General features: G+C 39.2%; 1 protein-coding gene and 2 long non-coding RNA genes across 5 annotated transcripts in view; all 3 read right to left on the reverse strand.

The window, feature by feature from the left end:
• Window positions 1-25,979: 25,979 nt before the first annotated feature.
• On the reverse strand, window positions 25,980-75,373 carry PPM1A (protein phosphatase, Mg2+/Mn2+ dependent 1A). 3 transcript variants are annotated; one of them, XM_049611519.1, is made up of 7 exons: window positions 75,046-75,373; window positions 73,461-73,550; window positions 39,919-40,772; window positions 37,592-37,709; window positions 33,370-33,478; window positions 31,933-31,990; window positions 25,980-30,978 (listed from the first exon to the last, which is right to left on the reverse strand). In XM_049611519.1, the coding sequence occupies exons 1-7, from the start codon at window positions 75,335-75,337 to the stop codon at window positions 30,949-30,951; spliced, it is 1,551 nt and encodes a 516-aa protein (XP_049467476.1). In that variant the 5' UTR covers window positions 75,338-75,373; the 3' UTR covers window positions 25,980-30,948. The 3 variants fall into 3 exon arrangements, with proteins under 3 accessions (XP_049467476.1, XP_049467478.1, XP_049467479.1); XM_049611521.1 differs by lacking the exon at window positions 73,461-73,550; XM_049611522.1 differs by lacking the exons at window positions 73,461-73,550; window positions 75,046-75,373 and adding an exon at window positions 71,549-71,638.
• Window positions 75,374-94,255: 18,882 nt separating this feature from the next.
• Window positions 94,256-104,705, reverse strand: LOC125908752 (uncharacterized). The gene is made up of 3 exons (XR_007453426.1): window positions 104,630-104,705; window positions 99,384-99,446; window positions 94,256-96,833 (listed from the first exon to the last, which is right to left on the reverse strand). It is a non-coding gene; the product is annotated as an uncharacterized LOC125908752 (long non-coding RNA).
• Window positions 104,706-115,059: 10,354 nt separating this feature from the next.
• LOC125908751 (uncharacterized) overlaps window positions 115,060-140,471 on the reverse strand; it is a 37,718-nt gene continuing 12,306 nt past the window's right edge. Inside the window, exons 2-3 of the long non-coding RNA XR_007453425.1 lie at window positions 134,115-134,208; window positions 115,060-115,420 (exon numbers count right to left, since the gene is read on the reverse strand). This is a non-coding gene — a long non-coding RNA (uncharacterized LOC125908751). The remainder of the gene's footprint in view (window positions 115,421-134,114; window positions 134,209-140,471) is intronic.

Below are 140,471 nucleotides of genomic sequence, written 5' to 3' on the forward strand. Positions count from 1 at the left end.
TTTAATTTTTTTTTTTTTTAACGTTTATTTATTTTTCAGACAGAGAGAGACACAGCATGAACGGGGGAGGGGCAGAGAGAGAGGGAGACACAGAATCGGAAGCAGGCTCCAGGCTCCGAGCCATCAGCCCAGAGCCCGACGCGGGGCTCGAACCCGCTGACCGCGAGATCGTGACCTGAGCCGAAGTCGGACGCTCAACCGACTGAGCCACCCAGGCGCCCCGAGAATCTAACTTTTTAACAAGACCTCATATTAAAGTTTGAGAAGAAATGATTTAGTTTTTTTAATACCACAAATATTTGCCCAAACGTCTAGATGCATTTAGTAAGCAGCCCAGATGATTCTTATAAGTAGAGTGGTTAGGTTTTGGAGGTCACTCCCACGAAAGTCTAAGGTTCGGGTGACTTTTATGCTCATGACATCAGCCGAATATTTGAATCAGTAGAACTGTCTTAAAGTTTGGCGCAAGTGGGTTTATCTCTTTGGGCATCCATGAATTACAAATGCAGTAAAGCTTATGAATTTTTTTTGGTTAAATCACAACACATTTATTGCTCCATTAGGAAAGCTCAAAACTGAGAAGGTGGGTTTTCTCCTTACATAACTGGCTTATTCACTTCCAGACTGAATGTAGGCATCAGAAAATCTTTTGCTTGGCCATTAAAACTGCCCCCTCCCCATCCAAATGGTCTGACTTTAGTTATAACGGTACCTTTCATTCAGAGGGACACAAAAAGTCCTTTATGCTGATGCTCAGTGCTGTTTAGGGTTATACTGGAAGACTGTGTCTCATTCTGGACTTTACAATAAAAGAAGGACATGAAGACCTTGGCAAAGGGTTCAGAAGAAATTCCTAAAGATTATTTTTAAAATTCAAAGTGAATCTTCAAGTTGCACAGCATTTCTAGAGAGTAGACATCCATCCATTCACTGATATAAACAACATGAAATGAACTGTCACTGCAGCTTGAGAGCTTTTCACTTTTAGAGAAATTAATATTGTAGGAATAAGTAGAGGAAGAGGTAGGAATGTCTCTGGCACACCAGTTCTCCCCCTTGGTCGCACATTGCAATCACCTGGGGAGGTTTTAAAACTCCCAGTGCCAATTAAGTGGATGGTAAGGAGGCTTCAGTAGTGTCTAAAGTTCTCTAGGTGTTTCTGATTTGCAGCTAAAAACGAGAAGAGAGCAGTGCTTCTCCAACAGTAGCACACATCAGCACCACCTGGGGATTTTGTTAAAATGCAGATTCTGATGGAGCAGGTCTGGGGTGGGACTTCTGCGGCTCTAACAAGTGCTCAGGTGATGTCAAAGCTCCGGTCTGTAGCCCAGGCTTGAGTGGCAAGGGGCTAGAGGCCTTTGATAGTAGACAAATCTCTCTCCCAGAAAGAGTTCAGGATCTTATTTTAGGACTATACCAAACTCCCTGTGGCTTTATTACATTTGTCAACAAGAAAAAGACATCCCTTCAGGCATCACCTAAACCAATGGAAAGAAAAAAGCAACATCAGGAACACTGCTTTGGATGAAAATATTTAACAATGATCAGTATCTCCTTGAATGGAGAAGTATTTACAGAATTTAAAGGACAGAGATATTCCTGGATTTTGGGGACAATATTGCCATCCCTAATATCATGCTACTCTTTCCTCAGAATGGTTTTATTTAGTAGCAGAGTCATCACAATGGTATCTGGTCAAGTTTAGGGGCAGCTGGGGGCGGATGCTGCCACATCTATGTTGGGAACATCTGGTCCATCTCAGAACTGAGAGGATCCTCTGAGTTCTTGGCATAGGAGAGCCGGCCACTTTGTCATGAGACTCCATTCAGCTGTCAACATGGTGGGGCAACTAACTAAACACAGTTTTAAAAACTTCAAATTTAAACGTGTCCACAGTGAAAGGAATGGCTAGCCTAGATGACATGGCTTTAAGTGTGCTATCTCATTTAGATTCTCAACAACCTTATGGGGTGATTACTATTATTATCCGTATTTTACAAATAACAGAGCTTAGAAACGATGAGAGACTTGTCCAAGACCACACAACTAGAAAGTAGCAGAACCAAGGTTGGACCCCACTTCCATTTGACTCCAAAATTGCCACACTAAGTTCATCCGTGTGACGATAAATCTAGCTTGCTGTTTAGAGTTTTCTATGGCTATTTCTGCTGCTATAAGCAGTGTGTTCATGTTTTCCCTAGGCTGTGGTCTAAATATTTTTTAAAAAGCAGCCTTTTAATTTTTTAATTAGCCGGGTTCCCCAAAGATAAGGCTCTTTAAAGGTCAGATGTTAACTTAATCCTCTTTGGGTTATCATTGAAAAAGATCAGCTGTATTGACCTTGACAAAACCGCCTCAGAGGCTTGGGGACAGACAGGCCCTTCAGTATCAGTGAACACAGACAACTGCTGTTATGGGAAGGGGCATCTTCTGTGCTTTTGATAGCAGGCAGATTTGTTTTTCTTGACAAGACCCTGAGTAAAAAGACTTAATATCCATCTTCAGTGTGAATTGAATCGTGTCCTGCTGACATTAGATCCTCAGCCCCAAGGAACACCAGGCTGGCCACTGAGGGGCTGCGCTAGGCAGACTCAATGACCGCGAGAAGAAACAGAGCGTGACAGGGGCTGAATTGCATTGCCAAAAAGGGCAGGCTTGTCACATGCTTATCAGGCTGCCTCCACTGCAAAGCCTGACCAATGATACAAGACAACAGTGGCCCACAGCTTGTGGAACACTTTCCTAAGGAGAGTCAGGACTTCTAAGATATCAGCCTAAAATGCAGAGTTTGCCTGAAAAGAGAAAAACTCTATCAGCTTTGAGTCAACATGGTAACAGCTCTTCTACGTGACAGCCGTAACAAAGCATTGCTATCCTGGGTGCGTGCTGGGATAAAGATGGGGGCACGCTGACCCACCCCAAGCCTGCACAAGGCTAGAGGGGGAACCGCTAGGACCAGCATTGGCAGTTGAGACAATTGGAGTCCTTCCCTGGGATTGTTTAAACTGTAAGTAAAAGAAGGAATCTTCACCCTTCCAGGGGCAGCGGCGGAGGGATCAAAATTTAGGAGTTGGCAGAGCCTTTCTGGAGGCGCTGGTCTAACCTAGAGGAGGCAACTGGTCTAACCTAGAAGGTAAGAAAGGCTACAGAGAAAGCAGGGAGGGCCCTCAGGCTCCTGGGCCCAGTTGTTCCTGAGGCTCAGCTCCTCCTGACCAGCCACAATGTAGTTGTTCAACAGTAGATACTACAAAGTAATAAATTCCCTTTTTGCCTAACCTAGTGAAATTTCTATCAGTTGTCGGCAAGAAAGCCCTGACTCCTACAGAGGAAGTATGAAATGTGATCTTAGAAAATCTGCACTTCATTTTCAGTGTCCTCTCCTCTGAAGTGGACAAGCAGTGCATTCCTGCAGGGGACACTGTTTTCTCCCATTTCATAACCAGCAGGCTGATGGCCCCTTCCCAGAGGATCTGGCCATCGGCTTTCTGCCATGTGGTTTTAAAAAAAAGCTGAGAATTTCAAAATGTCTCCTCTGGGGTTTCTCTAAGAATGGAAGAAGGAATGCACTTTGGTAAGCTGAGGAGTGCAGGTACTTTAGGAGAGCAGGTCTCCCAGCTGGTGTTCACATGACATCATAATGTCAGAAATGGAAAGGGATGTGCATTTATGGAACGTGCCTCGCAACATATAAGGCACATTTTATAAAATAATCATTACATCACAGATAAGAACTGCTAGTCCATTTTGTAATGTAGCCGAGAAATATTATGATTTTAACTACTTTCTAACCCCTTACCCATATCCTCTCTCTTATCATTCAAACATCCTTGGGGACTTTCTATATGGATAGGACTAAAATCCTAGCAGAAGAAAATTCTTGCTGTTTTAGTTCAAAGGTAGATTTTTAAAAAAAAATTTATAGCAGATACCAGATTTTCAAATGTAAGAGCCAAGCTCTTGAATAATTTTTGTCTTTTTAATTCTAAAATCTTGTTTCCAAATACTAAGGGCCAAAGATAAAAGGACCTAGAGTCTGGACTTTATTCTATAAACCAGGGGTCAGCAAGCTATGGCCTTCAGGGGTAAAGCTTTTGTAAATAAAGTTTTATGGAAATAGTCACACCCATTTCTTTATGAATTGTCTATAGCTACTTTTGCCCTAGAACAGCAGAGCTGGGTGGTTGCAACAGAGACTGTATGGAATGTAAAGGCTAAAATAGTTACTTACTATCTGGCCCTTTTCAGAAAGCTTGCTGACCTCTGCATAAATCATAGGAAGGAGGAAGTATATAATAAGAGGTGGTGTTTTCTTCCCCCAAAAGGGATAAGGGTTTGACCTGCAAGAGAGAGAAATTTAAGGATGGGTGACTAAAGCTTAGAGACTTCTGAGCTCTGAAGAACAGGCATAGAGCCCACCATCCTGAACTAAGTCTAAAAGAGAGAGTGAGAAATAAAAACCACAGATTGACTTGGAAGTAGAGAGTAGAGAAACTTTTGCCTACAGGTGACCCTGTGAAGGGTCTAGGGGCAGCCTCAATACAGAGTGTTCTGTAGGAGTTTCCAGAAGATTCCTATGTCCCCTAAAAAGGACTGGAGGTGACTTAAAGGGCTGAAAGCCTGGATGAAGTCTCTCAGTTATGACGTGGGACTGCCACCAACAAATGAGCTGGACCATACATGTTGCAGACCCCAGCAGGACAAAAGCAGCATTAGAGACTGAGCCAGTATCCAAAATGCTATCAAGGGCAGGGGATGTCACATGTCCTGGATGCCTCATTCCTAATGCCAGGATAAACTCTTGGAGCCCCTGATTCACCCTCAGAACTCCAATTACTCCTTGGACAGAAAGAGATAAAATATGGGATCCTTGTCTAAGTGGTTCCCAAAAAGTGCTGAGCAGGCTTCCTGGAAGATAGTGTGGTCTCACTGTTAGCAGTATCTTTTAGCTTATCCTTCAGAAGTTCCGCCCCAATGAAGTGTCATCAGCATTAGGACAATAATATTGGTGTCTGAAACAGCACTGTCCACAGAACTTTCTGCTGGGGTGGAAATGTTCTATATCTTCACTGTTCAATATGGCATCCACTAACTGCATGTGGCTATTGTGCTTGAAGTATGACTGTGCAACTGAAGGACTGATTTTTTTCACTTGCATTTAATCTTTATTAACTTATGTTATAATTTAAATAGCTACAGTACAGGTCTAAGAGATTAGATTATTTTCCAGGTAAAAATGAAAAGAAGTAACTGAAGAAATCCAGTTTGAGAGCTAGTGGACCTTGTGACATCTGTTTTCTAGTCTCTTCAGTTTTGTCTCCGGATTAAATTCCTAGAGTGTTCCTGGAATGTTCTCACACATATTACAGATTAGAGAACCCAAATGAAGAAGCAAAACACAGATCGTTTGACATGAGGATGCCTCAAGAACTTTTCTTTTGATCCCCGCAGGCCATCTGGAGCTGATGGACAAAGAGGTCTGAGATGAGGGGAAAAACACAGATCACAAAAGAAACCCAAGGTGAGGGGGCATCTGGGTGGCTCAGTTAAGCATCCAACTTCAGCTCAGGTCATGATCTCACGGTTCGTGGGTTCCAGCCCTGCGTCGGGCTCTGCGCTGCCAGCTCAGAGCCTGGAGCCTGCTTCGGATTTTGTGTCTCCCACTCTCTCTGCCCCTCCCCAACTTGTGTTCTATCTCTGTTTCTCAAAAATAAATAAACGTTAAAATTTTATTTATTTATTTATTTATTTACTTATTTATGAGAGAGAGAGAGAGAGAGAGAGAGAGAGAGAGAAAGTGCACGAGCGCCGAGCATGAGCAGGGGAGGGGCAGAGAGAGAGGGGGCCGGAGGATCCGAAGCAGGCTCCGTGCCGATAGGCTGACAGCAACTGCAAGCCGGATGTGGGGCTTGAACTCACAAACCGAGAGATCACGACCTGAGCCCAAGTCGGACGCTCAACCGACTGAGCCAGCCAGGCGCCCCTGCATTAAAAAATGTTGAAAGAAAGAAAGAAAGAAACCCAAGGTAAGAAGAGAAGGTGGAGGGGCACGGTTGGGGCGGGAGATGATGTAACTTCCTCAGCTGCCTGGTTTCTCATCCCCCAGTACTGTCAAAACCCCTCCTGAACCAGTCTCCACACCCAGCTGTATTTGGTCTGCTCTTATCCCTTCTTTCCTCCGTGTCCAAGCCTGTAATTATTGACACCAGGTGCACTGCTAACACTCATCTCCTGTGACTTTATCATTCACAGAACTGTGAGTGGTAATTTGCCAACTTCCATGGAAGTTTCTTTTTAAAGGCAGAAAACGCTGGGTATAATGTTACATCACTAAAGAACCCTTAGACAATAGAAAAGGAAATGGAATTTATCCAGGGAACAAAGGAGTCTGCAGCTCACTTCTCTTCAGCTCTAGACAACACTGTGGAATTGACTGCAGGGCTCTGGGAGAACAGAGACGGTGCTCAGGACAGGAAGCGGCTTGTGGCAGGAGAAGCTCCTGGGGTTGGTGCTTAGTAACTCCAAGTGGGGCATTTGCCCTAATGTCAAGCTGAGATTGAAGTGAGGAAGCAAAAGACTGGTTTATCCACTCAATAGGTTGCCAGGGAAGACCACAAACTAGTTAGGAGGTTTTGAAGGCAGGCTTCCTGGTTTCAGACCCGGGCTTAACCAGTTAGTAGTGGTGCACCCCTGTACAAGTCAGGCACCCTTTCTAAGCCTCAGTTGTTCATCTGAGTAATAGGACAATTATCATGCCTATGTCAGGGTGGTGTTTGAAGGATTTAAAGAAGATGCTGTGTGGAAAGCACTCAACCAACTACCTGACACAGAATACACACAGTGTCAACCGTGTGGCAGTGCTGGTTTGCTTTGCTTTGCCCAGCCATGTGCAAAGTGGTCATAAGACAGAGTAACCGTGTACTTTGGGGCATACACCTGCAAATCTGTCATGTTCGGTATCTTTGGAAGAAGAATGTTCCATCTGCAGCTGGTTTTGTGTATCTCTTGCTTCTGTTGGCCTCTGTGCAAGTCTCTTTCCTTAGAAAGGCAGACTGACAAAGACTCCTTCCTCCCTTCAGGCCTTTACTTGGCTCAGGAGACCTACGGCTCCAGACTGAGAGGTTCAGAAGTCCCCTCCAGTGAGCTAAGAGATAAGAAGAGAGTAATTAGTAAATAACTTTCACCTTGGATGACAGACGGATGAACAAATTACACATTGTGACTCAAATACAGGGGACTCTAAACTATGTGTTCAGCGTGTCTCCCAGCTTTGGGGTTTCTCAGGGGTGGGAAAATGAGGTCCAAATCCCAAGGGTCCGTGGTAGGTTCTTCAGTCTCTTCAAGACCAGTGCAGTTTCTAAGGAGCCAGTTCTGGAAGATTTAAAATCTTATCTTAGTAACCAGATTTCCTTGCCACTCCTCCCCATCAGCTCTTCTGTGGACTACATTGCTGCTGAGGAATTTGTGTGAACGCCAGTTCCCCAGTCATGCTCCTTTCTCCGAGAGAGACTGAGGAAGAATTTAGCAAAGCAAGGAGTTAGGAATAAGGTGGAGTGATGATACGGGACACCTGGGAAGGAGAGGCCATGAGGAAGGATCAGACACCTGCCCACAGATGAGAAGCATGATGATAATTCCCCACAACCCCCTTTCTGAACTTGTCTGTGAGACTTCATCTTAACCCCTGGCAACAGGTGAAAACACTGCCTACCCTCCATTTAGAGAACAAATAATCGTGGTTCACAAGTTAGAAATCAGGCCAAATTTAGTCATAGGGATACAACCAATATTCACAGCCCTTGAAAAACTGCCCTGGCCATGGGGGCAGGCACTTTGGATGGCCTCCAGCCCCCCTCCCCTTGCCCGTCAGGGCAGGAGACCACAGTGCTTGTTTCTGTGCTTCCCAAAGGCTGAGAGCCTGCCTGAAGATATCTCAAAGGTGAGTTTTTGAAAGTCATACTCATGGTGATCTTGACTTTTTGTGGTGAAAAGATTAATTGGCCAATTTGAATTTAAGACCCAAATGGACTTGACAGGCAGTGTCTGCAGTGCTGCATAAAATATTTTCTTGTTATTCATTCAGCTCAACTCACCCTAACCTTGAATATGGGGGAAGCATACATCTGAAACCAAGAGCTCACCCTGCTTGCAGAGTGGTGGGTGGGAGCCCCCATGGGAGCCTTCTTCCTGCCAATGGGGAACCACAAGCCTGACTCTGTAGGGGCAGTGGACACCCAGGGAAACAGTCACTTCCTGTTCAGGAGGAACCTCCAGTCTACTACTGTAGCTCATGGCCTTGAGGAAGTTGAAGGGGCCCCCAAAAACCTAGCAAAAATCTATCTGAATACACAAACTCCAAGACAGACTTCAGAGCTGTGCCCACAAAAGATGGTGCCAGCTCACCTGCTGACAAGCCAGGGGTAGGGTGTGGGGACTCAGGAACAGGGTGCACTCAAAATGACATATCAGAGAAAGGGTTAGTATCCAAAATCTATAAAGAGCTTATCAAAATCAACATCCAAAAAACAACCCAGTGAAGAAATGGGCAGAAGACAAGAACAGACATCCAGATGGCTAACAGACAGATGAAAAAAATGCTCAACATCACTCATCATCAGGGAAATACAAATCAAACCACAATGAGATACCACCTCATACCTGTCAGAATGGCTAAAATGAATAACTCAGGCAACAACAGATGTTGGCAAGGATGTGGAGGAGAAACACTTTTGCACTGTTGGGAATGCAAACTGGTTCAGTTGCTCTGGAAAATGGTATGGAGGTTCCTCAAAAAATTAAAAATAGAGCTATCCTATGACCCAGTGATTGCACTACTAGGTATTTATCCAAAGGATACAGAAGTGCAGTTTCAAAGGGGCACATTTCACCCCAATGTTTTTGGTAGCACTATCAACAATAGCCAAAGTATGGAAAGAGCCCAAATGTCCATCGACTCATGAATGGATAAAGAAGATGTGGCATATACATACACAATGGAATATTATTTGGCAATCAAAAAGAATGAAATCTCGCCATTTGCAACAGTGTGGAAGGAACTAGAGTGTATTATGCTCAGCGAGATAAATCAATCAGAGAAAAACAAATATATGACTTCACTCATATGTGAAATTTAAGATACAAAAGAGGTGAACATAAGGGAAGGAAAGCAAAAATAATATAAAAAGAAACAGGGAGATAAACCATAAGAGACTCTTAAATACAGAGAACAAACTGAGGATTGCTGGAGGGGTGTTGGGTGTGGGGGGGGATGAGCAAAATGGGCAAGAGGCATTAAGGATGGCACTTGTTGAGATAAGCACTGGGTGTTATATGTAAGTGATGAATCACTAAATTCTATTCCTGAAATCATCATTACACTATATGTTAACTAACTTGGATTTAAATTAAAAAAGAACACGGTACACTCAGAACTTAAGTCCCAGGTGAGCACCTCCCATTAGCCCCATCGAGGTGCCCCTTCCCCACCTCAGGGCAGCTCTGAAACAACAGGTAGGAGCTTTTCGGAATGACAGTGGCAGCCCGTGTGGTCTCTGCTCCCGTTCTGCTCTCTCCTGTTTGCAAAAGCAGCTGTACCACTACAGACTGGCTGTGCCTGCACCCCAGACTTTCTTGGTCTAGCAGAACTGGCACAAGCACATGCCTGGGAGGCTCCAGGATGGGGCTTTATCTGCTGTCTCCATAGCAACAACTATCACTTACTGAGTTGTTATTAGGGAGCGTCCCTGAGTTAAGCAATTGACCTACATGCTTGACTCAGGGGGCTGACATTCTGCATCAGCTGAATGCTGCCATTCTTCCACTCCCCTGTTCATTCACTGGCTTGTCTCATAAATGTGAACAACATCTGTCACTGTTTCTCAAAGACCGGAATCCAGTCTTTCCCACATCTTCATCTCCTACAGAGAATTAGCTCAGGGGCTTGCATGTACTGTTGGAAATGTGAAGGAAAATCCTCCATGTATGTACTGGATGTCATCGACTGAATGCCTGCCATGCTCACAATTGATCTTGCCTTATCCCACGTGACTTTCCTGCCCTACGTCAGAGGTTGGCACCTGAGCTTCAGGCTCCTGTCTCAGGCTGGATGTGGTCTGTGAGATGGCTGGTCCAGAGAGGGAGCAGCGTCGAATGAGACTCTTGAGAATGGATGTTGACTAGCCAGGCAATCAGATTCTCTCCCTTGGGGAATTTTGATTAAAGGCCTATGGAAGGAGTTCATCAGTTGGTGGCAGCAAAAGTAGAAGAAATAAGTTGAGTCACACATATGGTGGAATCCTGAAAGTGAACAGCAATGTCTGCCCACATATAAGAGGCTAGAGCCCTTATATCCTTGAATGATGTAACCCTGAGGCTCTATTTGTCTAACTAAAATTAAGTGCTATATTTAGGAACATGTTTCCTCTTCTACAGCCATCATCCAAATGTATAAATGCTGTAAAAGAATTTGGGAACACAAACCAAAATGAAAAACAGCCAAAGGGTTTCTCTTTGCTGAGCCCATTGTTTTCAAATTCAGGACAAGGCCAAGCACTGTCCATTGCCTGCACCTGCTTTCTTCCTCCCCTTCCTCAGCCGATTCCATGGTCTCACATGGCTAACTGGAATGGGGTCTCTGGCCACGCAGGCTGCTATACCTAGACAATGGGTCACTGCCGTGTTCTCCAGATGGTCTGTGGGTTGGGAAATCAGACTCTGCCTGACTGTTGTATTTCTGGTTGGCCAGGGAGGGGCATTCTCTGGACATGGTAGATCTAGCATGTGGTCTACTGTTCCCTGTAGTGCCAAATGGTAGGTGCTTTTTGTCAATTTCTAGGTAATTTAATTTTTTTTCAGTGTACATTGTCTTTTTCTATCCTCATTATAGTTTGTCTCCAGATAATGGGGAATTGAGTATTCTCAGTAAATCTGCGTATCTCCATACAGAGCCATATAAGATGCAAACATGTTTACATGATGGGTATTGCCAGCAAATGTGACATGATAACCAAAAATAACTACACTGTAGAAAGTAAGTATTGGGTTCAGCTAATAACATGACCAGCTAATAACATAACAGGATTTTTTTTTTGCCATGAAATAAAATATATTGATCAAAATACATGCACATTGCAAATAGGTATTGCCAATTGTCCACAAAAATAATGGCTGTATTAATCTACATTCAAGAGCATATACGTTCACATGTTCTCATGCATTGACCAACACAGGATCGTATCATTTTTTAGTTTTTGCCCATCTGAGAGGTGAAGAATCATACCTACAAAGCAACCACTAGTTCTCCTTTTTCTAATGGGTGGTGGTTTTTATCAGTCACAGTCTAGTCAGGAAAACAGAAAATTTATTCCAGCTTTCTGGTCCATCTCCTATAATTAGCATGAAGTAACTTAAAAAGGAAAAAAAAAAAATCAGCTGGCAAAGGAGAAATGTAGTTGAAGGGATCAGAGCCCCAGCATCACAAGGTGGAGTTGAGAAAAACAGATCTGGAACTGAGATGTTAGCTTCAAGACCAGCGTATTTCCATGGTCACTGGAAGTTAATATTTCTTCTGCAATGCTTTTGAATTGTCTTTTTTTTAATTGAAGTATAGTTGACACACAATGTTACATTAGTTTCAGGTGTAAAACATAGTGATTTGGCCAGTGTATATAACATAAGATGATTTTGTAATACTACAAAATCCCCTTTCCTAACTCATTGTGGATATGAGAACATCCAACCTGAATGCAGTTAGAGGAAATAAAATGTCATAGAGTTTCTCTTTGGATATTTTTATATAAATGTTTCTTAGAAGACAGTGGTTCCTGAAAGTTCTGATCACAGGTCAATGCATCCAAGTTAGAACTTAACAGTGTGAGGTTGTCAAGAAACAAGGGACTTAAGATTCCAGTCAAGAAGGAGTATTGGGGACCAGATTTATCCTTCCACATGAAGCAATTAAGGACATAGACAAAATATATGAAACAAAGATTTTTAGGACATTGGACAACCAGGAAGTAAGGCACAGGGATCCCTGAGAGAAGAGAAACATAAAATATGAACCTGTGAATGCCCCAGCTTATTGCCTGGGGAGAGGCTACATCACAGGGAGGAGGGGGGATTAGGTGGAGACTTGTGACCCCTCCGCATTGGGTAGACAGAGTTTGAAGTCTGGGGAAGCTCAGGCACTAGAGTTCTCAGGAGAGCGTCTCTGAGAAAGCTTAAGAGGGCTCTAGAGAGCAGCAGAGGCTCCTGCCAAGTCTCCAGCTGAGCTCCAGCCAGCACATGCATATGAGGAAACTACCTAAGACGAGGTACAGGATCACCCAGTACTGGATAACGTATAAATATTCCACATATTCAGTAGCAAACTTTATGTGACCTCAATTTAGAGAATTTTAAAAAGTATCACCCCCCCTTATGACTTAATTACCTCTTAAAGGTCCCACCGCCAAACACCATGACATTGGGGTTTAGGGTTTCAACATACTGATTTTTTTTAAGTTTATTTATTTTAAGAGAGAAAGAGAGAGATAGAGAAAGAGAGAGAGAGAAAGCAGGGGAGGAACACAGAGAGAAGGAGAGAAGGAATCCCAAGCAGACTCCATGCTGTCAGTGCAGAGCCTGACATGGGGCTGTATCCCATGAACCATGAGATCTTGAGCTGAAATCAAGAGTTGGAGGCTTAACTGACTGAAGCACCCAAGTGCCCCTTGACATATGGATTTTTATATATGAACATATTAGACATTTGAACATTTAGCTCGTTGCATAGCTTAATCCCTATTCTCTCTCTTAAAGTCATTGGTATATTTTTGAAAACTACCTTTGAGAATAAGGTATAAACAAATAGTCAAATCAGGACTCCTGTTTTGCAAAGAAAAATTCTAGCTTTGACTTTTGGAAAAGCCAATCAGACAAAGATTAGCAATGAAAGTATGTCTAAAACTTTCAGGATTGATGGAATAGTTGAAATCTACCTCCTTAAAAGGAGGTGAAGATTGATGTAATGTTCTCTCTGAGATAAATGCTTTTGCTAGCACATTATCAATGTCCAGTCTACTCTCCAGGGCACATTATCCAGACTCAAGGCCAAAAATAGAGTGGGGTGAGGGAGCCAGGAAAGCTTGGGGATGGATGAAGCTCAGAGATGGAGCAGGAGGCAGGCTGGGATGGCAGTCAGTCAAAGGCAAAGCTCAGGATTGGATCAGGAACCAATAGAGGGTTGAAGCTCAGGGCAGGGAATTCAAGGATGGAGTGAGAATATGCTAGGCACATGTATTAATTCTTAAAAAGTTAAAAGTTGGAAAGGAAAGGGAAAGCCTTTCTTTACAGTAGAATACAGAAAGTATGGAGTTACAAAATCAATTGATGCTAAAACTGGTAGGTGAGAGTTTGATGAGGAATAGACAACACAGTCTCAAAAAATCAAATTCCACATTAATTACAAGGTGAAAAACAGTGACTTCACAGTCAAGAAAACCAGCAGATATCACCTTACTTGAGTGATCAAAGATGACATAAACCACCAATAATGGGACAAATAGGTAACATGTGCCTCCTGGATGTGATGCACCAAGGAGGACATGGCATCAGTTCTGTGGTGGTCCTGCCACAACTGCATCATCTGAACTAGTAATAAGAAAGCACTGGAAAACCCAAACTGAGGGATAGTCTCAGAATAACTGGCTTCTTTTCCTCAAAAGTGGCACAGTCATTAAAGACAAAGGTGGGCCGAGGGACTGTTCCAGAATGAAGAAACTAGAGAGACACGACAGCTGATTGCAATGCATGATCCTGGGTTGACCTTGGAGTGGCAGAAAGGGCTATGAAAGGCATTTTGGTGTAATTGATGAAATTTGAATATGGACTGTAGATTAGGTGACTGTGTTTTATGAATGTTATCTTTCCTGGTTATGATAATTGGGCTGTGATTATGTAAGAAAACATCCTTGTTCTATGGAAATACACGTTGAAGTATTCAGAGGTGAAGAAGTACAGTGTTTCAACTCATTTTCAAATGGTTCAGAAAACAGTAACTGCTGATACAACCAATAGTGTACTTATCTAAATGTTTTAGATAATTTAGTGTTTGCCCACTCCTCCTATTGCCAGGAGTTGGTTAAATTCACCATCTAGTATGTAAGCTACTGAACGCAAGGACTAAAGAGTAGACATCACAGAGATGTCCTGGACTTGGAACAGTAATTGATGACACTTTGTATTGTCCCCTCTGGGAGGGGCTAATGCAGTTTTGAAAATTGCATTATGTGAGGCCAGGAGCATTTTGGGAAGCATTTGAATGAAAAAGACGTGGATGTAGATATTGGGAGACTTGCGAGATGATTTACAGAAGACAGTTGCCATAAATTGTTGCCCAGTATTCACCCCCTCTTCCTGTGCTCTGATCTCCTTTAGGACATCTCTTGTACAGCCTTATGTCTGGTCTCAGTGCATCACTAAATTTTGGCATCTGTCTTACAATGAAGCTAAGAGGATAGACCATTCCTCTGATTACCTTGGTTTTCACTCATTTCCAAGCCTGGTTTTCCAGCCTTCTTATAAGTCTGTGAGCTTCTAAGAGCCTTGCTATAAATTTCACTTTTTCCTTAAGTATTTCCTAGAGTCAAGATCTGTGGCCTGGAAAGGAAGAACCCTGACTGATCCATTCACTGTGTGGTGGGCACTGTGGTAGGTGTTTTGCATACACTGTCAACAATTCTCAGAGCCCTCCAGTCTCATGGAGAAGACAGGCATATAAAGGCTAATTGCTAGTAGCAAGAACCACAAATCCATTTGTCTCAGCTAATCGAGAGTTTTAAATAGGGATCCTAAGTACAGTTTTTACTGTGGGAATCGGAGTTGATCCTCACCAGCCAGATAAGAGGAAGGGGAAAAAGCGGTTTGCAAGCTCTGTGCCTCCAGCCTGTGCCCACGGCCAGGTGAGGCAGGAAGAGAAATCCATCCTCATAAAAAAAGTTGTTAATCTTTTAAACAAATGGTGCTGGGAAAACTGGATATCCATATATGAAGAATGAAGCTGGACCCTTACCTTACACCATATACAAAATTAACTAAAAAATGGATCAAAGACCTAAATTTAAGAACTATATAGCCCTTGGAATAAAACACAGCTGAAAATCTTCATGACTTTGGGTTAGGCAATGATTTCTTAGTTATGACACCAAAAGCACAGGCAATAAAAATAAATAAATCAGGCTTCACCAAAATTAAAAACTTTTGCACATCAAAAGACACTATCAACAGAGTAGAAAGACAACCCACAGAATGGGAGGAAATATTTGCAAATCATCTATCTGATAAGAAATTAATATCCAGAATATATAAAGAATCCCTACAAGTCAACACACCAACAAAACCAAGCAACCCAGTTAAAAATGGGCAAAAGTTAAACTAGATATTTTTCCAAAAAAGATACACAAATAGCCAATACACACATAAAAAGATGCTCAACATCATTAGTCATCAGGGAAATGCAAATCAAAACCAGTGAGAAACCACCATAGGATGGCTATTTTTCAAACAAATAAACAAAGAGAAAAGTATTGGTGAGGATATGGGGAACTGGAACCCGCATCATTGCTCCTGGGAATGTAAAATGGTGCAGCTGCTGTGGGTGACAATCTGGCAGCTCCTCAATAAGTTGAACACAGAGTTACAATATGACCCAGCAATTCCACTCCTAGGTATATACCCAAAAGAATTGAAAACATGGACTTCAAGCTGTATTACAAAGATGTAATCATCAAGACAGTATGGTACTGGCACAAGAACACTCAGATCAATGGAACAGAATAGAGAACCCAGAAGTAGACCCACAAACGTATGGCCAACTAATTTTTGACAAAGCAGGAAAGAATATCCAATGGAATAAAGACAGTCTTTTCAGCAAGTTGTGCTGAGGAAACTGGACATAACATGCAGAAAAATGAACCTGGACCACTTTCTTACACCATACACAAAAATTAAAAAATGGATGAAAGACCTAAATGTAAGACAGGAAGCCATCAATATCCTCGAGGAGAAAGCAGACAAAAGCTTTGATCTTGGTTGCAGCAACTTCTTACTCAACACGTCTCCAGAGGCAAGGGAAATAAAAGCAAAAATGAACTATGGGGACCTCATCAAAATAAAAAGCTTCTGCACAGCAAAGGAAACAATCAGCAAAACTAAAAGGCAACCGACAGAATGGGAGAAGATATTTGCAGACGACATATCGGATAAAGGGTTAGTATCCAAAATCTATAAAGAACTTATCAAACTCAACACCCAAAAAACAAATAATCCAGTGAAGAAATGGGCAAAAGACATTAATAGATACTTCTCCAAAGAAGACATCCAGGTGGCCAACCAACACATGAAAAAATGCTCAACATCACTCATCATCAGGGAAAGACAAATCAAAACCACAATCACACCTGTCAGAATGGCTAACATTAACAACTCAGGCAACAACAGATGTTGGTGAGAATGCGGAGAAAGAGGATCTCTTTTGCACTGCTGGTGGGAATGCAAACTGGTGCAGCCACTCTGGAAAACAGTATGGAGGTTCCTCAAAAAATTAAAAATAGAACTACCCTATGACCCAGCAATTGCACTACTAGGTATTTATCCAAGGGATACAGGTATGCCGTTTCCAAGGGGCACACCCCAACGTTTATAGCAGCACTATCAACAATAGCCAAGGTATGGAAAGAGCCCAAATGTACATCGATGAATGAATGGATAAAGATGTGGTGTGTGTGTATGTGTGTGTATGTGTGTGTGTGTGTGTGTGTGTAGACACACACACACACACACATACACACACATACATACAGTGGAGTATTACTTGGCAATCAAAACAAATGAAATCTTGCTGTTTGCAACTACATGGATGAAGCTAGAGGGTATTATGCTAGGTGAAGTTAGAGAAAGACAAATATCATATGACTTCACTCATACGAGGACTTTAAGACACAGAACAGATGAACACAAGGGAAGGGAAACAAATAATATAAAAACAGGGAGGAGGACAAAACAGAAGAGACTCATAAATATGGAGAACAAACTGAGGGTTACTGGAGGGGTTGTGGGAGGGGGAATGGGCTAAATGGGTAAGGGGCATTAAGGAATCTATCTACTCCTGAAATCACTGTTGCACTAGATGCTAACTTAGATGTAAATTTATTTTTTTTTGCATTTCTTTTTTTTTCAATATATGAAATTTATTGTCAAATTGGTTTCCATACAACACCCAGTGCTCATCCCAAAAGGTGCCCTCCTCAATACCCATCACCCACCCTCTCCTCCCTCCCACCCCCCATCAACCCTCAGTTTGTTCTCAGTTTTTAAGAGTCTCTTATGCTTTGGCTCTCTCCCACTCTAACCTCTTTTTTTTTTTTTCCTTCCCCTCCCCCATGGGTTTCTGTTAAGTTTCTCAGGATCCACATAAGAGTGAAAACATATGGTATCTGACTTTCTCTGTATGGCTTATTTCACTTAGCATCACACTCTCCTAGATGTAAATTTAAAAAATAAAAATAAAAAAAAAAGAATTGAAAACAGGGACTCAAATTTGTATACGTATGTTCATAGCAGCATTATGCACAGTAGCCAAAAGGTGGAAAAACCCCTGTCCATCAATGGGCAAATGGGTAAACAAACTGTGGCATATGCATTGTTGGGATAATAGCTGTAAAAAGGAATGAAATACTGATACATCTTAGAACATGGATGAAACTTGGAAGCATTATGCTAAGTGAAATAAGCCACATACAAATGGACAAATAGTGTATGATTTCACTTATATAAATATCTAGGATAGGTAAATTTCTCAAGCTAGAAAGTAGACTAGAGGTTACCAAGGGCTGAGGGGAGGGGAAAATGGGAAGTGACTGCTTAATGGATACAGTTTCTGTTTTGGGTGATGAAAATGCTCTGGAACTAGACAGCAGTAATGGTTAAACAACATTGTGAATGTACCTAATGCCACTGAATTGTACACTTAAAATGGTAACTTTGTTATGTATCTCTTACAATAACAAAATTATGTGAAGAGATAATAAAGCTGGTGAGATTTTCTCTGAGAAGTTAATTTGGGTGGCTAATGATCAAAGATGTTTGAAAAAAATGTTGGGTTTTTGTTTTTCCCAGCTTGAGGTTATTTTTTTTACAGGTTATCTAAATCATGGATGGAGGTATATCTAGTATATTTTGATTACTAATATTCTTCAGCTTGCACAATAATCCATATACACTAGAATTTCTCTTTGTCTTTTCCCCCAGTCACAAGAAAATGATTGGAAAGACTGTCACCAAATTTGGAGGCTTAAGTTAGTCTAACTTCAAATAATAGGCTCTGTGGCAAACATCACATCCACTTTGATGCTCCCAGAAACACTGAGGGGTAAGATTATCTGCAGAAGACCAGATTGAGGGCCAACTGTCTGCGGGCACACAGGAGCAGTTGCAGGTGAGGATAGCAGTGGAGGGGCCTCTGACAGGGCGGCTTTAGCATATCTGAGGGGTAGTGACAGCAGGGCTTTCTTTAGTTAATATTGGTTAATAATTCTGCCCAGCAATGGGCAGCATGGCTGGGACAGCGGGAGGATGAAGTAGCCAGTAAGTGGGCAGAGCCCACGCTGGTGGGTTTTGCTTTTTGTTTTTTTGTTTTTGCTCACCACTTATATTCAGAAAATTTCTACTCCAAAGAATTGCATTTACTAAGAAGAAAAACATATTATTGTTTTACCTCCTGTCCTGGCCACAACTGGCATAGGTTACTGGCTCAGAATGGAAGGAAGCGGAGCACAGTGTGAGGAGGGAAGCTTTCTGATAACACAGAGCTTCTGGCAGGGTTCACACCCAAACTGTCATATTCACGGTGAATGGACTTGGGTAGCGGCTTTAGAAGCACCTCAAAAATAGGCGCATGATTATTGTACACCCGAAGAGAGTCACCTCAGAAATAAGTTGCTGATAAATTGTTTTTTGAATTGTGAAGTGTTTTTTGAATTGTGAAGTATTTGGTCCATTGTTGAAACTTGAAAAAAATGATACACTGTCAAATGCCGAACTGCTCTTAGCTGACTCTACGTTCTGAATGTTAGTGTTATTTTGTTTTGGCTGGGAGGGCGGTGGTGGCAGAGGGCAGCGGCAGCAGCGAGCTAGAGCAAACAGGAAACCTCAAACAGCATTTCATGTGGTCCCCGCCTGTCTGCTCCCACGCACTTGCCTCAAAGTACGCAGTTCAAATTAGACCACCGCTCCTGGGTCGTGCTGGCCAAGTAATAGCTAGGCCAGCTAAGTCGGGGCTCAGCTAAGGTCATGAACGTCTCCTTCATGGAGTCACAGTTCTGCCACAGATACTAAGGCTCTCTACAGCCCCTATCTCTTCCAGAAGCTTCAGAACACTCCTCAGGTGGAAGAAATAACAGATAAACTTTGTTGACTGGGTAATCAGCCCAAATTACTTAATGACTGTTAGGTTTGGGGCAGCACTGTTCTGGGTGGTGTATGAGAATAACACACAGCTCCTCTATGTGTTGTGGAAATGCCACTGAACTTGACAGTAAAGCTGATTTAACATAAGCAATGCCATATTCCTAACATAGACTTAGTGAAAAGCTCTCTTCAGGAAGCAAAGGACATAAAAAGCAGGCTTTCTTAGTGTTGTGCCTTTAAACCTCTCTCACTCCCCTTTGGGGATCTGAGTGTGGGAAGTTCCTGCTAAACCAGGCATTCTCACTGGCCCCAGCTGCCTTACCTTTTCCTTTGCTCATCTGTTTTCTCTGCTGGGAAAACATCCTGTTTAGCCCTGTCTATGCAAATCCAACCTCACCCTTAATGCCAGGTAGTCTGATTCAACACCCAAAGATGCAGAAACACTGACCTCTCATAATTAGGACCACTTGCGATACGAGATAATCCCATGTGGTCCCTGCATCTGCCACCAGCACTTATCTCAAAGCGCACAGTTCGAATAAGACCACATCTCCTGGAGTGTGTGTAACACCAATCTCATTTTTTGCAGGCACACACACATGCACAGGCTTATTTATCCAAACGCATACTGTGCCCCCCTGGTAGCTATTAGGGTTATCCACAATTATTGTGGTTTGTTCCTTTCAGGTTTCCTGAAGTTAGATGTGACTTGTTTTGACCAGTGAAACAATCCAGGTGGAGTGAACAGTAAAGCAATTCCCATAAGACCCTAGGATCTGAAGGAGACAGGCATGTTTGGCGACAGCCAGGAGACCAGTGTGGCTGAAGCAAAAGCAAGGGAGGGGAGTCTGAGAGGTCTCAAGAACATCACATAGGGGGCTTTGTAGGCCACTGTTAAGGACTTTGGCTGTTAGTGAAATGGGAGCCACCTCAGGAATTTGAACAAAAGATCCCAGGAGGGGCAAGAGGGAATGTAGGCATCACTGGGATGGTGGTGGGGTAACCTTCCAGCTTAACCTTGATTGATGAAAGAGTTTTTAGTTTTCCAGGTCATTCTATCTTGCAGGCAGGTTCAGAATCACTGCTTCAGAGAAGACAGGGAAACGAATAGAAGGGAAACCTGCAATCCTTACCTTAAACTTCATTTTAATCACTTTCCTAATCGAACCTACAAGTGACATTGACAAATGATATTGGGTTATCCCCTCCTTCCCTTTATACAAGGCCTTTGGAGGTACATACTGGAGGGAGAACAAGACGACTAATCTACCGACCAGTGATGCATTATATTGACTGCTGTAAAACATAAGGAGGATTTATGGAGCCTAAATTGGTTGTTTTTAATTTCAGAAAAATAGAATTTTCTTAAGTTAAAAAAAAAAATGATACCTTGTTTTTCCACTTTAGAACCTCTTCTTGCCCTTTTCTCCTTTTCTTCCCCTCCTCCACATTCTTTTCCTCTTCCTCCTTTACCAAAGAGAAAACTGCCAACTTCATCAAATGACTTCAAATTATTAAAGTCTAAGAAAGTCACAGATTCTAAGATTAAAAAGTACAATTATTTTCACATAAACATTCAAATTTTTATATCTGAACAAATGAGTTTTGAACAAAAGTGTTTGACTTTCAGTCCAAGAAACTAAAATATCAAAACAGTTCCAAGAGACTTAGAGAACCAACTATGTGATCTTCAGAAACTGCTACTGCATTCTTCCTTATTTCAAATCATGGAGACTTGCCCTCCAGGAAGTTTCCTTCTTGGAGCCCTGCTCCTCCTGAGATGAAGCTTTTACTGACACTGTAGTTCTGTCAGATGCCAAATCCATCTGGTAGTGAAGCAGCAAACCTCTCTGAAGGTCAAGTTGAACCAGTAACACTAGTGACAGGCACCTGCAGTTGACCTTGAACAAGGATATTTATATATGCATATGTAACACACTTATAACCATATTGTCAGTAAACAGTCCAGCCTACCTATATTGTAGAAATCAGGACAGAGCACAACGATATCCAAGGATGCAGAATTCAACACCCTGAGACTTCCCTTAAAAAATGTTTACGCAAGTCCTAAAGTGAATGTAGTCTAGGAACTTATATATTAAAAACAAAGCCAAAGGACAAAAACAAGGCAAGCATTCTGATTTCAGACATAAAAGTAAATACTAAGGAAGGACACCCAAGCAAGCTTCCTTTCTGTGATCTTGGCACATTAGCAGTTTTGTTGCCCTTATTAAATGCTAAGACCTCTTTTTATTTTATTAAGGATCATTGCAGCAAAATCTGTCAAAATACGTCAAGAAAAGTGGACAGTTATAAAAGCTGAATTTATATAAGTAACATGAGGACTTTTTTTTTTCATCTATCAACTAATTTATCTGCTAGCATGAGGACTTTTATTTGCCTAATGCCAAGTTAAAAACTCACTTCCCATGTGATCCTACTGTATCAAATCACTAGAACATTTTACTTGTTTTGTTAGGAATGTTGTGGAGACTTTTATTTAATAAAAAAACTTTGTTTTGTTATAAGCAGTTAAAAGATCAATGGCTAAAATGACAGAATAACTCTGCTCTTATAATGATATATATAGTGAATCTTCATTTTCTTCATTAAATATGATCAAATACACATTGAAAATTGTTATATTGAAAATTTAAAAGACAATCTTTGGAATGGTTTCAGTATGCTAATGTGAGGTACATATATAAACCCATTTGACCTAGAACAGTCACAAACTCATCTAGCAAATCCTCTGATTTTTAAATATGGAACAATTTTAGTTGATAGCAAAACAAACACAAATAGCAAAATACAATACAAAAAAGATTTTTAGGAAGGACACAGCACGACTACAATCTAAGCCAGATTTGTCACCTAGTTAGAGCCTTCATCCACCTATAACAAAGAGACCACTTAAAAGAGTAATTTTCAGAGACTCGAGTGATGTCTCTGTCAGACTGAGTTGGATCCATAAATCTCTATGACCTTAATGTGTGAAAGTAACTCTGCTCACCTTACTTTTATGTTAATTCAAAATAAAACCGTAAAATCATTTTCCCATCTTATCTTTATGCTTTATTATAATCCAGCATTAATATTTAAACTCTAATTTCCTTTCCAGGTCAACTGCTGGAATAACATTTCTCATAGCAATGTCCAAGCAAGTTGATCTGATACCGGAGCATCTAGAGGGCTGGCTCTACGAGAAGCTGAAATGACAAAGAATAAGTTAGTGACTTAAAAACTGGAGATTTAATTTCAAGGTAGGAATCATAAACTTGGTATTGTCTGTTTTTACCAAACTTCATATATGCAAATTTTACATACGTATGGTTTTTCTTTAAACCTGTCATCCAGTTCTAAGGGTCAATTCCAAGGAGACACAACTAAATTGCAGTAATGAGAGAAGTACTGATTTGCAGTCTGATCATTCAAGAATAACTAACTTCAGGGGTGCCTGGATTACGCAGTCAGTTAAGCATCCCACTCTTGATCCTGGTTCAGGTCATGATCTCATGGTTCATAAGATCGAGTGCCGCGTTGGGCTCTACACTGACATTGTGGAACCTGCTTGGGATTTTCCCTCCCTCTACTGCCCCACTCATTCTCCCTCAAAATAAAAAAATAAACTTAAAAAGAAAAACCTTTAGAAACTACTAAATTGAACGAAAAAAACTGGCATTTTTATAGATCAAAGATGGCCAAATATCAGAAATTTCACTGACTCAAACTGACATCTGAAAAAATGTACCTTATGTACTCTTGCGTACCTGTAAGGAAAGCCACAGAGAAAATGCTTTGGTCTAGGAGACCCAAGCCTCTACCTAAACTATAGCAGAGGACACATACGCAGTATGTTGAGGTAAGCCACTATCTAGGTAACAGTACAACTATTAAACAATCTTATAAAAAGCTTTCTAGATACTCTGAATCACCTTGTACAAGGTATCAGAGAAATTAATATGAATTTCACTAGACAACATGTAGCAGCTGAGTCCAAATCGCTTACCCATGTCTGGCAAGTGGCTGGTTTTGAGACAAGTAAACAAAATGCTGTAGAGGGCATGCAAGCTAAGCTTGTCTGGGGCAGTTCGCCTAAGAATAGATTTTTCAACTTGAATCAAAATTTCTGTGATTTGATGGGAATTTCAATCTAAGCAATTAAGTGATAGCAAGGAAAGAGCACCCTAGTATTCGTTGCTCGGTAAATAATAGTTTAAAGGGAAAAAAAATAATTGAAATAAACAATTTTTACTTAAAAAAAAAACCCACAACAAACCCTACCTTCAATGTTTAAAAGAATTACAAAAAAACCAAAACCCCAGGACACAAAACTGCACTTTGACACGTGAACATGTACTCATTACATGTGAGCCAAATAAACTTATTTGCCTCAACCCTCATTTCCAAGACTTCCCACCTTTAATTAATTAACGTGTTTTCATTATACATTTCACAATGAAAATAGGTTTTGCAGTTCCTGGAACTTCACTTACATCACTAATTCGGTGTACTTTAAAATCCCTCTAATTATGCAAGCCTATAAAGTAAGTCACACTTTCAGACATGAACACAGGTAATACAAAATACCAGAATTAGCAGAAGCATCAAAGCACACAGACACGCACACACACTGCTGCTATGACGTGAGCACTACATCAGGGATACTCAATGGGTAAGGCCTTTTCCAGACCACTTCCAATTCCTAATCTCAACTCTTCAAGAGAGTAAGAAATATTTATCATCTGTAAGAAGACAAATGTAAATGTTCTTGCCAAAGAACTTCTTTGTTTCTGGAATGTTTTTATGAAAACCATCATTTCAAACTTGCTTTCAGTACTCTTCCTAAAATCAAGAAGGCACAAGACTATCAGTTCCATCTTCTTTAGCCAATTAACCAAATTCAGTTGAACAAAAATTCTCTTAATTTGTCCTAATAACTTCGAATTTTCCACATTTCTAGGCAGAACAAAAATGCTGCTTGCAATATCAAACAATCATAAATACACACACATTATGCAATTGCCTGTTTATTTAGTGGCACCAGTTTTGCAAACTAGAAATTATTTCTACTTTTCATCTCACATACAATCTGCAACCATTCACAGGCTGAATGCAATTTCTTCAACAGACTTGAAAACAAAAAGTACATTCTTAAAATTAGGACTGAATTCACATGTCTTCTTTGGACCAAGAAAATGGTACATAATACAAAATATACATTTATGGAATTTCTTTAAAAGTTTGGATCACATAAACAGCCAACAGTGGGTGAGTTAACTGTGGAGAATTTCATTATACACTGTTTAGGAAAAGTATTTCTGCAGTTGTATTAGTTTTACATTTATAGATTTTTAAAAAATGAATCTATGTATAATACAACATGCTTTTAACATGTACATGGACTCTCCACTTGTAACATTTATACAAATTAAGTGAAATAAACCATTTCAAGAGTGAAACCAACTACTATTGGGGCATATTACTACAAACAAGATACTTCCTGCGGATATGCTGATGTCTTGGTGAAGGGCTAACCAAGCAAGACAATGGTTTCTGTTTCAAAATTCCCACACATGGGAATTAAATAAGCTGTAACTGAACATCCAACTTGGGCAACAAATGAGACAAGCTAATCTTTTCATGGTCGTTACATTTTAGTAGAAATCCCATTAATCCTGTACATCGATGGCCATATGTTACATCCTATTTTAACATTCTGTATCAGTAAGTAAATACCTAATACCCTAGAATCTGAAGTGAATTAAACATTTAATGAACTCTAAAACTAGGAAGCTCAAAATTTTAAAACCTGAGTGCGATCAGACAGTTAAATGTCTTGTGAATATACTATATTTGCACTATGCAGGTCAGAAACATTCCAAACTTTCAATCTCCATCTTACCTCTTTTGAATTTCAAAAGTGGCAAACTTAGAGTGATGTTATCCTCCAAAACTGGTCCAAATAAGATTATTTTATTCACCTTTAAATTACTCTTTCCCCCAAAATACCACCTTTAAAAAGGGTATTTTAATATCAGATTTTAGCCTAGGCTCCCATCCACCTCCTCTCTCTCTCAAAAAGTTAAACACTTCCTTAAATTACTCAAATTATTTTGACACCTTTGAAATATTTTTTACGGGCTTTTTGCAGGAAAAAAAGGCTGATGAACCCCTTCAATATTGTAAACTTTGGGGAGTTAGGTACATTATATGAATTTTCCTGGGTAAGGAAGTTCCTAGGATTCATCATTTTCAAAGGGCCTGGGAACCTAAAAAGTTAAGAATTGTTCCTAAAATGGATTTGTAGCACTCACTATACCTAATTGAAATATTACTAATTTTGTCCTGTGTCTACAATCTCCTACACCAATCTTACTTCAGGTAGTACAATACAAACACAAATGTTACTCAATGTCTTCTACTGGACCAGGAGGACTATGGAAAAGAAAGGAAAAACATTAAATTTTTCTGAATATTTAATTCGATGAGAAAGCTAATAGAAACCAAGGTTTGGAGCAATTAAAAGACCGAAAGGATTGGGTTTTGTGGTGAATAAACATTTGCATTTATTTTTTCTGTTTTTAAGTTGAAGCAGCAGTATTTTTGTTTATCATTATCTCCCTTGATGGAAAATCAAATGATCTGAAGAAGCAAAGGTTGGTTCTTGCCGGTTTATGTAACAGTTCTTAATAGCCTGGCTAGAGGAAGATCTCTCTATGGCTTTTACAACAATTAAGAGTAATCCTCTCTGTCCTCCTCACTGGCATCTCCCAAATTTTCTTTTTTTCGGCCCAGTTTTATACAGTAGAAATTGGCCTTGGTGAAGTAATGCCCTAAACTCTTGCTCAAGAAAATGGAATCAGCCTGCTTACGTTTGAAAAAGAGACAGAGAGACAACCGCCACAAAGAGGGCAGTAGAGGAAATAAAGCAACATTTCGTGCTGGATAAGGGAGGGAAAAAAGTCACTTCTTTGTTACATCAATCCAAACAACATTTTCCCCCATCTAATAAAATGCAAGTTGGTCAACTATAATTTCAATACATCTGAGTGTTTCTAGTTGGCGCACTCCTACCTGCTGGTAATATAACCAGAAAAATACGAGAGCAGAGGCCACTAGGTTAATACATAAAGCAGGTAAAAGGGAAAGAATGAGTGAAGGTGAACAAATGGAGAAATGTTCATTTGACAATCAAGTGGAACCAAATGCCTCTCATCATTTCTGATGGCATTCTGATTATCAGTAATAACTAACACTTGAGACTTAACTATTCTGACCTACAAAACAATACAGTATTATACTCGCAACATTTAGAAAATGTATCCTTAAATATTTCAAGCATATTCTAAAGTAACATAGAATTTAAAAATACAATCCAAAACTCATGGCACATTATTGAAGAAAATAAAGTAAAATTATGCTTCTAAAGTTTTAAACTATAAAGAACTCCTCCTAATGCCTAAAAGAAAAACTAATGAGAGGACTAGATCACTCAGTTACAAAATGGTCATCTCACCGGCAGTATCTGCAAGCAAAAGTATGAAACTCTTTAAGGTTCCTTCAAAGAAAAACCTCAAAAGAGAAACATTTATGTACTGAAATATTTACATATTTTCTACTACCAAATCCTAATATAATACTGTACAAATAACAAAACATTATAGGCTTATACCTCTAATTCAAATTTTATGAATTAAAAGTATACATCATGAAATTCAAAATTAAAAAAGAAAACCTATAACCAATTTTGTCACTTCTTTCAGAAATCACAAATTGAATTCACATATGAACTTGTCCAGTAAAGATGGGCAGTGAAATTATTTTTAAAAATTAACACATATAATAATCATTTGGCTAAAACTAGATATTAATGGCAGTGTGTTTCAAAGAAACAGAATTTTTCTTAAATTTAGCTGTCTGTATATAGCAGGAAACTAATTTTATAGCAGGAGTAGTAAAAGGCCATTTGTTAAAGGTAGTCAAGCATACTGAATAGATTTGAGCCTCATCAGTCCTATATTATTACTATGCTGAGCAAAATTTTCTTTTGAATGAGATTTTAACTTTGGGGAGAGGAAAACAAATGGAAGTTTTCAAGTGAATAATGGAAGCATAAATGAGCTCTTTAGGACAGAGACCTGCCTTATTCAGGAAAATTATCTGGCAGACAGTAGGAGGGTGACAGCTATTTTTTTTTTTTTTTTTGGATGAGTGATTCAGTTATAATATTAACATATGTTAGATTATAAATTCTACTCAAATGTAAACTCCTTGAGGGCAAGGATCTAGTCATTTCTTTATAGTTCCAAGCTACTTCGCCTAGAACAGTGTTTTGCAGATAACACTCAATATGTTTTGTGAGAAAGCTGATTAGTGGAATTAATATGTGGTCAGATGGATGATCACTAAAAATGCTAGTATAACTCAGATTATTTGAATTACATAATTTATTCTTTAATCTAAATTTCTTAATGTAGTAATAAAAAATAAGTGGCTGGAGCAGTATACTAATTGCATAGTACTCTAGAAGCAAGCATTATAATTAAAAATGTTTGAAATAGTTCTAAAGCTAAATAAGAAAAATACCATTTGGATTTTGTAAAGTTAATGCTAATATTGAGAACTGCTTCTGTTATCTATAAAAGTATATTCCTTAACAAAGTGGAAATTAAGAGAGCTTACTGCTACGACAGTAAGAGACCAGTGAAATTTTTTAATGTTAGGGTTAAGAGTCTGCTACACAAAATGAATTTCCTATTACAAGCAGCAAAATGAGTTCATCCTAAGAAAACACTTAAATGAAAGTACATTTTGAATGGTATATTATCATCACAAAAGAACTTTCACCCTCCAAAGAAAATAACATACAACACATTGAAAAATTTTGAGGCATTGCCCTGAGATGCTAATTAGCACACAAAAGGGGGTTGGGAGGGCAAGAACTTAAGTGGTACAAAAATGAAGTGCACCATAGAGGTGCAAAAGTGCCTTTTAAACGTGTGGTCGGTTCCCACCACCACCATTACCCCCAGGAATCAAGAACACACACAGTCTGCTATAATAACGGATACTTCCTTTTTTATAATGAAAGGTTATATCTAGTATGGCAATGCTGACTCATGTGGAAAAGATTTAGTCTTCTCAGAGAACATTTAATAGTTTTCTCTCACTTCCAAGCTTCATTTCAGTACTAATAATTTTAACAGAGGAATAGCTTAACTTCCTCTTTTTTATTTAAAAACTCTCAAAAAAAAAAGCTCTAAATATGCTGTTATGGTTTGAAATACAGCTCTCCATCACATATTTTAACTTGTGATTTATGATTTTGCAGATCAAAATCCAATTCAAAGTTTTGCAATTTCTAGAACTAAAAAATTCAGTTTACTTAAAAAATTAAGAACCTGGCTTCTTATAATAGGAATTTAGTTTTCAGTACTAGTATGTCTGGTAATCACTCTATACTAGAAGCATTGTATTCATTAAATGCACACTGAGATGCTTGCAAAGCCATAACTTAGAACATTATCATACTTCGCACTCTACCACAGATTTAGACACTGAGCATTTATTTGTAAGTATGGAATTGGTTCTGTAATTCCAACTTATGAATTTCTAAATATAAATAGTACTTGTTTTTCTTCATTCATGCTGGATTGAGATATAAATTAAATACAATTAAATTACATTTAATCGCCTCACAAATAAGGGGGATAATGAAAAGGTTTTGCTGGTATGTAACTACTTAAATCTGAGACATTTCACATTACTTTTCCCACTACTCCCCTAACTTTACATTAGTTTTAAGGCTATATATACAAATATGTATATTTCCAAGTTAGGGAAAAAACAAATGTAACAAAGTTGATTATACTACCTTTTATACACAGAGTTTTGATTTTGTATTCAATGTTGTATTGTAATCTTACATTTTAATAATTTCTAGTGGGGAATCTGCCTACTGAATGATTAAATTACACGGCAATAAATACAATATTCAACCTAAAGAGACAAAAATACAGAAGGGCACAAAACAGTAGTCTTTTCAACGTGACAGATTTTAAAACTTACTTTCACATGCTTAATCAGAGGAATTTAAGCCTAAATTAAATTAGGTTATTTTTATATCTACAATTCCTTAAGCTTCGAATGTTATTTTTAAAGGCCAACAGCTAAATATTAGCAACATGCTCTATTTCAAATCACAAATACATCTTAACTACTTGGATTCTAAAGACATGAGTCCATTAAAAATCACAGGCAAACACACGCACGTGCACACACGCGCACACCCACCCACCCACCCACACACACGCACACCCCTACTATAGAGTGTTAGATTGTCAAGCTCTGACAATTATTTTAATTAAACAGTAGGCAAATTCAAGCTGATACACATAGAATGAAAAATAAGCAGCCAGAAAGAAACCCATTAAAAAACAGATCAAGAAACAACAGAGATTTAAATCTTTTAGTCTTTCTAATGGAAGGGAAACAGTTCCATCTGTGCCGTGAGTAACATTATTTCCCAATTAAAAGAGACAAACATCTTTCCCCACGAGAAACTTCTCACTTACAATGGCATGGTGTTTTAAAAGGGCGGGGTAAAGGAGGAATTACACATACATGATTAAATTTCTTGTTTGTTAAATCAAGCTTTATTGATAAAATGGAATTCAGAATACCTTACTAGGAACAGCAGCAGGCCCAGCCAATCATGATAGCAAAAATGTGGCAGTCTCCTACTATACGTAGGAAGCTGCTGCTTATCAATTAGTAATTCAATGTAAGGACTTGGAAAAGAGGTGCAAAGAATCAAGGCATTTCAGCCCCAAGATTGATATTCTTATGAATATACTGTATTACCTGCAATACTCCTGGCAACAAGGAGAGAACAACCTAGACGACAGTTAAATGAAGGGACCAGCTTTATCAACAGTGCCAACCCCACTGCCAAAACATGAAGACAGTTTTCAGTTAACTCCCTGGATGTCCGGCTTTGTAAGATTTGGGAATTCTTCTCCATAGTCATGTGCACATTTGAGTGCCTAGCTGACATGGCTGCTGCTCTCCCTGTCCCAACCCCAAGTCCAAACACAACATGACTTGAAAGGGCTATATATCTGTTGCATCACACAACAAGCCAAACATTTGTTTGTAACTCTGATAGTGATTTAAAGCAGTTCATAATTAAATATGAGCATTTTGTACAAGGACAATTACACTTTACAAAAAACAAAATCATACAACAAAAATTGCTGGAGTCTGATTTACAACATGAATTATGGTTTGAAATCACGTTTACATAAGTCTCAAATTTACAAAAAAAAACAAAACAATCAGTTCTGGGCTAGCTGTTGTACTGCTGAAGTTCTCTGGTGTGATCCACTCTCACCCATGACACATGTCCTTCTTTAAAGTTGAGGAGGGATGTTTAAAAGGTTCAAGGAAGTTGAGCTGTACTCTCCTTTGGAGGTGAAGGTAAACTCCATGGCTAGATGAGCAGTTTTACCACATATCATCAGTCGATGTAGAATCCTTTATAAAAGGAAACAAAGCAAAAGAAGGAACTACATTAAAGCTGAGAGGTGCCAAAGCACATTACTCTCGGGATAATGCAGCAAGATAAGGTTTTGTAAAGTTGACATTCAGTCTATAAATGCTTTCAAAGTATGTAAGTGTGTGTGTGTCTAATATGAAGTATCAGTATTCAAGTTGTTCAAAAAATCTGTTTTGGAGTAAAATATTTAAAATATGATTTTACCATGAGGTGGACCAAATGTATTTCTAAACCATATAATAAAAATTTCTTATTTTCTTCAATTAAAACCCAATTTATTTTTAGACCACTTTTATAAACTTTTATTACACAAGAAGAGATTAAGACCTCAAGTCATAAGAGATGTAATGAATACAGATGTGAGCAGTATATATTTTTGAGCTGTGCCCAAATGATTTTTAAGTTACCACTTTTCTGTAAACACCATACTGCAACAGAATCCTAACAGGAAACTGGAGAATAGGGCATTCTTTTCACGTAAGTAGAATTCTCTACTTTAGTATTTAAATGAAGTATATACTTCAGGGTTTTCAGACAAGGTATTTCCAAACATAAAAACTATTCAGTGGAGCTGGGCAATCTGAAGTTCTATTGTAGCTCCGTATAAAACTCAGAATAATTCAAGACTCTGAGCAACTTCAAAAAAAAACATTTAGTGGAGACAAACCTTCTGAAGTTGATTGCTTGCCGAGGCTTAAAAAACCAGCAATAATTCAAAGGGACTTTCTTCTTTTTTGAGAGAGGTGGCCACTCACCATGACTGTGTCCTCAATCACGAGAACTTTGGTGCACCCAGAGTTCAGAACAATCAATCAGGGGTGTGTGTAAGGGCAAATGGGTACAGTGAACAGCTCTGCAAAATACAGGTACGAGGGTGTGCACATTTAGAGTGGAGGGGAAGGAGAAGCAGAGGGAGCGAAAATGCTACTTACAGTGTCATCATTTTTGTAAGGATTCAGTCTATTGTAAACGGCTTCAATTACATTCCGCCTAAATTCAAAAAAATGCAGAAAGTTAATTCTTTAGAGCACAGAACTGCTTAATAACTCATAGGTGCTCATTAAAATGTCAGATAATCTTACACTTAGAAATTATTTTAATTCTATTTCTTACTGTCAATAAGTGATCCACTTTAAGATATTTGAACCCCAATGTTAAACTAGATGTGAATTTATTCTAAAATGTAACATTCCACCAACCCAATTAATAGAAGACTGAAAGTCATGGTTTAAAGAAAAAAATCAGTCAGTAGGGTTAACTTCACTTGAACTGGCTTATGTGGTTATGACTCAGCAGTGATGCTAGTCTTAAGATATAATAGTAACACATTCTGGTTAAGAGTTGAACGTTAGTTTTGAAATAGAAGTAACGTCAACATCTGTGGTAAAATAATTTGGATAAATTTTTACATCTGAATTTCTGCCTTTTGTAATGCCCCCTTTAAAAAGCTCTACAAAACAGAAATGTCAAATATGACATTTTCCCTGCAAAGTCTAGGAATTAATTTTTGAATAATATTTTGTTAAAAAATCTGTAGTGGTATTATAAGTTATAGCCTCCCTACTTCCAAAATTGATTTGAAGCAATTTTATAGACAGTCATTTCACAGAAGGTCCCACTGGAAGAAAAGAAATAAAAGCTTCAAACAGGAATTTTTACAATTTCTATTTAGACAAATGATCATAAGGAACCTGGCTTCATTTCTATAACACAGTAGAAAATCAAGGAAATTGTCAATATATCTTTGTAGGTCAATTATATGGATAGTTAAGGTACAAATGCTTGATTTATAAAATTTCCTACAAAGATGTAAGCTTAATATTTAACACAAATTAGTCCAGTTCTGTGAACTGAGGTGCACATAGAAGAAGGCAAGAAATGCTTCCTCCTATCTTCCCTCACAACAAAATCCACCCAACCAGGAATCAACAACCAAAAACACTGGGAAAATCAGAGATAGAGAAAATGGCCCAGATGGAGGAAGAGAAAAATGCTTATCCCTGGGGTGCTAAATTATCCAGGGATCAACAAAATCAAATTACAATAGCAGCAATAAAAATGAAAATTGTAGTGCTATGTAATTTAGCTTAAAAAATTCTTTCACTATATTATACTTATGCTACATGAGGAAGTCAATGTAACCCACATCTCCACTAAAGACGGCCTTCAGTGTAATAAGTTACAAACAATGACATCCTGACACCTGTTCTGAACAAGCACCATGTGCCATTAATAATGAAAAACACTGAACTGCGGTTAAACATCCTGAAGATCACTTCAGAAATTAGGTAAATACACATTTGATCAATGAACACCTAATATTTTTATGTACTGAGACAAATTTTAAGAGTGTGCAGAATGTAACTTACTTGCTTGCCAATTCACCCCCCGGTGGGAGGCTGGGGATGTTCTCACTTGCTAATGTGCGCATCACATGGACTAAGTCAGGGACGCCTTCCCCCTGCTTCTTTATGATTTCTGGGAATCAGAAGTACTTTTTTTGTAAGTGTTATTCAAATTTAATTAAAAAAAAAAAACGAAACAAAGATAACTTAGGTTTTTAAAGATGGCATTTACCACATCTGAGATTTTCTAAGCTGGTATTAGAAAAAAAATTAAGTTGACTTTTGAAAATTTATGACAAAGGGATGCACAAAATGACACACAAAAATGAGATACTTTCCAGATTAACTTGAAAGAATGAAAATGAACAAGATAAACGTGAAAAAATTTTCATGTTAAAATCAATGCATTACCTAATCAAGGATATAGGTATAAAAATGAAATGCCAACTAGTTTACTTTGGAGGAGGTCAACTCCTCTCTTTACACTAGAAACATGTTTCCTGAATTTTACACAGATTTAAAAAAATAATTTCAAAATTTGAAAGGAAAAAAACCCTTTATAGGGGAATTGATTATATACTAACCCAAATCATTTTTACATGTTTACATTTGCAAAACGATACTTAAGTAGCATGTGCAGATTAGGTTATATAACTGAATACCACTCACAGCTTAGTTTTTGTCTGAAGTAACTTTAGGCAATAAACAGATATATAATACCATTTCTTTAGTTGATTATTTGAACAAGGCATACAGAATGGAAAAAAGTCTAAATTTCATAACTTTTAATTTGATAAACCATACAACTGCATTTTAAATTGTTAATTTCAAAACATCCAGTTACTAAATGGGTATAGTGATATGATCTGCAGTGTTGCCATGTAGATGCATACTGTTCCTCATACCACAGAATACCAACAGTTACGTACAAAAGTCTTAACTCTCAGACTAAATCTTTACATGGGAGTTTCAGCGTATTTACTCTAAACGCAAGATCATACCAAACGTATCTGTAAATTAAAGGTTCAAGTTTTATTCAATTTTCTGTTTTTAAATGTTTATCCTAAGAGATTCTCTTTGTCATCATTAGGGCAATAAAATTATCATTCTAGTTCTCAATTTGTAAATACCCTTGAAAGTCACAATGCATATAAAGATCTTCTGTCTTCTGATCAGGTTTTAAAATACTATTTCCTCATTAAAGCCGCATATTAAAAGACATACATTGCTACCCGTATTTCTTTAAATGGCTCAAATTGTCCTTTTGGAATTAAGGCCAGATTTTACCGTGTATTATTTTTTTGCCTTTTTTTTTTTTTTTTTTTTAACCAGTCTTAAATCTGAACAAAAAGCAAGGATCTCAGATTTGGTTTGCCAAGTTCCTTTATTGTATAATCTTTAACATCTAGTATATTTATTCTACATAGTTCTAATGCTGGAAATCTGCCGTACAAAAATAAAGGGTTTTGATGTTTACCTAAGCTGCACAATTTCACAATCTAAAGCTGTAATACACTTAACATACAGTCTCTGCTAAGCCAACACAATTATTGGATAGATAACTAAATACAATAGCAATGAACACTGATGATAAATTCAATCAATGATAGTTTCAGGTCTAAAAAACATTACCTTAATTCATCTATATTTGATGTATCTTACATCTCCTCTGTTAAAATATATATTTGGGTATTTTAATTGTGAAGAAAATTACAGGAAGACAAATTCTTTAAAAAAAAATGAATGTAAGTCTTTAAAAACAGTTAATATCTCCTATTCCACATGGGACAGTAATACATTTAAACTGTCTTACCATTAATACTATACTAGCATTGCCTCTTCTGCTTTTAAAAAGGAAAACAAAATGAATCTTAAGAAATATTCCTTTAATTGCTGTTGGACTATACATTTTAATTAGAACTGTAAAAAGACTGAATGTTTACTAAAGAATATATATGTATAGAAGATGTTTCTCACACTCACATATAAACACATTCTACTCTTCCCCACTCCACACCAAGTTTGAGGGATTCTAGTATTTATCTCCAAATTAGCAACTTTAAAGCTTGGGCAGTCAGCAGCAAAGATTTAAAAAATATATGTGTAGAAGAAGAACAATCTTACATTGGCTTAAAAGGACCACAACCTTAAGTAATGTGGTTTAAATTATGAGCTGAATCTTTTCACAACCCTACAGAGTCAAGTATTTAGAAGGACACAGATAACAGGAGAGCTGAAAAGCCTTTTCTCTTTTCTACAGTGTGGACAGAGAAGCCAAAAGTATTCAAAGCAAATAAAATGAGGTTTGATAGGTCACAGCAATTTTGAAGGCATGTATTTAAAAAAATAAAGAAAAAAGAAGAGAATATTCAGTGCCTGTTCTGGAAGCTGAATGCAGTCTTTTTTTCTTAGAACAACTTTTGCAATTTAAATAGTTACATTCTGTGTTTTAAAATATAGTAGCAATTTTAATGTAATATATTTATTCTCTAGTTGTAGTCTTATCAAATCTATCTCAATAAGGAATATAAAATTTAACTTCTGACACAATAATCTTAAATTGAATGGTACAAGTATAACACTTCAACATATCAAAAATATTGAGTATTGATGTAAACTCTGTTCAGGTGGCAATCCTTGCTGGATAAAAAGCAATATAAAACTTAATATTGTAACATAAAATTATGTATCTAAAGCAATTATTTAGAATTGCACCAAAAACTTAAAGAGTGCATACTAAAGAGAAAAGTTGTATTTCAAAAATGTGACCCTATTTCATAGCAAATAAAACTGAAGTATTTATTCTTTATATCAATAAGAAAACATGTACACCCAAGTTAAAGTGCCAATAAATCAAATACCAATTTATCCCAATACAGATTCTTACGGTTTCATTTTTCCACTAACCAGCAGTTTGAATCAATGTGAAATAACTTGGTAGCATTCTAAATATTTTATTTTACTGTATTATATATATAAATAACATATCAAAATGACTCATTTAAAATATAAAAAATTCCAAGATCCTTGGATAGTAGTGAGAAAACAAAGTCATTGAATAAGTAGGTCCAATGAATGAAATAGTAAATAGTACATACATACACTAGATATATCGCTATCAAGTGGGGGGAGAGCAATAAAAACAAAACAGCAGCTCCAGATAGTACTGAAAATCAAAACCAATCATGATTCTAGTATCAGACTGATAATTGATATCAAACAGTAAAAAGGGAGAAAACAAAATTAAAGTGCATATTAATTTTAATAATGCAGGCACAGCAGGATATAATAGTGTGTAGGTCAATGCTTACATGCTCTTAGATCTTTAACGTGCAAATTCAAAACATTAGGAGCCCAAAATGTATTTTAACGCTTTTATAGGCATGTTAAGTTTTTCTTCTTAAAGAAACTGCATAATATACATGCTTACTGCATATATGCAGTGAAATGCAATTCTCTGGGGAGACTTAGCATTTATATCAAGTAGTAGCTGAGTAAAAGGTTATATATTTTCAAATGTTTAAAGCCATTACACTTGACAGTTACAGACATCTTTCTAATTGTCTCAAAATAATTTGCAGAATTATGACAAATCCACTGCTGGAACTCCCAATAAAATGCTGATTTTATTCTATTCAGCATTTGCATTTCTGCCAAGTAGAGACCTAGCATATCTTCTATTCAGGTCTATGTTATCTCGATGAGGCAGTTTATGTTTTATGTCTTCAAGTCTTTAAACTTGAAACAGTTTAAAATAAATTTTTAAAAGCTGTGGCACATGAAAGTTGCTAATAACCAGGCTGTGATCTTCAAGTTATTGAAAAAAAAAAGTCCTAAAAATCTTAAATTCATATACATAGCTTTACACAAAAAGATGGTATTCAAATTATCACCATCATAAACAATCTGTTCATCATTAAATAAATCACAAATCAGACTTTCCTGGCATAAAATTACTCATGCCAGTGAATTCATCAAGAATTTTAAAGCACACAGTTTTTAGCCTTTTTAAACAAAAGTATCCTGAACAGAACGTACAGCGCCACATTAGTTCTTATTTCTATTATAACTGTGATAGGACAATCAAAAACATCTGAACAGTGACTACAGAAATGCCCTTTCCCACCTTTGTACACTAAACACTAAATGTCAAAGGCATGTAAGGTCTAAAAGCTAAAATATTAAAGTTTGATTGTGTTGAGGTTTTTCTTTAAGAAAGCTACTTATTTTTTGTTAAATGATCCACCTTCTACTCTGCTTTCCAGGTACTTGTCCAATTCTGCCTCCTTCTTCACTGCTTCTGGTGATACTTTGGGTGCATTTGGGAAACAGATCAATATCACACTCATGTTGTCTCGACTTCCCTAGGAAGAAAAAAGTTTGAGAAATATTATGCTTTCTTCTTGCTCTTTAAAGCTTTGAGAATCTTTATAGCCACGACAATTTTAATTATACTTGTTCTAGTAAAAAATATACACCTAGGTTTTTAAGGAGAAAAAAATACACATATGTGGAGAGGCACCCCCCCGCCATACACATAATAGTACGTATGGTATACAGTATAACTAACACTCCAAAACACAGAAGAAACACTACAGGCTAACCTCCACTGCAACAATCATTTTTTTAAATGCTATAAAAAAAAATATTGCCGAACATTTACTACTGGTGGCCTACTTAACTTGCAGTGATACCTAACCCGAATACATGTACATACTCACTCAACAAAACAGAAAATTCTAGTGGTATTCCTTACAAGAGGATTTGATCTGTAGTTACATGTATGCTTGACAAATTTATATTTAAAATGAATCATAATAAATTATGGGGCTAATTAACTTGCTTCATAATAGAAACATGAAATTAAAAGTAAAAATACATGTATATAGTTTATAAAACAGTTTTTAACTTTCGTAAGTTAAAAACAACCGACTTTTTAGGAAGTACATTAACTTTTAAAGACACCTAGGTATTCAAAATGTTATAATTAAAATACTCGAATCAATGGTAGCCTCTCCCCATACTCCTCTTCCTATTGGGAACTGGAGTTAACTTTTACATGTTAAGTATTTGATGCCTCTGTATGGGAAAACTGACCTTATAACATTAGTTTAAGCAAACCATACAAAGAATTTAATATTAAAAAGAATCTTGGAGAAAAACAGTATAAAATGTGGCAAATGATAAGGTACTGAATAATTTTTAAAATGGAGTGGAATGCAGAAGAAATAAAGTGGAAGTTGAGTCATAATTTACTAGTTTCTGAATGCGATAATTCTCTCAAGAAAACAGCTTTGAATATAGCTAACAACTACTTAATTCTCAAGAGCTACAGAATAAGACCAACAAATGGATACTACTTTTATGCATACTAAAAGGGACAAAAAAACACAAGCATCACTGTTCATCATTGTTCGCCTCTCATCAAATTCAGAAATTAACAGTGTGCACTATTAAGTTGTTGCTCTACTGATTTTTTGTAACATGTGTTGGATGTTACATAAACTTGATTTGTATTGGATGTTACATAAACCTGATTACTAAGTATGATCAGATTTTAATTAAGATTTTAGGTAGAGCTGACTGTATGCTTATAAAACTACACAGAACATTAGACGACTTTCATTTTCTGCACGTTGAAAGAAAATCAAATAAGTAGCCTCAGAGAGTTTTATAAAATCAACATTTGCTGGGGGGGAAAAACAAAATCAAAGAATTAGTTAATGAACACTACTGACAAAAAATTTAATTCCTCAATAGCCCTGTGAGTTAGATACTATGGTCTCCGTTCAAAAGCTGAGAAAGGTTGAACACTTTGTCCAAGACTGTAGAGTACAAAAGTAACAGAGGTAAGCCTGATTCAAGGCCTGACTCTTAAGTATGCTTCCTCTTGCTTCAGCTTCCTCACCTGTAAAATAAAGGGGCTGACCTGGCTCATCTGTATATATTACCCCTTTGGATCCTCCCCAACAACCCCAGTGACAGTATAATAATCTCTCTTACCTTTTTTACAATGATAGAAACTGATTTTTTCCACACAGCTTAAATAGCTTACCTGAAGTCATAGTCTCAGACCAAGTTCTTCTGACTCCATGTCCAAGGCTATTCTTATTACATCACACCAATGATCACTAAATTCTTTGCTGGTGCTACAGATTCATTACACCATAGTCTCAAAGTACATCCATGAATATACTGAGATATCACATGATAAAAATAAAATATTAAAATTCTAAAATGCTTTTTTCAATTATAGACAAAGGCCTAACCCTCCCTTTCCTTTTAAAACATGCACTTCTGATGTGATCTTTTTGCCTTTGATAATCTTCCACAATACTGAAAGACTCAAGTAGTAATGGTTAGTAAAAGTCCATTCAGATCATAACTCTTGCATATTTGGTAATTTATTTCTAAAAAATGTTCCTAAATTTTCCTAATTGGTAAAGAGTATCCTGCAGTTTTTGTGCCAAAAACTTATTTCTGAGAACTATAGTTTCTAAAATGATTAAATACTAGAGTAATAATTAAGATGACATAAAATCATTTTTATCTTTTAAAAGAAAGTCTAGCTACCTTATACAAACAGGTGTCGACTACTTCATTGCAAACTTTCTCAAGGTCATCAGTGACTTCAAGTCTGGATCTTACAAAATCACAGAGCTCTTCATTTCCCATAACATCCCAAATACCATCACATGCAAGGATAATGAACTGATCATCTTCTTCAGATCTTTCAATATCATGGACTTCGGGCTCTGGTGAGACAAGCTGCTCTGTAGGACCTTTTCCATGAACACATTTGTAATCAAAGTCCCCAAGGGCCCTCGATACAGCCAGAGAGCCATTCACACGCTGAATCATTACAGAACCACCTGCATTCTGAATTCGTTCTTTTTCCAGCGGATTACTTGGTTTGTGATCTTGTGTGAAGAAGTGAACTTTCCTGTTCCTACAAAGTAAACCTCTCGAGTCTCCACAGTTAATGAAATAAGTATGTTGAGGAGAAATTAAGACACCCACAGCTGTTGACCCACTTCTATCTGCACCATGTTTCTTCTCTGACATAACTCTCATGTGTTCATCAATCTCCAGAAAACCTGTTCTGATTCCATTCTTTACATTTTCCACAGAAGGTGCTCCTGCAGACCCTTTAAAATCCTGGTTATTGGTGATGTGATCTAGCAAATGCTCACAGCAGTATTTGGCAACCTGAGAACCAGCATGCCCATCATACACAGCAAAGAATGACCATGTTTCAAGTCCACTTGGCAAACCGATCACAGCCGTATGTGCATCCTCCATTTCAACTCGCCAACCTTGCATGCTGCTTAGCCCATATCGCAACCCATTACCCTGCCCCTGGGCATTATGTTTTTCCATCTTTGGCTTGTCTAAAAATGCTCCCATTATGTCTTGATATTCTAGGTCTGCAAAGGAAGAGAAACAGGAAAGTTAATAACTATCTCACACACAAAATACATATCCAACAACCTTTTTAAGAGTGAAGGAGACAAAAAAACCTTTAAATAAGAAATCAAAATTTTTTAAAATGAGAGATGGGGCACCTGGGTGGCTCAGTTGGTTGAGCGTCCGACTTTGGCTCAGGTCATGATCTCGCGGTTCGTGGGTTCAAGCCCCGCGTCGGGCTCTGTGCTGATAGCTCAGAGCCTGCTTCAGATTCTCTGTCTCCCTCTCTCTGCCCCTTCCCCACTCATGCGCTGTCTCTCTCTATCTCTCAAAAATGAATAAAAGTTAAAAAAATTAAAAAAAAAAAAAATGAGAGAGACAGCATGAGCAGGGGAGGGGCAGAGAGAGAGAGGGAGAGAAAGAATCCCAAGCAGGCTTTGCACTGCCAGCACAGAGGACTGGGGCTCGAACCGCATTGGTGTTCGAACTCACAGACCTCAACATCATGACCTGAGCCAAAACCAAGAATGGGACACTTAACCAAATGAGCCACCCAGGCACCCAGGAAATCACAACTCTTAGATGCCTGGCTGATTGGCTCAGTCACTGGGTCGTGAGTTCAAGCCGTATGTTGGGCGTAGGGTTTACTTAAAAAAAGAGAGAGATTTAGAAATCACAACTCTTATAAGCAGACATTGTGTTGCTGATGTGGAACCTGGAGATTAACAGGAAAGAGTTGGGGGAAAGGCTGATCAGGCACAGCTTAGAACCAGGCAAATAGAACTAAAGCATCAGGATAAAGGTAGCTGACCTGACAGTGCCCCCATGAGGCACAACCATATGAGGTAGCAAGGAGATCTGGCAGTAGTCATCAGCTTATTAGAACCAGGCCAAGTGTTTACGAATGCAATAAACAGGTGAATCTCTTAGGAAATCTCAGACCTAAGTTGTATGTGTATATTAATCAAGAAAAAGCCAAATGAATTCACAACATACCAAAAGCCTACTAATTCAAACATCTTGGTTGAAGATTCAGGATTTTCCAGTTTAATTCTGAACTACCTATAGTTTTATTGCTACTACATGAACTCTCTGAAAAAGTAAAAAATGATCTACTCACAGTGGTCCAAATTTGCACACTCCTTCAAGCCTTTGCTCATGTTAGTTCCCCTAACTGGAATCTCCTTCCCCTCCTCCCTACTTATTGAGAAAAGTACATCCATCTTTTAAAGTTTAGTGCAAATTCTACCATTTCCATAGGTTTTTCAGTCTTTGACAAAGCCATTAAGTTATTAAATTACTATAAGTAGTACAGCCTCAACCGTCAAAGTGCAAAGGAATTATCATACATATAGCAAAGCTTGTTACACAGAACAAAATCAACCTACTATAATCCACTGATGTATTAATTTAATGGTAATAACATGTATCATTATTATTATACTCTATGACCCTTAGTTATAAATAGTAAAGGAGATTAGAGGGTCTAGAAACAGCCATGTGGACAAGCCTGAAGGCTTAGCTAATCTAATCCTTTCCCAAGAACCAGTAACTACAAACCCTGGTCTGGAATGGGCCCAGACAACACAGGGAGACAGTTGGTTAGAATTTAGGTCGACCTCTACTTGAGTAATAGCCTAGGAATGCAGAGACTTGGGGTGCAAGTCATCAAATAAGTCACAACTCAAATCAAACCAATCTGAACAAAGGATAGAATGAAATTTAATAGAGGTAAAGGGGGGAGGGGAAGTAGGGGGAAGGGAAAAGTACCTAGGTACATCAGGATGCAGTTATGAGACTAAAGGATTGATGATGCCAGTGATGCTAAGCTTTCAGAAGAAGATGGGAGAGAAAGGGAAAGAAAAACTCCTCAGGAAGGTAGTAGTTTCCAGTAACCTTTTTCCCCTTCTTTCCCTATCAGGGCCAAAGTAATACATAAGAGAGAAGTATGACTGATTGGTGTGATAAAACAATCTCCTGCCTACTCCTCTGTCCCTTATTACAATTCCGCTAATGAAGGTAAATAATGAAAACTAGCCATCATTTATTCCTTATGCTCATATTCATCAGATTACCAGATACCAACTTGATACATATCATGACAAGGGTGAGTGTTTTGACTGGACAAAGGATAACATAACGATGACACCTTAATAGCAGACAACGTTTAAGAATCACGCATTCATTCTCAACAACTCTCTAAAGTGAGTAATAATACCTTCCTTTATAGATGAATCTTAATGAGACTAAAGGACTTGGCCAAGGTCACTCAACTGATTAAGTTTAGAGGAATCAGGACTCTAATTCAAGCCTGACTCTGAAGTACCATTTTACTAAGGCAATGGTCTTGATAATAGATGTACAAAAGAATTACCTGTGGACCTTCTGAAAAATAACAATTAACAAATCAGAATTTCCAGGGTAGGGTTGGAACCTAGGCATCTGCGTATCCATAGAAAAGATTAGATGGGACGCCTACATAGGTATGTGATTAGATGATGATTGAGTCATCATAAAGTTAAGTTATCTGCTGAAAGTCAACAGCAATTTGCCTCATTTCTGTACCTCAATTCCTTTAGCTAAGCTAAAGGGGAGGAGGGAGATATAGTTAAGATGTTTGATATTTACTAATCTAGCATTTCTTCTCTATACAATGGACACATTTATACTTACCTCTGAATGTTGCTTTGAGGTTTAAATGAGGCACTCAGCAAACAAGTATTTAATTATTACTACATTCTGACATACACAGTCACATCTAGATTCTGATATTACCTAAAAGGGAACTTACTCTTTTATAGAAAAGTCCAGTAGTTATTTTCCAGATATATATGTATGAAATTACAAAGTAAATAATTTTTTGAAGACAAATAGGGTAAAAGTTCTAAAAACAAAACCCAAACTTTTGAAATATATATGTTAGAATATATATTCTAACATATATATGTTGAAATATATATATGTTTGAAATATACATGTTAGAAATGTAAAAATGTAACAAACTAAGTCAACCATCTGATAAAATTTTAGGTCCCGCTCAATCATAAATATAAAAATATGGGTCAAGGACACATTCAAAGTTTTGTGGTTGGACTTTCACATAGCAAAAACAGGCAATTTAGAAATCTTACCTCCTGGAATTTTGAGTAATTTGTAGAATCCTAGTGAAGCAGCTAACAATAGCTACATAAATACAGCAGATGGTTATGTAAATTAATACCAGAAATATATTTTCTTATAAATACTATGTTTACATAATCATCTTCCAGAAGTGGACTACTTACTAATTATGTAGTCAAATTATTAAAATGGCATAAATCTAGAAATAGTAAATTCCAAGGGGATTCAATATGCCAATGAAAGCTTAAGCTAGTTTCTGAGAGAAATTCTACTTCTCACCTCATCTTTTTTTTATGTTTATTTATTTGAGAGAGAGCACTAGTGAGTGTGGGGGAGGGGCAGAGAGACAAGGAGAGAATCCCAAGCAGGTTCAATGCTCAAAGCAGAGTCCAAGGAGGGGCTTGATCTCACTAACTGTGAGATCATGGCCTGAGCCAAAAATCAAGAGTCAGATGCTCACCTGACTGAGCCACCCAGGTGCCCCTCACCTCATCTTAAATCTACTCTGCACACATGCTGAACAGATCTCACCACAACACTAGCTTATCAGTTGATCTGAACTTTTCAAAACAAAGTACTATGACAATCACAGACTGTATTCATCTTTGATATAATCAGAAAATTCGGTGAATATTTTTTGTCTTTTTAAAAACGAACTCCTAAACTGAAAAATTCTAAGGCCGAGCCAGGAAATAATTCATTAAAGTCCATCCATTGGCTTTTATTAAGAAAAACTGATCTCATAATGACAGCATAAACTCTTAATAAACCTTGTCATTTGGTTTAATCTGCTCATAAATCCTCCCCTCCTCCCCATAAAAGCTCTATATATTCAACTGTTAAGATCCTCAAGCAACATATTAGTCCAGAAACAAGAGTTTTTCAAGTGACCGTTTGGGTAGTCTTTTAATAAAAAAACTGTGGTTTTTTTGTTTACCTATGGACACATAGTAAGTGGGCTCCATACACAGAGGTCAAAATACACATATGTAAACAATGTGAAGAAATTATATTTTAAAGATTAGGGGGGATCCAGAGGGATTATATACGAGAAAGATTAGAAGCTCCTTGGGGGAAGAGGGAAAAAATGGAACACTAACTGGTAGCAGTGTATAAAACATGGCAAAATTCAAGTCATTTGCAGTGAGATATGGGAAATAAACCCTCTACCACTACCAAATATTTAGCATATTCTACATTGCCCACTAATGCTTATATATAGATTTTGTCAAAGAAGATGACAAATGCTCAGCTGACCCTGGAAATGCACATTTACTAAATAACAGAATATTAAGCAATATATTCCACAGCTGGGGTTCAATAAAGAAACACAGATTCCTTGTGGACGTATATCTGCTGTAAAGGATAATTTAGGGTACACAAACTACTTTTAACTTCCTACACTATGAGACATGGTAATTCATAAATTATATTTTGTAATACGAGGCAGTCACCTCAAAATTATCTATGGTAATGATAAATAAGTGCATGAGGGGTGCCTGAGTGGCTCAGTGGGGTAAGTGGCCAACTCTTGATTTTGGCTCAGGTCAGGATCTCACGGTCATGAGATTGAGCCCTGGGTAGAGTTCCATGTTGTTGGGTTCCATGCTGGGCGTGGAGCCCGTAGAAGATTCTCTCTCCTTCTCCCTCTCTCTCTGCCCCTCTCCTGCTCTCTCTCTCTCCCCCTCTCCTGCTCTCTCTCTCTCTCAAAAGTAATAAATAAATAAATAAATGCATGAAAAAACTTTTTACCAATTTGAGGGAAAAAAGTTAATCTTTGGATAATTTTTCTCTCATTGGGAGTCTGAAATTTCTCATCTCATTTACTTTAAAAAATGATCACACATATTTATATTTACAAATTTGATTTTGATTAACTTGTATAACTCATCAGAGCCAAAAGGTAGAAATTATCTGTCCAAACCTATTTTACAAATGAGAAGGCACCAAGAAATAGAATGATTTGCTCAAGGTCACAAAGCTAGTTCTGCAGTAAAGGCTGAGAAACAGGACCTAGGTTTTGGACTTTTACTCCAATTCTACACATGCTATCCTGTGTACTTGCAAATGAAGTAATGGAAACCTAAAAACATAGACTTTTTATTTTTATTAATGTTTATTTTTTTTAGAGAGAGAGAAGGAGAGTTTGAGGAGGGAAGGAGCAGAAAGGGAGGCACAGAATCTGAAGCAGGCTCCAGGCTCCGAGCTGTCAACACAGAGCCCCACATGGGGCTCGAACTCATGAACCATGAGATCATGACCTGAGCAGAAGTCGGACACTTAACTAAGCCACACAGGCGCCAAAGAAACATAAGCTTTTTAAAGACAAAACACAAAGCACATAGGCAGGGGAGGCTGTCAGAGAATAAAGCTGAAACTTCCTTAAGTGCCATTTCTTCCTCTGCCTATTTTAACTTGTTTTCTAACCTTCTATCCTACCAAAGATAAATGACCAAAACAAACAAACAAACAAACAAACAAAAGGAAAGGTAAAGAGAAAAGGAAAAAAGGCAAGAAATCTAAACTTCGGGGTTTTTTTGTCTGGGACAGAGAGAAAACAACAGAGCACAATTAAATTTCTGGCAAAGCAAATCTCAAATACTCAGGCTAAATAAAATATGAGCAAAGAAAAGTTAGGGGATATATTTTTAAAGATTCACAAGTTACAGGGAGAATGGGAGTACCTCAATATTCATTAGCTCCAAACTGGAAACTACCCATCAACATACAAGGTATGAGAGGTCACTGAATGAATAAAAACTGCAGGCTGTCAATTAAAAAAACAAACAAAAAACCAAAAGGCACTCTGAAAGTAGGTTCATGGAAATGAAAAACTATTATTGAACTAAAAATTTCAATGAATAGCCAATCAGAGACTACAGAAAAAACAAACCTATACATGAGATCACCTCAAGAAATTCTTTTAGAACTCAGGTCTTTCCTCATCTTGTTAATTCCAAACATACAAACCCACCCATATCTATACCCATCCTATCCTCATACCTTTCTGTTACAAAAGAGGACTCTATGCTCTCACTTAACCTAAATCCCTCTACTAGAGCTTTAAAGCCCATGCTTCAAAGGAATCTTACACTACTTACATGTCTTCTCTGGAACCTTACACTATTATCCTCTTTATATTCAACCTCTCTCTTTCAATTGGAGTACAACTTTTTTTTTTTTTAACGTTTATTTATTTTTGAGAGAGAGACAGTGTGTGAGTCGGGGAGAGGCAGAGAGAGACACAGACACACAGCATCTGAAGCAGGCTCCAGGCTCTGAACTGTCAGCACAAAGTCTGACGCGGGGCTCGAACCCACAAACCGCGAGATCATGACCTGAACCAAAGTCAGACGCTTAACTGACTGAGCCACCCAGGTGCGCCCCTGGATTACAACTTTTAAAGATACTCAAATGCCACCCATTACTAATAAGTCTTTACGTGACTCCTGCCCCTCTAGCTACTCGTCTGCCTTTTTCTTCCCTTTGCAGTTCATCTTCTTAAAAACAAGTATTGATGCTCTCTACACTGTTGTCTGACCATTCCACCAAAATAAACTTCTCCAAGTTGCTTATTACAATGGACATTTTTAGTCCTCATTTGATTGATTTCTTACAAAAGCTTTCAACACTCCCTCTTCCAATTTCCCACTGGTTTTTCAAGAGGCTACACACTCCCAGCTTTCCTCCTGCCCCTAGCTTTTCCATCCTTGTTCCCTTTGCAGACCCATCTTCATCTTCCAAGCCATTAAATGTTGACATTCAAGGCTTAAACCTAAACCCTTTTCTCATTTTATGCTGGCTTCGAAACTATTATTAATGTATACAGGAGGAAAGGGAAACAGAACAGATACACAAGGACTCAAAGTATACACTCATACTTTATTAATGAAAAACCCAGCCACGCAAACATATACTTTCTATGGTTTAAAATTAAGTTCATCTCTATGACTTGTCATTATTTATCTCTTAAGTAATCTCCTTCTTAAAAATAATCTAGGAAAACAAAATCCTGTACATAAAGTAAAAAGAACTTGAGAAATTGCCCACTTATCCAATTTAATAATAAGGAGACACCCGTTTTATGTCTGTAAATTACATGGAAATACCTTTCATAAGATTAACTGAAAAGTTATGGATGTATCCAATATGTGACTTTGGACAAATCCTTTCACTTAATTTCTAACTCTCTTCATTGATAAATACACACTGATAAATTAAGTGAAAGATAAACCATTCTCAGAACAAGGTAATTCTACATTGAGAAATGTAGAAGTGAGAAGCCTAAAGTTTTAGGAATACTTAGGTAAATAGCATTAGTAAATTAATACTTCAATCTAAAACCATGCTGATGAATCCTATTTAAAAATTTTTATTCTCAATACCAAGATGAAGGTTATGAGACAAAGATTATTTTATAACAGAAAAATCAACTTGTAGAGAATGAAAAAAGAAAACACACAAAAACCAAAACCAAATTCAAACAAAAGACAAAAAAAGAAAAAAGAGAAAAACAGTCACCAACAGTTGTAGGACTACAAGCTGGTAGCCTGAATTTGACCTTCACATTTATGGTTAGCCCCTTCCCTGAACAACATGCATTCTTCAGAGTCCCTACTACTTTTTATTGACCACACGGCATCTGAGCTTGTATCATTTGATAAAGAGGACAATATCTACTATGATGGTAACAGCATATAATTCATGAGGATGAACTCTAATCTGTTATTTCATGAGTGGTCACCTCATCTCAATGTAGCAAAACAAAATGATATCTGTAATAGGCTGAATAATGGCTTCCAACGATACCAGGTCCAAATCCTACAAATATTACGTTATTTGGAAAATCTTTGCAGGTGTGTTAAGAAACTTGCAATGGGGTAATTATTTTGGATTATACTGGGGTCCCTAAATGCAATCACAAGGGTCCTTGTAAGAGAAAGACAGTGGAAGAATTGTCACAGAGAAGTGATGTGAAGATAGAGCAAAGAGAGATTTGAAGATGCTGGCACTGAAGATTACAGTGATATATGGCTACAATCCAAGGAATGCTGCATTCTTCCCTAAAGCCTCCAGAGTGAACACATTCCTGCCAACACCTTGACTCTGGCCCACTGCAAATGATTTTGGACTTGTGCCCTCTAGATCAGTAAGAGAACAAACGTGTATGAAAAATAAGAAACTAGCGGTAAGAGAACAAACATGTATGAAAAATAAGAAACTAGAGTATAAAAAGTATTAATAGAGCTAAGGAAAGAAATTTAAGAGGCAAAAATTATTGTAGTATTTTAAATGGCATGAAAAACAATAATGAGCAGAAAACCTATAGAAAACAACCTGCAAGGGGTAAAATTCAAAACAGGAGAAAAATCATCCTGTATGCAGATAAGAATAAAGAGATGAAAGTGGGTAGATTAAAGATACAAAGAATGTAGATCCAGCAATTGAATTAGTACATTATAAAAAAATCAAATACTGGAGAATAAATTAAACTTCAAAGAAAAGAGAAATTAATCCTAAACTGAGGGAAAATTTGATGATTTAAAATGTTCATCAGGGGCGCCTGGGTGGCGCAGTCGGTTAAGCGTCCGACTTCAGCCAGGTCACGATCTCGCGGTCCGTGAGTTCGAGCCCCGCGTCAGGCTCTGGGCTGATGGCTCAGAGCCTGGAGCCTGTTTCCGATTCTGTGTCTCCCTCTCTCTCTGCCCCTCCCCCGTTCATGCTCTGTCTCTCTCTGTCCCAAAAATAAAAAAAAAACGTTAAAAAAAAAAAAATTAAAAAAAAAAATAAAATAAAAAAATAAAATAAAATGTTCATCAAATACTAGATAATTTTAGTAGAAATGACCAACACCAAAGTATAATTTGATAATGAATTTCAAGAATATACAAATTCAGAAAAGTGAAACATACCAAAAAACAAAAGCAAATCAGGCTGGCCTCAAACTTGTCACATGATATGCAATAATGAAGTCATGCCTATACATGTTGAGAGTAAAAGGGAATATTCCCAGAATTCTATACCCAGCAAAGCTGGCATTTATATGTGAAGGTAATAGAAAAGGTATCAACTATGACAGCACTAAACCAGTATCATCCATGTACCATTCATGAACAACCTATTTAAAGCCAAAATGATGCCACCAAGAGATTAATCAAAACCAGAAACTCAGTAATGGAGATGTCATAATATAGAGGACTTTGGGGTGGGCAAAATATGCTAAGCAAATATAGGTGACCCTTGAAAAACATGGGTTTGATCTGCACAGGTCCACTTATACACAGATTTCCTTTTTTTAAAATACAGTACGGTACTATAAATGTATTTTCTCTTTCTTATGAGTTTTTTAACATTTTTATTTAGCTTATTTTATTATAAGAATATGGTATACAATGCATAACATGCAAAATATGCACTAATCAACTGTTTATGTTTTCAGTAAGGCTTCTAATCAACAGTAAGCTATCAGTAGTTTTGGGGGAGACAAAAGTTATATGTCTTTTTTGGCCACGTGGAGAGTTGGTACCCCTAACCTCCATGTTGTTCAAGGGTCAACTGCGTAACAAAAGTCAAGGGCTGAGATTTTAATTTCAGACAAAGAAAAGCATAAGACTAAGTCAATAAATACGATTGTCTTTTTTTAATTGATGAGAGTGTACTCTAAAATTATAACTTCCAAATTTTATGGGCTAAATATTTTTATGCCAGATAATACAGAACAATCCTTCAAATATACTATATATTGAAATCAAGACTATATGTTCTGTTCAAACATGCTTAAAACATTAGTTAAAAACCAAGCATTTACTTGATTGTATACTGGAAAACGAAAGGGGTAAAGTTTCCTAACATACTCCCACCCATCCTACCCCAGGACCCCTCTCCCCTCCAAAAAAGAAAAAGAAAAACAAATGACACAGACCATACTATCTGACTTTACTACAATAACAGTAGATGCTGGTAGCAGTAAAGAAAGAAGAACACTTCTGAGACCTGGATATTGCTTTAAATAAGGCATGCTTCTAATAAACCTTGCATTGAGTTTGTATATTTTTAGAATTATAGGATATTTAGAAACAATAATGAGATGTCTCATTAAAATTATCAATTTTAATGAGATGTGACCAAACATTACTCAGGAAAACTCACACTTCCTTAGTAAAAAAGTAAAAATCAGCATACTAAACATCAACTCAATAAGTAAAAAGAACAACCACACACACCTACACAAGACCTATGGAGAGAAATATATTAAGGAATATATTAAGAAAAATTAAGGTAAGGGGTGCCTGGGTGGCTCAGGCGGTAAGATTTCAGCTCAGGTCATGATCTCGCGGTTCGTGAGTTTGAGCCCTGCATCAGGCTCTGTGCTGATAGCTCAGAGCCTGGAGTATGCTTCAGATTCTGTGTCTCCCTCTCTCTGTTCCTCCCTCTCTCACACTCTGTCTCTGTCTCTCTCTTTCTCTCTCTCTCAAAAATAAATAAACATTAAAAAAAAAGAAAGAAAAAGTAAGGTAAATATGATGTTATAGGAGGAAAATACAAGTAAAAATAGGTTAAACCACTAGTCTAAGAAAAAATATTATACAAAATTAGAAATCAAACGACTGTACTTGCCTCTCGGATAGGTGTTTTGTTGTTTTTTTTTTTAATAAAAACACACTGTACAATTCTTTGCCAATAAATTTGAAAATATGGAGGAAACAGACAATGTTCTTAAAAATAAATTATCAAAATTTTTTCAAGCAGTTATGAAATAGAGACCAGTAACTCTGGAACAAAATGAGAAAGTTATCAAAGAACTAAAGAGCTCTAGGGTTCATGAAAAATAAAATTAAAAAAACATAAGAACCATTCCAGGGTAAAGAAGACCAAAGAGATATAAGTGTAATGTATAATAGTGCACTGGCTTATACATATTTGTGTGTGCAAAAAGAACATGCATGAGTATACACACAAAAGGAAAAAAATAAAATTTGTAAAACAAATGTGGCAAATGTTAATTAGTCATTCAGGTTAATATTAAAGTTCACTGTACTTTTTTTCTTAAAATTTTGTTAATTTAAATTGTTTTCAAAATAAAGTTATTAAAAACAAAAGTGTATCAGATTTCACAATCAATATCTTACAAGCCTTAAAAGAAATAGTAATAATACCCAATTTACCTAAATTACCTAAAGAACAGAGAAAAAAGCTTCCCATTTCTTTTTACAACCCTACCATAATCCTGATTAAAAACTGAAAAAGACAGCGCCCAAAAATACAACTACAGTCTGAACATATTAATACAGAAGCAAAAAACCCTAAGTAAAATATGAATATATATTACAAATCAACAAGTAGAGCTCATTTTAAGAATTTAACTATGAGCCAACATTTAACAACCTATTAAGATGTCATCTTCTTAAAAAAAGTTCAAAGAAAAGAAAACACATGATCATCTCTTCATATGATAAAAGAGATCTGATAAAATTAATTCCATAATATAACATATATTTGAAGCCAAAGAGGACACACAGTGATTAGGACAATTCCCAGGAAAAAAACGAATACAGGATACCTGCTCTTATCCTTTAGCAATGTCTAGAAACGGTGATCAATACAGTTAACATTTTTTTAAAGGCGTAAAATTATGAGACGAGATAAAATTGCTATTTGCAAATAATAATTACGTCATGACAAACTCAAAATCTAAAACATTATTAGGAAAAAAAGTTCAGTAAGGTTATCTGATTACAGAAAATCATATAAGAAAACTATTAATAACCACTTACAAAATAAAGAAAAAATGCCAACAAAAGTATATCTGAATATATATTCAAAGAAATATTCAGGACCTTTAAGAAGAGAGCCTCAGGGGCGCCTGGGTGGCTCAGTCAGTTAAGCGTCTGACTCTTGATTTTGGCTCATGGCATGATCTCACACATTTCTGAGATCCAGCCCTGCGTGGAGTCTGCTTGGGATTCACTCTCTCCCTCTCTGTCTGTCCTTCCCCCAATCACATGCATGCCCAAGTGCTTTCTCTCTATATAAATAAACTTAAACCCCCCTCCCCCCACAAAAAAAGAAAAGAGTCTCAGAATAAAAGACACTTCTGTTTCTGAGACAGGAAGATTCAATATTACAAAGACAGTTACCCTCACTTTATTAATCAATAAATTCAGTGTAACCACAAGTGGGTCCTTTTGTTCCCAGACCTTGATGAAATGATTCCAAAATTCTTTTGAAACAATAAATGTTTGAGAATATCCAAAACATTCTAAAAAACATTAGCACTTGCCATACGTAATATTAAACAATTTCAAATTATGGTAATTAAGAGGGAATACTATTGCAGGAATGAACTGATCAGTGGAATAGAATTGAGACTCCAGAAAGACAACTGTGCAAACAAAAATTCAAAAAATGGTGTTAAAACAGCTGGCCTATTCTAATCCTCCCCTCTCCCATGGCAAGTAACTGAACCCTATCACATAGCTTAAAATAAATATCAGGTAATTAAAGATTTAAGCTTGAAATACTAATAATAAAACAATACAAGTGCATCTAGGCAAATATTTCTATAATCTTATAGTAGGAAAGGACTTTCTGAGTATGACATTTTTTTGCCATTGTGGCAAAAAGACTCTAAAGGAATAAAAAGCAACTCCAGAGGAATAAAACTCCTACACTATAAAACCAGGCTTATAAAGTTGAAAGGCAAGTATCTTTGAAATAACTATTTGCAGGGGTGCCTGGGTGGCTCAGTCAGTGAGCACCCGACTTTGGCTCAGGTCATGATCTCACGGTTCATGGGTTCAAGCCCCGCATCAGGCTCTGTGCAGACAAGCTCAGAGCTTGGAGCCTGCTCTGGACTCTCTGTTTCCCTCTCTCTCTTTGCCCTCCTCTGCTTGTGCTTTGTCTCGCTCACTCTCAAAAATAAAATAAAATGAAAAATAAATTAAAAAAAAATTGTCCATACAAATGGACAATACATGGAGTAATAAGCAAGCTCGCTAGCCATTAAACATAAATTCCTTTCTTACACATTATTAAAGATTAAAAATGTATAATGTCCACTATTGGCAAAGGAATACAAAAAATATGCTTCTCCTAGATAAAGAGTAAACAGCCATCTTTCTAAAGGATATATACGACACACATTAATTTTAAATGTTGATCGCCCTATAAATGTTTTTGTATATTCACACTCTGAAGTGCCCTTCTACTCCAGAAGTATTTTTAAATAAATGAACTATAAAACAAAATTAAGAAGACCAAGCCACTTGCTAACGATAAATTCTTGAAATACAAAGCTCTTTGTGAAGCTGAAACTATGAGCCTCCTGGGTTCAACTCCCAGAGATGGACAAGAGTCTACATCCTGTAGAGATAGTAACAGAGATTAAAAATGCCCTGTGCAAGGCTGAAACAGAATTCTACCTCACTGAAACTAATGCCTGGGACGGAAGGGCTCTGCTGCCTATAAAAGGAGCTGGAAAAGGCTACTTACTAATCCTTACCTGGGGCTATACTTTGAATGAAGTTAGGTGCCCAGTGAGCAGAAGTATAGAAATCTTTTAGTCTGTCTTTTCTTGGGAGAGATAAGGCTGATTCTGATGCTATTGAGAATCAGGAACCACACCTCCAATATAAGACATGGTTTCAGACTGGACACCCTAGGGCCAAGATGTGGGCCTACAAAAACACTGGATAAGGGCGAAAACAAAAAACTTCTAACATGAGAATGCAAAACCGAATTCCAAAACACATGAGGGAAAAAAAAAACCAACTAACATGGACAAACAAAACAATAGACATGAAGAGGAAAAAATTTTAAACAGAAACCAAATCAGAATAGGTGGCTATTAGAGACAGAGATCCTGAATAGGAAAAAATACTCACTGAAAATTAAAACAACTTGAGGCCACGTAAACTCTAGCTGAATAAAGTCAAGAGGGTAATTAGTAAATTGAAAACTGATACTTAGGTAGTATCTGGAACATAACACAGAGATTAAAACGAACACCACAAAAGCAATATTCAAAAATTTAGGGGCGCCTGGCTGACTAAGTCAGTAAAGTATGTGACTCTTGATCTCAGGAATGTAAGTTCAAGTCTCATGTTAGGTGTAGAAATTACTTAAAAATAAATTTTTTAAAAAGACGGGGCGCCTGGGTGGCTCAGTCTGTTAAGCGTCTGACTTCGGCTCAGGTCATGATGTCACAGCTCGTGGGTTCGAGCCCCGCACCGGGCTCTGTGCTGACAGCTCAGAGCCTGGAGCCTGCTTCTGATTCTGTGTCTCCCTCTCTCTCTGCCCCAACCCACTCGCATTCTGTCTCTTTCTCTCTCAAAAATAAACATTAAAAATTTTTTAAAAAGAAAAATATAAAGGTTAAAGAATTTCCTAGAATTGAAAGATACTTATCTTTAGATCAACAATGCACATCAACCACGTATTTCAAGGAATACTTACAGCACAGCATACACATATCTAGGCATATGAGAATGTGTTTAGAATAGTAATATTTATATCACACTTAAAAACAGGACTCTGTCCTACATACATTTTACATAGATTAATGTAATCACTGCTACAACCCCCCCACAATACAGATAATATCTCATTATCTCTGTTTGCAACTTGCCAAAGGTCACACAGTGGTGACAGATACAGAAAAGGAATCTTTTTAAAACTATCAGAGAGAAGACCCTCCCCTGTTCATGCTCTGTCTCTCCCTGTCTCAAAAATAAATAAAACGTTAAAAAAAAAATAAAAAAAAAAAAAAACAACTATCAGAGAGAAAAATTATATACAAAAGCCTAACAGCTAGGTAGAAACCAGACTTCTCAGGGAGTAAAGTTTCATGATACAATGAAATAATACCTTAAGGGTACTAATAGGAAAGGGGGGTACCTATTAGCGAAAAAGTCTTTATTTGCTAAAAGAGAAAGAAATGTATAAAATATACTTTCAGACAAAAACTACAGATGTCTACAGGCCACACTCTGTTATTAACAATATTACTAAAGGATATACTTTAGCAAGAAAGGTAAATCCAGGAATGAGATATAAGGAACAGTTAAGCATAATAAAATATATTGGCTGATTACATTAGGTGTTAAATATAAAAAAGAAAATGACTTTTTTATGCTACAAAAAGAGGAAATAAAATTATAGACAGTTATACAGAAGATAAAGGAATGTTGTGTTTAATCAAATATGAGCTCACAGAAAAAAAACCTCACCAAATATACAAGGAAACAGGCTGCCATGAGTAGGAGTTAACATGACAAATATAAGATATAAAATAACTACGTAAGGAGTATTTAACAAGATTTTTCTCTCTCTCACACACACACAAACACACACACACACACACGAAAATGAGAAGAAATTATTTAAAAATTACCAGGCAAATTGGGAAAGAATTAAATGCCACTTTTGGAACTTAAGAATTAAAAATTTATTTACTTATTTTTAATGTTTATTTATATTTGAGAGAGAGAGACAGCACGCGCACAAGCGGGGTGGGGGCAGAGAGAGAGAGAGGGAGACACAGAATCAGAAGCAGGCTCCAGGCTCTGAGCTGTCAGCACACAGTCTGACACGGGGCTTTAACTCATGAGTGCCGTGAGATCATGACCAGAGCTGAAGTCAGATGCCCGACTGACTGAGCCACCCAGGTGCCCCAAGAATTAAAATTTTTTTAAAAGAATTAAAAATTTGTTGATGACAAAATTTCAAAGGATGACAACAGACTAAAAATGAACGCAATAAATGTAGTTGACTGATTTGAAGAAATAAATAAATAAAATTATGTTCACTTCAAAAAAACCTACAACCAAGGATGAAGGAAAGGGGAAGGAGAAATAGAAAATCAAATTCTCCATAAACAGAAAGTAGCATAAATAGTCCACATAAGTAGGTTCTTAGAAATTTAAGACTTGGACATTGTAGGACTCCTGAAAGCCCAGGAATTATGAACTAACCTCTCTCTGTTGATGTCAACTCCCTAGAACATGGTAGTAGTAGCAGAGTTCTTTATACTCTATAATCAATATTTATTCCACTATGAAATCAGAAAACACCAGTAAAATAATGGTACCTTACTCTACACATACATACAAGCTTAATCTCATTTAACAAACGCTCCTCTAGTATCTCATATTTATTTTTAATTGTGTATGTGAGAGAGAGAGAGCACAGGCAAGCAGGGGAGAGGGGCAGAGGGAGATAGAGAATCTTAAGCAGGCTCCACACTCAGCACGGAGCCTAACATGGGGCTCAATCCCACAACACTGGGATCATCACCTGAGCCAAAAATCAAGAGTCAGATGCTCAACCAAGCCATCCAGGTGACCCATTATCTATTTTCTAAACATACATAAATCATAGTCTCTAACTTTGTACATCTTTATTTATTTTTATTTAATTTTTATTTATTTTTGAGAGAGAGAGTGCAAGCAGAAGAGGGGCAGAGAGAGAGGGAGACCCAGAATGCGAAGCAGGCTACAGGCTCTGAGCTGTCAGCCCCCCACCCCCCATGTGGGGCTCAAACTCACAGACCACAGATCATGACCGGAGTTGAAGTCAGACTCTTAACCAACTGAGCCACCCAGGCAGCCCCATCTTGCTTCAGTTAGAAGTTTCTTATAGGGTCCATTAGTTTGCAGCTCATAGGGCTAAGACCTCCGGAATGTTGCTCCAATCTCCCTCAGGCCTAAAATATTTTCACAGGTTTCTTATTAAATATTCTTTTAGGGACGCCTGGGTGGCTCAGTCAGTTAAGCGTCCGGCTTCCACTAAGGTCATGATCTCATGGTTCGTGAGTTTGAGCCCCATGTGGGGCTCTGTGATGACAGCTCAGAGCCTGGAGCCTGCTTTAGATTCTGTCTCCCTCTTTAGATTTTGTCTGCCCCTCCCCTGCTCATGCTCTGTCTCTCTCTCTCTCCTTCAAAAATAAACATTAAAAAAATAAAATTTAACTATTCTTTTAATAAAGCTCAATCTGATAGTCAGTTAAATCAACAAATAACTGTACTCTTAAGTTTCTCCTACAATATAACCTATAAAAGAATTATGCAGATTTATAATAGAGTTCTTTTGAAAAGAAACACATCCTTGTTATTAAAAAAATTATTTACACATTTTATAAACTTAGGGTTCCAATACTAAAAACATTTAAATCATGTAACATATTTCATGTTAAATAATGAATCTCAATTGTTCTAAAGAAACTATCTTCATCACCTGCTCCTTTAAAAAGTTATATACAAATACAGTACGCAATATTTTTTTTGAGAGAGAGAGTGGGAACAAGCACGAGTTGGGGAAGGGCAGAGAGAGGAGAGGGAAAGAGAGAATCCTAAGCAGGCTCCACACCCAGCATGGAGCCTGATGCAGGGCTGGATCTCACCACTGTGAGATCATGACCTGAGTGGAAATCAAGAGTTGGATGCTTAACCGACTGAGCCACCCAAGCACCCTGGCAGTATTTCTGATAAGGAACTGAATATAGGGTTTTAAATATGTCATCCAAAATGTAAAATACACGCACAAACAGTTCCCATCAGTTTTGTACTCCCCTCCTCCCAAATTTTGACTTTGCTTATTACAGGAATTTACTCCTTTAACACTTGATGTAGGACTGTGGCTCTTTGGGGGCACTTTTAGCAAATGCTCTCAAAATCCTACTGACAATTCTAATCCAACCAGAAGGCCTCTGATCTATCAAATCAAATCTTCTTTGGCAGAAGCAACCTCTCAATTAGCATGATTCTGCCCCTCCAATTTGAAATTCTAGGGGGGACAGTGCCATTTAATTTTCTGTGGAATATCTCTGAACAATAATCCCAAGCTAATAAGAGTTTCCCATGCTGCACTGGTTCAAACCTGAAGATCTTCAAACAACCCCCCAAAAACAAAAAACATACAAACAAACAAACAAAAAAAACCATGACTATAGTTAAGCTTCAAAGTTCCTATACAAAGTTCTGGAAAGAAAATATATGAAGGGCATTAAATCTCATCAGAAAATGGAATTATCATTTGTGTCTCACTGACATTATGACTAAAATTCAACATTCAGAACTGAGAACTTAAAAAAATTCTTTTCTTCTACTACATTATAACATCTTTGCCTTTTCTTCCCTCTAGGTCTTATTCTCTCCTACACAGCCTCCAAGTTTTATTCTTGTATCTACAAATTCAGTCTCCTTGCAAACTTTATACCATTTCTGTTCCTGTTCTTACAACCTTGATAGCAATCTGTTCTATTTTCCTGTTCTTGCCTTTAATTGTTTCTCATTCTTGGGTTTAGGGGAGTAAGAAGGTAGAGTTCAGGCAAGTCAGCTGCAAGGGGAAACATTTCAGTGAACTCATCAAGACTGAGTTTACAAGGTAGAAGAGAAATGGCTACTACACACACTTCAGGGAAAGCTGAGGGGCTACTGAGCAACCCACAGTACTGGAGATGAGGACTAATGGTACATGTTCTTTGAAGTTTTAATACTAGTGAAGAGCCTGATTCTTGGTCTGAATTTGGATACAGTCTTCCAATTACTGAATAATTTTTCCTGGTCAGAGGACAAGGAAACCACCATTATTCAAGTTATAAAAGGAGGCTACATTATTCATCACTGGTTATCTCATAAGATATACAACATGCTTATAAACTGATCAAAAAGTTATCTAAGATTGCATTTATATGAAATATCAAAAAAAATCTATAGAGACAAGAAAGTAGATGAGTGGTTGACAAGGGCTGGAGGAGAGGAGAATGGGGAGTGACTGCTAATGAGTATAAAGTTTCTGTGGGGGAGATATAAATGTGCTAAAATTAAATTGTGGTTAATGGTTGCACAATTCTGCGAATACGCTAAAAACTACTGAGATACAAACTTTAAATGGGTCAATTTTATGCTATGTGAGTTATATCTCAATAAAGCCATTTAAAAAGATGGTCTTACACGGTTTTCTGTGTATTTTATTTTGCATAAAAAGATTATTATTTTTATTTTTTTCCAAGTTTATTTATTTATTTTTGAAAGCAGGGGAGAGAACGAGTGGGGGGAGGGACAAAGAGATGGGGAGAGAGAGAATCCCAAGCAGGCTCTGAGCTGTCAGGGCAGAACCGGATGTGAGGCTCATCTCACAAACCCTGAGACCTTGACCTGAGCCAAAATCAAGAGTCCAGCGCTTAACTGACTGAGCAACGCAGGTGTTCCTGCATTAAAAGATTTTTAAAGATGACTATAGATTATATGGGGCAACATGGAAAATACTACATTAAATTTTTTCAAAGATTATCTGAAAACTTCCTTGGCTGCCCAATATTTCATCTTACAGCTTCAATTAAATATTGACTTCACTCTTTGATTTAAATATTTCTTCCAAAAAACCAAATTTCATCCAAAGGAATTATAATGCAAAAAGACTGTTACAGAGTTAAATAATACCTAAATTTAAATGTCCTAAATTAAAACCTTAAAAATGAAATTTCAAAAAGCAAACCAAAAGTGACCAAGCAAACCAAGCAAAATAAGTCAAATACAGCTCTTCTATGCTAAATAGCATTTCCATGAAGTCCATGACACAGGTCATTTTTTTCCGACCAAAAATTATTCAAAAATAATCAGTCTTCGCTGAATTAGGGAAAAATATACAACTACCTTGGGGGTGCCTGGGTGGCTGAGTTGGTTAAGTGTCTGACTCTAGATTTTGGCTCAGGTCATGATCTCATGGTCCGAGATCTAGCCCCATGTCAGGCTCTGCACTGAGCAGGGAAACTATTTGGGATTCTCTCTCACCTTCTGCCCCTCCCTTGCTAATGCACACACGTGCTCAATGGCTCTCTCCCTATCAAAATAAATAAATAAACTTAAAGAAAAATGTACAACTACCCAAACCATAGTTACTTTGTGCAGGTTATGAGCAGCAGTCTCAATTTCACATGGTATGTGCAAGTCAGAGCTTGTTGCTTTTGATGTTTCCTCCATGTTTTCTCACAATTTATTTACTTTATTTTTAAATTTTTATTTATTTATGGGGGGGGGTGGAGAGCAAGGTGCAGGGGGAGAAAAAGAATCCCAAGCAGGCTCCATGATCCAACGTGGGGCTCGATCCCAGGACCCTGGGATCATGACCTGAGCTGTAATCAAGAGTCAGTTGCTCAACCCAGTGAGCCATTCAGGTGCCCCATATTTCATGATTTTTTAATGTGTCAATATCTTCTAGACATGTGCTGTGATATGAACTACATGCTCCATAAGGTAGTCTTACTAAACTTCTAGGTATGTACTAGCAGTACATACAAAGGTATGTACTGCATAATTTTTAAAAGTAAACTTTAGAAGTACATAATTACCTGAAAAATATCTAAGCTCAATTTAGTTTGAGGTTTCTAGTGACTATAAAAATTAGATACTGACCTATTTTCACTAACAGCTATAGTATGAGCAAAACATTGAAAAGATGTGGAAAACATGGAGCTATTTAAAGTTTTCTAAGAATGTTCTATAGTATTCACAATTTCAATTTGCCTCATCTGTCAACTATTTCAAATTTCTCAGTTTTGAATAACTGTCTACAGAAGTGGATTCAATTTCCAGTCTGTTATTTTTTAATCCTTGCATATTTGAGGATTCAGACTCAGACTGACCTAGAAAATAACTGACTCCCTTAGCCAATCCATCCTTTTTCCTTTTGCTTAAAATAAACAAACCCTCGTGTGACTGAGCATTTATATGTTTGCTGATAACCTGAAAGAAGTGGAAATAAAACTTACTAAATATTTAAGACAATGAAAGATTTGTCTTAACAATATGTAGCAATTCTAAGTATTTTACACAAAATACAGAAAAGAGGACCAAAAAATATTTGCCTCTAAGAGAAAGACTTCGGTCCATACATTTCAAAACAGATTCATTCACTGAGTCCACAAGTTTTGATGAGATGTTTTGTGTATGGAAAAGGGTGTTGGGGAAGAGAAAACATTTGTTTTTTTTTTAAGTGAAGATTCTATCTTTCTAAGAGCTTAAAAAATATATATATCCAACTACCTCCTATACTTGATTAGCCACACCTCAAATGACATGACCTAAAGTGAATTTTTCAATGCCCTGCCACTTCTCCTACTCAGTTCCCTGTCTCAGGAAATAGATCTACCATTAGTCATAAGCTCACAGAATCCTGTATTCTACCCTTATCATAGCACAGAAGACCCTGTGAATTCTCACTCATTTTAGATTGTAAGATCCATGAGGGAAGGGATTATGTCTTTTTTATTCATAGTACGTTGCATACAGTCAGACACTTGTTTAATATGTAGGACAAAGGAGTGACAGCCATTATCATGACTTCTCTCTTGTCAACAGAGTTAGGAATTCTTTTCTACCCAGGAAAGGTATTCCCGGACAATGACCTCTGCAAACAAACTATACCCTACCATTTCCATCTTGTTATTCTACAAAATGCATAATCTAATTTTTAAAATCTCTACAGAAATTTAATTGATTTCTAGTAAGAAAATATTGGACCCTAAAACAAATGTGCAGCCTATTAATCAAAAATCTGATTTTCAGATTAGTGTTCATTAATGACTTTTAAAAGTTTCTTGACATCATTAGTTACATACTCTTATTGTTGAAAAATGCCACAGAAGATATACCAGAGGAAACAAAAGAGAAAGATGTAGTTTTGACTGTAAGTTAGAGCCTATACAGTCTCTTTCCCTGTGCTATTTATCTGCTCAATCAATAGTCATGAATGGGTAAAATTTTAAAAGTCTTTTCTATATGAGAAGCAAAGTATAAGGTAATTAAAAAAATTTTTTTTAATGTTTATTTTTGAGAAAGAGAGAGAGACAGAGCATGAATGGGGGAGGGTCAGAGAGAGAGGGAGACACAGAATCTGAAGCAGGCTCCAGGCTCTGAGCTGTCAGCACAGAGCCCGATGCGGGGCTCGAACTCGCGGACCGTGATATCATGACCTGAGCCGAAGTAGGATGCTTAACCGACTGAGCCACCCAGGCACCCCAAGTACAAGGTAATTTAGACACAAAGGAATAATTTCTGAGAGCTAAGAAATCCACTTTCAATGTATTTTAGACAAAAGTATCTTTAACTTAGTCTGGGAGTTTTACTGTATAAAATGAATTAATCTCATTTGCACTTAAGGAGCTCCTTATTCTATTGACTATAGCAAACCATTACACTAGATCACACTAGACTGCTGACTAGTAGAAGTACTTACTTATACTATCAGGAAGCATTTACATAGATAGAGAAAAATGAAGATGACAGATATGGAGTAATTAATACAGGGTTAAGTTGTGGGTTGACAGCAAAACAAAATCTGCTATTTCTAAGATCAGCCCCTAACATCCCAAACAGGCTTACACACTCTCAGCAAGGATAATAACTACTGTTTTAAATAGTGAAACTTTTATTTACTATCTATTTACATTCTAAAGCATAATGGCATACTGCAAAGATGTTTTTCTAAAGCCTGGTAAGCAATCTGTAAACAGTTGTAAACCTTGTAAACAATCCTGTTTGCAAAACAAGAGAAGAACCAATATATAGCCACTCATTGCTTACCCTTAATATTTTCATTTCTGAAATTTGGTAACAAAGGTAAGTAAGTTGCATCTCCTATAGATATAATGTCAAATTAGATGCACTTTTCTACCACTCACACTAAAGAAAAGGAGCAATACTTAAAAAACAAAAACAAACAAACAAAAAAAGCCAAGGCCTTTATTCAGTCAGTAATGAATTACATTCTTAGAAACACCAGAATAGTTCTTGAATAACATATTAAGAGAAATAATTAAGCTACATACAGCATGACTCAAAACACACAAAAAACCCATTTATCTATCTACATCCCTGCCTGAGATAGTCATAACACACATTTGAATAAAAAGAACGAGCCTAAATTTAAAATGGATTGTATGTGACCTATGCTCTCATAGTTTGCTATATTTCTGGCTCACAATCAATTTTCTTTGTCATGTGTTCATCAGAAAGTAAGCAAGGAGACTACAAGGATTAAACAATCCAATATTGAACATCTACTTAAAACAAATGAAACCTGGTCCTTGCTTTCAAAGATTTATTTTTAAAAAATCTTAATAATGAAATATTCCATTTATAGTATAACTTTTACTGTAAGCCCAATTAGGTAGCTTGTGCTTAAGACTATATTCTTCTTAAATTCACTAAGAATTTCATTTGAATAAAGGAATGATGAAATCATGTCAGTGGGTTGCAAAGTAGTGAACATAAGTAAGGTAAAATTGCATGTGGCTTGTGGTACCAGTTATATTATGCCTTTATCTTATATTCTTTTTATATAACAAAGTTTAATAGTTCTTGGTAAAAAAGCTCCTTTTTAAAAAAAAGATTTTATTTTTAAGTAATCTTCACATCCAACAGTGGGGCTCAAACTCACAATCCAGACATCAAAGGTCACATACTCCATGGACGTGAGCCAGCCAGTGGCCCAAGTACTTGGTAAAAAGCTCTAAAGAGAGCTGACATGATGTGACATATGACACTATACTTTTCAAATTTAGTGTACACGTCTACCTCAGATCCCAGCTCAATCACAAGGTCCACTCACTGAGTATGATGGAAATGTAGTTATAAGCTTCAAAATCAAAGACTTTCTTTGTATCTATTTATTTAGAGAGAAAAAGAGAGAGTGCGTGCATGAGCAGGGGAAGAGCAGATAGAGAAGGAAAGAGAGAATCCCAAGCAGGCTCAGCACTGTTAGTGCAGAGCCCGATGTGGGGCTCGATCCCACAAACTGTGAGATCATGACCTGAGCTGAAATCAAGAGTTGGATGCTTAATGAGGGCACGTAGGTGGCTCAGTTGGTTAAACATCTGACTTCAGCTCAGGTCATGATCTCACAGCTTGTGAGTTCGAGCCCCACGTCGGGCTGTGTGCTGACAGCCTGGAGCCAGGAGCCTGTTTCAGGTTCTGTTTCTCCCTCTCTCTGCCTCTCCTCCCCCACTCCCCCCGCAACGCTGTCTCTCTCTCAAAAATAAATGAACGTCAAAAAAAAATTTTTTTTTTTTAAGAACTGGATGCTTAACCGACTGAGCCGCTCAGGCACCCCAGTATAATCAAAGATTTTCTAAACCATCACAACTGCCAACAATTTCTTTTAGCAGAAGCAATAAAACTGCATATATATAACAACTATGAGAAGTCCAAGGACATGTGTTTAGCTTCTGTTACTAGCTGTGAAACTGAACAAGTAACTTAACCTGTCTCAATTTCCTCATCTGTTAAGATACAACTAACAGTAGTATCTACCTCATATACAGAAATATGAAGATTTAATGAGATAGTAATTAAAAATTTTCTATGATAATGCCTGGCATACTGCCCAATATTAGCTATCATTGTTAGTAGCTAATGTTAAAGCTAGAAAAACCTAAAAGGCACACAAAGAATCAAATTTATGATTCTGGTCTCATTAGTATCATACCTCAATAAAGGAGTCTAAGCAGCCACAGACTGTCTATATAAAATTATTCATTTTAAAATTCAATAAAGGAAATTTTACTGTGCATTTTTCAAATACTGGAAATAGTTTAACAGTTTGATATGGTTTAAGTTCAGCTTTAAGGTTCATATGAACAGACTATTCATAATGTTAGACATTTATTTTGGTTTAAATTAAATCAGTTGAGTTATCTCCCATCTTTAACTAATACATCATCTAATTACTGTGATTCCACCACTCCGGTTAAAAGGTTGCCTAGGTCATAATATCTGCAAATATAACTCTGGAAAGAGATGCAAGATTATGAATGTCCTATTAACCCTTAACTGGAAATTAAAATGAAACCATTAGGTCTAGAATCAATCAACCTAATTTTCTACACCAACGTAAGAACTCTCCCACATTTCTGATTTGTATGATCTTCACACTTAAATATCCAGGTTCAATGAAAATAATACATAGGAAGAAAAGCAGCAATGTCCACTACTTGAAAGCTCTTAACTTTTTCCACCACCTCCAAAGCAATCACTCCCACTCTCAGGTAGATTGTGCCTAATATTTACAAAATATCTGAGTATCTACTATCCACAAGGTCCTGTGGTAGGCCTCATGGATAATAAAAAGCTATTGTATTTTCCCCGTCAGAATTTGTAATTAAATTGAACAATTATAATTACAACACAGACACCTAGCAGTATACTATTAAAGCCACACAAATAATACAATAGATACTACTATAGAAGTACAGAGAAATGAGAGATGAAACACTGTGATCAGAGAAGGCTTTGTGGGAGAGGAAATACTAGAAAAGAGCTTTGATACAGAGGAAAGCAAAAGCTGGAAAAGGAAGGGCAAGAATTCCAAGCTACCACTTAGCATGAGTGACAGACAATCCACTGAGAGAAAAGTACAGGGTGTGTTCTAGAGATGGAAAGCGTACCAGTTTGGCTGAAATAGATCAGTCCTGAGGTTCAGTCATGGAAAGTGTCAAAAGCGCAACAAAGATTTCTAAACCTTATTCTGGAGGAAAAGGGAATCACTGAGTATGCTGAGCAAAGAAATAATATGGTGCAAATAGTTTATTAGGACGGGGTTTGTAATGGTTTATAGAATGGGGGAGGGAGATGCAGCACAAGATGAAAGTGGGAAAGACCAGCTGGAGTGCTGAAACCATGGTCTGGGTATGAAGTGACAAGACCTGTAGTATTTCAACACAATTTTTCAACCTTAAAGGACACAGGAGCCACCTGAAAACCTTAATATATTTATGTAAAGACTCCCTATTTTTTTTTTTTTACAAGAACTGGTTAATTAGAATAATTTAGTTTTCTCACTCTCTCACATTTTTTTCCTGTAGCAGTATCTTCTTGCTCATTTCTAATCATAGACTGTAACTCCTCTTCAAAATAGCAACCCTTGTCTTTCCTCACTTACTGATCACTCTAGTCTAAACATTCACGGTTGCTTTATTACTCTTATTCTTTATCCTCTGTTTAACTGTCTATTCCCACCTAACCACTAACTCCAAACCCATGACCTCTCCAGCTTCATATAATCAAATAGATCTAATCATACTCTCTTCCGTTACCTCTTAACTTTTTCACTTTTATAGATATATATAAGTTCTATATGCCTACAATCTTTACAACTTCTTCTAAAGTCTCTACTCAATCTCTTATAGTATGGCTTTCAGGTTCACTGCTAAAACTGTGCTCAAAGAATCAGTAAGTCTCTATTCCTGTATCTCAAGATTTCACAAACTCAATAGCAGCTACTATTTATCTAGTACTTTCTTCATGGTAGAAGAAGTCAAGTATTTTACACAATCATCTCATTTAATCTTCAAGAATATCTTATGAGAAAGACTTTTCCATATGACAAATAAAGAAAACTAAGACTTAGAGAAATCAAGTGGCTTGCTCCAAATAACCCCACTAGGAAATTCTACCACCTTCTCCCCTCTAAAGCCTTTAATGTGGTTGTATTGACTGTATGTACATAGAAACATTCCCCTTAATCCTTCATTAAGGATACCAACCATTTGAGAATTTAATATTGATTCCATTCCTCAATCTGAACAATGATAGGTGAAGACATAAAACCATCTAGCTCTGTTGACTTCTGAAACTTGGGGAATGACAAAATGAATTTAACTTCTGAATGTTTTCAGAAGACACTCTTGTAATGGATGACTTAATCTGAATCATAGTGTTAACATTCAGCTTTTCAATTTTTGATTCCTAGGAACAAGAAGGCTCATTTAATTGGGACAAATTCACTTAGGAAGATTTGGAAAATACTTTTATATCTACATAGTTCTGATTCTGGCATGTTACTTAGATTCTGAGTCTATTTCTTCATTTGTAAAACAGAGATAACATCATATATGTTAGAGGGTTGTGGTGAAAATTAAAGCTTGACAAATAATAAACTATGGCTTTTATTATTCACTTTATCTAGAAGTAGTTTGGTCTCATAGGATTTTAATTTAAATCATACCAGTGACAAAAACTCTAATGACTTTCAATCCAGATCCTACATAAACTGAGTCAATGGATTCCAAATAAACATATTAAGAATTATAAAAGCTCAAGCTCCCTTCTTCATCACACATTCAAGGAATGTTTAAAACATCTCTTATTTTATAAACACACGTATCAATAGTCTACTTTATTAATACACATTAACATCTAGTACTTTTCCCTCAGTCTCTTTAAAAAATTCTAAAGTCTATTAGATTTTAGATAAAGGTACACAGAAGCTCACCTCTCTTAAACCTTTACTTTCTCTAGCTCCTCCTACCTGCCTCAGCAAAAGAAAAGCTAGGTAAAGAGATTATCTAGGTAGTATATAGATAGTAGCTAGGACTTGCAAAGGTCAAAATCATCAAGGAATATATTCTGGAGACTCAATCAAATACAAAATCTTTACTCATGTAATATGAAGTACATTAGAAAGAGCAAAAGAAGAATACAATCAACCTTTTGATTTTTATATCATTTAACCCAAGCTCCTTTCATATTAGGGCAGTTTGTCATCCCAGATAGAAATTCACTGAATTTCTTGGTTAATAATGCAATAATAGATGAAGCAACTGAATTTTAAAAATTTTGCCACCAACATTATTTGAAATGTAAGAACACATTCTGGCATAGAATTACTACCCAAGGTACAAGAAGAAACAAACTTTTGCCCAGTTGCCTCACATCTTCCCTTCACCCATCGTCCACATATTTCACAGGGCCACACCTTGTTTTATCTTCTTGCTTAACTCTTATAGGACTCCACTTGAGCCAATTTTCTTACATGGCTGCCTCACTTCTCTGATCTAAGGATGGAAAGTAATCAGTACCACTCAGAGGCAGGTGCTCAGGCAAGAGTTCGATAATCATGGGGGGGTGGGGGGAGAAGGAGGAGGAGGGGGATCATCAAAATATCACCCTATAATTAATTATTTCTACATGATCATAGACTTACACCTTAAGAAATTAATCCAGCTCTCATGCGTGAGCACTTCAAGGATAATAAGCTCTCTGTGGACATGGCAGTCTTTAAATTATTAAATAAACATTCATAGTTAAACCAGAATCAGCTACACATTCTGTTGGCCATTATACAGTCTAGGCATAATGTGAACAAATTCAAAGACTGTAAGTTTTTGGTAACTGTTTAGCAATGTTTACAATGTGACAACATGATGTTGCTATAGATTCCTTTGAAAAAAAGTTAGGTATTAGGAAACAAATTTTCACACAAAGGTTTATTAACAAGTCAAGATAGCAAGATCCAGCCTGAACCCACAGAAAGATATAATGTGTTCTTATAATGCCCTTCACATCAAACTACCCAGGGTCCTGTGCTTGTTCAAGCCTATAGTCTCAACCACCCTGTCTCCAACCTAAGAGTTCTTCCTTCCTCTTTCTCCTAAGAGTTTTTCTAGACTTCCCAATCCCAACAGAAAAATCAATAAAGCCTACCTACAGGACTATCTTCCCTAAAGAAGAATCACAAATTTAAAATTCTTTTAATTAAGACACTTATTTCTAAGTAACACACATCTTTACAACACTGAAACATCTAAATGCCTGGTATGGTCAAGGCATACTGAATAGACAATGTTAACAGAATAAAAAAATTTAACAACTGGGCATGCATTTGACAATACGGTATACCACTTTAGCTTTACCAATATGCAAAAGCTGAGACTCAAAAGGTTAAAGGATTTGTCCATGGACACAGGTATTTTGGAGCACAGCCATGACTAAACATTTCTTATCTCCCAGCGCAGTGTTCCCTTCAACAGGTTATATTGTAATTATGATCATCACTTCAGCCCTCCAATCTAAAATATAAAAAAATACAACCTGTGTTTTAAAAAAGAATGTGAAAACAAATTTATGTAAATTTCCACCAAAAAAGAAATTTTGATGACGCCAGCATTTAACACAGTTATTTCTCAAATACAATCTGAGACAGCTAGCCAAACCTTACTGGTCTTAATATACCCCTCCCATAATAAAATTACTTCACTGAGGTGAAAAATGTTTGAGGATATCCAATCAAAAATGTCTTAAGCAACTTCCATGTGAAGTTCTCATTAATGGCTGCAACTTGCAACTTAAAAGTAATCATCCCTACATGACTGAATGTTTATTCAGATATATGTGAATTATACATAAGAACAGAACTACAACACGAGGCCAGGGATGTGACTTTGGGCTTCAATTTTTTGACAAAAGAAACATTAAATCAAAGGTAACATCTAGGATTAGAAAATAGGCAGTGGGGTGGGTCACCATCTCTCTAATCAGTTTTCTACTCTGTAAAGAGTTACAGAAATGCAGTATTTGTAAAAGGCCCAATATGTTAAAAAGATAAAAGCTTTAAGTTAAAGTGAAGTTGTTCCAATTAGAGAGGAATTGGGGAGTAAGCCCCGTTGGACTCCTGTGAGCTCTGGAACTCAGAAGGCTCAGCAGAGCACAGTTTAAATAAATAAATCCTCTGACTCTTCAGAGCTCTTTGCATCTTTAAAAAAAAAAAAAAAAAAAAAAAAGTGGTTGTGTTTAAAATCCCAACGTGCGAGTTTGAAAAGATTAAGCCTTTTTCCTCAGAACCATTTTTTTAATTTCGAATTTCTAATACCTATATCCCATTGATTTTTACACCTCCCATTACTCTTCCAATCACTTCTTACAGTTCATTCGGCTCATTACTCCAATTAGCAGAAAATTCAGTGGGGAGGGCAGGGGCGGCACAGATTTCTTTGGACAACTTAAGAACGACCTTTGTGGATTTGTAAGTCCCATGCGGTGCTTGAGAAGAGAGAAGGAAAAAGACCTCAGGTGGGTGATGAAATGTTCAAAACGTATCTAAACTGCGGTTGCTAAAAGGCTCTCCACAGTCAGCTGTCTTTCAAGAAAATATTTAAAATCTACAGGCAGAACAGAACCATACCTCAACCATCAAACTCTGACGTTAAGAACTTTTACCAATTTACACAGTTAAAAATACGAGAAGAAATCAGTGTGATTTACTCCAATGCATTTGTTCGATGCCTTAATAATGAATGAACTGGAGGCATCACAGACTGGAGTTCAGAAAGAGCCTCACTCTCAGCTCAGCCCCCCTATAAACCTGAAGCAAACCGTCCAGAATTTGGTGCCTCGAGGCTAAGTCCGGTCCAGAGGAAGCCAACCCCCTTCTTTCTCCCGGCCTCCCTCCCAGGGGTTGGAGCCCTGGGCGGCCCGGCGGGCAGGGGCGGGGGGGGGGGAGGGGGCGGGCGCCGCGACGCCCCACTCCTCGCCCCGGAAAAAAAGTTCCGCCCGCCGCTCTCGAGCCAGGATGGCCTGCGGCCCTCGCCCGCGTCGCGGCCACGAACACCCGCCCGGCCTCGGCGGCGGGAGGGTCGCGCCCCCTCCCCGCGCCGCCGCCACCAACACTCCGCCCCCGCCTCCCTGCCGCCACCGCCCTCGCGGAGCGTTAACCCCTCTCCGCCCGCCGCCCGGCTTCGGGGAGGAGGCCGGGCCAGGGGGTGGAGTTGTCGTGTCTCCTCCCGGGAGCGCCCGGGCAGACGCCCGGCTTGTTTACAGGCCCCAGGCCCAGGCCTGGCCGCCACCGCCGCCGCGCAGGCCCGCGCCGTCCGCCCGCCCGCCCTCGGCCCAAGCGTCGCGCTTACCCGGAGCAGCCGCGGGCGGGCAGGTCCCTGGTCGGCCAAGGCAGCGGCGGCGACGGCGGCCGGGGAGGGGGCTGGAAGGGGGTCACCGCGGCGGCCGCCGGCCAGGTCAGGCCGGGGAGGGGGCGGAGGAGGGGAGGAGCCGGGCTGCGTCCGGGCCCCCGGCTCTCGGCGCCCTCGCGACTCAGATCATCCGGGCGTTGGAGCGGGAGGCGGAGAGCGGGTCCCGGAGGAGGAGGAGGAAGAGCCAAAGATTCATCGCTTTCGCGCCCCACCTGCCTGGCGCCCCCCCACCCCCCCTCCCCAACCACCCGTTCTGGCGCTGCAGCCGCCCGAGCACCCGAAGCTGCGGGCCGGGCCGGCGCCGAGACCACTGCTCCCTCGCTCCCGCGCGCGCTCCCGTCCCTAGCGCCGCCGCCACCGCCGTCTCGAGCGCGTCCCCGCGCAGGCGCGCTCACGACGGCGCCGTGCGGCCCCTCCCCGACTCCTCTGTCAGCCCCGCCCCGGCGGCTCAGCGGCCGCTACAGCTGCGGCGCGGCGGAGCAGCTGGAGAGACCCGGATGTCGTTGGGCAGGAACTGCGGCGAGGGCCGGCAGGCGGGGGAGGGGCGGCCGCAGATGACATCACTGCCCTACCCTGCTTCTCTCGCCGCAGCCCCCTCGCGGCCAGGGCCCCAGGCGAAGGCCGAACGCAGCATCCGAATGCCGGATCAGAACCGGCACTGGGGTCGTTATGCCCCCGGCGTTGGGGGCTGGACAGAGTGTGTGAGTGTAAGGCGCCCCGGCCGTCGAGAGCTTCTCCAAGCCCGACAGTCTGTCCAGCCGGGACTCGGGAAGCTCCCCCTTAGGGCGTCGGCTCCTCCCGCCCCGGCGCTTCCACTTGTCTTAAATACACACCCCACTCCCTGCAGAGACGCCGTTCTCTGAGCACCGAGGACCGACCTCTTTCCGGCGCAGTCGCGGCCTGGTTGCCGCCTCGCTGCTGTGGTTTAAACGCACTGTTGGATACAGGCTGCGGCCAGACCCCCTCCCCCTGGGCTCTAAGCCACCCTCACCAGTGACCCTGGGAACCCCACGCAGGTGCTTCTGCTACAACACACCTCGAGTCCCGAAGGGCAGCAACACCCTACAACCACCCATTCACACGCGAATGCAACCGATACACAGGGCACATGCTCTGAGTTTCTGGCAGGTTTTGCATCTGTAGGTCATCAGATTCCACATTGTATTTATTTGCACATGTTAGACAGTCACGTGATTCTGTCACAGGGGACCTCCTACGACCTCCAGCGAGGTTTAAGGAACTAAAGATTTTTCAAAATCTGGAGGATAATCAGAAACGTAACAGCTGTTTCTGTTAAGAGTTAGAGATCAACTGAACCTAATTGAAACTGCACATGCAGGCGGCCACAATCCAGTTTAGCTAGCTGGCCTACGGAAAACCGACCCACGCTGTTTGCAGACGCCGGGATAGAATGACAAACCCTAGGCGGCCAATGAATCAGAACTGGGAGCAGTACATCACCAGCATGAGTTCCCATTGGCTGGGGTGCCTTTCCCTTTCTTGTCAGAGGCTTAACCTGTTCAGGGATTTGACCTATACCACATTTGCTGGAAGAGAAGTTTAAAAGCAAGATCCGCGTTTTAAAAAGATGCTCTTGTATATACAAAGAAAAACCAAATAGTTCAGTGTAGGAGGCAGGTACTTTAAAAAGAACACCTGAAAATATTAACCAAATTGTGTTCTGGCCAATAAAAAGGTTAGTAGGTGATGAGTCCTATCCGTTTTTATCTGAGGAACTCACTGTAGCAATTTTTACATTGCTGCTTACTATCTCCTAAAACCACTTTGCCCCACACCTCCTAGATCAAAAAGCAATCTATTTTTTCTTTTTGTCATTCAACGAACACTTAGCTGTTTTTGAAGCTGTGAAAGGCATTTCCAATTTTTTCTACATGACTTTTTTTGAGGAAGTTTCTGTTCCTTTCACGTTTAGGCCTGGAACCTGACAACAGGATAAAACAGTATCACCAAATAGTCCCTGGGAGGCCCATTCTTCAAGGAACCCAAAAGTCACTCTACCCAATATCTATGGTGTTCGAATTTCTTAGAATAAGATGACAATGGATCTTTTCCAGGTATACAACGTGAAAATAAAATTCACTTATGCATTTGGTCCCAGTATCATCTGAGGACACATTTCCTAATTGCTTCTCCATACACTTGCCAAAAAAAAAAAAGGAAATTAGATCAAAGATCTTTGAAACTGTTCTGTATTGAAATCCTTAATACTTCAGACAAGTAACAGCATGATTTGCATGCTAGTGGACTCATTACCATTCTGAAACTGAAAAGCCCATGTGGCAACCACCATTTGAAGTGCCCTTGGAAAACAAATTTTCTTATTCATAAGGCAGAGCCCGGACAGCCAATGGCAGTAGTGGACCACAGTGAACTTGAAGGGCTTTCCTATCTTTCTGCTTCCTTCGTTCAGGCTCCCATATCTTTCTTCTCTCTGTTCTACACTTGGAGGAGAATCTGGGTCAATTATAGCAGAAGAGGCAGAAAAATAGAAAATATGAGCATAAAGAGATTTTGAAGAAGGCTGCACAGTGTACCACAGACTGCTGATAAAGTTGTACCTTCCTACTATTTCTTATTTCTGGATACAGCCTGCAGGGACATTTTGGTATGAACTAGGAAACTCATGGTTTATAAGCTAACATTTTAAAGTTTGGAACAAAGATATCTTAGTATTGTCTGAATAAATATGCTCGATCTTATAATATCCCCCTCCTTATTATTATACTAAATATTATGTTTCCTAAATATGCTATGGGCAAAACCCAACTATTTAGAAGGGAGGAAAGGACATTGAAAAAAGAGAGTTAAAAGTTTTCTTTTTGTTTGAACTACAAGGCTTTGCTTGGGCCTCCTACACATATTTGGGATGTTCATAGTGAGTTTCTGTGAAACATCAGTGAGCATATATTCCCATAATTGTTTTTTAGTAATTTTTATAGGTACAACACAATCCTACTCTGCGTCAGAAATCTGTTTACATTACAATTACCAAAGAGGAAGGTTTTCTGAAAGATTGGCTTTCAAGTCCTGAATTTAACTGTATGTGATTAGCCTAGTAATTGGGAGGCATGCGGTGAGGATGGGGGTGGGGGCCCGAGGTGAGGAGTCTGAAGCTCAATCTGGTTAACAATAACACTCTCTCTTCTTTCCCTCCACAATCGTAATTTAAAGTGAAGGTTAAATCACTTGTTCCCAAATTACTATTGTGAATCCACGCAGGAGAGTCACCCATGAGACATCCTGGCTTGGGCCTCTCAAAATAAGGGTCGCCCTTTAAGTGACCCCTCTAGGAAGCACCTGAGAATTCCCCTCGCCTCAGCCATCCATCCTTTCCCACTGAAGTCAGTCACTCACTACTCAAGAGTCACAAAGTCAAGCAGAATGAGATCCAACTCTTCCTCCTCCACCTTCATTACCTGTTCCGTGTTTCTTTCTCACATATATCCTCTTCATATGTCTTCCTCTTCTCTCTTTTCTCATCACTCTTCTCCCTTTCTTCTGTTCTTTTTTGATCCCCTTTGCCCTTCTTTTCCCCATTCTTCTCTTCTCACTTTTTCTTATCTTAGCCCAAATTACAGCCTCTGCTACGCACTTCCTCCTGAAGCAGTACAAATCGGTGGATAGAGCCCCTAAACTAATTTTGTTGGTGGGGGGTGTACCCCCCACCCTGGTCCTATTTTCTCCATCGTCCCCCTCCCCTTGCACCATGTCAAGTCATGAAACACTTAGGTCTTTAAAGGACTGTCACAGAATGAGAAGGATTAGAGAATCCTGCCCTGTGTGACATCACTGAGGCAGCTCCATTAGGGTGGAGCAGACTGGAGCCAGCAGTCTTGTGTTGCCACTGTGACTCCTCCTAGGCCTTTTGAGGGAAGTGCAGGCCGCCATGAACACCACAGGCCAAGCCTTGGAGAGTCTTTAGAGGAGGCTATCACCTCCAGAGAACTGTATATGGCCACAGCTCCACAACATTGGTGTGGATCCTTTCAGACAAATTCATTTGTTCAACAGATAGTTATGGTATGCTAGGCTGGAAGTAGATAAGGATATGAATGGGCAAAGGCCTAGCCCTCAAAGATCTGATATTATAATCAGGGATATAGACACAAAAGCAAACAAATAAGGAAATTAAGATTGTGATCAGTGCTATGAAGAAAACAGATTGGGGAGATGATTTGAAACAGGTCTTCAGAGAAGACCTTTGTAAGAAGGTAGCATTTGAGCTAAAGGATGAGGAGGAGTTAACTTTGCAAAGAATCAGGGGAAAGCTTTCTTGGCAGAGGGGTCAGCATAGGCAAAGGGCCTGATGTGGGAAGACTCTGGCAGAAAAGTTGTCTACAGGCCAAAGAGAAGTTCAGCAAGCGTAAGGTATACATTTTTTATAAAGGCAATCAAGTTTAGAATTTCAACTTGGGATATTTGGGATACTTAATCAAATTCACGTAGAAACCACCTTCAGCAGAGGGGCATGATCCATACAAAATAACTTAGTGAATTTGTGTGGCCCCAAAAGGAAAGCAGCTTGAAAAATCAAAATTACAAAATCAAAAGATCTTTATTCAATAATTAAAAATAAGAAGCATTCTATACCCCCAGGGAGAGATCCCCTCAGACAATCCAACAACAGCTAGAAATGAGTAAAAAGAATCTCTTTTCTCCCAATATAGATAGCTACTCTCAGTAAGTGAAGACTAGCAAAAATTTGGACTTCTCAGAAACAGTTTTTCTGGGTTTACTGTCTATGGTAGGCATTACAGAGGATCTCAAACCATATCTTTGAAAGCTGCAACACATTTTGCATCCTTTTTTTTTTTTTTCATGTTTATTTTTGAGAGAACACACATGCGAGCAGAGAGAATCCCGAGCAGGATCTCTACACTGTCAGCACAGAGGCTGATGTGGGGGTTTGAACTCACAAACCATGAGATCATGACCTAAGCCAAAATTAAGAGTCAGATGCTTAACCATCTGAGCCACCAAGGTGCCCCCCTCCCTCCATTTTGTATCCTTACTGATGGTGGCCTGGTTGAACACCAGTGATAAAATGACAAGCATAATAAAGACTTTTTTCTGTATCTGGCTCTGCAGTTTTCAAAGCACTCTCACTTAGACCAACCAGTTTAATCCTCACAACATCCCTTGTGCGTAGGCAGGGCAAGGACTGTTGTTCTCATCCTTTTCCATAGGAGAAAACGAAGTGTCCAGTAGCAGCAATACAGGGGCACCGGAAGTAATGGCTGGTACCCAGATTTTCCCCTGCATCCTACAGATCATCTCTAGCTTTTACATGCCAGTAATAAAGGCAGCAAGGAGACTCAGTGGAAAGTGTATGGGCGTAGAGTCAACAGCGGTGTGTGGAGCTGGCTTATACTAGCATTGAGAGCACACTTAGATTTTCAAGGAGTTTGCCAGTAGTTTGTTAAATAAAGCCACTATTAAAAATTAAATTATATAAAACTTCAAAGTAAATAAAATTTAAGCAAAGATAATGTGTATTAAAAACTCACCACTTCCAAATTATTTTAATATAGCTTATTATTATCTGTGCTCTTGAGGTTACCTGTCTTGTGTCTGTGTGGTGAAAATTCTCTGTAATGTGTTACTGCACATCTCTTCTCACTGCTCTATTCAGTGACTTCACTTTAGTGGCTTGAAATTGGCTATGAAAGGAGTATTTACACCATGGAAATCAGCAAGTGCCACCATTCAGGACTTAACTTATCACTTTGTTGATTGTCTAGACTTAAGTGACAGAGAAACTGTCAATGCAGATTAAACTTTAAAAAGCATGTTGTGGGCACCTGGGCAGCTCACTTGGTTAAGTGTCTGGCTCTTGATTTCAGCTCAGGTCATGATCTCATGGATTGTGAGATTGAGCTCCATGTGGGGCTCTGAGCTGGGAGTAGAACACTCTTAAGGTTCTCTCTTAAGGGTCTCCCTCTGTCCCTCCCCTGATTGTGTGTGGGAGCATTCTCTCTCTCACTCAGTAACTAACTAACTAACTAACAAATAAATAAATAAATAAATAAATAAAGACAAATACAAAGCATATTATGTCTATAGCTGTTACATGGTGACTGGTACACAACATCCAGTTCTGTACTAGAGCTACTCAGATCATTGACAAAGTAAGTCCCCATACACGTTTGCTGTTTCAGTTTTATCTTAAATATTAATCAATAGGCATGTCAGAACTACATTTGGAAAAGCTGATTGTTACACATTTACCAGCATTCCACTGGTTCTCATCCACTGTGCCAACTGGGCCACTTACTGGCTCTGTGACCTTAAGCAAGTCATTTAAATTATTAGCCTCAATTTCATTCTCCATGTTCAAACCCCTTGGACATGGCAGGGATTTAGGGATGCTGACCCCTTGTACAGTTGAGAATCTGCCTATAACTTTTGATTCACCAAAAACTCAACTAATAGCCTACAGTTGATCAGAAGCCTTACCAATAACACAAAACACATATTAACACATATTTTGTATATTATATATATTATATACTGTATCATTACAATAAGCCAGAGAAAAGAAAATGTTAGTAAGAAAATCGTAAGGAAGGGGAAATACATTTATAGTACTGTACTGTAAAAATTCTGCGAAAAAGTGGACACATGCAGTTCAATCCCGTGTTGTTCAAAGGTCAAGTACACTTCTTCTCATTGTATTGTAAGATTTAGAATAGATGAGGCACCCTTGACCACCATGTCCTTTTTCCTTCTCACTGGTAGATCCTTCTCCCACTACAGTTTGTGTATGGATAATGCTCTCTCAGTCTGTCTTGTAGTCTAGAGCACAGTGTCCCAATCTATGTGCCAGCACACACTGGTATGTATTGAATGGGTTAGAGATGTGACACAGTATTGATCCCTTATGCCTTTGGAATATTCCAGTAAGGGTCAACTACTGAAACCTGAGACTGTCTTGTCTGGCCACAAGCAACCTCACTCAGGTACCCCTGTATGTCATAAAAACCATAATCTTCCAGGGCACCTGGGTGGCTCAGTCGGTTAAGTGTCCGACTTCGGCTCAGGTCATGATCTCACGGTTTGTGACCTTGAGCCCTGTATTGGGCTCTGCACTGGCAGCTCAGAGCCTGGAGCCTGCTTCAGATTCTATCTGTCTGTCTGTCTCTCTCTGTGCCCCTCCCCTACTCACACTCTGTCTCTGTCTCTGTCTCTCTCTCTCTAAAATAAACATTAAAAAAATAAAAAAAATAAGTAAAACATTAAAACAAACAAACCATTATCTTTCTTATTTGTGTCATGATGTGAAAAAATTCGGAAGCACTGGCTTAAGGCATGGGTATGTGACGCAATTCTAACCAACGGAACCCAGGGAAAAGGCTTGGGAGATGGATCTGGGAAAGATTACTCTCCCTAATAATAAGAGTCACCCAAGAGAAAATGCCTTCTTCAACCATAAGCTGTTACGTTTATGTCTGAGCCTGGAACTTCTGAGCCATCTTGCAAAGAACCAGTGTAACAGGGAGGAGGCGAATGATGACAAAGGTTGGGTCCTGCACATTGTTGAGCCATTGAGCTCTCCCTGCAATTGCCTACCTTGGGAATCTATTTGGGGACAGGGGTGGATAATAAATATTTCTCATTGTTTAAGCCACTCTTATTTTTGTATTCAGTTATTTGTAGTTAAGAGCAGCTCAATACTGCAGAAGACCTGGACATCCTTGACACCTAGTAAGTACTTAATAAGGTGCTTGCTACCAAAATACATCCTTTGCCTTTAGAAAAGCTACAAGATGAGATGTATACTTATCTTATTCTTTAATAGTTGAAGGATTTGTTCAGTATGTTGATTCATTTTTCATCTCTTTCTTGTTTCATAAAAGTGTTTCTAATTGGGTAGTAAAAGCAGTAATTGAAAAGTTAAGTCATTTAAAGCTTGAGAGGGATTGATGCAGAGATGTTGCTATGCCTTTTCTTGAAAGCTCTAGACAAACTAGAGCTTTATTTCTTAGAGTTTTGCTTCCAACTGTCACCAATTCCATTCTCCTGCTCTTTCCATTCAAGGAAAACTTCTCTCTTCCCTTCGTGGAAGACTCTCTCCTTTCTTTTTGGCTGATTATTTATAAAACCCACTTAATAAGATAAAAGCCAGCATAACGGCCTTTGACCCCCCACTCAGGGGGTCCTTGGAGAACATTCTCAACCTGTTATTGGTACAAACATGGCAGAGGCCTCTTTGTAGAGAAGCAGCCCATAGAAGGAAGAATTCAGATTAGCATCAGAGACTGAAAACTCTAGGGGTGCCTGGGTGGCTCAGTCTTCAACTTTGGCTTAGGTCATGATCTTGCAGTTTGTGAGTTCTAGCCCCACGTCAGGCTCTGTGCATGAAAAAAAAAAAAGAGATAGAGATAGAGAGAGACATACAGAGAAAGAGGGAGAGAGAGAGAGAGAGAGAGAGAGAGAGAGAGAGAGAGAGAACTCTAGAGTCTATGGTAGAGGCCAGACAGATCCATAAGTGTGAGATCAGGCTGGGTATGACCCAACAGACCATGGTGAAAACTGTGGAGGAGGAGAGCATATTTATTCATTTTGAAGATATTCAAAACAATCATTTTTAAATACTTTAAACATATTAGAGCCAAAGAGGATATCCCAAAGTCTATCTCTGCTCTATCTTGTGGACAAGTTATTAACCTCTCTTAGTCTTGGTTTCTTCATCAGGACATGGAATAATCGCCTTGCAGAAACAGATGAGATCTTGCACAGAAAGAACCTACCACATTGCCTGATACCATGGTGTGCAGACACACAAGAAAATGTAACTGTTACTTTAAAGCACATAATGTGATATTTTTAATAATAATACATTGTAAATGATTTGACACCTGCTGTGCAATATTTTATCTCTTCCATAGGCCTAGTTAGGTTCATATAGACTTGTCCCTTGCAGGGCTAAAACTGTTCTCTTGAAGGCTTGTTTTGACTTCTAGCCCTTTGGCTTACTGAGGCCTGCTGGAGTGTTCTGCCAATCCCACCACTGCTGACCCTTTTTATGTGAGTTTCACTTCATGTCATCTATACCAGAGGTAACCATTTGGTTCCGAACCTAAACCCTGGATTGTTCTTCTTATATTGCTTTAAAAGACTGACTCCAAACCCTAGATTTTATGTGTGTGTGTGTGTGTGTGTGTGTGTGTGTGTGTGTATGTATGAAACTATATATGTTATATATATAAAACTATATGTATATATATAGAATATATAACATATATTATGTTATGGTATTTGTAATTTTTATACTATAGACTTGAGTCACCATGCATTTTATTTAATCAATAGATATTGAGTACCTTGAAAATGCCAGCTACTGCTCTAGAGGCTAGGGATCTTTTTTTTTTTTTTTTTCGACTGAACCCCCAGGCACCCACCTAGAGGGATCTTATGGTGAGGAGGAGGGGCAGTTTTCATAGACCTTACTTGGGATTAATAGAAAACAAACAAGATCATTACAGAGGAATAAATAATGGATGTGGAGCAAAGTATGATGTAGGCAAGTAGTATGGGAGAGGGGGCAAAGGAGAGGTTACTTGATACCAATTGGTGAAAGAAATCCTGTTAGAGGAGGTGGCAGCTGGGCAGGCCTGAATCACAGAGGAAGCCACCATGTAAAAATCTAAGGGAAGACCCAAGCAAGAGCAAAGGCCCTGGGGTGGGGGTGATCTTGACATGTCAAGGAACAGACAGAACTCAGGGATGTCTGGGGCACAGTCAAGGCGGGAAAGAGTGCTATGTAGTCAGGGTACCTATAGGCCACAGTTAAGGATTTTGATTTTATTTTAAGTGTGATGGAAAACCGCTGGAGGTTTTTATGCAGGGGGATGATGTGATCTGATTTGCGTTTTGCTCTGGTTGCAATATGGAGAAGAGATTTTAGAAAAGCAAAAGTGGAAGTAGAAAAATCCTTTCATGTCAGTTTCATAAATCCTTAAAGAGGAAGTGAAATTAGTTTCAGCTTTAAATGGCATAGAATGATTACATTTTGGTGATAGGAATATGGTCTTTTAGAGAGCTCTTGTTACTGGAGCTATGTCTTCATTTTCTGAGAACTATACTTAGATATTTTTGCCAATGACTCATCATGTAACCTTTCTTGGTAAGTATAGTGAAATGTTGCAAGAAGTACCTTGTAGGAAAGGCCAAATTAAGAGTAGGTAAGACAGACACCCATTTAAGTGGTTCAATTTCAGGTGAATACTTAGTGCCCTCAAAAATATTCTCCAAGAACCTCATTACCCTCTCTCTCTCCCCTTGATACTTTCCCAACACACATCTGAAGGCTGAAGACTAAAATTCGACTAATTATTTATACCTTGTGCTATACAGTGAGAATGATAGTTTAGGTGTCCTTACCTATGGCGGACATTTACATCTTAATATGAAAGTTTTTAGATCTTTTGAATAGTCAAATTTTAATACTTGGGAAGCAAGTTCCATGGACATGCATTAGTGGGATAGGGGAAAAGAAATTTACAAAGGAATTTGGCAAAGACCTCAATAAAATTAAAGATGAATTCTACTTCTTCCATAGCCATACCTAGTTTCAGTCTTGCTCATGGACCAATGAAAGAAATACAAACACTTCACATGCTTAATCTTATTTACTACAGTTTTCTTCCTTTAATTTAATGGTCATATATAGGTAGTTTTCAAAGTAAACCTAGAATAGGCCCTTGGAAAAGGATCATGACTAATTTTACGCTTAATAATCTTATAACTTGTACATTATAGATACCCAAGAAATATTTCATAATAAAAATTATTATGGCTATTATATTACAATTGTAGAATCTGTAGTCTCTGCATTGATGACCAAACAACAATTTCTGCCTATAGTGCCAAATTCAGCCTGTGCACTAGATGGTATAAATCATAAGCATCTACTACTGGGAAAATAATCCATCATTCCAAACTAAGTACAGATGAAGATCCTATGTGTCAAATCCATTAAAAATGGAAAAGGATGCAAATAATAGTTGATGTAATGTAGCGCAAACCTCCAATTTACCAGACTCTGATATATGTCATATCCATTCTATTAGAAATACCTGTTAGAAATAATTTGTTATTTAAATTATATTTTATAGAAATCATAAGTTCTTGAAATAAATATTTAATAAAATATGTGAATGAATCTTTAGTTCTAAAGAGCCACATGTACGTGTCCTGGGGAGGGGTCAGTAAAATTACTGACCTTTATCCAAGTAGGCAAGACATACAAAACTCTTTTGTGTTGTCAATCACAACAAAAGCATGGAAAGGTTAAAGGGAACAATGTGAGTACTTGAAACATGGGATGCCAAAAAAAAATCTTGGCCTGATATAAAATACCAGTGATTTATATGGCCTGGTGAGTCATGTGTATCATATCTGGGTTATGTACCCATAAACATTGCCTTAAAGGCAGTTAGACTATTTGGATTGTCATCACTAAAGTCATCATCACATGTCAGTCCTGCGTGAATTCAAAAGCAAAAGCTAAAATACAGAAACACATGCAACTGATAACAAATAAAATTTCTGCTTCCTACGCCTAGATTCCCAAAAGCAATGTTACAAAAGGGTGTTTAAAAGTCCATGATATGCTCTTTGTAATTCTATCTAAGTTGGATTAGATACATCCTTTTTGGTTATTAATATTTGTCTGAAGGCTGTTAAGGACAAGAACTTTCACTGACTGGATAAAATGCTCTAGAAGACATAAATCACAACCCCCACACCTATGGAAAGAATTGTTAGTCAAACACCAAGTTCAAAATAAAAAACACAGTATGTGTCAAATCCCATTAAACATAGCAAGAGATAAAAATAATGACTACCATTTATTGGGCACTTCCTTTTTTGCTAGAATCTTTATCTCTGCACTATCTAATTGAATCTCAACAATATTCCTTCAAGGTAGCTGTCATTACTGTATTTCACAGATGAGAAATGGAAGCTCAGAAGGCTTAAGTCACTTGTCCAAATTCACAGAGCAAGTGAGTGGATAGAATGTGAATCCCATGTGACTCCAACTTTTGCTGTTTTTTATAACATGAAACTACAGTTTAAAATATAATCTTGGCATCTATTAAGACATCAGGTTATACAAGGACCCTCTGGCCTGGGGAATCAGAACCCAGGGTTTCAGTCTTGGCTCTGATGCTATGCCACCAAGTGCAACTTAGGCAAGTCATTTCATCTTTTTTGAATTTCAAATTTTCACATATGTAAAAGGAAGGTGTTGAATCAAATAATCTTTACAGTTCCTTCCATCTTTAACATTCCACTACTCTAGCAATGAAATTGGAACTGGACTCTGGAATTGGGCTTCTATCTCTTCCATATTCTGGTAACAGTAATGCACATTTCTTAAGAAGGAACTGCTTCTTCCTCACAGTATAATTCCTTTATTTGACCCCAGAATCTGGTGAAGGGTTGGACACATGACCTACGTGGACAAATTGGAGTAAATCCTAGGAATTGTTTGGGAGTCCTTAGAGGAAAGCCATCCTGTTCCTCTATGATTGTTAGCAGGAAGAATGATGAGAGTTTAGAGCTTCTAGGGGCATGTACAGAGATAGCCCCTTCTCTGGATTGTTTAGTTTCTAGAGGCAATGAATTCTCTGTTTTGTTAAACTGATTTAAATGGGAATTTTCTCTGGCTCCTAGAGTCACAATAGGGCTACTCCTTGAAGGATAGGTTGGATTTGCATTTGGAGGGGACTTTTCAGAGGGGAAAGTTTTGAGATGGGCATGACTGTCTTAACTGGATTGGAAGCTAAGTGTGAAGAGGCAATTAGATACCAGGAATGAAAAGTATGAGACTGAATTGTCAAAGACATTGTAAGCCTCCGGGAGGACTTTAGCCTTGGATGGTTAGGTCAGATTTTATTTTTCAAAAAAGACCCTTATCAGGGGCACCTGGGTGGCTCAGTTGGTTAAGCATCCAACTTTGCTCGGGTCATGATCTCGTGGTTCATGGGTTTGAGCTCCGCATCAGACTCTGTGCTGACAGTGGGGAGCCTGCTTGGGATATTTTCTCTCTCTCTCTGTCTCTCTCTCTCTCTCTCCCTCTCAAAATAAATACCCCCCTCCAAAAGGACCCTTATCATATTTCTAGGTCTAGGTCTATCTCTCCTCTCCTCTTCCAAACCTTGCCATTCTTCCATCAAAAGATGGGAGACAATTTATATCTTTTCCCATTGATCTTAGGTAAGTCTTTATTTTTTCTATTTTTATTTATTTTTTATGTTTATTTATTTTTGAGAGAGAGAGAGACAGAGCGTGAGCAGGGTGTTGCAGGATTTTTTACCACAATACCCAGGATTCATTGTCTCGCCGCTTCAAAGAATGAAGAGGTGGACACAAAATGAGCAGTAGGCAAAAGTTTATTAAGAGTATAAGATTAAAGGGGTGCCTGGGTGGCGCAGTCGGTTGGGCGTCGGACTTCAGCCAGGTCACGATCTCGCGGTCCGTGAGTTCGAGCCCCGCGTCAGGCTCTGGGCTGATGGCTCAGAGCCTGGAGCCTGTTTCCGATTCTGTGTCTCCCTCTCTCTCTGCCCCTCCCCCGTTCATGCTCTGTCTCTCTCTGTCCCAAAAATGAAAATAAAAAACGTTGAAAAAAAAATTAAAAAAAAAAAAGAGTATAAGATTAAAAAGGAAGAATAGTAGGAAAGCTCTCTGTATAGAAAGGGCACATTCAAAAGTGAATGCCCAAGACTATAGGCAAGGGTCCTTGCTTTATAAGGTTCTGGTCAGCCCCCCTTGTTCCTTCTCAGGATCCACCCTTATTGCCTTGATAGCTCTAAGTGCTGGGCTGTCCATTCCTGATTGGCTCATTTTCATTGTATGAGGAGTGGTCTATGGCCACACTTAGGTCTTTCTCAAATTCCTGAGGGAAACCTGAGGGGGAGTAGGTGGGATCTGTTACATTCTTAAGAGGAACCTTAAGCCTGAGGGAGTTTGGTGTGGTCCAACACTCCCAGCATTGTTCCAAAATATGTGTTTTTTCCCCACCCAGGGACCTCAGGTTCTAATCCTTCCCTCTCTGCCTATTTTATCCTCTTTTCCTATTACAGGGAGAGGGGCAAACCGAGAAGGAGACATAGAATCTGAAGCAGGCTCCAAGTTCTGAGCTGTCAGCACAGAGCCCAATGCAGGGCCTGAACTCACAAACTGTGAGATCATGACCTGAGCCAAAGTCAGATACTTAACCGACTGAGCCACCCAGGCACCCCTGATCTTAGGTAAGTCTTTAAAACTGCCTCAACCAATAGAATATGATTGACACAACACCGCATCACTCCCACAGCTAGGTCTTAAAAGGCAATATGGTTTCCATATGGTTTTCTCTCTTTCAGAACATTTGCCCTTGAAACCATACTACCATGTTGTGAGTAGAAGCCATGTGTAGGTGTTTTAGTTGACAACCTGTGCAATAAAGAATTTGGCCTTTCTCCCCAGTTCCTGGGAAGCAGCCCTTAAAACCTTGGAATGTCCCAAGTGATAGGAGTATCTTTGTTATTCATCCTGTTCCCTGATAGTTTATGCTGATAGGCTGACTAATGTGGGACCTTAGGTAATTCAAACAAATGTGATGACTCAAGATAGAAGATGCCTATGCCTGAAAGACCAGTCATGTGACTAGAAGTTTGGGGTTTTGAATTGGGTGATATTAACCCAACTTATGAGATGGGGGTGGGGGTGGGGGTGCGCCAGCTGGAGACTGAGTCACATGGTCAGCGATTTAGTCAATTATGTCTATGTAATGGAACCCTAATTAAAACTCTGGACACTGTGGGGCACCTGGGTAGCTCTGTCGGTTAAGCATCCAACTTTGGCTCAGGTCATGAACTTTCAGTTCGTGATTTCGCGTCCCCCATCAGGCTCTGTGCTGACAGCTCAGAGCCTGGAACCTGCTTCCAAATTTGTGTCTCCCTCGCTCTCTGCCCCTCCCCCGCTGGCGCTCTGTCTCTCTGTCTCTCTGTCTCTCTCTCTCAAAAATAAATAAAAACTTAACAAAAATAAAAACACAACACAAAACAAAAAAACCTCAGGACACTGAAGTTTGGGTAAGCTTCCATGGTGGACAATATTCTGTATATTATCATATATCGATGTGCTAGGAGAGTGACATGCTGTAGCTCCACAGGGAAAGGACAAAGGAAGCTTCATATCCGGAACCCTCCCAGACCTCACCTCATTTGTCTCTCCCTTTGGTTAGTTCTGATTTGTACCCTTTAAATTAATCATAAGAATAGCACTTTCCTGAGTTCTATAAGTTATACAAATCAATGATTTAACCTGAGGAGTACTGAGAACCTCTGAATTTAGACAGCTGGTCAGAAGTGAAGGTGGCCTAAAGACCCCAAACATGTGGCTGGTGTCTGAGGTGAGGGAAATCTTGTGGATGACTGTGCACTTAACCTGTGCATTTTGGCCCAACTCTGGGTAGTTGGTGTCAGAAGTCATTGCACAGCCCCAGCTAAGGTCCAAGCTAACTGCAAGCATCAGCCATCAGTCATGAATAAGACTTCATCTGACTTCAGTACACAGTCATCAAGTTATCCCTAGACTTTGGGTCTTCCAGTTGATGCCCTAGACAATGTGGGCCAGAGAGAAATCATCCCCACTCCATCTGGCCCAAATTCCTGTCCCACAGATCCATTAACATAATAAATAATTATTTTATACTACTACATATTAAGGAGATTTATTACAGAGTGAATGACAACCGGAATGTATTTTTGTACCTGGGAGTGGGATGGAATTGTAACAATATGTAAAACATGAGGCAGTGGCTTTCTGACCAAGTGGAAGACAGAAGGTGAAAAGTTGAGGAGAGTTAGTGAAGAAAGTTGTTTGTAGTGTGAAGGGGCAGGGACAGAGGATAGATTTCAGGCAGAAATGACATTAAAAAAAATTTTTTTTTTTCATTTTTAGAGAGAGACAGAGAGCATGTGTGAGTGAGGGAAGGGCAGAGGGAGAGAGAGAAAGAGAGAGATAGGGAAAGAGAATCCTAAGCAGGCTCCTCACTCAGCACAGAGCCCAATGCAGGGCTCAATCCCACAACCCTGGGATCATGACCTGGGCCAAAATTAAGAGTCAGACACTCAACTGACTGAGCCACCCAAGCACGCCAAGCAGAAATAACATTTTGCACACAATATTGGGCAAAAACATATGAAGTTATCAAGCAATTTCAAATAATTTAATAGTGCCTGGTTATTTTGTTTGGAAAGGAGAGTAATGCAGTAAAAAATTATGGGGGAGAGGTGGGCCTCAGCTTAGGAACTGAGGTGCCTATATGCTATATTGAAGTTTTATAGAAGGACACCGGTAAGCCATGCAAGATTCGATAGGGAAATGATAGGATTTGATAAGCCTTTTGGAAGGATGAGCTGGAGGAAATTTGGAATCTGGGCTGGAAGGCAGTGATCTCAGAGGTTTAACATTATGCACACAGTTGGAAGTCGCTGTAGGGTTTATCGACATCCAAAAACATATTAGAAACGACAGGGTCATTTTGAAAAGCTAGTTGCATCCATTCCTGTAGTAATCATGACAAACCCAGTGTGACTGGCAGCCAGAATAAGGGAAAAGGGGGTAGGTGGTCATAAAGCAATAGAACAGGAGGATCCATAGCATCTAAAGTAGACAGCCTTCTAAGATGGCCACAACGATCCCCACCTCCTGCTATCCACATCACATTGTAATTCCTTCCCCTTGCGTGTGGGCTGGACCTAGTGAGTCCTTTCTAACAAACAGAATGTGGCAAAAGTAATGATGTTACCTCCAAGATTAAGTTGCAAATGACTGTGGTTTCTGTCTTGCTGGAACTCTCTCTTTCCATTCCAGCTTGTTTGTGCTGATGAAGGAAGCTGGCATGATGTGAGCTGTCTTCTCCACAGAGAGGTCCATTTGGCTGGGACCTAGAGGCTGCCTCCAGCCAAGAGCAAGTGAGGAACTGAGGCCCTTGGTCCAACAGCCTGGGAGAAACTGAATCCTGCCAACAAGAGCATGAATGAGCTTGGAAGGGGATCCATCCCCAGTTGAGCCTTCAGGTCACAGCAGCTCTGGCCAACACTTTGATTGTACACTGTGCCAGAGGACCCTTGAGGAACCTTGAGCCAGAAAACCCAGCTAAGCCACCCCCAGATAACTGACCAGAAATTGTGAGGTATCATGTGTTTGTTGCTTTAAGCCACAAAGGTTTGGGGGTAATTTGAAAGCAACAATAGATAACTAATATAGCATTGAAGCCCATGATTTCTACTCTACCCCTAGCAATATTACAATGATACTTAAAAATTTTTTTGCAACATTGTTCTTTATACATCCCTAAATATATATGGTACATTTGCTTCAAGTTATGGTGAATAAAAACAAGTTTCATCTTGAAACATTTTTGAAAATTTAACATCTTAAAGAAATTTTTTTAAATGTTTACTTATTTTTGAGAGAGAGAGAAACAGAGTACAAGCAGGGGAGGGGCAGAGAGAGAGGCAAACACAGAATCCAAAGCAGGCTCCAGGCTCTGAGCTGTCAGCACAGAGCCCGACATGGGGCTCAAACTCAGGAACTGTGAGATCATGACCTGAGCCGTAGTCGTAGCTTAACCGACTGAGCCACCCAAGCGCCCCTAAAATTTAACATCTTTTGGAGTGATTAGAGAAGTCCTGTAATGTCCCAAGCCCAGGAAGTCTACAATTTTGGAAACTGGAATGGGTTAGGAAAGATTATATTCTCTTGTTTTCCAAAGACATTCAAATACTAGCAAGTTTATTCCAAATGTGTTACTAATAGTTTTCTTAATTGAAAACTAGAGTGTACAGAGGGCAGTCTGCAAGCTGCAATAGGCCTAAAGAGTCCAGAATTGTAAATAGGGAGGGTGTGGACCATTAACATCTTACAATTATAATTCTTTAATTCTGTGTGTGTGTGTGTGTGTGTGTGTGTGTGTGTGTGTGTGTTTTAAAGCAAATACTCTCACAGTGTGGTGAACAGAATAATGGCTCCACCAAAATGTTCACCTCTAATCCCTGGAACGTGCAAATATGTTACGTTACATGGCAAAAGGAACTTTGCAAATGTTATTAAATTAAGAATATTGAGAGGGCGCCTGGGTGGCTCAGTCGGTTGAGCGACCGTCATGACCTCGCGGTCTGTAAGTTTGAGCCCCGAGTGGGGCTCTGTGCTGACAGCTCAGAGCCTGGAGCCTGCTTCTGATTCTGTGTCTCCCTCTCTCTCTCTCTGCCCCTCCCCCACTCATGCTCTGTCTCTCTCTGTCAAAAATAAATAAACATTAAAAAAAAAAAAATATGGAGGTGGGGGGGGTGCCTGTGTTGCTCAGTTGGCTGAGCGTCTGACTCTTGATTTTGGCTCAGGCTGTGATCTCACAGTTCGTGGATTCGAGCTCTACATAGGACTCCTCACTGGCAATGCAAGTCTGATCAGGATTCTCTCTCTGCTCCCCACCCCAATTCAACAAACTTTAAAAAAAAAAAAAAAAAAGGATATTGAGATAGGAAGATTATCATGGATAGCCTGAGGTCTAGTGTAATCATAAGTGTCCTTGTAGGAGTGAATCAGGAGGAGCAGAGTCAGAGAAGGATGTGATGATGGAAGCAGAAGTCAGAATGATATGAAGAAAGGGTCACGCGTATCTCTAGAAGAGGGAAAAGGCAAGCAAACGGATTCCTCCCTAGAGCTTCCAGAAGGAACATGGTGCTGTAGGGAGATCTTACAATTTCTGATCTCCAGAACTGTAAGATAATACATTTACACTGTTTGAAGCCATTGAGTTTCTGATAACTTGCAATAGTAAAGCAAATTTGCAATTTGTAAAGCAGCAACAGGAAGCTAGTGCATATACTTTACTTCTTTCGGATCTAAATTTGCTTCTTATTGTAATCAGGCTATATTTTCAAATCTAATTAAATAATGGCATTTTATTACAGAAAACCAGCTGACTATCAAAATCATTTGGAAAACTTTTAAAAAATACATTTCCCTAAGCGTCATCCCCAGGGATTCTAAGGTGGGAATTATTGCTACAGAATGAGTATGGCTAGAAGGGAGAGCCCCCTCTAATGGGGTGGGTGGTTAAAGTGTAAATGGCAACTTTAAGCCCATTTATGGTTAAGATATATTTTTAATGAGACTTTTACGATCAGACTATTTTTTAAACCTATTTTTTAATCCTAGGTTTCCTTTTCCAGCATTCAAAGATTTCCCTTCTGATGATCTCCTATGAATGAACTTGGCTGCAAGCATTGCAGAGAGAACCTGATTGCAATCCAGTGATGGTAAACCAAAACCAAAACCAAAACCAAAAACCCTTTATGGGACTGAATAGGTACTGACACAGATATACCAGCACCACAGTGGGTAGAAGATTGTATTAGTGCCCTGGGGCTCCCGTAATAAAGTACCACAAACTGGCTGGCTTATTGTATTACAGTTTGAGGGCCACAGTCCAAAATCAAGATGTCAGCAGGACCATGCTCCCTCTGAAAGCACGAGGGAGGCATCTGTTCTGGGTCTCTTTCCTAGCTTTGACAGCTTGGTTTGTGGCAGCATAGCTAAAATCTTCACATGGCATTCTCCCTGTGTGTGTCTGTCTCCAAATTCCCCCTCTTTATAAGGACACCAGTCATACTGGAATAGGGGCCCACCCTACTTCAGCATGACCTCAACTTAAGTCCTTACATCTGCAAAGACCCTATTTCCATAGAAGGTCACATTTTACAGTACTGAGGGCTAGGACTTCAACATATGAATTTGGGCAGGACACAATTTGACTCAAAACAGGGATGTAGGTCCTGGGAGACTGAAAACAAGGCTTGTCAAGGAGATGGTGGGGTAGTAACAGCTGCCTTTTTTTCTCACAGAGACTCTCAGAGTAGGTGCTCTTCTCTCTCGCTCAGAGATGATGAAACAGAAACTGAGGAGGACTAGGCAATTTCCCTGAGTTCGCACAGTTAGGGGCAGAGCTGGGTGCCTGCCCAGGTTTATCTGGCTCCAGAGCCCAAGCTTTCAATCACTCTGCCACCTCCAGGAATAATCACGAGAGCAAAAGCCCTGGTTTGTAGGCCTAGTCCTGCCACAAAATAACATGAGACATGTAATGAATCATTTAACTTCTCTAGGGCTTAATTTTCTCTCCTGTAAAATGAGCCTAATAATAATATATGGGGAAGTACAAGTGCTTCATAAACTGTAAAGCACCCTGCCATTGTAATAAGTGTTATTAAGAGCAGCATCAGCATAAGGCAAAGACAATTAACATGTTCTCAGTGGAGAATGAGGATAGATTTCTCTTCCCTGGGTTTTTAGACTCTGTATTGCTTTTATGACCCTCCACCTTTCCTATGTGGGCCTCTCCCTCAGTCCATATACCTATCGTCTCATCTTTCTCTTAATTCAGACCTCCTGCCTTGAGTGAACAAATGAATTCCAGGCTCCTTTTTGTTTTGTTTTAATGAAGTTTCCTAAATTAAAATCATTGTTTCATTGAGACAGTTCTTTGGGTAGCTGAGAAAAAAATATAGTGTCTCAGTTCAGGCTGTTAAAACAAAAGTACCATGGACCCAGTGGCTAATAAACAACAGAAATTTATTACTCACAGTCCAGGAGGTTGGGAAGTCCAAGATCAAGGTGCCAGCAGATTAGGTATCTGGTGAGGCCTGCTTCCTGGTTCATAGATGGCTGGCTTATTCCTGTTTCCTCACATGGTAGAAAGGATGGGGGAGCTCTCTGGAGTCCCATTTATAGGGGCAATAATCCCATTCATAAAGCTTCCACTTTCATGAGCTAATCTCTTCCTAATACCATTACTTTGGGGCTTAGGATTTCAAAATATGAATTTGAGGGGGATACAAGCATTCAGTCTATAGCCTACAGAAAATGGGGTATTGGATCTCTTCAGAAGCTTGTTAAATTCTCCCCCATTCTTTGCCAGTTGAATATCTACTATCAAACTGCAAAAGGGAAACACAACTAAACAAAAGACCAATTTACCCATTTGATAATTTCAGGTAAATCTATTTTGTTTCCTTATTTAGCTTTTGTTCACTTTTTTGGATATCAGCAAAACAATACATGTTCATTATTAGAAGGATTAGAAGTTACCCAAAATAGGAGTGCCTGGGTAGCTCAGTCAGTTGAGCATACAACTCTTGATTTCAGCTCAGGTCATGATCCCAGAATCATGGGATCTGGCCCCACTGCATCCATGCTGAGCGTGGGACCTGCTTAAGATTCTCTCTCCCCCTCTGCTCTACTGCCCTGCTCTCTCTCTCTCTAAAATAAAAAAAATAATGAAATATAAATTAAAAAAAAGAAGTTACCCAATACATACAAAGAAAAGAAAACTTAACCAATAATCTTATATCCAAAAGAAAGAAGCCATTAACATTGTGGTTATTTGTGAAAAACTGGACTTTTACTGAACATTTTGCTTTTTAAACTTAGTATTATGAGTATTTATACATCTGTTAATATTCTTTAAGAACACAATTTTTAATCACTATATAATATTCCACACGTATTTTCCCTATTGTAGAGAGATTGTATTCAGATTGTTTCCATGTTTTTGCTCCTCTCAACAGGGCATAGAAGGAAATCCTTTACTTAAATGTGCACATCGAGTTATTTACCTATGTCCTGAAAGTGAAATGATAAGGTTGGAAAGCTTTCTGTATATAACACTGTATCAGTCAAACAACAGACACTACTGTGAGATTTGATTACAAGGTGTTGGGCAGCCCACAGATTTGTCAGGAAAGTTAGAACCTAAGGCTTAGGTAATGGGCAGCAATGGAGGAAGGCTGGGCAGCCAGAGCCCCAGCCAATGGCTCACTATTGACCCAGTGCAGCAAGAATTCCTCTGCTACTGCCACTGAGGCAGAATAGGAGCCTGCACTTGCTGCCACTACTGGCCCTGGGCCTGGACATCAGACACCATGCTGGCATCACTACCTCGGCAGCTCCCGGAAACTGGATGTTGCTGTAGCAGCCAGAAAGAGTTCTGCTCTCTTCCAGTTTCTAGGCATGACAAGCAATAGATGCACAATCTTGGGTCATTACATCTGAGTGCCCAAGCCTAGAGGCTGGGAATGAGAGTAGCTGGTGTGTGTACCTCTCATAGGAAGGGATGAGCCCTGCCTTCCAAGACTCACAAGGTGGGAGAGCCCACTCACTGCCGGTTTGATAGACAAAAATTAGTATCTTCATCTTAACTTTAATTTGTAGTTATTTGTTTGCTAGAGATGATGGATCTTTTGGATAGAACTATTGGTGGTTTGTATTTTTCTTTTGTTAACTCCTTAATCATACCTTTTGATGCTTTTTCTGTAAGAATATTTTTTTTTTTTTTTTTTTTAAATTTTTTTTTTTTCAACGTTTTTTATTTATTTTTGGGACAGAGAGAGACAGAGCATGAACGGGGGAGGGGCAGAGAGAGAGGGAGACACAGAATCATCGGAAACAGGCTCCAGGCTCCGAGCCATCAGCCCAGAGCCTGACGCGGGGCTCGAACTCACGGACCGCGAGATCGTGACCTGGCTGAAGTCGGACGCTTAACCGACTGCGCCACCCAGGCGCCCCTCTGTAAGAATATTTCTATTGGGGTATATATATCTGTCTTTTTTGTGAGTACTACTTTTAGTGGTAAGACCATGAACACATTGACAGCCAAATCTGTTTTATCTTTTCCCCAATTTGACCTTTCACTTCACTTAGGAATTTATAATTTTAGAAAAAGTTACATCTACCACCTTTTCTCATTAGGGTTTCTTACTTTGCTTTTAAACTTAGGCCTTCCCTAATCAGGAGTTAGGTAAATATTCACCTATATCTTCTGGCTAATGCAAATACATCTAATTTTTAAATCTTCAGGTGAACTGGTCAGACTGCCGTAAAGTTGCAGAAGGGAGATCTACATCCTAGAATAGGGGAGGAATCCCCCAATATTCAGTAGAGGTAACACAGGTGGGGTGTTCTTTTTCCCTTCTGACTCCTGAGGGCATGTGAAAGCCTACTGTACAAACTGTAGTTAGAAGTAGATAGGTTAGTTAATAGTGCATTCTACCATGACCTTACTTTGGTGAGTTTCCATGTTAGAAAGTGAAAAAATGAAGTGGCTTCTTATTCAGAGTAGTGGAGTTTTATTTTTTTTAAGGTATACTATTGTATAACTATCTGACATTTGAGTCTCCATAGCAGAAACTCCCTTTATCCCCAGACTATATGTGTATGCCCTCAGCATGGTGGGATGGATGTAGGAAAATACTGAAGAAGATTTGGAGAACATCAATGCTGCCAGACAAAGACAGTGAAATATTTAATAATTACTTGTTATTGACTGGAAGAAGTGGCTCCTGAATCCTTTCCATGTTGTTGTTGGTATTGCAAGAGCCAGTAACTGGCTCAGTGTGAAGAACTGAGGGTGGGTAAGTCTGGGGAAATGCAGCAGAGAGCCCTCCAGAAGGGCAGCAGAAGAATCCAAAACTCCACAGGGAACAGGTGCAACTTTAGAGTTCTGAGAAACAGGCACAAGAACTAATAGCCAGAGGATTCACTTCAGGAACGGGGTGGGTGTAGCTGTTTTAATCGCCTCCACTTCACCCCATCAGTAAGGGGAGGATTCCCGCCCTGGGATTATGGGCATGGCTGTGACACCTGACACTGAACAGACGAGATCAACAGCAGTTTATTGGTCATGTATACTTAGCTTGGGGGAGGAGGACACTCCATGCCACACAGAATCACATGAGGGTTGCACTTGAGGTCAGGGTGAACAAGTGGGGGCTGTGGGAAGCAAACTTTGTAGTATCAAGACAGTGAGGTGCCCCCTGGCTCCCAAGGAAGGATGGGATTGGCTTGTTTGAGTAATTCTGTTGGCTGACAGGGAACTGAATCCTGCACACGATGAATGATAAACAGGTGGTGTGCCTGGTCCCCATGATGAGGAGGGCTGTTTGGCTAAGAGACATCCGCATGAAGAGACAAGGGACGGGAACTTGCAGTTAGGCCACCGGGGAGCCTCTGGACTTTATAACATCTTAAAGCAGCAAACAATATTGAGCCTCCATTTCAAGCCTGACACAATAGCGCTTCAGGAGATTGGTTGGTGTGGGCTCTAGTGGTTAGAAGGAGAGAAAGTCAAATCCTGGGCAAAAGTTACTTTATGCCTTCAGAAATCAGGGATCTCAACACCAAATGGCACAAGCAAGACAGATTATTAGGACAGGTTGGGAGTCAAAGCTTTGAGCTACGAAGGATCCCACCCGTGGTGGCAGTCAGGAGACTGCTTGTTGTCCCAAAGCAGTGCCTGGTGCTGTGAGTAGTGAAGACAATGCCTATGTGTAACCTAATCTGCTCTCCATAAAACATACGTATCCTTCAGCCAACAGTGAGCATGTTGCTCTGTGAGAAAAGGAGAAGGCAAAGTCTCTCTCTGGAGACCCACATGTCACTCAAGTGATGGCAACAACAGAAAGCAACCAAACAAACTTCTGGGGGCTTCCCAGGGATATTTTGTCATAGTCTGACATAAGGTGCTGGGGTGGTACTTTCCACAGAAGCCAGCCGTATCTTGGACCTGGAGTTAGCAGCATAAAGTACAAGGTCCACAATATTCAATGTTCCATGAAGTATTTGATGAGCACTTACCAAACACCCAGAATTCCACATCGGTTGTATAGGATAGAATCCCTTCCCTCAAGGAGCTCCTAATCTGCTCGGCAGCATAACAAAATTTTTATATGAAATGACAACATTAAAAAGCATATAAATATGTTGAAGAGCATGGGGCAAAATGTTATAATAAAAGTCAGAAAATTTTCCTTATAATTGTATTGCTTGTATTCTATACTTTAAATAGCTTACCATACAAAAGACATCATATGGTGAAACACTTTCTTGACCTGTGAGCTGAATCTCTTATGTACCTACAAACTAATAGTGGCTAAAGTTTCTTCATGCCTTAGAATGTGTCCGTTTTACTCCAATTATTTACAGGCACCAGTTAAGTAGGGTTCGGTAGAGAAGTCTCCTCACTCACTTTGCACTTTGTTCCAAGTACACTGTTTGACAGCCCTTAAGCCTGACAGTGTTCAGTCTCTCCAACCTTTCAGCCAACCTTGCTGTGGCCATTTTTCTTGCTCCCACTGAGACACTTCGGAGATACCTAGGGGAGACAATTAGAAGAATACATTGAGATTTGGTCATTTGGATGTTAAGTTGGATAAATCTAGAAGGTATAAGTCACTTGGAGACTTTCCTAATATATTGTTTCTTGTTCCAGACAAATTCCTATCCACAAGGGTAGAGTTTGAGTCAGACTGGGTGGGGTTCTGTCCTTGCCATCCATAGACCTTGATCATATCAATAGCCCCAGAGAATTCTGCCCCAACTCCAGGTCATTCTTGATCCTTAGGTCAGTGGTGAGCAGTCTTGCCTGTCCTGCAGTCACCTGTGGGCCTGTAAATAATATAAGCCCAGCTCCTATCCTCAGAGATTCTGATTTAATCTGGGACTTGTGCTACGAAATCCATGTGTCAGGGTTGAGACGAAGACCAGGCATCTGCTTTAATGTAAAGGGAAAACTTCAAACAGCTATAACTGATCAATAATGTGATCCTTTCTGTGAACTCATTGTTACTGGAAGTTTCCCAGCAGAGGCCAAATTTATGAACAATTACTTCTCTGTCTCCATCATAAAACATAACTATACCCTAAAGCACCTTTTTACATTGTCTCAATCTGCACAAATGCACTGTGGGAGAGGTGTCATCATTATTCTCATTTTACAAATGAGAAAAGTGAGATGCAGGGAGCGTAAATTATTTTTAATATCATGAAGGCAGAACTATTGTGAAGATAATTCCTGATCTACTACCCCTCGTGGCCTCAATTCTGAAGACACACCCTGGCTCAGGGAGATGGCTGATAACCCAGACCACCTGTCAGCCCATTCAGGAATCCTTAGGTCTAACTGGAGGTTAGAGTGGGTAGAGGTAGGGTCACCAGAGCCAGAGATTACACAGCTGCAGACTTTCTTTGTTAGACCCTTCTGCTTACCCATCTGGGGCCCTTGATTTCTTCTGCTTGGTAGTCACTGAGGAAATAATTACCACCATTTATTAAGGACTTACCATGTATCCAGGATTTTGTGAGCTGATTTATATGTGCTCATTTAATCATTGCAACAGTCCCAGCAGGAAGGTATTAGATCCATTTTAAGATGTAGAAACTGAGGCTGAATGTCTTGCCCAGGATCACATAGCAAGACCATGAATCAAATTCAGATCTATTTGTTGTGAAAGACTGTGCCCTACAAAGAGGTCCCTCTTTGGGTGGCAAGGTTCCGAAGGGCAGTAGGATCTACAGGAGTTAGCTGCACCTTTAGAGTCTCCCACTATCTCCCTATGGAAGCCAATGGGTATTCACATGGCTAGCCCAAGGGAGCATCCTGAAGGCTAGCTTCAAAGATGACATTTCATTGGGATATCTCCAACTGGGACCATTATTAGATTTAAGGAGCTCTAGGATTCCTGGAATTTAACTGCCTTTAGGGTTATAGCTGGTACAAGGCACAATGTACTCAGTTGGAAAGCATAGTGTATGTGTGCACACCCAAGCACGTGCATGCACACACACGATTACATGATATAGAGGATGTCAGGAGCATGGGGTTCTGGCCCTGTCTGCCACTGTACATTTAAGAAAGTCCAGAGAGGAAGTAGATCGGACCTAGGGATTTTTGAGGACATGGTTTTACTTATCAGATAAAGCTTTAAGTCTAAAAATCCTAAAACCAACTCCTCCTTGCCTCACCATCCAACCTCAAGCACTTTTTGGCAGCCATGAATCTCCTCGGGCATATTCACATCACCAAAAACTTTCTCTAAGGGCTCTGGGGCTTCCCAGAGGGGGTCTGGGGTCTGCAGCACTGGCATGGAGGTCCGTGAGATGACACAAGGCTTCTGCTCCTGGGGCATTTAAAGGCCACTGCCACCTTTCAGGGTCAGAGCCACGGGAGCATCAAGACCTCCGAAGGGCACCCTGGTCTTCCTTTCCGAGCTTGGGTGTACAGCCTACTTTAGAGCATTAAATGGAAAATTGTGTCCACTTTTGGCACTCATAATTATACTCTGAGTCCTGAAAGGTGCCTTTTGGTGTCCCACTCCAGTGCTAACACTTAATGTGACGTGTGTGTCATATCCTCGGGCTGTGCCCTCCCCAGGGCACAGAAGCATTTAGGAACTAGGTGCTCTGGAGAGGCTATGCATGACGGTACAGGCAGCTGTCTCCAGGGCGTTATATTAGCACAAGGCTTTGGACTCAGACAGACTTGAGTTTAAATCCTGACTCTGACCCAAATGACTGTATGTTCTTGGGAAAGTCACATGCTTCTCTGACCTTTGTTTCCTCCTCTGGAAAACGAGGGCATTGATGCCTGTTGTGCAGTTACCTGATAGAGCCTCTGCCTGGAACCTGGCAAGTGCCGAGTGGCACAGAGGTAGTGTGATTTTAGTGGCACTGGGAAGGACCCTCAGGCCAAAACAAATCTTTTCCCAACCAACTTCCTGACTATATCTGGCCTCCACCCCCTCCACCTCCAACAGGGGGAAAGCTCTCACTCTGCTTCTTGAATGGCACCATGCTTTCTCCTAATGCCAGATATTTGTCCCTGTGTTCCCTGTTCCTAGAACCTTGTTCTTCTTGTACTTCCTACCTGTTCATCTGGTTAGTATCTTCCTTCAGATGTCTTCAGTCATTGGCTCAGCCACATCCTCACCTGAGTGATTATATTAGTAAGGTGGGAGAAGACATACATTGTTTAAAGAATATAAGCTTCATAACGGTGCCTGTTTTACTCACTGGTGCCCAGCATACACTGTGCCTCAGTGACTGTTGGCTGAAAGAATGACAGAGGTATTTGTTTAACCTAAAGAAACACGTTTCTCACAAGGCTAGTTCCCTCTAAAATGATGTTATTCAGAGGGCACAAAAAAGACCATGGTCAGATAAGTTGGGACACTGTGGACAAAACAAAGTTAGACAGGTTCCTTCTCTGTGGGACTTCTCAATACTCCAATATGATAATGTGTATTGTGAATTTCTGTTAGGAGAAGGGTCAAAACCAAACAAGGAGCTACATTTGTCATTTACACCCCACTGTGAATGAGTTTAATCAAAACCTGGCCTGGGAGTGAGTGAGTAAGTGATGAAGTAGAAGTTGTGGACTCTGAAGATGAGGAACTCTGCCTCTCTGCCGCCTGCTCCCAAAGTCAGAGCCCATGGGCTCCTGGGAGCAAAATCAAGTCAAGTCTTATACATCAGAGGTAAGGGAACTATTCACAACTCCCCCTTCACATCTGAATCTTGGCCCAGCAATCTCAGCCAGGACCCGAGTTCTCTTTATTTCTGTTCTTACCAAAAGACTTCTTTCTTACATCAGCTATGGAGGGATTTTATCTGTTTGTCATCTTCAATAAAAAGTGACTCCGGCAACGTGGTGTAAGGTTGATGTGTCCCAAGAAACAGACCTGTTCTCTGTCTGGTTTTGTTTTCTTTTATTGCTTTTGAAATCTCGCATTCCTCTCTTCATTGCTGGCTTGGGCTACAGGGCAGTACTGGTTTCACTCAAATGGAATATCTATTTGGAGCTGATTGAAAAAACAAAGCTGGCTAAAAGAAGGGTCAGGCCAGTCCTAAAGACAATTGCAAAAGAAATAAAAGGGCGACATATAAACCAGACGGGTATCCAAAACTTGGTTGGTTTCTATATTCCCAATACTGACTTCTGGGAAACTGTGTTTGAGCACGAGCGTGGGGCCAGGCCTGAAACCTCACAATGGAGGCAGCGTGTGAATGAGGTTGAATAGAACAGAGCTGAAGTGCCTGCTCTGACTCCTAGTGCTCCCAACACGTCCCCACAGTGACAGGGACAGTATTGAGAGGCACAGCAAAACTGCTAGTAGGAAGGGTTTGTCTCCAGCCCTTCTTTTCCACATCTAGCCGGGGGACTCAGCCTGCTTCCTCACTAAAGGTTCCATTGCTGCTTCCTACCCCAGCCAGCTGGAGGATCCCACTTATTTCCATCCCATTCATTCAAGGTCCTGGTCCTGCTTTTAAAACTAATGGTTTAAAAATGTGACTTCCTCCTATGTAAAGTAGTTGGATTTTAACAAGGGTCTTCTGGCTGACACCAGACAGTGGGAAGTCAGGCACTGGGTGGATCCTTCAGGGTAGATTGTCCTTCAGTTCCCTTCGAGGGCTGCACCGAGGCAGCTGTCTGCTCTGGCTTGGTAAACCTGGCACAGTGACAGGTCTCTGCTGTGCGGCAAAGGTGGGTGAAAGGGCGGCAGTGCACCAAGTGGGACCGAGAATAGAAAACAGCGCATGGAGGTGGTATTTTGTCCATGGATTGGGGATTACTATCCTAAGCAGCCAGGATTTTTCCAGTAGGGTTTTACACAATAAAATAAACGTGTTCTGCACTTTTAGTGTTTAAATAAACATGAAGGATTTATTTCTAGCCATAATGTAAATTGGTGATGTGGAAAGTTATGGAAAGAGAATGCATGCTAAAACTTCAGACCTCCTGGTTTCTGTCACTGCTCTGTGTGCTTAAACAACACTGATTTCTACATAAATAACTTACCTCTTATATAATATCTGTAAGATATTTTATTCTAAGAATTTATCCCTTTTTTAAAAAAGATACTGTTAATGTGAACAAAGTTTATGGAAACTAGCATGAGTAAACCAAGGGCAAAGTGCAATATCTATCTATTTATCTATCTATCTATCTATCTATCTATCTAATTTTTTCCTGCCACTGGAGTTTCTGATTTCCTATAATTTGTGTTTAAAATTATAATTGGACACTGTGACCCAAGATATACATTCCTAAAATATACCCTGGAATAGTGGCTTTCTAACCATTTTTTACTTTGACCTGCAATAATAAATCTATTTTAACTTGTAATCCAACACACACACACACACACACACACACACACACACACTAAAAGTTTAATGAAAGAAAGCTTACATTTACTTGTTACATGCAATGTACTCTAGTATTTTATTCTATTCTCTTCTATTTATTTTTCTTTCTTCTTTTAAAAAAAAATATTATTACTACCCACCAGCAGATTGGGACCCCCAGTTTGAAAACACTGCCTTAGAGAAACTCTTGCATACATATGTAAAAATGTTCATAGGAGGACAGTTCAAAGTAGCAAAAAATGTAAGAAAAGTAATCCGGCTGATGATGAACATTGTGGATAGAGTAGTGAAAGGGGTAAAACTTGGGTTGTGGCATTAGGAAAAGACTTTCTGAGGAAATGACATTTAAATTTAGACTAGAAGGCAAAGCCTGGAAAAGAGCATTATACACTGAGCAGGCCTTGAATAGCAAAGAACTTGGCACTCTCAAGGAACTCTGTCAAGCAGAGACAGAGGCTAATGTGGTTGGGTCACAGTGAGCCAAGTGGAGAGACATATGATGAGATTGGAATGGTAGGAGGGAGATAAATTAGGTAGTGCTTTATAGGCAACATCAAAGGTAGCAGACTCTTTTACAGAGAACAAACTGATGGTTGCCAAAGTGGGGTAGGGAGTGGGAGGTTGGGCAAAACGGGTGACAGGAAAGGGAGATACAGGCTTCCAGTTATGGAATCACTAAGTCACAGGAATAAAAGGCATACCATAAGGAATACAGTGATATTGTAATAGCGATGTAACTGGACAGATGGTAGCTATACTTGTGGTGAACATAGCATAATGTATAAACTTGCCAAATCACTATGTTGTACACCTGAAACTAATGTCACATTGTGTATCAACTATACTAAAAATAAATACCTTTATGGTGATGAGCACTGAGTAATGTATAAGATTGCTGAATCATTATATTGCACACCTGAGACTAACATAACTCTGTATATTAGTTATACTTGAGTAAAAAATAAAGAAAAAAGAAACAAACATAGCAGAGTTTTATCCAAGTACAATAGGTAGCCATTGAAGGGCTATTTCAAAATGGGAAATGACATGATTAACTTTATCTCTTCAGTCATTGCCTGGCTCTTTTGTGAAGAATGGATTAGAGAAAAGATTAAGGAAAACCAGGTAAGAAGCTATAGTAAAAGTCTTTGGTGGTTTAGATTGTTGCTAAAGTGGAAACAACTAGAAGTGAATTGATACAGGGGCTATTTTAGAGGTAAAATTGATAGGACTTGATGATGGCTTATTTGGGATTGAAATTGGGGTTGAAGGAGAAAGAGGTGAGATAGGATTAGGGCTATGTCAGGGATGATGCACTCAGTATTCTAGCAAGACCATCTGCAGAAATGAAGATGTCATTTATTGATGTTTACATCAATACCAAAGGGGGAAGCACATTTGAGTGGGTAAAGATTAAGAGTCTGATTTTGTAAATCATAAGTCTGAGGTGCCTGCGAGCCGCCCAAATAGAGAGTCAAGTTAGCAATCACTTATGCAAAGGTGGAGCTCAGCAAAAAGATCGGACTGGAGATACACATTTGAACGTCAACTGCCTATACACATGAGATCATTCTGGGCTGACAGAACAGACCACAAGAAGAGGAGAAAGACAGGGAGAGAGCCACAAGGAGGGCCAATATTCAGAAGCAGTTTGAGAAGGAGGAATCAGAACAGGAGTCTGAGATGCCATGGCCACAGGGTGCAGGAAGCCAGGAGGGTGTGGCCTGATAGGAGACAAATGAGAATGGTTTAAGAACTGGTCAGTAATCAACAGTGTCGAATGCTGCTAAGAAGTTAAATATGATAAGACTGAGAAGTATCTGTTGGATTTAGTGACATAATTGTCACAACTGTAAGAGTTGCTTTTATAGATTGGTGGTGTCGAAGAAGAAAAGGAAGCAGAGATGGTGAGTGCAGTAAGTCTTGTGAGGCTTGGCTGGAAAGAAGAGCAATACAAAGAATACAGACAGGGGAGCTGGTGTCATCAAGGGAGGTAATTTTTTGTTTGTTGTTTGCTTGAGGTGGAACATAGAAGAATGCTGTTTGGAAAGTTTGGGTGCAGAGTAAGAGGCTAAAGATGCAAAACAGAGAGGGTAACTACCAGGGCAAGGTCCTCAGTTGGCAGGCAAACCACATGTGGCTGAATGGCCTTCACTCAGAGGAAAGACATCTCTTCCACTGTGGGAAAAGGAGAGAAAGAGTGTGTGGGGGTCCAGGAAATTCTGTGGGATTGACGGTTGGGAGGCACAGTCTGATGAATGCAATATTCTCTGTGAGAAATGAATTAAGAGGGCGAGTCAGTTTGGGACACTTTGGTTGCAAATGACAGAATACCCAACCAAAAGCCGCTTCAACAAATAAAGGTTTAGTTTTCTCCCTTCACATAAAGTCCAGGGCTGAGCAGTTAGAATTGTTTGAAATGAATACCTTAATCTGAGAGGATGGAGATAGCTTTACATCCTCATTTGCATTTAATGAACTTACTGTCCTAAACTTGTACCTAAATAGAAATTCTACTTTCCACAGTACAGTTAAATCTGTTTTGTGCAAATTTACAGAAAATAAGAGAGAAAGAGGAGCAGAAGATAATGGGCCCTTGTACATTCAGGCTTACAAAGGATCAGTAATGATTGTTGTCAACAGGACTGCCTAGGAATGGCGCTCTCCGGGATTGTACAATGTTGTAGCAATAGGTGTGAAGTGCATACTAGAATCCACTGCATGTTTCTGTTGGGATAGTCCAAAACATGTGCAATGATGGTAGGTCTAAATAAACTAGTAAGTAAGTGTTTGATGCTGACAGCCAGTTGGAGATGTTCACTTAAGGAAAAAATGAATGCGGATTTACAACACTCAATAATCTTTGGGTAAATAGTAGTGAAGATGTTTTCCCACTAGTCTGGACAGATATATAAAACATTAACTTTGATTCCTGTTTCTTTTACTCTAAGCTGTATTGCTTACCTGTGAGAGGTCAGTATAGAACTTTTCACCTCTTCCTCCTTGAAATCCAACAAAATATACAACTGAGGACCATCTGTAGACACAGATAAAGGAAAGTATTCATCTGATGCTTTTTCACTACTGTGAATGGTGAAGATTCAGAGACTAGCTTTCCTGCAGATTGGTACTGGCCAGCATGCTTTTTTACAATCTTGAATACATGAATCCAAGATAGAGAAATCCTGGAATCTTGCCACAGATAGAACAAGGTACACCACCTTCAACATTTCTTATACATTATTAAATGAAAATTGTCATCCCTCCAACTGTCACACTCTATATCACAATTCAGAATATTTTGATATGGGTCAAATGCCCCATTTCTAAACTTATGCATCACTTCTAATGGAAATATGTTATAAAGACATGAATTCCTATCATGAGTTTATGATGCCTTAATTAAAGAAAGCTTCTCTGATAACATTTCAGACTTACTGCATCAGAGCTTGCAGCACTGTACAATGTCTCAAAGTAAGACTTTAAAACAGTGAAATGCATGAATTTCTTTATTTCTTTTTATTTCTTTTTTCAAATTTTTTAATGTTTATTTATTTTTGAGAGAGAGAGAGAGAGACAGACAGAGCACGAACAGAGGAGGAGCAGAGAGAGAGGGAGACACACAATCTGAAATAGGCTCCAGGCTCTGAGCTGTCAGCACAGAGCCCGACGTGGGGCTCAAACTCACAAACTGTGAGATCATGACCTGAGCCGAAGCCAGACGCTCAACCGATTGAGGCACCCAGGCGCCCCTAAAAAAATTTTAACGTTTATTTTTATTTTTGACAGGGAGAGAGAGACAGAGCATGAGCAGGGGAGGGGCAGAGAGAGAGGGACACACAGAATCCAAAGCAGGCTCCAGATTCTGAGCCGTCAGCACAGAGCCTGACACGGGGCTTGAACTCACAAACTGTGAGATCATGACCTGAGCCAAAGTCGGACGCTCAAACAACTGAGCCACCCAGGCGCCCCATGAGTTTCTTTTACAAAGTCAAAGAAGGAATTGCCAGAGGGAGGTAAGAATAGAGGACCAACAGGACATTTTCAGGTGGATCAGTGCAGAGAAATTTACACAAGGTAATTGAGGATCAAAGCTCATCTTCCCTCGGAAAGGCTTTGTGTTCCCCTGAAGGTTCACATAACAGGCTAAAAACTGCTGGCTTAGCCCAAATGTGATTCCATGTCACTGAAACAAAACCAGGATTTCATAAATAAGGACAAATCAACAATGTTTGCAACAGGTGATCTTCTGAGACTGAGGGAGTCAGAGAAATAGTAGTTGGGAAGAACAGGAACTCAAACTTTCTAGAGAACAAAAGTAAGATTGCTGGGCCATGTAGACTACCCACTGAAATCTGTAATTGAGATTTTACTGTGATACTAACCTGAATTGGTTTTTTGACTTTTGTGACAATACTCAGTTGCTCAGGCATCGACACAGGGGAGGTGGATGGTGAAGTTCATCCAGGACTGGGGGCCTGTAAGTAGATTCTATGAAAGAAGAGGTTGAGTAAACCTAGCATATTTGCAACAGGGTAATTATAATGATGAGCCCAGGAATCTAAGCCGGTATGGGGGAAGGGAGGCCAAAAGTACAAACAAAAACAAAACAAAACACCCCAAAAAACCAAGGCGCAAGGATCCATGGATCTAAAAGCTCAATAAGGCCAAGCGAGAAAGCTGGAGGGGTGAGATCATGAATAAGAAATGGGATGTTTGAAACTGTGATTTGTGAGGTGATGAATGTTTGGCGGTAGCAAGTGCAGAGTGTAACCAAGGGTGGCTGTGGAGGAATGGAGATAATCAGGAATCAGGAGGTAAAGGAACTGAGATGTAGGGATGCTGGGTAGGTCATGCCCTTGCATAATGAGATCTTCAAGGGTAATGGTGGGAGCCATGTAGACAGGAAATTCCTTCAGTTGGTGGGAGCAAGAAGCAAAAAGGTGATCAGCAGAGTGTTATTACAAGGTGGGTAGGGCATGTCTGTACAGTGTGAACCAAAGAGCAGAGGTGTGTGTTTTTTTCACTTATTCATTTTGAGAAAGAGAGAGAGAGAGAGAGAGAGAGGAAGAGGCAGAGAGAGAGAGGGAGAGAGAGAATCCCAAGCAGGCTTCTCACTGTCAGCACATGAGATCATGACCTGAGTCAAAACCAAGAGTTGGATGCTCAACCAACTGAGCCACCAGGCACCCTGAGAGGTTTTTGTAAGAGTGTAGGATGAAGGGGAATAGTGTGAAAGTGTCTCTGGAGAGTGAGAATACTTCCACTTCCTAACTCTGAGGGGTCTGGTGTTCATCAGATCGCATGAGCTCTTTGTATGCTAACCAGGATTCCACTTGCTCTCCTACAGTTGAAGCAACTTTGTGATTGTTTATAGTTCTCCTGAGTGCTCTCATGGGGTTAACCCTGAAACTTTGCATACCCAACATTGAGAAATAAAACCAAAGTGGAAAAGATGCAGTTAATCCTTGAAAAACACAGGATGCTTGAACTGCAGGGTCCACTTATATGCAGATATTTTTCAGTAAATATATGTACAGTACTGTAAATATATTTTCTCTTCCTTATGATTTTTTTTTCATTATTTTCACAGTTTATTTATTTATTTTGAGACAGAGAGAGAGCATGAAAGAGCAGGGGAAGGGCAGAGAGAGAGGAAGAGAGAATCCCAAGCAGGCTCTGCATTGTCAGCGCACAGCCTGATTCTGGGCTCAGTCCCACGAACCATGAGATCATGACCTGAGCTGAGATCAAGAGTCAGACGCTTAACTGATTAAGCCACCCAGGCACCTCCCCGCCTTATGAATTTCTTAATAATATTTTCTTTTCTCTACTTTACTTTTTTGTAACAAAAGAGTATATAACATACAAAATAAGTATTAATTGGTTATTGTTATTGGTATTGGTAAGGCTTCCAATCAACAGTAGGCTGTTAGTAGTTATGTTTTGGGGAGTCAAAAGTTATATGTGGATTTTCTGCTATGCAGGGATCGGTGTCCTTAACCCCTGTGTTCAAGAGTTGACTATATTTAAAAATTCATATTTTCCAAATGCATGGTTGCTTATTTTTTTTTATTTTTAAATTTTTTTTTTCAACATTTTTTATTTATTTTTGGGACAGAGAGAGACAGAGCATGAACGGGGGAGGGGCAGAGAGAGAGGGAGACACAGAATCGGAAACAGGCTCCAGGCTCCGAGCCATCAGCCCAGAGCCCGACGCGTGGCTTGAACTCACGGACCGCGAGATCGTGACCTGGCTGAAGTCGGACGCCCAACCGACTGCGCCACCCAGGCGCCCGCATGGTTGCTTATTTTATAGAGAAAACAATGAGAAGTTCCCAACATTTTTCAATTTTCAGCCACTGTTTTGATACCCCTTTTTCCTGGGTTTAGGTAAGATGTAGACCTTCTCACTCTGTAGAAAAATATTGAAATATATGTATTTTCTCAAATTCTACCAACAGAATAATTTTGGATTCCATGGCCCATACTTACTTTTCCTGTACTTACATGAACATAGTGCCAGGCACAGAGTCAATGGCTAACAAAATATAGTCCTTCTCCCTCCAAGGAGATTAATATGAAAAGAAAGATAGTGTAAACTGCCATTAGATACCACATTCATTTGTTTATCCATCCATACATTGACTTATCCATCATTTATCTATTTATCCACTCATTAGCAAACATTTATTAAGCATCCAATTTGGGTGTAACCCTGCCTTAGCAACTTTGACCATGGTGTACCTGTGGAGATCCATAAACTATAATTATGGGTCTGATCAGTAATTTCTGGTATTCTTTAAAGTAAAAAGTACATTTTATTAATACTTGACATTTGATAAGAGGCATGCATGTGACCACAAAAATGCTCTAAGAGGCAGTGTAATGTGGCTAAGAGCTGAATTTTGAAGTCAGATAGATTTGGATTCAATTAGACTTCAGGCAAGTTTAATCTCTGTGCTCTTCAATTTCCTCATCTGTAGATTGGGAATAACACTTATCTCACAGAGGTGTTGGAACTGAACACGGTAGTATCCATATAGTGCTTAGGAAATGACGTGATGCCACTGAAAAATAATTATTATGCCAAATAGAAACAGACAAGACTGTACGTCAGCACTCCATCACTTCCTCCTTGCCTTCCTTACTGTAAAATTCAGTAACAACCATTTTGAAAAGAAAGGGTATGAAAACACAAGTATGCACACAAATCTGTGAACCTACAGGCAGAGTGGAGCGCCCACTCTGAACCAAGGGGTTCTTGTAGCTTCTGTGACAAAAGGCTATCTTCATTTTACCAAGGAATGAGCTGTTGAGAGCACTAGTCATAAAATCCAGGTGTCTAACAGAATTTGAGTTACTTTGGTGAGATTCTTTACCTGGGGCTGAGAAAGCCACTGGTTCAGATCTAGCAGTGTCAGAATTTTGCCATGTGTCAATTAGTAGGTGCTTCAGCAGAAGCCATTGTGGCTTCACCTGATAATGATAGCAATGAGTGGAGGTTGTTAATTCCTCCATAATGTAGATTAACTAATGCATCTGCTTCCTATTGAACAGAGCTTTTTAACTGCCTGCACATTGGAATGGCTGTGGAGGTGTTAAAATGTTCTGATGCCAGGTTCTCACCCCCAGAGATTCTATTAACTGATCTGGGATGCAACCTGGGCATAGGGATTTTTTTAAGGTGCCCAAGTGACTCTAACGAACAGGTGGTGTAGAGAATCCTGGCCCCGGAGCTTAAGCTTCAACTTAGGTCACAGAAGAGTTCCCATCTATATTGTGAGAAGCAGATGGTCCCTGTACACACACACACACACACACACACACACACACACACACTCTCAAGCCACCTGCTATCCTTGCAACCTCACCAAGAAACCACAGATTTCATGTTTGGTTAGCAAGGTGGCAGAATGCAAGACTAAGCTTTTCTATCTTGTTGTTTAGCACCCCGGAGCAGAGCTCAATGCATTATATCATTCTTAGGCTTTTCTCCTGGGCTACAATTATGAAAGTGCCATAGGCAACAGTGCCATGGGCTCTCATCATATGAAAATTCATCAGAGTCTGTTCACAGGCTATGGTGAAGACAGGACATCATGTGGATTGCAAGGTCCAGATTAGGCTGGAGAGAGGAGTGTATGCTTGCTAAGGTCATGAATGGGAACCACTTGCTTTGCTCAGAGCTGGTCACAGTTGTTTCTATGGTCTACACTGTGGAAAGCTGCTGATGCTCATGAGGGTAAACAATTGCTACAGTGGAGGCTTCAGATAATTGTGTGTGTAGAAATCTCTTGGGAGACTTGTTAGTGTGCAGATTCTTGGGCCTTGGTTCCTTTCCCATTCTGATTCATTACGTCTGGGACAGGGTCAAGGAATCTGTATTGTAACAGGTGCCACAGGTAGTTTTCATGCAGGTGGTCCAGGATCCACTGATATTTGAGGACCATAAGCAAATTGGTTGTCAGTTATATTTAACAAATCAAAAACACGAAGTTGCATTGAAGGCGCATATAATCTAGTTGCTGTTAGAAGATGTGTGCATATGCACGTAAGAAACAAGGACCTTATAAGAGGAGATAGGATATTTACTGCTATTCAGAGATGCAAACCAAGCATGTGGGAACTGAAATGAAACAGATGTCACATTTGGCTGAGAGGATCAGCAAAAACTTCATGAAGGAGGTAGTACTGAATTGGACTTGGAAGTATAGATAGGCATTCTGTAGGTGGCAATGGGATAGAGCAGAGAAGAATATTATTGTACTGGAGATGTCAAGTATTTCCTGCCTACCCATAGTCCCTTCTAAGGAGACCTGGTGCACCCACAGCCCTAGCTGATTGGACAGTAGATCTCACCCTCTGATCAGAGTTGATTGGACCAAGTATTGCCATCTGATTAGGGTGAGCCCACTTATAGGCTTGCTGGCTATCTGCCTTTGATATGGCCTGCTCACAAAAATGTGCTCTTCTCTTGGGAATAGGGGACTGGGAAACTGAGAGACTGAGTGACTAAAAAGAAAGGTTATGTCAAGGTAAGTTGTTTGGAGTTATTGGGAATTGTTTTGGGGCATAAAAAAACCCAATTTGTGTTTTGGAGGACTTTCAAAATTGCTATTCAGTATATTAAAGTATACAACTTTATTAAACTAGGTTTAGTGAAATATAATGAAGTGGAATGGAGGATGGATTAATGATGGCAGGACAATTAGGAGGTTACTTTGACCATATAAGGAAAAATTAATAACAGCTAGCATTTATCTAGCATTTATTAGATTCTAGGCACAGTACTTGACAGGTATTATTTCATTTAATCCCAACAACACTATTGGTAAACACTATTGGTATTCCCATTTGAAATGGGAAATGAGGCTCAGATGAGCTAAGCAACTTGCCCAAGGTTATGGCTTATAAGTAGTGGAGGCAGAACCAGAGTCTGAACTTCATATGCCTAATTACAGAACCTCTGCTTTGAACTAGTACTCTATGCTCCCCACTTGGCAAAGTGAGGGGCTTATGGCAATGGTGACAATGGGCATGGAAAGAAGAGCATGATGACTGGAGGCAGCATCTACTGCAGCATTGGCATCTATACAATCATGGAATGTTGGGGTGGAAACAGATCTTAGAGATTATTTAGTACCATAGCCTTTCTATAGACAATGCTTTGAAAAGGAGAACATTTCTTCTCCTGTGAGTTCATCAGGCTACAGGCAAAGTTTTAACATGGGAATTAATGTCAAGGAGAAGGGAGAAGAAAGAATCAACAATACTTCCAAAGTTTGGCATCCAGATGGCGAGAGAACAGAGGCAGGATCATGTCGTGATGCTGAGTTTGAGGTACTGATGGAACACAAGGATGAGGATGTCCCATAGACCATAGGCTAAGTTTAAAGATTGGCTGAAGTCATAAGAGAGGGTGAGATCATTAGAGAGACCTTAAATAGAGAAATGAAAGTCAAGACAGAATGAGAGACAATGAGGGACATAAAATAATCCACAAAAAAGTATAGAGAAGGAATAGTAAGAGAGATAGGAGGAAATTCAGAGAGTATATAGTAACTAAAGACAATATAAAAGAAGTTTCAGGAGGGAGAGGAGCTACAAAGGGCTAAGGGAGGATGCAACTCAGAAGGGGTCTTTGCATGATGAGGACATCTTTATCAGTCAGGGTTCGTGGTGGCAAGCAATACAAACCAACTCTGGCTAACTTCAGAAAAGGGTGCGTTGGAAGAATATTGGATAACTCAAAACAGTAAGAATGAAGAACCAGACTAAGAACACTGGCAGGAACCAAAGAAGCTGAGAATTAAGGAACATGATTAGGGTCTTGCCCAAGGAAAGGTCTCGTGAAAAACTGCCACAGGCTCCCCCAGTCTGAGGTATTCACTGCATTTAACCAGAAAGTTCAACCTCACCCTTGCTTCTATGAGTAATTTCTAACTGACCCTGTCATTGCTTCATTCTTTCCGAAATCAAAGTTCCTTTTGCCTTTTTGGCCAATTCTATTGGCCAGACCTAGATTATATACTCACATTCCCATAAGGAGAAGGATAAGTCTGATCCTCTTCAACTTGCATAAAGGGTCAAAGAAGTCTGTATCTACTAAGCTTCATGAATGGGAGAGTTGTCACATATGAAGGTAGTTCTGTGCTGGATATCCGCAAATGGCCATCACATCACTTGGAACATTTGAGACCATGGTTGCAGAAAAGGTTTTAGTGGCAAAGACTGGTTAAAGAGTGAATGAATACTGGGGTGCCTGGGTGGCTCAGTCGATTAAGCATCTGACTCTTGATCTCAGCTCAGGTCTTGACCTCAGGGATGTTAGTTCAAGCCCAGCACTGGGCTCTGTGCTGGGTGTGAAGCTTACTTAAAAAAAAAAAAAAAAAAAGAGTGAATGGATACTAAAGCAGTTTTAGCTATAGTATAAACTATTCCCCCAAAAAACGAAAACAAAGGAAGAAACCCTTTAGAATGGGAAAGCCAGAGAAAATTTGTCAGTAAGGAAGGAGGCTTTCATAGAGACAGAGAAGTGATATAGGTCTCATTTGCCACTGGCTTTTCAGCACCTATGACAGGAAGAAGGAAGGTAGGAGAGGGAGCAAGAAGAGAGAGAAAGAGATGCAAGAGAACAAAGATGTACACATATACAGAGCCTGCTGGGGAGGAGAGAAGATCTGGTTGGTTCTAGGCACATATTGTTGGGTTCCTATCACTTTCATTTGTAACTTTCTTTTGTAGCCACATCCTAACACTGTCATGGAAATTGCAGCTCTAATCCCTGACCCTGACTCACACATTTTCTGTTTCTTTTCCCACTGATTTTACAACAGGCACCATGGCCTGATTCTCAGCCTAGTCCAGCACAGCCTGCAGTCCGTGAACTAAGGGTAAGGCATTCTAATTTGCTCTGACGTTTTGCTGCTGCTCTTTGAGTGGGTTAATAGATCTGCCTCAGTGCCATTTACATGGTCTTGGTTGGTCATAATCTCCAACTCTCATTTGTTAAGTCCAGCTAGGTTTAAAAGTTCAGTAGGCATTGATGAAGAAAGTACAGCTAAGTGGCCCTGGAAGAGATTATACACAAGACTTTGATCTCTTTATACAGTGTTCAACATAAAGGGAAAAGGTAGTCCATTGTTGTTAGTAGCTCCTTCCCAGATTCTCTCTTGCGATCCAAAATAATCAAGCCTAAAAAAGTACACTTTTTCTACCTAACTCATTTTCACCAAAATGTTCATAAGATTTAATTACATGACAATGAACACCAAGAACATAGAGCCTCACTCCTTTGTTATGGCTGTCTTTTCATGGAAACTTTTCATTTGCCAGTATCTTGAGGTCTGATGATCCTAGAAAGATTTCTTTAAGATCTAAAGAATAAAAGATGCTCCAAATATGAGAATCTGTGAGTTCCCTATTAGCCTAACACACATTTCTCTCAATTGTGAAATGGAATAAGAAACAACAGGGCAGGAGAGGAAGTTAAGATGGCTAAGTAGTAGGGGGACCCCGTTCCTGCCTCATCCCTTGAACACACAGCTGGATTAACATCAAATCATTTTGAACACCTAGGAAATCCATCTGAGGATTAAGAGAACAATCTGCACAATTAGAGGGAGAGAACATGGCCCGTATGAGGTGTGGAGAAGCAGACTGGGGGAGAGAAAAGCTGTGGTACCACAGAGGGGAGGGAGTCCTTTTCACAGAGAGAGGAGAGAGAGAGAAAGAGAGAGGAGGAGAGAGAGCAATGTGTCAGGTTTGTGCAAGAAAAATTCTTCCCCAAAACCATTGACTGGAGGATCAAGAAGAACTGACTATTGCAAGTTTTCACAAGTAAGTAGTGGAGCTCAAATTCTAAGGTTTTAGAAGTCTGCACCATTCTCCAGAGTAGAGCCAAGCATCTGTAGTGGTGCTCCTACAGAGAAGGAGGGCGGAGGCCCGGAAGTGGACAGTGTGGTGTGGGGATCCCCTAGGTCACACTGGGAGAGAATGTTCCCCTTCATGGAGTACATTTGGAAGAGGGTATATTGCCTCTCCAAGGACAAAAGACCTGGTGGGCACCACTGAGCAGCCATTCATCAGCAAGGGACAGAGGTGTGTGCAGAGGGCAGATAAACTGGTTGCTGCTTTTCACTGTGCTTCACTATAAACTCCAAGCACCTGCACGGCCATGTGACTGCTTTTCTGGGACAAAACTGCATGAGACACAGTGTGCCAAGGCTCTCCTCTGGAGGAATGGAGCAGGTCTGTGCTGTGCCAGGTCCTTTAAGATTTGGAGTTTTGAATCCAAGCCACTTGTCAGAGATAAAACACAGAAGAACTGTGGCACCAGCCATGTTGATGGCCTGGGCACAGATAGGGTGAAGGCAGAGATCTGATAGAAGCCTGGGACATAAGAGGTGATACTGTTCGGTTTTTGTTTTTGTTTTTGTTTTTTTTTGTGAGGGATTCCTGAACAGCAGCTGGCACGAAGTCCCCGCTCCAGGGATGAGACAACTAGGTGATACCATTTCCACCCCCCCCCCCCCCCCACCGCCCCCCCCCAGCATGGTCTGACTTCAGTGTAGCAACACAGTGCCCCCAGTGGAGGTTAAAGCTGCTTAAACCAAACTCCACCCCTCTGTGCCCTGCAGGAGCAACTTTACTAGGGCAGGTCTGATGAGAGCCCAGGACCTCTCCCCCAGAAGACCAGTGCAGGCCCCCTGCACGCACCAAGTCTACTGATCACAGAGTGCTCCAAAGCATCAGCTTCAGTTCTGGTGGAAATAGGACCAGGTTTGTTTGTTTTTTTCCTCCCCTTTGGAATCAGGCTTATAGTTTTTTGTTTGTTTTAATTTCCCTTCCTCTTTTTTTTTGGATCAGGCTTTCTTTCTTTCTTTCTTTCTTTCTTTCTTTCTTTCTTTCTTCTTTGGAATCAGGCTTATAGTTTTTTGTCTGTTTGGTCTTTTTGTTTCTTTTCCTTTGTCTTTTTTTTTGGATCAGCCCCCCCCCCCTTTTTTAAATCAGGCTTATTTTAACAAACAAAGCAAAGCACACCTAGTTAAAGGTCTAAACATTCCCCACTGCAAGCAAGGAGGAACTCTGCAGAGGACTGACCTGTGGGAAAGAGCTGGCAACACACAACAGCAGAGTACACACAGCATACACCGGAAACACTCCTTGAAGTGCCAGGCTCTGGACAGTATAAGACCCCTTCTTAATATAGCATTACTCTTCGGGACAGGAAACATAACAAACTCTCATAACCTGCAAAAGACAGAAACCTAGACAAAGTGACAAGGCAGAGGAATTCCCCCCAAAAGAAAGATCAAGAAGAAATCACAGCCAGGGACTTACTCAAAACAGATATAAGAAATATATCTGAACAAGAATTTATTTATTTTTTAAAGTTTTATTTATTTATTTGAGAGAGAAATAACAGGGGAGGGTCAGAGAGAGAGAGAGAGAGAGAGAGAGAGAGAGAGAGAATCCCAAGCAGGCTCAACACCAGCAAGCAGCACAGAGTCCAACACAGAGCTTGTACTCATAAACTGTGAAATCACGACCTAAGCTGAAACCAACAGTCAGACACTTAACCAACTGAGCCATCCAGGCACCCCATGAACAAAAATTTAGAAAAATAGTCATAAGAATACTAGCTAGACTTGAAAGAAACATAGATGACACCAGAGAAACCCTTGCTATAGAGATAAAAACCTAAAAGCTAGTCAGACCAAAATAAAAAATGCTATAGCTCAGATGCAAAACTGACTGGATGTAATCACAACTAAGATGGAAGAAGCAGAAGAACAAATAGGTGATATAAAAGGTAAAATTATGGGAAATAATGAAGCTGAAAATAAGAGGGAAAGAGGGGCACCTGGGTGGCTCAGTCAGTTAAGCTTCTGACTTTGGCTTAGGTCATGATCTCACGGTTCGTGAGTCTGAGCCCCATGTTGGGCTCTGTGCTGACAGCATGAAGCCTGGAGCCTGCTTCGAATTCTGTGTCTCCCTCTCTCTCTGCCCCACCCTTGCTCACACTCTGTCAAAAATAAATAAACATTAAAAAAAAAGAAAAGAAAATGAGGGAAAGAATGATTAGATCACAAATGTAGATTAGGGAACTCAGCCACTCCATAAAGCACAATAATACTCCTATCATAGGAGTCCCAGAAGAAGAAGAACAGGAAAAGTGGGTAGAAGGTTTATTTGAACAAATTATAGCTGAGAACTTCCCTAATCTGGGGAAGGAAACAGTCATTCAAGTCCAAGAGGCACAGAGAACTCCCCTCAAAATCAACAAAAACAGGTCAACACCAAAACATATCATACTGAAACTTGCAAACTACAAAGATAAAGAGAGAATTCTGAAAGTGAGGAGGGACAAAAGGTCCTTAACCTACAAGGGTAGACACATAAGACACAGAAACTTGGCAGGCCAGAAAGGAGTGGCATGATATAGTCAATCTGCTAAATGGGAAAAATATGCAGCCAAGAATACTTTATCCAGCAAGGCGGTCATTCAGACGAGAAGGAGAGATAAAGAGTTTCCAAGACAAGCAAAAACTAAAGGAGCTCTGCAAGAAATATAAAGGGGACCTTTTGAATGGGAAAAAGAGACCAAAAGCAACAAAGACTAGAAAGGAACAGAGACAATGTACAGGAATAGCAACTTTACATGTAACGCAATGGCATTAAATTTATATCTATCAGTAATTACTTTGAATGTAAATGGATTAAAGACTCCAATCAAAAAACACAGAGTTTCAGAATGGATAAAAAAAACAAGACCTATCGATATGTTGCTTAAAAGACATTCATTTCAGAAACAAAGACACCTCTAGATTTAAAGTGAGGGGATGGTGAACCATTTATGATGCTAATGGACATCAAAAGAAAGTTGAAGTAGCCATACTTATATTAGACAAGCTAGATTTTTTTTTTTTTAATTTTTTTTTTTTTCAACGTTTATTTTATTTTTGGGACAGAGAGAGACAGAGCATGAACGGGGGAGGGGCAGAGAGAGAGGGAGACACAGAATCGGAAACAGGCTCCAGGCTCCGAGCCATCAGCCCAGAGCCTGACGCGGGGCTCGAACTCACGGACTGTGAGATCGTGACCTGGCTGAAGTCGGACGCTTAACCGACTGCGCCACCCAGGCGCCCCGACAAGCTAGATTTTAAACCAAAGACTGTTATAAGAGATGAAGAAGGGCACTATATCATAATAAAGTGGTCTATCCAACAAGAAGATCCGACAATTATAAATATGCCCCAAATTGGGAGCAAATATATAAATAAATTAATAACAAACTTAAAGAAACTCATTGATAATAATACAATAATAGTAGGGGACTTTAACATCTCACTTATTGCAATGGGCAGATCATCTAAACAGAAGATCAACAAGGAAACAATGGCTTTTGAACCACACTGGACCAGATGGACTTAACAGATATATTCAGAGCATTTCACCCTATAGCAGCAGAATACACATTCTTTTTTGAGTGGACATGGAACATTCTCAAGTAGATCACATACTGGGTCACAAATCAGGCCTCAACCAGTACAAAAAGACTGAGATCATACCATGCATATTTTCAGACCACAATGCCATGAAACCTGAAGTCAACACAAGAAAAAATTTGGAAAGACCACAAATACGTGGAAGTTAAAGAACATCCTATTAATGAATGAATGGGTTAACCAGCAAATTAAGGAAATATAAAAATATATGCAAGCAATGAAAATGAAAACATGACAGTCCAAAACCTTTGGGATACAGCAAAGGCAGTCAAAACAGGAAAGTATATGTTAACACATGCATTCCTTAAGAGGGAAGAAAAGTCTCGGGGCGCCTGGGTGGCTTGGTCGGTTAAGCGTCTGACTTCGGCTCAGGTCATGATCTTACGGTCTGTGAGTTCGAGCCCCGCGTCGGGCTCTGTGCTGACAGCTCAGAGCCTGGAGCCTGTTTCAGATTCTGTGTCTCCCTCTCTCTCTGCCCCTCCCCCGTTCATGCTCTGTCTCTCTCTGTCTCAAAAATAAATAAACGTTAAAAAAAATTAAAAAAAAAAAAAAAGAAGGAAGAAAAGTCTCAAGTACACAACCTAACCTTACACCTAAAGGAGCTGGAAAAAGTACAACAAATAAGGCCTAAACCCATCAGGAGAAAAGAAATAATATGGATTAGAAATTAAAAAATTAGAAATAAATGATATAGAAATTAAAAAAAAAACCAGTAGAACAGATCAATGAAACTAGGAGCTGGTTCTTTGAAAGAATTAACACAATTGAGAAACACCTAGCCAGACAGATCAAAGAGAAAAGAGAAAGGACTCAATTAAATGAAATCATGAGTGAAAGAGGAGAGGTCACAACCAACACCTCAGAAATACGAACGATTATAAGAGAATATTATGAGCAATTATATGCCAACAAATTGGGCAATCTAGAAGAAATGGATAAATTCCTAGAAACATATAAACTACCAACACTGAAACAGGAAGAAATAGAAAATTTGAACAGACCCATAACCAGCAAAGAAATTGAATCAGTAATCAAAACTCTCCCAACAAACAAGAGTCCTGGGCCAGATGGCTTCCCAGGGGAATGCTACCAAACATGTGAAGAAGAGTTAATACCTATTCTTCTGAAACTGTTCCAAAAAATAAAAATGGAAGGAAAACTTCCAAACTCACTCTACAAGGCTAGCATTACCTTCATTCCAAAACCAGACAAAGACCCCACTAAAAAGAATTACAGACCAATATCCCTGATGCACATGGATATGCAAAAATTATCAACAAGATACTAGAAAATCAAATCCAACAGTACATTAAAAGAATTATTCACTATGATCAAGTGGGATTTATTCCTGGGCTGCAGGGGTGCTTCAATATCCACAAATCAACCTAATACACCACATTAATAAAAGAAAGGTTAAGGACCATATGATCATTTCAATAGATGCAGAAAAAGCATTTGACAAAACACATCATCCTTTCTTGATAAAAACCCCCAAGAAAGTAGGGATAGAAGGAACGTACCTCAAGATCATAAAGGCCATATGCAAAAGGCCCACAACTAATATCATCCTGAATGGGGAAAAACTGAGAGTCTTTCCCTGAAAGTCAGGAACGGGATAGGGATGACCACTCTCACCACTGTTACTCAACATAGTGGTGGAAGTCCTAGCCTCAGCAATCAGACAACAAAAAGAAATCAAAGGCATCTAAATAGGCAAGGAAAAAGTCAAACTTTCACTCTTCACAAGACGACATGATACTTTATGCAGAAAATCTGAAAGACTCCACCAAAAATTGCTAGAAATGATACATGAATTCAGCAAAGTTGCAGGACATAAAATCAATGTACAGAAATCTGTTGCATTTCTATACACCCATGGTGAAGCAGCAGAAAGAGGAATCAAAGAATCAATCCCATTTACAATTGCACCAAAAACATAAAATACCTAGGAACAAAGCTAACCAAAGAGGTAAAAGATCTGTACTCTGAAAACTATAGAACACATGAAAAAATATTAACACTATTCATTATCAGGGAAATACAAATGAAAACTACAAAGAGAACTACCCCATACCTGTCAGAATGGCTAAAACTATCAACTAAGGAAACAACAGATGTCCATGAGTATGTGGAGAAAGAGGAACCCTCTTCACTGTTGGTGAAAATGCAAACTGGTGCAATCACTCTGGAAAACAGTGTGGAGGTGCCTTAGAAAGCTAAAGATAGAATTACCCTACAAGCCAGCAATTGTGCCACTAGGTATTTACACAAAGGCTACAAAAATACTGATTCGAAGGGGCACATGCACCCCAATGTTTATAGCAGCATCATCAACAATAGCCAAATTATGAAAAGAGCCTAAATGGCCATCAAATGATGAATGAATAAAGAAGTGGTGTGTATATATACATATATATACACACACATATATATGTATATACATATATATACACATATGTATATATGTGTATATATATGTATATACATATGTATATATACACATATGTATATATGTGTATATATATGTATATACATATATATGTGTGTGTATATATATGTATATATATATATTGGAATATTACTCAGCTAACAAAAAGAGTAAAATCTTACCATTTGCAATGATGTGGATGGAACTAGAGTGTATTATGCTAAATGAAATAAGTCCATCAGAAAAAGACAAATACCATATGATTTCACTCATATGTGAAATTTAAGAAACAAAACAAATGAGGGGCACCTGAGTGGCTCAGTCCAGTGGGCATTCGACATCAGCTCGGGTCATATCTCGCAGTCCATGGGTTCCAGCACTGTGTCAGACTCTGTGCTGACGGCTCGGAGCCAGGAGCCTGCTTCGGATTCTGTGTCTCCCTCTCTGTCTCTGCCCCTCCCCTGTTCATGCTCTGTCTCTTTCTGTCTCAAAAATAAATAAAAACATTTAAAAAAATAAAAAATAAATTAAAAAAAATAAAAAAAAGAAACAAAAGTGAATATAGAGGAAGGGAAGGAAAAATGAAATAAGATAAAAACAGAGAGGGAGGCAAACCATTAAGAGACTCTTAATTATACAGAACAAACTGAGGGTTGCTGGAGGGGAGGTAGGTGGGGGGATGGGCTAAATGGGTGATGGGCATTAAGGAAGGAACTTGTTGGGATGTTATACATACGTGATGAATCACTAAATTCTACTTCTGAACAAAAAAAAAAAAAAAAAAGAGAGGGGGGAGAGAAATTTAGGGACATGTCCAAATTTTACATAAGGACAACCCAGAAAGATATATTAACCAATGTAATCACTTCCAATTATATAAAGAAAGCTAAATTGGTTACAATAAAAGATGTTCTGTGAAAAAATAAAATGTTTTACAAGATAAAAATAAGAAATTTAAGATACTTGAATTTTACATAAAGACAACTCAAAAAGACATATTGACCAATGTAATTGCTTCCATATTATATAAAGAAAGCTAAACTGGTTACAATAAAAGATGTTCTGTGAAAAAAAAAAGAATGCTTTACAAGATACAAAAAAAAAAGAAACAATAGAGCAAGTTTTAAAATGATTTCTGAACAAAGCTGAATACCACGAAAAGACATAGTGAAGGAAAAGACATGGTAAAGCAAGTGGTGAAGGTATTAAAAGGTACAATAAAATATAATATAGCTCATATACATCTATTTGGTGTCATACATAGTGTCACTTAGCTCAGCAATTCTTTTCTTAGGAAATTAATACCTTGGGAGCAATTAGTGTGAGGATAATATATAATGGAAAGAGATTGCAATGATCTCAGTGTCCATCTGTTCTGTTTGTTGAATAAATCATATGTAGCAGAAAATATAGTGGGATACTATGGAGCCAATAATTGGGGTGCTACATTTATTGACACAAAGAAGTGTCCACAATAACATGTTAAGTAAAAATCCAAAATGGTATCTCACTAAAGGGAACCCTCTTGTACCATTGGTGGGAATGCAAACTGGTGCAGTCCCTCTGGAAAGCAGTGTAGAGAGAGGTTCCTCAAAAAATTAGACACAGGACTACCCTACAACCCAGCAATAGCACTATTAGGAATTTATCCAAAGGACACAGGAGTGCTGATTCATAGGGGCACAGGTACTCTAATGTTTATAGCAAAGCTTTCAGCAGTAGCCAAATTATGGAAAGAGCCCAAATGTCCATCAACTGATGAATGGATAAAGAAAATGTGGTTTATATATACAATGGAATACTACTTGGTAATGAGAAAGAATGATATCATGCCATTTGCAGCAACGTGGAAAGTATTATGGAAGGTATTATGCTGAGTGAAATAAGTCAGTCAGAGAAAGACAGATATCATGTTTTCACTCATATGTGGATCTTGAGAAACCTAACAGAAGACCATGGGGGAAGAGAAGGGGAAAAAAATAGTTACAGAGAGGGAGGGAGGCAAACCATAAGAGACTCTTAAATACAGAGAACAATTTGAGGGTTGATGGGGTGGTGGGGGAGAGGGGAAAATGGGTGATGGGCATTGAGGAGGGCACTTGTTGGGATGAGCACTGGGTGTTGTACGTAAGCGATGACATGGGAATCTACCCCAAAAACCAAGAGCACAATTTACTCACTGTATGTTAGCCAATTTGACTATAAAATATATTTAAAATCAATCAATCAATAATAAAAGAATTAAAGAAATTAAAAAAAAAACAAAATGGCATCTCACTGTTCTGCCATTGGCAAAGTTTGGAAGGCACACTGCAGTGTAGCAGGGTGAGAGGAGAAGCTCACTCTCTTCTTTCTCTACATCACTGATTTTTTACGATAAGCATCCATTGCTTTTATAATCAGCATACCCATTAAACGATTCCACTCATACCTCCCATAAAACACAAAGCAATGAAAAATATTTGTGTGAGCTAGTAAGAATTTACATAAAAGGAATGCTATTGAAGCCCCCACCTTTTTCCCCTGGTATTGGATTTCAAGGTCAGCATCATTGTGGCAGTGACAAATGGGGGAAGGTTTGGTAGAGGCCATGATGTTGCAAGAACCTTGTTGGAGAAATTCATAGCCGTGAGGATTTGAGGAAAGTCTACAATGCTGTCTCCTTTTATGGTGTTGTATGTGGACGTAGCTTTTCATGCAGCATTTCCAACGAACCTCAGAGCTTCTGAGTGAATGTCAAGGGTGTGGACTCCTTTCACATTCCCTTCCTGACTCCCCGATCCCCAGAGGAAGTCCTCCTTTTAGAATGCTCAGTTGCACCCAGCTGCAGTCCTGGGAAAACTTTGAGGAAAGGAGCCTCTCCCCACCTCCTGCCTCTCCATGGGACCCTCTTCCACCTTCCAATCTCCTCTCTCACTTCTGTCACTTGAGGCTACTGGCCAGCTGCCTCTTTTTTAACTGTGGTCTCCCACCACCCAATCACTACTCTTACAACCTTCCTTCTCTCCAGGCTCCAGAAGAACATTGTCTTCTATTTCCATCTCCCCTTTGGACTGTGACAACTTCTATTATGTCAGGGCTAGTTTTAGGAGCAACTGGAATCACACCACAGTATAGATAATAAATACCCTGACAAGTATTATATCACCAGGGGCTATTCACACCTTAGAGAGTTAACCTGGAGCAATGAATCTGTAATAGTGGAATTTTAGACAGAGTTACAAACTAATAAGGAAGATAATTTTAGTGATGGGTAAGCTAGTTAGCACCAATAGAAGTACTAATAGTTTGCTGCCTCCTGTTTTCTCCTTGGTTGAGGTTCAGAACTCTTAGTTCCATTTTATAATGTAAAGAAAATTTCCTTCATCACTCTAAAGGAAACTATATTTTGCTATAGAATATGCATACGAAGCTGCTTTGAACCAGGTTTTTAATCACTGTGGTATCTCAGGCTTATTACCTCATAGTATTTCCAGGTTAAAGCAAAAAAAAAAAAAAATCAAGATAATATTCACCCTAGCTATAGTGTTTGACAGAGAGTGAGCTCTGGAGCCAAACTGCCTGGATTTAGTGGGTATGTTATATGCAACAGCTAGTTTAGCCACATACTAGCTATGTGACCTTGGGCAAGTTTACTTAACCTCTCCATGCTTCTACTTCCTCTTCTGTAAAACACAGATACTGAACATACCCACCTTATAGGGTCACTGCTAACATTAAATGAGTTGATGTGTGTAAAAATACTTGGAACAGTGTCTGGCACAAAGCACTCAATAGATGCTATTATAATTTAGCAGTTGGAGAAGTGGAAGAACAGGTCATAATCTACATTTACGTTTAGTTGGATGCTCACATCAGCAAAAAATGTGTCAAATATATTGTTGAAAATAGTCAGGAAATATTAAAAGAACAGTAATAAAATGAGAGCTTGCATTTCCAGGCATTACAATATACAAGTGCAATCAATCAATGCAATCAAGAAAAACAAAGTGAGACTATTCCAACAGTAAACACAACAATGAACAGAATAGAAACCTTTGAAAGCAATATCAAAACACATAAAAGTTTGGTACTTCACAAAAATGGCATTTAAAATTTGAATTTGAAGAAAAGATAAGCCCCCCAATAAATAGTGGTGAGACAAATGGTGAACAATTAACAAAAGGTGTCATATCTGTATCTATCTATCTATCTATATGTATTTTTTAAGAGGGAGAGAGAGCACAAGCAGGGGAAAGGGGCAGAGAGAGAGAGAATCCAAAAGAGGTTCCACACTCTGCACAGAGCCCGACATGGGGCTTGATCGCACAACCCTGGGATTATGACCTGAGCCAAAATCAAGAGTCAGACGCTCAATTGACTAAGCCACCCAGGTGCGCCATATTTTTTATAATTTACACCAAAATTCAGGCGGATTAAAAAAATTAAATATAAAAACAAAGTGAAAATATAAAAAGATGAAAAATAAATATAGATGATAAACTATTAACTGGCCATCAAGGTGAGAAGGGACTTCATGAACTTGAAATTAAAAGGAAGAAGCTACTAAGAAACATCTTGATTTGAATATAAAAAATGTGAAAGCTCACTTACAGTAAGGAAATACAGTGCCTACTGAAACATAAAAATGAATAAAGGACATGGGAAGTCAATTCTCAAAAGTAGAATTGTAATGGCTAATATATAAAAAAAAAATTAATTGAACTAACATTTAAAGGAAACAAAGTTTCAAAATGAGATACTATATTTCTCTTAAAAATTTTATAAAAAATTACTGACTTAAAAATATTGTTTTTAATGCTTATTTATTTTTGAGACAGAGAGAGAGAGAGAGAGAGAGAGACAGAGCATGAGTGGGGGAGGGGCAGACAGAAAGACACACACAGAAACCGAAGCAGGCTCCAGCCTCTGAGCTGTCAGCACAGAGCCTGACGTGGGGCTCAAACCCACGAACTGTGAGATCATGACCTGGGACGAAGTCAGACGCTTAATGGACTGAGTCACCCAGGTGCCCCCCAAATTATCAACTTTTAATAAATTATAATTCTTATTATCTGTGAAGATTTGGGAATAAATATTTTACTGTTTATAGGAGTGTATTTTGCTACAACTTTTTTCTGGAGCATTTTATTTTATTTTATTTTACTTATTTTATTTTTTAAAGTTTATTTATTTATTTATTTATTTATTTATTTATTTATTTTGCGAGAGAGAAAGAGAGAGAGAGAGAGCATGAGTGGGAAGGGGCAGAGAGAGGGAGAGAGAGAATCCAAAGCAGGATTCACACTGTCAGTGCAGAGCCCAACACACAGCTCGATCTCATGAAACGTGAGATTTCAACCTGAGCCGAAATCAAGAGTTAGATGCTTAACCAACTGACCCACCAAGACCCCACTTTGGAGCATTTTAGTGATAAGGTCTTAAAAATGCTCATACTCTTTGAGCAGTAATTCTACTTCCTAAAACTTATCTGAGGGAAATAATCAGGGATGTGACCAAAGGGTTATCCTCAAAGATATTCATTGAACATTTCTCATCAGAGAGAAAAATAGAATAAAACCAGAGATTGGGTATATAGACTGTAGTTTTTCTATATGAAGGAATTATATGCAGTCATTAAAAATAATTTCAAAGGAAACTATATAATGATACAGAAAACTTCTCACAGTATATTAAGTGAAAATACTAGCTTATAAAACAAAGTGACACCAATGTTTTTAATATGAGTTCTTAAAAGGCTGGAAGGATTACTTTAAAGTCTTAATAGTTGTTTATTTGCAGGTGATAAAATTGAGGATTCTTTTATTTATCTTCACACTTTTTCTTTATTTTCTGTATATTTCTATACCAAGAGTGTGCATATTATATATAATCATGAAATGTTAATTGAGGTAATTGTATGCCCAAGTGCAATTGTAAGAAATAACACAAGAAGATAAACTGTATAAAGATACCCTTTATACAGTTTCCCCCAAAGGTAACATTTTGTAAAAAATAATATCACAACCAGAATATTGACACTGATGCAATCCACTGATCTTGTACAGATTTCTTATTTCATTGTACTTGTGTGTATGAGTGTGTGTGTTCGGAGGGGGTTCTACACAATTTTATCACATCTGTAGTGTGATAGTCAAGATACAGAACAGTTCCTTTATAGTAAGAAGCATCCCTCCTGTTCTCTTTTATGCCCACACCTACCTCCCTCTCCTCCCACCCTCCCTCTTGATCCCTAATCCTGAAAACCACTGATCTGTTCTCTACTTCTAAAATTTCATATTAAATAGGGCAAATAAATGTTTCAACTTGTCAAATAATTTAAAATATGGAAAGTTAAATAAATGGAATGTTAAATGTTCAAAATGTTAAAGTATATTAAATATTGAAATATTAGATGTTAACATTTAAATGTTAAGTAAATAGAATAATACAGTATGTAACCTTTTAGGACTGGCTTTTTTTCACTGAGCATAATTCCCTGGAGTGTAATCCAAATTGTTGCATGTACTAGTGTCTCACTCTTGTTCTCTTTTTATTTTCCTGCTGAGTAGTATTTATGGTATGGCTGTGTCACCATTTAACTATTCGTCCGTCGAAGGAACTTTGGGGCTATTATGAAAAACATTTGAAATGAACATTTGTCAACTATGAACATTTGTGTACAGGTTTTCATTTGGACATAAGTTTTCATTTCTCTGGGATAAATATCCAAGGGTGCAATTGCTACATCATCTGGTTTTTGTGTGTTTAGTTTTCTGAGAGACTACCAAACTGTTTTCCAGAATGGCTGTACCATTTCACATTCTCATCATCAATGTAAGAGTGATTTCATTTCTCCACATTCCTTGCCAGCATTTAGTTTTGTCACTAATTTTCACTTTCACAATTCCAATAGGTATGTAGTCATATCTCATTGTGGTTTTAATTTGAATTTTCCTGGGAGCTCCTGATGGTGAACACCTTTTCATGTACTTAGTTATCATCTTCAGTGAAATATCTGTTCAAGACTTTGGCCATCTTCTTGGATTATTTAGGGTGCTTTTTTTTAGTGTTGAGTTTTCATTTTTTTTATATATTCTAGATACCACTCCTTTGTTGGATATGTGGTTTACAAATATTGTCTCTCCGTCTGTAGCTTGTTTATCTTATTCACACTGTCTTTCACAGAGCAAACGTTTCCTTTCCCTTCCCTTTCCTTCCCTTCCCTTCCCTTCCCTTCTCTCTCTCTCTCTCTCTCTCTCTCTCTGCTGCCCCTCCCTTCCTTCCTTTTTTCCTATGATTGTCCAATTGATTTAAAAGCCTATCTAAAGAGCATTTGAGAAATTAGGTATTTTTGACAATGCTAAGATTGTTGAGTTATATACAAAAGCAGTTAGTGTCCAAAGAGCCACATATAATTTTGGGGGTTACCTGTTCCACAAGACAGAAATTATTTGCATCTCTATTAGACAAGAATCTAGAAGTTCATCTCTACTCCTACAGAGTTGCACATCACCCAGACAATAGTTAAGTCAAGCTCAGCACTACAATGCAAGAGGATAGAGTAATCTCTTTTGCTTCTTCTCAAGTTTCGTAGTGTGCCAGGAACACAAAATTAAACTAGAGCCTGTGAAAACTAGAACCATTTAAAACTCAGGTTTGAGTTTTAAATGATAGATTTCAAATGCACAAGTAATCGATACAAACTTCTGGTTCTTGGTAGCATGCTTGGTTTGAGGCAGACCATCCATGCAATCAATTGATTGGTCAAATTGTTAGGTATTTTGCTTTCCAAGTCAGTTGGAAGAAGTCTTAATAGACTTAACTTACATCTTCTTGGGCAGCAGTTCATAACCAAGGCAGTGATTCAGGTGGCCTCACTGGTCATGGCAAAATGTAGAGACAACTCTTTACTCCTCATTACTCTCCCATTCTAGGTTCCATTTAAAAGTGTTGGAATCCTGCCTCCAGGCTAAGAGTCCCTGAAATGCTTTCCCCTTCATCTCAAAGAGCTTCTATGAGTCACAAGCCCTCTGGGGACTGGCCAGTTAATAAACATGCCCGTGTTCATGACTCTTCATGACAGTGATGGACACCCTAATTACAGATCCAGAAGCTGCAACCTCAGCGTCTCTGTTGGCAGAAGGTCCTGGCCTGAACTAAAAGGGGACTCCTCCCAGTGCACCAGCCTCTAGGACCTGCAGAGAACTCTCATTTCCACACAACATACACAAAGGAAGGAATGTAAAACACAAATGTACCACTATCTAATGCAAAATTATGAAGTGATCATCTGCAAACACCATCCAATCAAGAAAGAACACTTCCAGGCCTGAAGCCACAGTGTGCCTCTTTCTAAGCACAACTACTTCTCCCCTTCCCTTCCCAGAGGCAGCTACTATCTTGACATCTGAGTTAATCATCTCCTTACCTTACTTTATAGTTTTACCAATTTTCTATGCATCCTTAAATAGCACAGTTTAATTTTGTCTGCTTTTAAACTTATGAATGGAGTCATACCATGTATCTTGCCTCTTTTATTCATTGTTATGCTTATGAGCTTTGTTTGTCTGATTGAGTCTAAAAGTAGTTTGTATACAGTCACTATCTAAAAGTAGATACTATTATATACTATTATATAGTATCATGTGATTACACCATATATTTACCCATTTTTAAGAATCTATTCTGCTGTTAATGAACACTTAAATTGTTTTCAGTTTTTGGTGAATAGAAATAGTGCTACCATAAATATTCTTGTATGTATCTACTGGTGCATGTGTGCCAATCATCTTGCCACGGTAAACACCTAGGAGAGGAATTTCTGGGTCACGGTTGGGCACATCATTTCTCCATGTGAACAGGTATGTTTTTAAAGTTCGGGTGGAAAGACCTACGTGGCTGGTGATTTCTTAGAGTGTGCCTTTTATCTTTGGTCCTGTGGATCCACACACACCAAAAGTAGCTAAAGCCCACGTTGAGTCTAATTCTGCCGGAAGACAATAGGTATCAAAGTCATCTTCACCGAGAAGGTGGCTGTGTTGCCATAATATCACTGAAACATTGCCAAAGAAAGGATATTATTTTGACCACAAGACGATTTTGTAAGGCATAAAAATATTTGTTGCATTGAATGACATCAGCAGAAAACAAGAACAAAATATTTATTGACAATTCTGTCACTCAATAAATCACATTGTTTTTCTGTGTTTCCTTCCAAACCTGGCTCAATTTACTAATTCAACTGTAGTCACTACATAGATATACTTGTTTTTTGCTCTATTCCCTAATAAAGATATCATGATCATTTTTTTTTCCTACTGTGCCACATAAGTTCCTAAAAATTATTTTACTTTATTTACTGTGTCATTTTCTGCTAATAGTGGCAGGTCTAGGGGAGATAGCTGGGGAAGATTTTAGTGCCCCCCAATCCCATTAAATATTCCCCACAAGCAACCCCAAATAAATATTCAGTCTAAGGGAAAAGAGCAAGCTCTCTGTCTAAATGCAGCTTCAAGCCCCCTGGCCACCCTCCAACAAAATTATATATCCTAAACCCTTACATGTGGAAATTCTGGCATTCTACTGAGTGCCAAGGGCATGCCATAACTGACTTAAATGTTCCCCATGGGGAACAATTTCCTTTCAAGGTGGCGATCTTCAAATTGTTTCTAATGCCTTGAAATTTTAAATTGTGTCCATTCACACAGCCATTTTCCTTCCTTTAGATTATTTTCTTAGCATAAATTTTTAGAAGAAGGTTAATGAGTCAGAGATGAAGATTTTTTTTCTGGATCTTGATATATATAATACCAAAGCACTTTACAAAAGTGGTGTTTCAGTTCATATTTGCACCAAGGATGTATAAATGTATACAGTATATTAATCAGCATTCTTAGCTGTAAACTAAGGAATTTATTGATTCAGAGGGTAAGTCTGGAGGCTCCACAGTCATGAAGGAGTGGAGTTTACCCACACCACACTGTAGGGCTGTTCCTGAGAAGATTGTGTTGTTATCAGGAGACACCACGCCAGTTTACCTGCTGAGTCTGGACAGCGGCGAGATACCAGAGCCCTCAAATCTGGACACCTCTGCTATCATCTCTCAGGAAATGAATTCTGCGCATCATGTACTTCCTCCTACTTCCCTCTTCTATATCAAGCTCTTAATTGGATGTATTTGTAGGTTACATGTCTATAGCCTTGCTGAAAAGGAACTTGGGAAAATGAGTTCTGTATTATAAGAGACGGGACTTATAATTTGACAACTTTCCCAAATATAAGTTTGTTTTAAAAAAATACAGGTGGCCACAAACATGAGACATGTCTGCCTCCTTTTCCATAGCAGTGAGGATTCAACAGATAATTGAACTGCTTTTGCTAATTAGTTATAAAATGGTATTTTTTGCAGCAGGGGAGGGGGGTACCTGGATGGCTCAGTTGGTTGAGCATATGACTCTTGTTTTTGGCTAAGGTCATGATCTCATGGTTCGTGGGTTCCAGCCCCACTTCAGGCTCCATGCTGACAGTGAGGAGCCTGGCTGGGATTCTCTCCTCCCTCTCTCTCTCTGCCCCTTCCACTCTATTTCTCAAAATAAAGAAATAAACTTAAAAAATAGTTCTTTTTTCATTTATCTGATTATTATTAAAATTTCCTTTCAAGTTTCTACGTACCAATTTTATATCCACTCACAGAAACTATAAGTCCATCTTCTTCATCTATTAGAAATATTAGAAATATTTCTATCAGAAATATCTGTGAATATATTAATATTTATTTATATTTACCATAGCTGTGTAGGAACTATGATATATCATAGAGATTAAACTTAGTTGTCAACATTTTCATCTTTCAGCATCTAAATGTCAAAATCATTTCTATACCAGGTGAAGGTCAGGTAGGCCCAGTTTGTCTGGTCTTTATGCCCTTTCATTGCCATGATATCATTTATTCTAAGAAACAGCTGGCTGGTCTCTTGACATATGCCCAGAGAATTCCCAGTAACCCAAAAAAGGGAAGACGAAAAAGAAGAAAACAAATATTTATTTTGTGCCTTTCCACATGTCATGACTCCAGTTATTTGTAAAGTATGAGAATATTCTGCCTATAAGTGGCTGAGATAGATACTCAGATAGATACTGAAATAGACTGAACAAAAGAGACAGACATGACCTTGACATTTTTCTCCATCTTCATCATGCTTGATGAAACAGGCAAGGGAAATATTTATTATGTCTAATCTTTCATCCAGAGGATCGTTAGTTTACAAACACTGACCTCAAACTGAACCCAAGCCTTAACTCTACACTCCAGAAATGCCCATTTTACATATGGGGGAGAAACAGCTAAGGTATTTTATTAAGGTTATAAATACTTTACCAAAAGAGTCGTAAGTTGGATATTTCTCATTTTTTGTCCCTTATTGTTACTATCTCATACTCCCTCTATACAGAACTGTACAACTGCCAAGTCACATTTTCAAGAGCCATGACATTAGGCAGCATTCTTTGGTGCACTAGGCCATGCCCTTTTCTCCTCCACCAACAAAAGTACAAAAAGTGTAGGTTACCTCATAGGCCACTGGGCAAATGCCTAAATCCTTCTGGATCAATCTGCCCATGCTTTCTGATGTGTACGGATTTGCCCTTGCTAATGCTGCCTGTGATTATAAATATCTGTGGAAGCACTTTGATGGATGAATGGCACTTTCCACTACTTGGTGAATTGTGTGCTCTCATGGATAATAAAAATAAATACAACCAACATGATTGCATTTCAGAGAAGGGGTGTAGAGCAAGGAACAACCAATCAAAAGTATGTAAAGCACCAAATTATGCCCCTGAGGAGTCATCTTGCATATCCTTGGTTCTGTTTCCATGGTAGTAAGGATTGCTTGGGATATTCAAAGGCAATTTAAATGCATTTAGGCCACAGCTTACAAGGGGATAATATTAGGAAAATCAGAAGTGAGTAAACATTAACAGCTAGGAAGAGAAGCAGTATTAAGAACAATGTTCCATCTTGCTTGCTTTTTTATTTAGTGAAAAATAAAAAATTTTTGACATCTGGAAATTATCTCTGCTTCTAACTTGGGTTTAGGATGACTCATTTCAAGAAAGTGCCACAATTTCCATATGCTAGCACAGAGACATTTGAGGCTGCTTGTTTTTTTAAATTTAACTTTTAGGTTCAAAGGTATGAATTTGCATTATTCTCCCTGGGCCAGCCTCAGGAGGGTGCAGCCCAGGTACAGAAGGATCCCCCCATCTGAAAATACAACTCCACCTTGACATGTCAGCACTGCAGATTCATTTCTTTACGCTCTGTTGACTTTGCAGCCTTTCAGAGTCTCCAAGGGGAATTCAAAGGCCCCTTGGAAAAGGAAGCTTAGACGGGCAACCTTAAACGTCACCAACTGTGATCTGCTAACACCCTGGTAGGAACTTGAAAAGGAGGCTCAAGTTGAACATAGAAAAAGGAAGAAGAGACAGAAAGAAGGAAGTTCAGGTAGGAAAGACAAGACACCTATTTCTTAATTTTCCCCTAGGGCATGGTTTGTTTGCATTAATGGGACAGAAGCCTCGTGTTTCTCTATTTATTTTATACTTTTGGTTAATAAATATTTGCATAGCACTTGCTAGATCTTAGACACCATTCTATGCACTTTGTTATTTTTTAATGTTTACTTGTTTGTTTATTTATTTATTTTGAGGGAGAGAGAGAGTGCATGCACACGCACAGGACAGGGGCAGAGAGGAAATCCCAAGCAGGCTCCACACTGAGTGTGGATCCATTCCACAACTATAGGAGATCATGACCTGAGCTGAAATCAAGGTCATCCAGGACCTACAGAGCCATCCAGGCGTGCCTATGCACTTTATAAATAATAATTCATTTATTCCTCATGAGCACCTTAAAAAGTAGGCACTTTTGACTATTTCCATTGGATAGATGATGAAACAGGCACAAAGCTGAGGTAAGGGTCCCAAGGGTCTCCCAAGAGCCAGTAAGTGGAGAGTTGAGATTCTGGGTCCTGGTCCACATAGGGCTCCAGAGTCCCCACTCTTTTTTTTTTTTAATTTACATCCAAATTAGTTAGCATATCATGTAACAATGATTTCAGGAGTAGATTCCTTAATTCCCCTTACCCATTTAGCCCATCCCCCTCCCACAACCCCTCTGATAACCCTCAGTTTGTTCTCCATATTTATGAGTCTCTTCTGTTTTGTCCCCCTCCCTGTTTTTATATTATTTTTGCTTCCCTTATGTTCATCTGTTTTGTTTCTTAAAGTCCTCTTATGAGTGAAGTCATATATATGATTTTTGTCTTTTTCTAATTTCACTTAGCAGAATACCCTCCAGTTCCACCCATGTAGTTGCAAATGGCAAGATTTCATTCTTTTTGATTGCCAAGTAATACTCCATTGTATATATATACCACATCTTCTTTATCCATTCATCCATCAATGGACATTTGTCCAGAGTCCCCACTCTTAACCACTCCACAATACATATACGTACCATAAAGGTTTTCAACTGTCTTTGAAAGCTTTGTTATTAGGGGATGTGAATCAGGAGAGAGGTCAGTTTAACGTAACAGCTAGCCCCCAGAATTCAGTGTTCAAGTGGAGAATGTATAATGCTTACTGAGGACTCAGGACAGAAGAGTCTTGAAATTTGATTCCTCAGCCTGCTTTGTGTAACATTTAGAAAGCTACAGCAACTCCTGCCTCTATATTCATCTTTGAATGGAGATTTTGATGTTGATCAGATAAGAATTCTAATTTTCATATAAAAGAGAGGTTGAACTCCCCCATGGGGCAATTGGGCATTAGTTTGATAGCCTGTGAAGGTAACCACTTTTTGTTCATTTGAAAGCAGAGAATAATGGGATGGGAGAAAAAAAGTAGGGGATTCAAATTATTTTGTGGAATTTGAAACTTCTCTTAGCATCATGGGAATTTTCTTGGTCTGTACTGTGAAGGTAGTATGACCCTCCCCTCTCTAAGAGGGATGTGAGTTACTCACTATTTCCAATGGTACAATTGCTTCATTATGTCCACACCCACAGTTTTCTGTTTACAGTCAAAGAAAAGGCCCATTGTTGATTCCAAATCACCACCTGAAAACAAGCATATCATAATTCACCTAAAAATCTTAGACTGTTCTGGGGAACAGTATATTTTACGACACTGGAAAGGAATTTTTGATCACCCTTTATTTAAGAAAATGGTATTAAATCTTTCTAGGTATTAAAAAGACGGAGATATTTAAATGTCTTAAATCTTTGAAGGATTTCCAAATAATCCTTCATAACCCTCAAGACTTGTGTTTTACTTTTTAAAATGTTATGTGTCTTTGTATATTAGTAGTTTCTCCGTAGAAAGCTGGGTTTCTGGCCTTTGAGAGCTACAGAGGACTGAAGTGGTTGTAAGCCATTGTTCAGAGACCATTGCATTCCAACGTCTCAATGGAGAGTGATTTTGGTCCTCCAAGGGACATTTCTTTGGCTGTAAACAGAAAACTGGTGCTGGGATGTTTTTATAGGCATTTTGTGGGTTGAGGGTAGCATGCTACTAAATATCCTACAATGTGCCAGAGAGTTCCCTACAACAAAGAATTATCTAGATGAGAGTGTTCATAGTGCTGAGATTGAGAAACCCTGCAATGGAGATTTTTCAAACCTTATTTGTAGGGCTTTTTATATAGATCCTTCATTTTATATTACTTGCTTTATAAGCCCCTGTATATGTAGCTAGTCAATCCATCTTGGAACTTACCAGCTTGCGATGGTGGCCAGGACCATCAGGGACTCAATATTCACAGAAGATCAGAGAAGTTCTATTTCAGGGCTTAAGCTTCCAAACCCACGAAAAACAATTTTGTGAGCTTACCCAAGAGCCTAACTTTCGTTTATAGCTTAGAAAAAAAATATTTGCAAAGTTGTAGTCTTGGAATGAATTTTTTTTTAATTTTTAATTTTTAATGTTTATTTATTTTTGAGAGACAGAGAGAGAGAAAGAGAGAGAGAGAGAGAGAGAGAGAGAGAGAGAAAGTGAGAGTGGGGGAGGGGCAGAGAGAGAAGAAGACACAGAATCCGAAACAGGCTCCAGGCTCTGAGCTGTCAGCACAGAGCCCAACGCGGGGCTCAAACCCACGAACCGTGAGATTATGATCAGAGCCAAAGTTGGACCCTTAACCAACTGAGCCACCCAGGTGCCCCTAGTCTTGGAATGAACTTTTGTACCTGTTTGAAAACCGGGTAGTGCCTTGATCGCATTTCTCAGCTCACATTTGCATTGTTTGCATTGTTCAACTTCATGCTCTTTAGCTCCTGGGAATACTACAGAATAAGTTACTGATACTAGGATGTTCTGTTGGCAGAGTACAAAGTATCATGGAGCGGTGGTACGATAATGGACTTTGGATCCAAGTGTCATCACTTATGTGGTCATCCTGGCTCTAATCCTCAGTATATTCATCTGAAGATAACCAACTTTTACAGCTTTGTTTGAATGACATGAAGTGGTTTATCCAAATCATGTATTCCAGTGTCTGGCACATAGTAGATATTCAGTTAATGCTAACTCTCTTCTCCCCACCTATTTTTCTTTTTTAAAAATTTTTATTTACTTATTTTGAGAGAGAGTGAGCAGAGGAGGGGCCGAGAGCGAGGGAGAGAGAGAGAGAAAGAGAATCCCAAGCAGGTTCCACATTGTCAGCATGAAGTCCGACATGGGGCTCGATCTCATGAACTGTGAGATCATGACCTGAGCCAAAATCAAGAGTTGGACGCTTAACTGACTGAGCCACTCAGGACCCCCAACCCTCATTTATTTTTCTTAGGGAGAGCTCTTCCCTTCCTTTCCTAGCTCATCAAAATTAAATGACCAGCCATTTCAAATGGACCTTTGTGTCCCCTCTGGGTAGACACAGCCCTCAGGGGGTGACTACAGGGCTTGTAAGCAGACAGTATCTTTATGCAACACAGACTCAAACCAGCATGCCCCACTTGGCTAATGGAGTGTGAGTTGAATTTCAGGCCTCACCTGCCCCTCAGCCAGCTCCCTGTGCAGGGAACAACTTAAAGTACATACATTCTCCTTTTTAGAACTGCCCTCCCTACAAAGAGCACAGATTTTCCTTTGCCCCTGATTCAGTAAGCACAGCTGGGTCAAGGCCCAAGGGTGGGCTTCTGGGGGCAAGCTTGTCTCACTCTGTGTTTGATAGGTATGAGGCAGGTGCCTGCTCAGCAAATCTTGCCTAACTTCCAGAATCTAGAAATCTAAATTTGAGGGGAAGGACTAGGAAGCCTGATTTTGGCTGGTCGGGCCACATGACATTCTCTATCTGACTCCTAACTCTATTGTTCCATAGAAGAAAGGAGTAAGATGAGCATTTTAGAAACTCCAACAACATATTATTAATTCATGAATCCATTTTAACATTTATTACACAGATGTTTTTCAGCATGTTCCTGTGGCAGGTGCAATGCTGGAACTTGGGGGTAAAACTCTGAATAAGACACAGTCTCTGCTCTAAAAGTACCCATAGCCCAGTGGGGAAGAGAAATGAGTCACCACAATGTGGGGTAACTAGTTCTTTACTAGATGTACATATGGGGAGTTTGGAAACATGGGACAAGATCAAGAACTTAACTCAGCCTGAGAGGAGCAGAGAAATCCAGGCTTTTCTCAGGAGAAGTGACATCTGAACTGAGTCTTGCAGGCAGAAAAGGAATTTTTAAAGCACATGTGAAGGAGAAGGGCATTCAGGGTGATGTTCAAGTGTCTGACTTGGATAACGAGGTGAATAATGGTGGCCATACTTAGGAAAGAAAAGAGAGAGGGAGAAGAGTTTTAGACATGCTGCTTGGAAATGATGGCCTGTGTGTCACCTGGAGTTGTCTCGTAACTGGGTGGATATAGGAGTTTGGAAGGAAAAGAATGTCTTTATTGAAAACCTAATGTGTGCCAGATACTGTGTTAAGTGATTTGCATGCTTCACTTCATTCAGTTTTTGTCAGACTCTGGGAGTTAGTTACACCTTATTGTCTCGACCTTACAGGTAAGGAGAGCAAGGCCTTGAGTTGGAATGGCAGAGCTGGAACTTGAATCCAGGTTGTCTCTGCCAAAGCCCGTGTTCTTTTCAGGGTCTCTGGGAGAGATGGTGGAGGTTGGGATTGGAGAGTTTGGGTTGGGAATCTTTAACCCAGAAATGATAGCTCATTCTGCACTGGCATATGTTTTATTAAGACTGCATCCAGGTGTTCTTGTCACAGTAATTTATGGCATAGGTATTCCTTTTTTTTCCTTTTTCTTTCTTTCTTTCTTTTTTTTTTGCTTTGTAAGTGCTACTCAAGTAGTAATATATATTTTTTTAATGTTTATTTATTTCTGAGAGAGAGAGAGTGTGTGTGTGTGTGAGCTGACAGAGGCAGAGAGAGAGGGAGACAGAGAATCCCAAGCAGGCTCACTGCTGTCAGCACAGAATTAAATGCGGGGCTCGAACTTATGAACTGTGAGATCATGACCTGACCCGAAATCAAGACTTGGATGCTTAACCGACTGAGCCACCCAGGTGCCCCTCAAGTAGTAATATCTTTTAATTACCGTTTATTTTTTCTTGCCTTATAAGTCAAAATTTGGGCTGGATTTCAGTCAGTTTTAATGCTATTACTATGACAGGTATAACAGCTTGCTGGCTGACTTCCAACCAACCACAATTTAATCTTCTCTGAAAGGAACCTACATTTTCACAGCGGGAGTACTGATCATTATAGTTGAGTAAACTAACTCAGCTTAAATTTTGTCTGAAGAAGATAAAAAGTTTATCCCCTGAGCTAGAATTAGCATACACATTAGAAGAACTGCAGCTGGTGATGTCACAAAGAAAGCATTTCCTCGAGTTTATTTTGGGGGTTGCCAAAGTAAGAAATTTACCCATTTATTCTGATGAGAATTTATTTTCTGCCTCTCCCTCTCCATCTCCCCTCTATCTTTCTGTCTCTCTGGCTTTTTCTTTCTTTGTTGTTCATGTATTTGAATTCATTTTTGAAACGTATAATTCTCAAAACTAGAAAAAGTTAAGACTTTTTTGGAGGAACTTTTTATCTAACCATTTTAATAGGCATGGAAGAATATCCTAGTTTCCATTCATTTTTTCATCGAAATTCAGAAAAAAATATCAAAAATCCTATTTAAGTCATTTTGTGCACAATTATTGAGTAATGAACACAGATCATCCAGTAGAGGGCAGTGCTGACCTATTCATGGATGCCTTCAATAGAAGATGCAAAATTTACTACATAATAAAAGCCTTAAAATGTTTTATAATTTTTTTATGTTTTATTTTTGAGAGCGAGAGAGAGAAAGCGCAAGCAGGGGAAGAGGAAGAGAGAGAGGGAGACACAGAAGCCAAAGCAGGCTCCAGGTTCTGAGCTGTCAGCACAGAGCCTGACATGGGACTCGAACCATAAGATCATGACCTGAGCTGAAGTCTGACACTCAACCAACTAAGCCACCCAGGTGCCCCAAGCCTTAAAATGTTTTATTTGACGTATAGTTAACACACAACATTGTATTAGTTTCAGGTGTCCAACACAGTGATTGGACAAATCTATCCCTTATGCTGTGCTCACAAGTGTAGCTATCACCTGTCACGTAGACTGCTATTACAGTATCATTGACTAACCTGTGCCTTTTATCCCTGTGACTTATTCACTCCATAACTGGAAGCCTGAATCTCCCACTCTCCTTCATCCATTTTGCCCATCCCCTCCCCCTCCTCTGGCAACCATCAGTTTGTTCTGTGTTTATGGGTTTGTTTCTGCTTTTTGTTTATTCATTTCTTTATTGTGCTTTTTAATTTTTTAAAAGGAAGCCTCTGACAGACAATAGGTAGTTTTACCTAAGATGCTTTGAATTCAGCAAAAGTGCCTTTGGTACAAACGAGAAGCATGGTCATCAGTTTTGCTGTCTAAACATCCAAGTTTCTGTGCTTCCTCAGCCTGAGTACGGATGATGAGTTACCTTTCTGAGGGCAGAGCCAAGACCAAGGTAGTATAGGCACCATGCCCCACTCTCCCAGGCCCAGTACCCATCACTGTTCCTTTATGGACTCTAGTTTGGAGTTTGTGCTGGGGATGGTTCAGAGTATCAGTGGTGTCTGCTGTCCCTAACTGGTCCTCAGGCTGGTCTGTGGCTCCTATGGAGAGAAGGGTTTGAGGTTGGTAGGACCTGGTGGGGTTACACAAGCCTTTGTAAGTAAGATCACATGCTATTTTTTTTTCTGTCTCATTTAGCATATTGCCTGCAAGTTCCATTCATGTTGTCACAAGTGGTAAGATTTTATTCTTCTTATGGCCAAATAATATTCCATTCTATGTGTATATCACATTTTCTTGATCATTTATCCATCAATAGACACTTAGGTTTCTTCAAAGTCTAGGCTATTATAAATCATGCTGAAATGAACATGGGAATGCATATATCTTTACAAGTTAGTGTTTTTGCTTCCTTTGTATAAATACTCAGAAGTGGAATTGCTGGCTCATATGGTAGTTCCATTATTAATTTTTTGAGGAACCTCCATGCTGTTTTCCATATTGGCTACACTGACTTACATACAACCAACAATGCACAAGGGTTTCCTTTTCTCCACATCCTTGTCAACATTTATTATTTTTTGCCTTTTTGACAATAGCCATTCTAATAGGTGTAAGGTGATACCTCATTGTGGTTTGATTGGTATTTCCCTGATGATTAGTGATGTTGAGCATCTCTTCACCCGTATGTTGAAAGATGTTGAGCATCTTTTCACCTTTCATCTGTACCTGTTGGACACCTGTGTGTCTTCTCTGGAATTATCTATTCAGATCCTCTGCCTATTTTTAGTTGGATATTTGTTTTGTTTTGTTTTGTTGTGGTTGAGTTATAGGAGTTCTTTATATATTTTGGATATTGTCTCCTTTTCAGGTAACATGATTTGCAAACGTTTTCTCCCATTTGGTATGTTACCTTTCATTTGTTCATGGTTTACTTTGCTGTGCAAAAGAATTTTAGTTTGATGTAGTCTCATTTGTTTATTTCTGCTTTTGTTGCCTTTGCTTCTGGTGTCAGATCCAAAAACCCATTGCCAAGGCCTATGTCAAGGAGCTTACTGCCTGTTTTCTTCTTGGAATTTTATGGTTTCAGGTCTTACATTCAAGTCTTCATCTATTTTGAGTTAATTTTTGTGTATGGAGTGAGATAGTGGTTAGTTTTGTTCTTTTGCATGTAGCTGTCCAATTTTCCTGACATTAATTGAAGAGATTGTTCTTTCCCTTTTGCATATTCTTGGCTCTTTTGTCATAAATTAATTGATTATATATGTGTGAGTTTTTTT

Source organism: Panthera uncia, assembly GCF_023721935.1.
Source record: "Panthera uncia isolate 11264 chromosome B3 unlocalized genomic scaffold, Puncia_PCG_1.0 HiC_scaffold_1, whole genome shotgun sequence".
Lineage (NCBI taxonomy): Eukaryota > Metazoa > Chordata > Mammalia > Carnivora > Felidae > Panthera > Panthera uncia.

Bases quoted from the DNA above. Each gene is read 5' to 3' on its own strand.
- PPM1A (XM_049611519.1), bottom strand. From the start codon at position 75,337: ATGGTGCAAGGGGAGGGGGACGATGGAGAAAATAGGACCAGGGTGGGG. The intron at 40,773-73,460 runs GCTAAGTGTTCG...CTTCCTTTGCAG, and splicing joins CTTTCACAGCTTCAAAAACA to ACCTAGAATATCAAGACATA. The intron at 30,979-31,932 runs GTAAGTAGCATT...CCTTTTATAAAG, and splicing joins CTTACAAAAATGATGACACT to GATTCTACATCGACTGATGA.